Source organism: Bos javanicus, chromosome 6 (genome assembly GCF_032452875.1).
Source record: "Bos javanicus breed banteng chromosome 6, ARS-OSU_banteng_1.0, whole genome shotgun sequence".
NCBI lineage: Eukaryota > Metazoa > Chordata > Mammalia > Artiodactyla > Bovidae > Bos > Bos javanicus.
Window position 1 is genome coordinate 78,449,856 of NC_083873.1, and position 144,179 is coordinate 78,594,034.

Consider the following 144,179-nt stretch of genomic DNA (forward strand, 5'->3'; position numbering starts at 1 on the left):
CATTTTGCAACCTGCTATATAAATTTAATTTTGAACTCATACTCTTTCTACCATATCATATTGTTCACTGACTGTTCTTATTAATTCTAAGATGAAGACAGCATTGTACAAGTCCTTGTGAAACTGTGTAAATAAAAGGAAACTGATATGTATTTAAAAACCTGTATTACATACTTAGTACTATCCAAGGAGGGCTTTTCAGATGATGCTAGTGGGTAAAGAACCCACTTGCCAATGCAGGAGATATGGGAGACATGAGTTTAATCCCTGGGTTGGGAAGATTGTCTTGTGAAGAGCATGGCAACCCACTCTAGTATTTTTGCATGGAGAATCCCATTGTCAGAGGAGCCTGGTAGTCTTCAGTCCATAGGTTCTCAAAGAGTCAGACATGACTGAAGTGACTCGGCACACACACAGAACACCATCCTGGGAACTTCTTATCTCGTATTAATATTAGGGAGTTGGTAATCTGGGGAATAATGGCCCTCTTCAAGCAGTCTAGAAGTTATCAAAGGTAAAACATGTTTTAGAAATTCAAATTAAGTAGTATAGAATCAAATACATGATTGTAGAGATGTCATACACCTATAACTTTTATCTAAAATATTTTTTGTCATATTTTGGATGAGGAGATTTTCCTCCCAAAGATTATATTATATAATAAAACAGAGTTAATTTCAGGCTGTAAAATATGCCCACCACTATAATCACAAAATATTCTAAGAAGAAAAAATACACACATGCATGTATAATACATAGCATTTGGCCAATTACTTGTAGACAAATTGGATGTATATGGTTAAGTGGATACCATAATAATTTCAAAAATTCTTTCAGGATGATCTTAAAATGTCTGTTAAATACAATCAGTTTGACTTAGTTATTGTTATCATTAGCACTATTTATACCAAGTTCCAGTCTTTGAGTTAGATGCCTTTCACATATTTTCTCTTTTAATCCTGAAAATAACATAAACCAGGTAATATTATCACTCTCACTTCATGTACAAGAAAGTCTCCGAGGAAAAGAAAATTTAAGCAAGTTGCCCACATTCCTATTAGTTAGCTCTACAGCAGAGCTGAGATTTTAGTTCAGTGGTTTTGCTGCAGAGTTTGAACATTTAACTAATAAAATTTTCCTGCTTCAGTTTGCATCAATTCTTTTTATGACTAATTATTTAATAGTCACATGAGCCACATCAGCATCCACTAAACCTTTAAAGTAGCCCCAATTTTTTGCTGATACACTATCATGGGCAAGAATAAAGATGACCAACTCAAAGAGTTTACTACTGCTCTATTTAATCCATTTGTAAAGGACAATTCAGGAGTAAACTGTGGTGCATTCTTAAAACTCTCTCAAATATTCTGTTCTTTTGGGGGGAGATATTTAAAAGCTAACTGGTGCTTTTCACCTGAATACAAAGTAGATTTGACTAATAGTATAAATTTGTGTGAGGTCTGGTAAGGCAGAACCCTTCTTCCTGAGGAGTTTGGCTGTTAGAAACAAATTTTGAAGGTGTGCAGATGTCTGGCACTGGCCTTCCTGCATCTCTTGTGTTCAGGCTGAAGTGGTTGGATGCTCCATCAGATGTGTGAACCCTCAAACTGCAGCTTTGGCTACCTTTTCTCCTACTTCTGTGCTTGAGAAGTAGTTGTGATGGCAATGAGTGGAATTGGTAGCAGCAGCTTCTTGCTTCTTGACTGTCTCAAGTGGTCCTTTCAGAGATTACAACTCCCATAATAATAAAGGAACTGCAGTAAATGTACCTGAAAAGCAAAATTCCAAGCTAAATGTATAGTTAGCTAATTCATAGAAACAATATAATTTATGCAGATATGTGAGAATTTATTCTTCAGAATATAGAACTGTAAATCACTCAGAAGGTTTCTTTGAGAATTAATTATTCTATTTGGACATATAGTATTACATACTATTTTGTGTGTGTGTGTGTGTTGTCTTTTTTTCCCAGCTGCTTGGATATGTTGTAATTTAAAATGTTATTATATAGTTACTGTGTGATGGTTGTATCACATTTTGGAATATAATCTGCTCTATAATCTGTAGTTTGCTTCTTTATTTTCATAATATTTATATCTGATTAGAATGGATCAAGTACTATTTCCACCTGGAATCCATTTACTTCGGTTATTTTATCAGATTATATGTAGAAGATTAGTGTTAGAGAAACTGTCCAATCCAATTTTACACTTGATTAAATGGAGGTTGAGAGTTTAAGGGACTTTATCCAGTAAACACATTTATTTAGTGTCACATTGGGAACTAGGAACTCTGACCAGAACAGCAGAGTTCAATATTCTTTATACTACCCCACACTGCTAAAGACAGGGAGAAAATTACAGAGGAAATAAAGGAAACAGAAAATGAGATTACGGCAGTAGCTGTTAATTAGGATGCATTCCAGGATCTCTCAGGTAAATTTCTTTTCCAAAATATGTACATATAGCCCAGTACATTCCAAGATGACTGAATTTGAATATTTTGAGATTGAGATGTCTAGCTGACACAGATGTGCACAGCCATTTAAGAACTACTGGGCTAGAGGAGATGCTATGTGGTAAAAGTCAGTCTGTAAAAATCACTCCTGAAATGCTTGGTTTGAACTCAATTCTAGAATCTTATCTTTATTATTGGGCATAGCATAAGACACCACTGACCAGATTCCTTCTTGAAATTCTTTCCTCTCTTGGTTTCTCAGATTTTCTTCTGTCTATTTTTTGACTGATTTCTTCAAATCTACTTTATGTACTCCATTTCCTGTGATTGCCTTTTTTGGTTTGTTTGCTTTTTACCTTATACACCACAGGAATTTATTTCTCATGGTTCTGGAGGATGAAAGACTGAGACCAGTGTGGGCATGGTCAGGTGAGGGACCTTTTCTGGGTTGCACACTCCTTGCATCCTCACATGGTGAAAGGGCAAGGAAGCTGAAGAGTCTTTTTTTTTTTTTCCTTTGCATGGATTAATTCAATTTAATTAATTAAATTGTACATTTTTTTTATAAATATATATTTAACTGAAATATAGTTGATTAACAGTTTGTTAGTGTCAGATTTTTGGCCCAGTGATTCAGTTAGAGTGTAAAGAATATGCCTACAATGCCGGAGATCCAGGTTCAATCCCTGGGTGGGGAGATCCTCTGGAGAAGGGAATGGCTACCCACTCAGTATTCTTGCCTGGAGAATTCCATGGATAAAAGATCCTAGTGAGTTATAGTCCATAGGGTCACAAAGAGTGAGACAGGACTGAGCAGCTAACATAACACTTTCATATATATTGTTCTTGTTCAGTTGCCCAGTCCTGTCTGACTTTTTGTGACCCCATGGACTGCAGCACACCAGGGCTCCCTGTGCCTCACTATCTTCTGAAGTTTGCCCAAGTTCATGTCCATTGCACTAGTTATGCCATCCAGCCATCTCCTTTGATGCCCTCTTCTCCTTCTGCCCTCAATCTTTCCTAGCTCCAGGGACTTTTCCAATGAATCATCTATTCGCATTAGATGACCAAAACACTGGAGCTTCATCTTCAGCATCAGTCCTTTCAGTGAGTATTCAGGGTTGATCTCCCTTAAGATTGACTAATTTGATCTCCTTGCTGTCCAAGTGTCTCTCAGGAGTCTTCTCTAGCACCACAGTTTGAAGGTGTCAATTCTTTGTCATTCTTCTGTCTTTATGGTCCAGTTCTCACAACCATACATGACCACGGGGAAGACCATAGTCTTTACAATATGGACCTTGGTCGGCAGAATAACGTCTTTGCTTTTCAACTTTGCTTTCACCCCCATTGTCTAGGTTTATCATAGCTTTCCTTCCAAGAAGCAATCATTTTCTGATTTCATGGCTGCAGTCAACATTTGCAGTGATTTTAGAGCCCCCAAAGAGGAAATCTGTCACTACTTTCTCCTTTTCCTCTTCTATTGGCCATGTAGTATGCCATGATCTTAGATTTTTTTAATATTCGAAGTCAGCTCTTTCACTCTCCTCCTTCACCCTCATCAAGAGGTTCTTTATTTCTTCTTCACTTTCTGCCATTAGAGTGGTATAATCTGCATATCTGAGGTTGTAGATGTTTCTCCTGCCTATCTGGGTTCCAGCTTGTAACTCAACCAGCCTGGCATTTCTCATAATGCTAAGTTAAACAAACATAATTTTTCAGATTATTTTACATTATAGGCTATCACAAAATACTGGGCATAGTTCCCTACTTTATATAGAGTATTGTGTATGTATTCATTCCAACCTCTTAATTTATCCCTCCACCTTTTTCCCTTTGGTAACCATAAGTTTGGTTTCTATGTCTATGGCTCTGTTTTGTGAATAAGTTCATTTGTTTTGTTTTTTAATTCCACATATAAGTGATATCATATGATATGTCTTTCTCTCTCTGGCTTGCTATTGCAGCAACATCAATGGATTTAGAGATTATCAGGCTAAGTAAAATAAGCCAGATAAAGAAAGACAAATATCATATGATATCACTTATATATGGAATAAAACAAAGAAGGTACACTTCTACTTGCCTTTTAAATGTAGGTGTCCTCAACTACACTGAGAGCAGTGGTTCTCAAATGGAGCAATTGTACAATATCAGGACCCACTGTTCATTGTCACCCCTAGGGGTTCACTACTAGCATCCAGTGAGTAGAAACTGAGGGTGCTGCTAAACACCCTACAATGCACAGGACTCTCCCCATAACAAAGACTTTCTAAATGTCACTAAATGTTAATAGTGACAAACAGGACACCTTGAATTAGAAGAATGTAATGTTTGTGTGCTTAGGATCATTTTTGACTAATACAAAGCGGTAAAAAAGGCAAGCATTTGTGTGTGAAGTGACTTACAAATGTTTATTTTTTTACCTTTATTAATAGAGCCATAACTACAAATATTTAGCCATTATGGAGCATATTTGAGGACAAGAACTGCTTCTCATTCATTTTCATATCTACAAAACTTAGGATATTAAGTAGTTTGTTTTATTCAATTTTTAAAATAGCCTGAGAACATGGACATTGGAGTTAATCTACCTAAATGGTCACTATGCCATTAAGTGACTTAATCTGAAGGTAAATAATAAAAAGCACTAGTATCAACTTCATATTTTGAAACTTTCAATAGTGGACAATAAATTTACTGTAAGATGCAGGCTAAAAAAATTTAAAAAGCGACAAATCATATCTTATCTTCCAGACTTACAAGCTCTGATCTTTGGCTTCCTGTTCCATGCTCAAGAAGAAGAATAAGGTAGGAAGAGTCCTTAGTAACAAGCTGCTTTCAAGTATACTTCAACCTTGGTTTTATGCTGTTTAGAAAGAGAAAAGGATATATTCTTGTGAACTTTGTGTTCAATGATGGATACATTGTGATTAGATTATGACTGACCTAAATTCAGTAATGCTGTTTATCAGGCTCTAAGGTAAGAGAACAGAGCTCTTTTAATTGAAATGGATTTTATTTCAATTTCATAATGCCTAATATAGAATGAGAGGGATGAGAACAATAAGAAGAAATTCCATTTCTCATTATCTCAGTGATTACCAACTGGTAATGTTATATTTTACTAAATTAGATGTTTTATTAAATAGATAAAAGAGAAACCAAATAAAAATAACACAAAAATTATAGAATTATATACAGTGCTTATTATTTCTGTAAAATGTGTTGATTTGGTTTCATATATTTTTTTAACCATTTATCATTTCTTTATTACTATTATTTTTTTTTACTTTACAATATTGTATGCGAGAGAGCAAAAGAGACACAGATGTATAGAACAGTCTTTTGGTTTCATATATTTTTTAAAAAAAGATTTAATGCGTGGAACATGCTGAAATCTAAAAGGCCTTATCTCATGCTTAGCTAATTATTTTGACAGGGGTCTAACTGATGTGCACTTTTCCATGCAAATGAGTTTGTGGCAAACAGGATGACTGCCATCTCCATAAAAATTCCATAACTAATTCTTATCTCCACAGAGAGATTAAGCAGTGAAAGTTAGCAATTAGAATTCAGTGACAATGTTTTTCTCTGCAATTGATTAGTGTACGCAATGTTCATCTAGTAGAAGGACTCTAAACAGTTCCACCAATTATTTCCCTTTTAGAACCTCATACTAATCTGCCATCTATGTATATGTAAGCCTGTTATATTTTTTTCTTCCATCCCTCTGAAGCATCTAGTCTTTTTGACACACACTCCTCCTGGTAAATTTTCCAATTTGATTCTCTCTTCCTTATGATCCTTTTTCCTTTTCTTTCTTCATTAACTTTTTATGCTTAGTCACTCAGTTGTGCCTGACCCTCTGTGACCCCATAAACATTAGCCCACCAGGCTTCTCTGTCCATGGGATTCTCCAGGCAAGAATACTGGAGTGGGTTGCCATTTCCTTCTTCACACTTGGTTTTTAGTTGTTCTTATGTATCCTTGGCTGATAGTGTTGCCAGAGTCTTAGCCCTGGTTCTCAATATATTAATATATCAGAGATACTATCATTCCCCAAGCTGTCATTTCTTAAAATCTTGATACATCATTCAATTTTCCTTTTTCATGTATTCACAATGTTAGTAGTCAGCTGTGTTCCACTTTTTGTGACCCCATAAACTGTAGCCTGCCAAGCTCCTCTGTCCATGGATTCTCCAGGCAAAAATACTGGAGTGGATAGCCATGCCCTCCTCCAGGGGATCATCCTAACCCAGGGATTTAACCCAGTTCTATTGCATTGCAGGCGGGTTCTTTACTGTCTGAACCACCAGAGAATGGTTGTTTACTTTTAGTTTTGTTTCCTTCCTTTTTAAATCCTTCTGCAGCTACTCTGTTATATATACTCATGAACTTGTGCCAAAGATTCTGAATTTTTGTTTTCCTTATGTCTATGCCTTCATTTTGAATATATTTTATTCAGTACCTCAAACAAATTTTTCAGAAACATGACTTCTTTCATCATATTACCTCTTAGTTCAAAATCATCAGTTGACCCCATTTTTCACTGAATCAAATCCTTCCTATTTGAAGAATTTCATATTACCCATAAGCCTCCTAATTCGTCTCTCTTATTTGATTTTTGATGGTCCTCAACACATTTTTCAAAATTTTCTTACTAAATTTGTCACTTTTCACTTTATTCAGGCTTTCCTAGGCTTGGAATAGCCTTCTTTGTTCATTTAATATAATTAATTATAATCTTTCAGAGGCCATCTCAGGTCACACTTTATATTCAAGTCCTATGATATATTCCCCCTAGGAACATAGAGGATCAGTTATTTATATGATATCTTTCAGATAGTATGATGTAAACTTTTAGGTTTCTTGCTTTGCTATATTGATAACTTTTGAATACACACACACACACATACATACATACATACATGCATATACATCTGCTTCCCAGGTGGCTCAGTGTCAAAGAATCTGCCTTCCAATGCAGAGGACATAGGAGATGTGGGTTTGATCCCCTTGTCGGCAAGGTCCCCTGAAGAAGAAAATGGCAACCCACTCCAGTATTCTTGTTTGGAGACTCCCCATGGACAGAGGAGCCTGTCAGGCTACAGTCCATGGAATCACAAAGAGTCAGACATGACTGAGTGTCTAAGCACAGCACGTAGCATCTCTCTTACACAGCTAGTTCCTACTCTGTGAATGAGTAGGAGGAAAATGAAAGAGAACCCTGGATCTACCCTTTAGGGCAGAATAGGCTCTACAAAGACCACAGTAGCAGCAAGTCCCAACCTTGTTTTTCACTTACTTGCTGTAGGACCTTTGAATGAATCATTTAAAATCTCTTCGTTTTTCGTATGCAAAATAATGATTCATCTGCCTTCTAAGCTCAGATTATTTCCGTGTTGTAAAAATATATTTCATGTGTAAACATTTTGGTGACTGTTAAATACCAACAAATAAGTATAATTCAGTTCAGTTCAGTCACTCAGTCATGTCCGACTCTTTGCGACCCCATGAATCACAGCACGCCAGGCCTCCCTGTCCATCACCGCCTCCCAGAGTTCACTCAAACTCACATCCATCGAGTCGGTGATGCCATCCATCCATCTCATCTTCTGTCATCCCCTTTTCCTCCTGCCCCCAATCCCTCCCAGCATCAGTCTTTTCCAAAGAGCCAACTATTTGCATGAGGTAGCCACAGTACTGGAGTTTCAGCTTTAGCATCATTCTTTCCAAAGAACACCCAGGGCTGATCTTTAGAATGGACTGGTTGGATCTCCTTGCAGTCCAAGGGATTCTCAAGAGTCTTCTCCAACACCACAGTTCAAAAGCATCAATTCTTCGGCACTCAGCCTTCTTCACAGTCCAACTCTCACATCCATACATGACCACAGGAAAAACCATAGCCTTGACTAGACGGACCTTTGTTGGCAAAGTAATGTCTCTGTTTTTGAATATGCTATCTAGGTTGGTCATAACTTTTCTTCCAAGGAGTAAGCATCTTTTAATTTCATGGCTGCAGTCACCATCTGCAGTGATTTTGGAGCCCTCAAAAATAAAGTCTGATACTGTTTCCACTGTTTCCCCATCTATTTCCCATGAAGTGATGGGACCGGATGCCATGATCTTCATTTTCTGAATGTTGAACTTTAAGCCAACTTTCTCACTCTCCTCTTTCACTTTCATCAAGAGGCTTTTTAGTTCCTCTTCACTTTCTGCCATAAGGGTTGTCATATGCATATTTGAGGTTATTGATATTTTTCCCAGCAATCTTGATTCCAGCTTGTGCTTCTTCCAGCCGAGCGTTTCTCATGATGTACTCTGCATAGAAGTGAAATAAGCATGGTGACAATATACAGCCTTGATGTACTCCTTTTCCTATTTGGAACCAGTCTGTTGTTCCATGTCCAGTTCTAACTGTTGCTTCCTGACCTGCATATAGGTTTCTCAAGAGGCAGGTGGTCTGATATTCCCATCTCTTTTAGAATTTTCCACAGTTTATTGTGATCCACACAGTCAAAGACTTTGACATAGTCAATAACGCAGATATAGATGTTTTTCAGGAACTCTCTTGCTTTTTTGTTACTATTTTTCTCATGCAGTACACGAAAAGGCTTATGCGAAGAGTTGACCCGTTGGAAAAGATCCTGATGCTGTGAGGGGTTGGGGGCAGGAGGAGAAGGGGATGGCAGAGGATGAGATGGCTGGATGGCATCACCGACTTGATGAACATGAGTTTGGGTGAACTCCAAGAGTTGATGATGGACAGGGAGGCCTGGCATGGTGCAATTCATGGGGTCACAAAGAGTTGGACACGACTGAGCAACTGAACTGAACTGAGCTGAACATGAAAAGGCCCAAATTGTCAACCCCGCCACTGCAAAGAAAGAAAGTGAAGTTGCTCAGTTGTGTCAGACTCTTTGCAACCCAGTAGACTGTAGCCCACCAGGGTCTTCTATCCATGGGATTCTCCGGGCAAGAATACTGGAGTGGGGTGCCATTTCCTTCTCCAGGGGATCTTCCGGACCAAGGGGTTGAACCCAGGTCTCCCGCATTGCAGGCAGACGCTTTAACCTCTGAGCCACCAGGGCAGGCTAACAAATAAGTATGATTACTATTACTATTTTTCCCATGCAGTATGCAAAAAGGCCCAAATTGTCAACCCTGCCATTTGCATGTCAGGATTAAAAAAGCATAGAAATACTTCATTCCTATTTATCATAACTACCACAGGAGCACTTAGAAAGATACTTCAAAGTCAGACTTTCTAGTAGCTAGATGGATTACCATAGTATCTCAAACAGTATTAGGCAAATTCTGAACTATGCTGGGTTATGTTACACATGAGGAAACAGATTAACTGACCAATGTATTTTAAGTTAAAATTCTCACTGGAACCATAATTTGAACTAAAGCTAGGTACATAGAAAAAAACAAGACAAAACCCAAAATACACATAGCATAATATTGTTTTTCCTTATTAAAAAATTGAAAAGTAGGAATGAATGCTAGTTCTGGTGTAATAATTACATGCACCAGATATTTTAAAGTATGCACAAAGTAACATATGGCTTAGCTGTTCAGCTACAGTGAAAATGTGGATTTTTAAGAATAAAAATTAGCTTGAAAAGCAGCAGGCAACAGTAATCTCGAATCCCCTGTATACCCGTAAAGTGGAGAAACCATCTGCACTGTGTGCAAGCTGATGACCTTGGATTAATTCAAGCAATGTCATTACCCAATTAGTTGAGGAAGGAAAGATACTTGGGAATTACAATTACAGACCCATCAAAATTATGCAGTGCTTTTATTCTCAATATTTATTAAATCACATCTGTCTGCTAATCATTATATGATGATTCTTTTTTCACATAAAGGAGACTCAGTTGATCGGTAAAACAGTAAGCCAGTCCTGAATAGGCTAATTATGCTACTTGAGCATACTTCAAGTATGTCTGTTCTGAAAAAATATTAATAGCTCCTTTTTAATCTCTTGACTCCTTAGATGGTAATAGCTCTATTTGAATAATCTCCTCAATTATAATGAACTATTTCTAACCAAAGTATAAATATAAATATGCATGCCAAATTATGTAGTATTTTCATGGTTTTTTTATTCTACTTGTTCTTCTTTTATAGTGACCCTGCTGTGCCTCTAGGGGTCATGCTAAAGAAACTAATAGTTCTTGGACATTTTAATTTTTGTCTGTTGTTATTTTATTTAAATGGAAAGCTTAAGTTTCACAGTGGACTTAAACAGAAATTTTCTAAGTAACTATCATTTCTCATCATTTAATTTGGGAAGGTTAATGACAAGAATTTAATATGCACAGAAAACCTTACATGTAGAAGAAAATGTATAGTTATGACATTTATGTATACAATATAGGTAAATGTGATACAATTATACACAAAAATCCAAAGTAATGTTAATTAGACTGATTTGAAAGACAACGCTAAAATTGAAAAAAAAAAACATGTTATTTTAATAATATACAAGAAAAGCTTCATGACAGTTGTCATTAGGCTTTTTTATGATTTTTATAGGAACATTTTCTCTTCATGTGGTACTGTTGTTAAAAGAGATGAATAATGGCACTCATTTATGGCATCACTGACTCAATAGACATGAGTTTGAGCAAGCTCCAGGAGACAGTAAAGGACAGGGAAGCTTGGCATGCTGCAGCCCATGGGGCTGCAAAAGGTCATACAATGTTAAGCTGAACAACAACACAATACTTGTCTCTATAATTACCTTTAGTGGAAAAGAAAGAGTGGTTTTAAAAAACAAGTATTCATTGATTTATTCATACAAAAATTATTAATGATTGCCCGTGTCATTTCAGTCACACATCTACAAATTGTAGATACAGCTAAGAAAGAAACAAAGGAGAGCCAAGAAAGACTGGTATTCCAGAGGAAAAGTCAAGAAATATTTTATGGTGGAACTTAGCACAGAGGAGGTTACTGGTGACTTTGATAACAAAGATGTTAAGGGAATACGGGTGACAGATGACCTGGGAGAGTTCAGGAATTGAGGATCAGGAATTAGAAACTAAGTATTGACAACTCCTTTGAAGATTTCATTGTGAGGAGAGTGTCTTGGTCTGTTTTAGCTGCTTTAACAAAGAATCATGATGAGCAACAGAAATCTATGTCTCACAGTCTTGGAGGCTGGAAGTCTGAGATCAGGGTGCTAATGTGGCTAAATTCTGCTGAGAGTTCTTTTCTTTGTTTCAGACTACTGAATTTTTGTTGTATCACGTGACAATAAGACACAACAGAGCTTTCTGGTCTCTTTTTATAAGGACACTAATGCCATCATAAAGACCTCATGACTTACTCACCCAAAAGACCCACTTCTGAATACCATCATATGGAGATTAGATTTTAACATAAGAATCTTGGGAGTACCCATTCAGTCCTAACAGTGAGATAGGAAAGGACAGTATCAGCAGAAGGATATAAGATAAAGGAGAGTTGTTTGGTTGGTTTTAATATCAGATCAGATCAGATCAGATCAGTCGCTCAGTCATGTCCGACTCTTTGCGACCCCATGAATCGCAGCACGCCAGGCCTCCCTGTCCATCACCAACTCCCAGAGTTCACTGAGACTCACGTCCATCGAGTCAGTGATGCCATCCAGCCATCTCATCCTCTGTCGTCCCCTTTTCCTCCTGCCCCCAATCCCTCCCAGCATCAGAGTCTTTCCCAATGAGTCAACTTTTCCCATGAGGTGGCCAAAGTACTGGAGTTTCAGCTTTAGCATCATTCCTTCCAAAGAAATCCCAGGGCTGATCTCCTTCAGAATGGACTGGTTGGATCTCCTTGCAGTCCAAGGGACTCTCAAGAGTCTTCTCCAACACAACAGTTCAAAAGCATCATTTCTTCGGCACTTAGCCTTCTTCACAGTCCAACTCTCACATCCATACATGACCACAGGAAAAACCATAGCCTTGACTAGATGAACCTTTGTTGGCAAAGTAATGTCTCTGCTTTAGAACATGCTATCTAGGGTTTTAATATGGGAGCTGTTAAAGCATGATTTATCTTTAAGCTATGATTCAGATGTGAGGGCAAAGGCAATGATACAATAGATAGTCCATAACTGTAGGAGCAATGTCTTTGAGTTTGTTTTTAGGATCCAAATCATACATGAGGGTGACTGCTGATTTCATCTGGAGTATAGATAGAGTATGTGGGCACTAATGGAAGTTCATTCACTGATTTGGTGTTTGAGGAGGAAGATCTCTGATTGTATCTTTTTTTTTTTTTTTTAATAATGGCATCATCTGAGAATGAATGAAGCTAATGAACGAATAAGTGACTGAATAAATACTAAATTAGGGATGAGTGTCAAAAATGCACTAAATTTTAAAAAATACTGACTAAACTTCTATAAGATGAAATATGTATAAAGTACTGATAAACACAAAGCAACAATATTATTGATTGAATTAAAACATAAGACTTCCGTAAACATAAAAGACTTCCTGTATGTAGAATTCAATTGGAAGTTCAAATGACTAGTTTATTAGTCTGTGATAAGCAATGATAATCACAATGTTCACAGTGCTGATTGACTCTGACATATTGCAAGATTCTCAAGAGCTTTCTAAGTCAATAAGGAGAATTCTGTATAATTTAACTGTTGTTCATTGTATTTTATTATATTTTAAAATTTGTTAAATCCAGAATTACAAATTCTCTGCAGTTCAAGGCTGCAGAAATTTCCCTCTGGGAAATTTAGTATTCAGAAATAAAGCTTGATCACTCCTGTTAATTTTTAGTTGTCTCCCAGGAGATGGTGAATCTCAAAAAAGGCAAGGACTTCAGTTTTAAACTTCTGAATCACTTAATTTACATTTTAATAATGAATTACATTAAAAATGTTACCATTTGAAAGAAAACTTTTTGTTGATTAAAAAATTAGAAATAAGAAACAAAAGAAGAAAAAATACTCTGAGCACTGACAGAAAGACAATTTTGCTGACATTTGTATGATAATAATGTTGGAATATAGTGTCTATGTATGGCTTATCTTACACCTATGATTAATTTCTATTCAAATGACATAGTTGGTAGAACTTTGTAATTCTTGGAAAGACCTACATATTAATAGTCACTGAGAAGTTTATCTCTGCTATTTTAACTTTTCTGCTCCTAACAAAGACCCTTTTGACAGTGGTCTTACTGTCAAGGCAGAATGAGCTAGCATATAGCAGGTAGTAATTTCCAGTAAAATGAACATTAACAAAGGAAAAAATAGAAAAACATAACCAAAATTTAGTAACATATGATTTTATAAGTGAGGCTATAATACTTATGTTACATAGAATGATTTTAATTAGAATATGGTTGTTGTTTAACTGCTAAGTTGTGTCCCACTTTTTTGTGACCTCATGGACTACAGCCTACCAGGCTCCACTGTCCATGGGATTTCCCAGGCAAAAATACTGGGATGGTTTGCCATTTTATTCTCAAGAGGATCTTCCCAACCCAGGGATCAAACCCACCCTCCTGCATTGCAGGTGGAATCTTTACCACTAAGCCACCAGGGAAGGCCTTAGAATATGGTATAGTTGAATAAACACCAAGGACCTTTTGAATATTGATTCTGCTACTAAATATTTCCAGACATTGAGTGAATCATTTAATTTCTCTTGTTTCATCATATCAAAAATTTAATGATATCTAACTCATAATTTCAGTCAGTTCAGTCACTCAGTGAATCCGATTCGTTGTGACTCTATGGACTACAGCAAGCCATCCTTTCCTGTCCATCACCAACTCCTGGAGCTTACTCAAACTCATGTCTATCGAGTCAGTGATGCCATCTAACCATCTCATCCTCTGTCATCCCGTTCTCCTCCTGCCTTCAATCTTTCCCAGCATCAGGGTCTTTTTCACTGCGTCAGTACTTTGCATCAAGTGGCCAAAGTGTTGGAGCTTCAGCTTCAGCATCAATTCTCGCAATGAATATTCAGGACTGATTTCCTTTAGGATGGACTGGTTGGATATCCTTGCTGTCCAAGGGACTCTCAAGAGTCTCTTCCATCATCACAGTTCAAAAGCATTGATTCTTTAGCACTCAGCTTTCTTCATGATCCAACTCTCACATCCATATATGACTACTGGAAAAACCATAGTTATACAGACCTTTGTCGGCAAAGTAATGTCTCTGCTTTTTAATATACTGTTTAGGTTGGCTATAGCTTTTCTTCCAAGGAGCAAGCGTCTTTTAATTTCATGGCTGCAGTCACCAGCTGCAGAGCTTTTGGAGCCCAAGAAAGTAAAGTGTATTACTGTTTCCATTGTTTCTCCATCTATTTGCTATGAAGTGATGGGACCAGGTGCCATGATCTTATTTTTCTGAATGTTGAGTTTTAAGCCAGATTTTTCACTCTCTTCTTTCACTTTCATCAAGAGTGAGAGAGTGTATTTTATACACCATTTACCTTCGGTCTCAGAAACTTCATTTAGCAGTTTTTGTAGTTTAGTTTTTATGAGAATAAAGTCTCTCAGCATATGTTTGCTTGAAAATGTCTCAATGTTTTCTCCAATTTTGCAGTATAGTTAAACTGGATAGGTAATTCTAGATTTATGTATGTGTGTGTGTGTGTGTGTGTGTGTGTGTGTATATATATATATATATATATATATATATTTCAATACTTAAAAAAAATTACACCATTGTCTTTTTTCCTTCGCTTACTCTGATCAGAATCGAGCTAGCATTATTATCAATATTCCCCTGTAAATAAAATATTTGTTGTTGTTGCTGTTGTTGGCATCTTTCCAAGTTTTACTCATATTTGGTGTTCTTTAGTTTGATTATGATGAGACTGAATGTGGGTTTGTTTGTATTTATAAAGTTTGGAGTTCTCTGAGTTTCTTAGATTTATAAATTATATGTTCTTTCAGCATTTCTTCAAGCATTACTATTTTTTATTTTCCTTTCTTTATCCTATTCTTATGGGCAATTTTTAAAATTTTGTTTCTCTATTTTATATATTAGATAAATTTTATTCTACTATCTTTACATTTCCTCTCTATCTCTTTATCTCTCATCACCAACTCCAAAGTTCTCTAAAGCTTGCAAATTCTTAAATTCAGATATTGTATTTCCTGTCTCAGAATTTCTAGTTTCTGTTTATACTTTCCATTTCTCTGTTGAAATTATCCATCAGTTTGATTATTATGACCAGATTTTCCTTTAATTCCTTGAATATTTTGTGTTAGCTACTTTAAATTCCTTGCTTATTCATCTAACCTCTGTTTTATTTAAGTGTATGCTTCTGTGTGCTGCTTATTCTCTTGAATGTGGGCTAGATATTTCCATTCACATTTATTAATTTTTACTGTTATCTGAATGATTTATTTTAGATACACTAGTTCCTGTTACTTTCCTCTGGAAATTTTGCATTCTAGATGACAGTTATATAACTTTCTGATTAACTTGCAGTCTTGAAGTCTTGATTGTATGATTTCTTTGAACAGATCTATATTTGTTTTGCCTGTAGTCTCAGAGTGAATTCCCTAAACTTAAGAAAAAGGTTTCACCATTCTTAGATTTCAGTAGAACACCCATGTGTTTACCAAACATCTAAAATATACCAATGTTAGCTAAATATTTTCTATTGGACTTCTTACAGTCTTCCTCATGCATGCATACTTTCTAAGCATTTTATATACCTGTTTTGTGGTTTTCTCTCTGTGTGCTCTTCTCTTTCAGTTTGTTTTATTCTTTCAGTTGCCAGTAGTCTGGAAGCTCTAAACTTTATCTTGTGATAACCTCAATCTAAAAAGTCTGTGACTATTACCTGAATTTTAGCTACTCCATGACCTTCAGATGTGGGAACCGTCTCAGGGGGAAATCTGTATAAATATGGATCTAATCCAATCCGATTCCTTTTTTTCAACAGTCAAATTCACTTGAATTTCTGTCTAATTCGTTTATTTTGTAGTGCCTTTTATACTTTGTTCAAAAGTTATATATATTTATGATCTTCCCAAAGTAAACTAAAAACTGCTGCTGCTGCTAAGTTGCTTCAGTCGTATCGGTCTCTGTGCAACCCCATAGACGGCAGCCCACCAGGCTCCCCTGTCCCTGGGATTCTCCAGGCAAGAATACTGGAGTGGGTTGCCATTTCCCTCTCTAACTAAAAACTACTCTACCAATAACAGTCTTTCTATTATATAATAGTGATTAATGGTGTCTATATTGTCATTAGTAATGACTGCTGCTGCTGCTGCTGTCGCATCAGTCGTGTCCGACTCTATGAGACCCCATAGATGGCAGCCCACAAGGTTCTGCTAAAGTTTAAAGATTCAATCTTTAAAGTAATATATATTATATGGAAATTATATTTTAAAATTTTAAAATTTTATTTTATTTTCTTTTATTAAAATTTAATTTAATTTAATTTTAGTTTTTAAATTTACAATATTGTATTGGTTTTGCCATATATTAAAATGAATCTGCCACAGGTATACATGTGTTCCCCATCCTGAACCCTCCTCCCTCCTCCCTCCCCATACCATCCCTCTGGGTTGTCCCAGTGCACCAGCCCCAAGCAAAAAATTTTATTTTATTTTTCAGTTCAGTTCAGTTCAGTCACTCAGTCGTGTCCAACTCTTTGTGACCTCATGAATTGCAGCATGCCAGGCCTCCTTGTCTATCACCAACTCCCGGAGTTCACTGAGACTTACGTCCATCGAGTCAGTGATGCCATCCAGCCATCTCATCCTCTGCCGTCCCCTTCTCTTCCTGCCCCCAATCCCTCCCAGCATCAGAGTCTTTCCCAATGAGTCAACTTTTCCCATGAGGTGGCCAAAATACTGGAGTTTCAGCTTTAGCATCATTCCTTCCAAAGAAATCCCAGGGCTGATCTCCTTCAGAATGGACTGGTTGGATCTCCTTGCAGTCCAAGGGACTCTCAAGAGTCTTCTCCAACAGAACAGTTCAAAAGCATCATTTCTTCGGCACTTAGCCTTCTTCACAGTCCAACTCTCACATCCATACATGACCACTGGAAAAACCATAGCCTTGACTAGATGGACCTTTGTTGGCAAAGTAATGTCTCTGCTTTTGAATATGCTATCTAGGTTGGTCATAACTTTCCTTCCAAGGAGTAAGCGTCTTTTAATTTCATGGCTGCAATCACCATCTGCAGTGATTTTGGAGCCCAGAAAAATAAAGTCTGACACTGTTTCTACTGTTTCCCCATCTATTTCCCATGAAGTGATGGGACCAGATGCCATGATCTTCGTTTTCTGAATGTCGAGCTTTAAGCCAACTTTTTCACTCTCCTCTTTCACTTTCATCAAGAGGCTTTTTAGTTCCTCTTCACTTTCTGCCATAAGGGTGGTGTCATCTGCATATCTGAGGTTATTGATATTTCTCCTGGCAATCTTTATTCCAGCTTGTGTTTCTTCCAGTCGAGCATTTCTCATGATGTACTCTGCCTATAAGTTAAATAAGCAGGGTGACAATATACAGCCTTGACGTACTCCTTTTCCAATTTGGAACCAGTCTGTTGTTCCATGTCCAGTTCTAACTGTTCCTTCCTGACCTGCATACAGATTTCTCAAGAGGCAGGTCAGGTGGTCTGGTATTCCCATCTCTTTCAGAATTTTCCACAGTTTATTATGATCCACATAGTCAAAGGCTTTGGCATAGTCAATAAATCAGAAATAGATGCTTTTCTGGAACTCTCATGCTTTTTTCATGATCCAGCAGATGTTGGCAATTTGATCTCTGGTTCCTCTGCCTTTTCTGTTTAAAAATGTAAGGTACTACCTAATATGCATTGATATATTTTAGGTTATAGTACATATGCTAATTGGTTTAAAGTAAATGCATTGTCATTTAAGTAAAATTTAGTTTACTAATACAAATAAAATTCCTCAAGCAAGCCTTCCATTAGGAGAAACTAGTAGCATATAATTGAGGTGATTTTGCTTTCAGGTATTCATTCATTTGTAGAAGTTAAAGTGATTTTCCAATTTTCAGTATTTAAATATAGTCATCATGTACAACATGAAGCAAACTTTGGGAATTCATGAAATGTGAACTCAATGTTGTCTTTGATTACATAGGCTAAACAAAATGTAGTTAGATGAGGGAAAGAAAATCTGTGACCAAAAGTTCATGGTGATAAAATTGTCTTGAAACTTCAGAAACCTTCAAGAAAAGAGAATTTTTAAATTAGAATTGTGAGGAAATTTTGAAGTGGAATATATTGGTCAGCAAGAAACTGGAGCCTATTATAGAGAGTGAAGTAAGCCAGAAAGAAAAACACCAATACAGTATACTAACACATATATATGGAATTTAGAAAGATGATAACAATAACCCTGCATGCGAGACAGCAAAAGAGACACAAATGTATAGAACAGTCTTTTGGACTCTGTGTGAGAAGGAGAGGGTGGGATGATTTGGGGAATGTCATGGAAACATGTATAATATCATATAAGAAACGAATCACCAGTCCAGGTTCAATACAGGATCTTTGTGGCTGGTGCACTGGGATGACCCAGAGGGATGGTATGGGGAGGGAGGTGGGAGGGGAGTTCAGGATGGGGAACACGTGTACGCCCATGGCGGATTCATGTTGATGTGTGGCAGAACCAATACAATATTGTAAAGTAATTAGCCTCCAATTAAAATAAATAAATTTAAATTAAAAAGTATAATTTATAGTCATTAATGGTAGTATTTCAAATAATTTAAAGTTTTTAGTTTCCTAAATATATTTTTACTCTAAATAATTTAACCCATTAATTCATGGCAAACAGAAGAGGAAAAGGTAGAAGTAGTGACAAATTTCCTCTTCTTGGGCTCTAAAATCACTGTGGATGGTGATAGCAGTCATGAAATCTGAAGATGATTGTTTCTTGGCAGGAAAGCAATGAGAAACCTAGACAGTGTATTGAAAAACAGAGACATTACTCTGCCGACTAAGGTCTGTATAGTCAAGGCTATGGTCTTCCCAGTGATCATGTATGGTTGTGAGAGCTGGACTGTAAAGAAGGCAGAATGCCAAAGAATTGATGCCTTCAAACTATGGTGATGGAGAAGTCTCCTGAAAAGTTCCTCGGGTATCAAAGAAATCAAACCTTAAGGGAAATCAACCTTGAATACTTTTTGGAAGAACTGATGCTGAAGCTGAAGCTTTAATATTTTGGTCATCTGATGTGAATAGTCAACTCATCGGAAAGTCCCTAATGCTAGAAAAGATTGAGGGCAGAAGGAAAAACAGTTATAGGATGAGATAGCTGGATGGTATCACCAATGCAATGGACATGAGCTTGGGCAAACTTCAGGAGATGGTGAGGGACAGGGAAGCCTGCCATGCTGCTGTCCATGGGTCACAAAGAGTCATACACACCTGGGTGACTGAAAAACAACAGTTTAGCCCTACAGTTATTATAAGTTATTTTGATATTCTGAATATTCCAAGATTTTCATTTCAGCACTCCCTGGTCTTTCTTTACTCATGGTCTTCAGTATCTCCTAGGTCAACCACTGTAAGGTATTGTCTACTTTCAGATTGCATTTACTGGCTCCCCAGAGTAGATCTTTTTTCATTCTGAGCTGAACAAACTGATTTAATTTCCCAATCTCATTGATAGAATCAACTGTATAATATCATTTTTCTTATTTTATAATGTGAGATTGCAAGACATAGAGCTGTACCTTCACAGTTTGTTGTTGAATGGAAATACAGAATGCGTTCTAATCTTGCACATCATATCTATAGCATTGTACCATTATACCAATAATCACCTTCTATTGAGCTTGGAAATGGGAGCATCTTACAGCAAGCAATATCTATCCTGGATTGCTGTGAAGTTCATTCGCTCTTTACCCAAAGCTTTACAGCAACCCAAGTTGTAAGTATAAAAAATATAACTCTTCTATCAATTTTTTTTTTCCCTTATGCTCTGTCTACTTTGCCATTTTGACAGCCAAAGTCCCACAAAAGATTTAAGGGGAAGAATTTAAAAAGATTTCAGGGGAATTGTGTCCCCCTCCTCTTTCTCTAGGCACCTTTTATTGTACATGTCGGGCTTTGGATATTTTATTCTGTAAACTTCTTTCAAACATTCCTTTCTGAGTTGTACTCTGCCACATGCTGTCATTTGACTCTTCTATACTAAGCAGGCAGAAAAGACTCCCTGGCTGCTTGTGGTATAGTATCAACCTTTTATTTAAATACTCACATATCTAAGTAGAGCAGCCAAAGTTCATTGCTTGTATATTTCCAGATCACACACATGTTTAATTTTTGCATTCAATATATGGAATTGGAGCTGAAAAAAGAAAATATTGGGGATGTTTTCAGGATCAGAGTTGGACTGGGAAAGTCAAAATAAAGTGTCTGGATACTGGGTGCTTTTTTTTTTTTTTTTAATTTTTGCCTGTTGAAATTTATCTAAGAGAATTAACATGGAACTAAATCATGATTATTGTTCAGCAAACACACGTTTCAGGTCTAGTGTGTGCCAGGAACTCGGATAGATACTGAATAAAAAGTTGTCAGAATAGGACATATCTTGAACATATCTAGATATTGATTTCCAACATGATTTACAAGTTTGAGTTACAGAATAAGAAAACAATCCTTTGCTATTCTGGCAAGACACATCCAATGTCTTTCTTCCTCAAGCATCTGTTGTCCTGAGTATAAGAGCTGAAGTTTCCAACATAACGAACACCATCCATACACTTTTAGCCTTTCAATTTGTCAAGGGATATGTTTGTTGATCTATAAAAGTTTATTCTTAAACTTTAATAACTCACTTAAAAACTCATTTTACCTATTTTTCTTATGCTAGTTCTTCTAATGTTTTTAAAGCTCTTTTGTATTTTATAGCATACATAGGGAGTCATAATGAGGGGTATAGTGAACAGAATATGCCTAAGATTAGGGAACTGAAGTTAACTCATTTCCCCTTGAAACTGGCTCTGCAGTAACTCATTAGGGAATAGTAAATTCCTTAATGAAATCCTTAAACATTAAATCAGAACACAAAGAAAGTGAGAGTTTTTAAAAATATTTCAGTCCAAAAATTTCAAAAATAAAATAAAACAAAAGAGCAAACAGGTTGAAAAGTCACTATTACCAAACTAGGGGGACAAAATAAGTTTAATCCTAAGAAAACATCAGAGCTATTTTGCTTAATGTATGTCAAAATGATTTTTTTTCTTCCTAAACAAATACATTAGCTATGCCACCCATTACTTAAACAGTTTGAAAGAAGCTCACAATAGATAAGGAGATGGAAATGGGTGTATAATCTCATCCAGAGGAGAAATCTGCAGTATAACTCTTCTAATTTCACATAATACTTCATGGAAAAGGCACAACAGAAGAATCATAATCATATCATTGCCTCTTTACTTTGGGCTGTACTTTACATACACCTCAACAAATTGATTTTTATACCAGCAGTGCAGTATTTCCAACAGATAATTTTATGGTGTAAGTTTTATAAATGTTCTTCTTAAAATAGAAGTCAACTTAAAGACTTAAAATAGTCAACAACGCAAGTTGACTAGAATACGGATCATACATAATCAGGGTTTTTAGGAAATTAAAGGTGATTTTTATCTCTGTATCTATATCAATTAAAAAAAAAAAAAAACAGAACTCGAAGAGACAGAAAGGCTATGACTAGAGCAATGATACTCAAAACTTGCTTTTAGGACTCTTTTATTGTGTTAAAAAAATTGTTGAGTACCACAAAAAAGCTTGTATTCACATGAGTTATATCTACCAATATTTATTATGTTGGAAATTAAAAATCAAATGTTAAAGAATGAATAATAGTAATTTTACTGTGATAGCATAAAACATTCCTTAAATAACTACAATCTTCAAAATAAAAAAGTGGTAAATTGATTTTTGAATAGTTTTGCAAATCTATTTAATCTATGGTAGAGTAGAAGATAATATTTTTCTATATATCTCTGAATTCAACCTACTATATTACTTTGGTTGAATAACTGGAAGAAAATCTGGCTTTACACAGATTTATAAATGGAAAGGGAAAAAATGTTTCAATACCTTTTTTACTTGTTTTGGAATATTCTTTGATTCTTCTAAAACAAGTAAAAAAGGTATTGATTCTACATAAAAACTCAGCATTAGTAATTTCTTAGAAATCAGTAAATAATATTAAATAATATCAATGAAATATACATTCTTACCTTAAAGATTATCATCTCTTTTGCACTTTACTTAGATCGTTTTTCTATGCATTGTTTTATAACATCATATTATGGCCATTTGGAAAATATTTATCTACTGAGTTATAAAAAATTTCTATAACTCATTATAGAAATATATAAAACTATATTTTATTTAAAACATTTATGTATTATATATTTATATAATTATTATACATTATTATATGTAATTTATATGTACTTATATATAAATATAGGGCTTCTCTGATGGCTCAGATGGTAAAGAATCTGCCTGAAATGAAGGAAATCAGGGTTTGATCCCTGAGTCAGGAAGATCCCCTAAAGAAGGAAATGGCTACCCACTCCAGTATTCATATAATTAAATTTATAGTTATATAATTGTTATAAATATAATTTATGATTAGTAGAGTATTATAATTTATAATACTAAAGAGCCTCTTGATGAAAGTGAAAGAGGAGAGTGAAAAAGTTGGCTTAAAACTCAACATTCAGAAAACTAAAATCATGACATCCAGTCCCATTACTTCATGGCAAATAGATGGGGAAACAATGGAAACGGTGACAGACTTTATTTTAGGGGGCTCCAAAATCATTGCTGAAGGTGACTGAATCCATGAAATTAAAAGACACTTGCTCCTTGGAAGAAAAGCTATGATCAACCTAGACAGCATATTAAAAAGCAGAGGCATTACTTTGCCAACAAAGGTCCATCTAGTCAAAGCTATGGTTTTTCCAGTAGTCATGCAAGGATGTAAGAGTTGGGCTATAAAGAAAGCTGAACACTGAAGAATTGATGCTTTTGAACTGTGGTGTTGGAGAAGACTCTTGAGGGTCCCTTGGACAGCAAGTAGATCCGGAAGTCCATTCTAAAGGAAGTCAGTCCTGAATATTCATTGGAAGGACTGATGCTGAAGTTGAAACTCCAATAATTTGGCCACCTAATGCGAAGAGCTGACTCATTGGAAAATACCCTGATGCTGGGAGGGATTGGGGGCAGGAGGAAAAGGGGACAACAGAGGATGAGATAGCTGGATGGCATCAGCGACTTGATCCTGAGTTGAGTAAGCTCTGGGAGTTGGTGATGGTCAGTGAAGCTTGGCATCCTGCAGTCCATGAGGTCGCAAAGAGTTGGACACGACTGAGTGACTGAACTGAACTGATTAATATAATTACAGATTTTATTTAAATTATATATTTTATTTAAACATGATTTTATTCATTTTATAATTTGTATAAATTGGCAAATTCATTATATAAATCAAATATCAAAATATAATCTTTATTAATATTACCTCTGATTATGTCAGAAGATTCTTTACTTCTTCAGAGGTTTTAAGTTCATAGAAGTGGGTAGGCATTTTCCCAGCTTCAACAATTTGCTTGAATTCTTGACAGCATACCTGTCATTTGCTTTACTCGGCATGACAGGCTGAGTTTGTTTATTTTTGAGAAAATGTCTTCCAAGCACCCAAATCTCAATAACCATATACTGTGTCAGACAGCCTTCCAAATGACAATGGTGTTTTATGAAAAAATGCACTTGCTTTTGGTTCAGTGACACAAGGAAACAAATTTTCATGCAAGTTTTCTGTGAGACAATCATTGTATTTAATTTTATAATAGAAATGTTTCCTGTGTTTTTCTCATATCATTGCACAGAAAATTTAAAAGATACCCATACTCAAGGGCTGCTGCTGCTAAGTCCCTTCAGTCGTGTCTGACTCTGTGCAACCTCATAGATGTCAGCCCACAGGGCTCCAACATCCCTGAGATTCTCCAGGCAAGAACACTGGAGTGGGTTGCCATTTCCTTCCCCAATGCATGAAAGTGAAAAGTGAAAGTGAAGTCGCTCAGTCATATCCGACTCCTAGCGACCCCATGGACTGCAGCCTACCAGGTACCTCCGTCCATGGGATTTTCCAGGCAAGAGTACTGGAGTGGGTTGCCATTGCCTTCTCCGACTCAAGGGCTGAGATTTAATAAAATCAGTATATTCACTGCTTCCTCATGGGCATTCTTAGTTGAGATTTGCATTTTTTTAATCACATGTGCATGGTATTGAAGAATGCTTAACTGCTCATAAAGGCTTGAATTAGTCCCCTGATTTATGTTAAGATGCCACCACTTTTGCCCACCTAAAGAGTAGGACTGAGGAACTACCACTTTTGTTTTTGCTTTTCTACCATCATTGTAATGTCAACACATTGAAGTGATAAATAACTTCTTAGTATTGTCATTGAAACAATTTCGGTCTTAACTACCTCCTGAAAAAGTATAAGGAATACCTAAGATTCTCTAAATCATACTCTGAGAAACTGCTGCTTTAGAGCAGGAAAACAGAAAAAAATGATTCAGCCATCTAGCTGAATCATCTTTTTATTCTGAAAACTAGTGTTGAAGTCTTTGAGAATAATTGGGACATAATAAGGCTAAAAGGTATGTGATTTGGATTTGTTATCCTGTCCAATAAGGAAATCAATTGTCTGTATTCCTGGAATTGGAAATGTCAACAGGAAATTAACCTGCTGCCTGAAGAGTCCAAACTCTTTCTAGAACATTTTCTTCATGAATCTTCTGCAGTAGGAATTGCTGTAAAAATAAATACAGCCTCTGTTAACCTGTACAAAAGAAGGTAAATGGCTGCTTTTTCCTTTGTGAGTTTTCTGTACTTTTTCTGATTTCTTATTTTGCAAATCTAAATGCAAATTTCTTAGCCAGCATTCATATGAAAGATGTTAAGATGCTGAATGAGCAATGATTAAAATTGAGCAACAATGTTGTTTTACTATGAGAATAACAACCATAGATGCCAGAATACTCAACAAGTCTGGTTTATGACAGATTATGGCATAACTATTATTAAAGCATTCTATTACATTCTCAAAGGTGTCTCAGAACGTATAATTTTTAGTTGTTTATTTTTATTTTTACTGATTTTGATTGGCATATAGTTGGGCTTCCCTGATAGCTTAGTTGGTAAATACACCTGCAATTCAGGACCCCAGTTTGATTCCTGGGTTGGGAAGATCCACTGGAGAAAGGGATAGGCTACCCTCTCCAGTATTCTTGGGCTTCCCTTGTGGCTCAGCTGGTAAAGAATCTGCCTGAAAGGTGAGAGACCTGGGTCTCAGAGTGCATGATTTTGATTTTTTGTTTGTTTTTATTTTTACTGATTTTTATTGGCTTTACAGTGTTGCATTAGTTTCTACCGTACAATAAAATTAAACTGTAGAGTGAATCAGTCATGCATATACATAGATCCCCTCTTTTTTTGAATTTCCTTCCCAATTACTTCACCACAGAGCACAAAGTTCCAGAGCTATATAGCAAGTTCTCATTAGTTATCTATTTTATATATAATATCAATAGTGTATATATGTCAATCCCAATCTCCCAATTCATCCCACCCCATCCCCTATTTCCCCCAACTTTGGTGTCCCTACATTTGTTGTTTGCCTCTGTGTCTCTATTTCTGCTTTGTAAGTAAGATCGTCTATGCCAATTTTTCAGATTTCACATATGTGCATTAATATGCAGTATGTGTTTTTCTCTTTCTGACTTCACTCTTTATGACAGTCTCTATGTCCATCCACATCTCTACAAATGGCCCAATTTCAATCCTTTTTTTAAGCTAAGTACTATTTCATTGTATATATTTGCCATGTCTTCATTATCAATTCCTCTCTCTGTTGATGAACATTTAGGCTGTGTCCATGTCCTATCTATTGTAAATAGTGCTGCAGTGAACACTGGGGTGCACATGTCTATTCAAATTATAGTTTTCTTGGGGTATATGTCCACTAGTGGGATTGCTGGGTCATTTGGTAGTTCTATTATGGTTTTTTTAAGGGATTTCATTATTGTTATCCATAGTGGCTGTATCAATTTACATTCCTAACAGTGTAAGAAAGTTCCTTTTTGTCCACATTCTCTCCAGCATATAATGTTTGTAGATTTTTTAATCATGGCCATTCTGACCAATGTGAGGTGATGCCTCATTGTAGTTTTTAGTTGCATTTCCAGAGTGCATGATTAATTATATGGTCACCTTATCTATAAAAGGTCCCTGAAACTATTTCACATATGCCCAAGACTTTAGCCTTTTCTTTCTGTTACCTTCTGTAGGAAGTTAATTTCAGTAGAATATAAGCTAGGCCAATTGTGATAATCACAGATAATATCAGAAACATAATTTCTAAAATAAATGGCACATAAACATTTCTTTTAATGGTGAGTAGTTCTCTTAGTAAATTAAGCCTGAAATAATTTTCAGTAGACAGAACCTGAAAAATCAATCAGAAATTTTAGAGAAGAGGGAGCGATAAAATGAGCATAGTTCTTAAATCATCAAAACACAGCAGAACACATTGGTCAGCAATTATTAAAATAATGCTTTGAGACAAACCACCCCATTATGCAGTGGCTTACAAAAGCAAATACTTATTTCTCTTGCTCAGAGTTTTGCGAATCAGCAGAATTAAATTTCCTTTAATCTGCAGATCTATCAGACTTGTTTACAAGGTAAAGTTTGGATCAGATAGTTCCACATCTTTCTCACTCTTTTTTGACCTAGAGGATACCTGGGCCATGTTCTTATGAGTTATAGCAAGAGACCAAGAACCAAGTCAAACAAGTGCAGTTTAGTCTTTCAACAAATGTCCTAAACTTCACTGGCCAAGCATGTCCTATGGGAAAGTCTTACCACACTGGGGCAGGAAAATTATACACCATCCACAGTGAGATGGCACTGAAAAATTACACAGCAAAGTCTGTGTATATATACTTTACTAAAGAAAAGTGAATAATCTAGAATTCCTCCTTTAACCCAAAATAATTGAGGAGAATTGAGGAGTGTAATTATTTAGCTGTCTCATAAGAATGAAAGGTTTGCAAACCTGAAAAGGACATGGCACCAAGGGCTGAGGAAAAGCATCCCAAGTCCCTAGTTCTGGGTTGAATTGAATTAAACCTTTCTCTAAAAGGTTTATTGAAGTCTTAGTCCCTGGAACCTGGGAATGTGATCTTATTTGGAAATAGCATCTTTGCAGATGTAGTTAAGCTAAGGTCATTAGGGTGGGTCCTAATCTATTATGACTGGTGTCCCTACAAGAAGTAGAAAATGCCAAATGGAGACAAAGTGGAGGTAAGGCCACATGATGACAGAGGTAGAAACTGAAGTACTGCTGGGGCAAGGCAAGAAATAAAAAGATTTTTGCAAAGCACCAGAATCTAGAATAGGCAAGACAGGATTCTCTGCTATAGGTTTCGGAGGGAGCCTGGCCTTAACAACACCTTGATTTTGAGATTTGATCCTCCAGAAGTGTGAGATAATACATTTCTATTGTTTCAAACCACACCATTTGTGGTAGTATGTTATGGCTTTCCTAGGAAAATAATATATTCTATAAAACCCAGACACCCTGACATGGTCTGATGAGGAGATAAATATACTGTTTAGGCCTGGAGTTAGTGTCCAGGTGCTATTCAGGTAAAATAAAGAAACTGCAATTCTGGACCCCAAAGAACTGGGAGTGAGTCAAAGATAAACAATGAGTTAAGATGCCTGGCATGGAAATGCTTCTACTTGAAATGGTAGGGCTGCCTTAAACCAGAAATGTATCCTTGAGCTTGAAGCAACAGGATATAATTGCTGACCAAGGTGCCTAAAATTTGCGGCAGAGTAGCAAGAGTGATGAATAGCATTGGTGTCTGTGATATAGCAACCTTTCACCAAATTCCAGTGGAATTTAATGACAGTAATTGTTAAAAACGTTATCAGACGCAGAAATGAAAACTTTCCAAGTCCTGTCTTCCCCTTTCATCTCACCAGTTGCCAAGTGGCAAAAGGTACTGTGGACAGCTGGCATTTCTTCAGACAGATCTTTTCAGACAGTTGGTTTTATGACAAATCCTTTCTCTACCCACTCTTGCTTATATTTATTCTGATAATGGATACAGGGGATACCTTTTTACATTTATATTTTTCTTACTGATTTTCTTTAAGACTTATTAGGAATCTGATCTTTAATTTTTTGATTTATAGTTAATTCTATAACTTTATGCAACTCTGTGAATGGTAGGCCAGTGATAATATTACTTACTATTTTTTCTCCTCAGATAATGTGATTCATAAATTTGTTTTTCCAGGAGACCTATTTAAGAAATGATATCCTAAATCAAGGCAGGAAACAGTGAGAAAAATGTAGCAAGAAGAATAATATAGTATTCTAATGATGTCACTTTGGTTCAATATTCAAAGATACATTTAGATCTCCAAACAAGAACTCATGATGTTTCGTATGGAATGTTCACATTTAAATAGAATATAAATTAATTTTAAATAAGAATAATTTAAATTATTTTAATTGAAAACTTTTTTCTGTTAGTCCTACTGTCAGCATTTGTTGTTGTTCAGTTGGTAAGTCACATGTCTAACACTTTGCAACCCCATGGACTGCAGCATACCAGACTTCCCTGTCCTTCACTATCTCCCAGGGTTTGCACAAACTCATATCCACTGAGTCAATGATACAATCCAACCATCTCATCCTGTCACCCCTTTTTATTCCTGCCCTCAATCTTTCTTAGCATGAGGGTCTTTTCCAGTGTGTCAGCTCTTTGCATCATGTGGCCAAAATATTGGAGTTTCAGATTCAGCATCAGTCCTTCCATTGAACAATCAGGGTTGATTTCATTTAGGATTGACTGGTTACATCTCCTTTCAGTCCAAGGGACTCTCAAGAGTCTTCTCCAACACCACAGTTCAAAAGCATCAATCCTTTGGTGCTCAGCTTTCTTTATGGTCCAACACTCAAATCTGTACATGACTACTGGAAAAACATAGCTTTGACTATACAGAACACTGTTGATAATGTGATGTCTCTGCTTTTGAATATGCTCTGGATTTGTCATAGCTTTCTTCCAAGGAGCAAGTGTCTTTTAATTTCATGGTTACAGTCACTGTCTATAGTGATTTTGGAGCCCAAGAAAATAATGTCTGTCACTGCTTTCCCATCTATTTGTCATTAAGTGATGGGACTGGATGTTATGACCTTAGTTTTTTGAATGTTGAATTTCAAGTCAGCTTTTTCACTCTTCTCTTTCACTTTCTTCAAGAGGCTCTTTAGTTCATCTTTGCTTTCTGCCATTGATGTGGTTTCATCTGCATATCTGAGGTTACTAATGTTTTGTCCAGCAATCTTAATACTAGCTTGTGATTCATCCAGTCTGGAGATTCACATGATATACTCTGCATAGAAGTTAAATAATCAAGGTGACAATATACAGCCTTGATGTACTCCTAGTCAATGAACCAGTAGTAGATGCTTTTCTAGAATTCCCTTTCTTTCTCTATGATCCAATGGATGTTGCTGGCAATTTGATCTCTGGTTCTTCTACCCTTTCTAAATTCTACTTCTACATCTGGAAGTTCTCTGTTCACATACTACTGATTCCAAGCTTGAAGGATTTTGAGCACTACCTTGCTAGCATGGGAAATGTGCACAATTGTATTGTAATTTGAACATTCTTTGGAATTGCCCTTCTTTTGGACTGGAATGAAAACTGACCTTTTCAATCCTGTGGACACTGCTGAGTTTTCCAAATTTGCTAACATGTTGAAGTGTAGCACTTTTGTGGAATTGTGGTATCTCTTTTAGGATTTGAAATATCTCAGCTGAAATTCCATCACCTCCTCTAGCTTTGTTCACAGTAATGCTTCCTAAGGCCCACTTGACTTTACATTCTAGGATGTCTGGCTCTAGGTTAGTGACCACACCATCATGGTTATCATGGTCATTAAAACATTTTTTGTACAGTTCTTCTGTGTATACTTGTCACTTCTTAATCTCTTCTGCTTCTGTTAGATCGTTACTGTTTCTATCCTTTATTGTGCCCATTCTTGCATGAAATGTTCACTTTGATATCTCTAATTTTCTTGAAGAGATCTAGTCTTTCCCATTCTGTTGTTTCTCTGTATTTCTTTGAACTGTTCACTCAGAAGACCTCCTTATCTCTCTGTTATTCTCTGGAACTCTGGATTCAGATGGGTATATATTTCCGTCTCCCTTGCCTTTCACTTCTCTTTTTTTCTCATCAATTTGTAAAACCTCCTCAGACAACCACTTTGCTTTCTTGTATTTATCTTTCTTTGGGATGGTTTTGGTGACCACCTCCTGTACAATGTTGAGAATCTCTGTCCATAGTACTTTAGACCCTCTGTCTACCAAATCTAATCTCTTGAATCTATTCATCACCTCCATTGTATAATCATAAGGGATTTGATTTAAGTCATTCTCGAATAGTCTAGATATTTTCTATACTTCCTTCATATTTAAACCTGAAATTTGCAATAAGGAGCTCGTGGTTTGAGCCACAGACACCTACAAGTCTTGTTTTTGCTGACTCTGTAGAGCTTCTCCATCTTCAGCTGCAAAGAATATAATCAATCTGATTTTGGTATTGACCAACTGGTGATGTCCATGTATTGTCTCTTGTGTTGTTGGAAAAGGATGTTTGCTATGAACAGGGTGTTCTTTATCAACATAGACTAACAATATTCATAACTGGACTGTGAAAGTTCAAGGAAAGGAGAGTGTCAAACATATGATGCTTAAAAATGGCAAATTATTATTATTAATTTTTTTTGCTTAAAAATCAGATATCAGTCAGAAATGACTTAAACACACTTCTCACCTGTAGAGACTTCTTTTCCCTTAAATTCAATGCATGTATATTTTAATTTGGGGGAAAAATGACCTATGGTTGACAAAAGACTTCCTTTGCATTAGCTCATTTGATCCTTGTTTAAAACTCAGGTAGAAAGATAATAGAATTCCTAATTTCAAATGAAAATTGAGGTTCAGAGTCTAGGACACATTGGAATCACATCAGTAGATAGTGATAGGACTGAGTTTAGAATTCATGTCTTATTTGTTAACTTTTCATCCACCTATTCAGTGGAGATATTTAATAAGGAGAACTACTATGTTTCTACCTCCCTAGCAAGGACTTCTACTTTTGATTGAGATGAATATTTTGTTTAAGAGTGTGGATTTTTATATATGGAACTTTTAGAAAGGCAAGATACTGATTTTCATTGAAAATATCTCTAGTTAGAGAGCAAGAGTGTTAAAGGAGAGACAGGAATGATAGCCCAAAGAAGATACATGAGATGACTCCTTAAATCCTTCTGGGGAAAAGAGAAATACTTCCACAACAGGAACCAATAGCCATTCCTACTTCATTACTACCCAACTGAAGGAATATACATCCTGAGCAACACTCTTCCAAGTGGAACAGCATCACAGAGTCTTTCATCTCTATAATCCACATATACCCCTAAGAAATAGTGAAAAAAAATCTAGGTTTTCCTCTTTGCATTTATTTATTCTTTTGGATCTTGACCCTATAACTTTCACTGTTTCCTAAACTTTCTAAAGCTTTCAAGAAGACAATTTTTCTTTTGTTTATATTTTGTGACTCCATAGGAGGGTTGGTACTAATAACCCAGTCTGTGTTACTAAAGCAGAAGTCTTTTTTATTATTTTAAATTTTTATCAATGACTTACTAAAAAGTAAAAATAAGGATTTTTTGAGTGCAAATCATACTAAATAACAGCATTTCACTGATATTAACATTCTTTTGAAGTTCCTACTTTTGTAGAGTAATGCATTGTCATTTTTTCTTATAGAAACAGTGCAGTTTGGTGACAGATTGAGTGTATTTGTGGGGTTTTAGGTAGAGGTGATAAAAATGTGGTCTGTGACAGTGGACTTTAATATATAACATTAGGTGACTATATTGTTTCCTATTTAAAAAATAGTCTCTCGTTTATGAACACTGAAGTTTTTTCTCTCCTAACACTCATAAAGAAGTCCTCAAATGTATTATATGGAAGTAGTCATTTCATTATTTATACCACAGCACTTTGTTTTTAATAGCCTTTTATTTATTTTAAAACATTTATCTCACTGTATTATAATTATACTAAAAATATCTTTCTAAAGACAAGCAAATAGCTTTAAATAGCTTTATGTCCACATTTTTTAGCAGAGCCCTACCCTACATTTTTTAAATGGATAAATGAAGGATGAATGAACACATACAAAAAGATTATGATTATGATGGTATGCAGTTGTTCTAATCTCATAGAGAGGCTTTTAAAATCAAAACTTACATTTTTGTTCTGAATGTCTGTTTCTTCTTTAGTTTAAGAAAAATTACTTTCATATTTTCTTTCTAGACCTATAAATACTAAACATTTCTTTTCAACAGTTTTTGAGAGAAACTTTGTTCTCAACTATATACCATACAAATATTAGAAGCTTTTTTTTCTGCCCTCTGTTAGCATAATTTAAAATTTGCAATTCTTTTTTTTTTATAAGAAAGCTTATGAATAAAACAAAAAAAATCACATAAGAAACATGACAAATCTAGCAACAACATACTACAAATACTCTAGGTAATATATACTTTGTGTTGTTATTTAAAAAAAGCATAGGTTTTGAAATCACATAGATGCTGGTTCGTATTTTAGTTTTGTGAATTCCATTGAGAACGTTGTCCAGATATATAGATCTACCATTTCTTATGTGCAAAAAGAGATTGGTATTAGTGCCAATCACTTTGGTTGTTGTCAGGGGTAAAATCAATATATAGATAACATTCTTAGTAGAGCTTCTGGCATAATGCAAACCCTAATAGATGATGGTATTTTAAATTTTAGCTTGCTTAATTCCCAGGATTATTTCTTCCATAATAAGTTCCCAACTTGGGTTTAAAAATGTACCACATCTGTGAGAGGCCCAGTTGGTTTAAAGCATTACTGTTGTGCTGTCTTCGTTGTGTTCTCAGTTTACATTGATAGTAGCCAAGATCATACGAGCTTTCATGACATTCATCAATCTGCTATCAGTATTTTACTATGGTTAGAAAGTATTTATGGATCAAATTATATCAGTTCCTTATTGATCCAAGTTTGACAAAAGTGCTTCAAAGTTTGCAGTTTAAAAACTACCATGAGATTAGGCTGAGTGAAAAATGGTCTTTGAAAGTATAAGATTCAAATGCAATGTATAAAAATGAAGTCCTCCTTTCATCTATATTTTAGCAATTTTTTCAGATATTACTATTCTTCAAGTTCTGTGATAAACGCCAGTCTGGCAAACATGAGGATGCTTCCCTTGCATTCAAGGAAACACATTTTCATTTAAAGCATATTTTTATAAACACATTGATAAGCTTTTAGAAAAAAACTGCATCCAGATGTTGTTGCTATAGTAAATATGAAAGTATCTTTCTGTATTAAATAGATGGCTTTTCTATTCTAAACTAGTAGTTGTTTGAAAAATCATTTGATCTTTTTCTTAACTAGTGCCAGAAAGTTAAGCTTGATATCAACTATGGAAAAAAAAATTGCTGCATTTGGAAGGTAGCAAGCAATCTTAAATGCAGAATGCAATCAAAACTACCTACTAGGTCAATTTGCTAAGTTAAGTGTTGTATATTACAGCTGATGCACTCTGGCAGGACTCTTCAAGGAGCATAACTATTCAAAATCATACTTTTGATAGAGAAATTCAAAGTAGACAACTGACAACATCTGTTCTAAAAACATTCATGGCTAAAATCTTATCCTCCATGCTCTGTGGTGCAGAACTCTGGAAATCAATTATGTATGTGGGTGTTTGGAGAAAGCTAAGTATTTTCTCATCTTTAGGAAAAAAAAAAAAAATTACCCTTCCAGGAGGCATTCTTTTATAGGTAGGGTGGTTCCTCTCTTGAGCAAGAATATAAGCTATATTTAACAAGTTGCTTAAAATATGTTTGCCTTGACCTAGTATGCCACCTGATATGAAGAGCTGACTCATTGGAAAAGACCCTGATGCTGGGAAAGATTGAGGGCAGGAGGAGAAGGGGAAGACAGAGGATGAAATAGATGAATGGCATCACCAACTCAGTGGAATGAGATTGAGTAAACTCTGCAAAATGGTGAAGGACAAAGTCTGGCGTGCTGCAGCCCATGGGGTTGCAAAGAGTTGGACATGACTGAGCGACTGAGTAACAAAGTGTGCGTGTTATATAGTTCTGTTTACAATTGGGTGCAAATAACATGTGCATTGTAGAAGTTTGCAAGATAGTTTAATTTGAAGTACCATTCATCTTCTCTCAAAACATGACTAACATTGTAACTGATATTCATAAGAGGTATGTATGACATTGAAATATGGTTGTGAGACAGTTTGTTAAAAAAATAAATTGCTAAAATTTTTCTGGAAAGCACTTTGCTAGGAACAGCATTCTAGCTCTGGTGTCAAGATTTTGTCACTACACTCTGCCATCCGTTTGCAAAAGAAAATGACTTTATACAGATATTTTTTTGTTGCACAGTCCCTGAAATTTTTAGGACCTTCCCAAAATTTCAATGGCCTACACTATAAATATCTTAAAAAATTTTAAAATCACAAACATTTTTACCCAGAAATTCTAGGATGTTAATATCCAAAAAGCTCTACCATTTGTATACATGTATATGTATATTTGTTTACAAATTCACATTCTCACACACATATGTATAAGAATATTTACTGCAAATTGTTCATCAAAGCAAAAATGAGAAAATGAGAAAAATGTGTTTCATATGATATCTATTGAGTAATTGTATAAACATGTGTGTGTAAACATGTATAATATACCTATATGTTCGTGAGTGTCTTTATAAGTAACACCTATAAGAATGTCAAGAGCAAATTTTAAAGTACTGAATCTCTTTATCTATATATAGATTGATTTTGCTAATACCTCTATATAAATATGTGCTTCCCAGGTGGCTCTGGTGGTAAAGAACCTGCAGGAGATGTAAAGAGACATGGGTTTGGTCTCTGGGTTGGGAAGATCTCCTGGAGGAGGTCATGGCAACCCACTGAACTATTCTTGCTTGGAGAATCCCTTGGACAGAGGAGGCTGGTGGGCTACTGTTCATAGGGTCACAAAGAGTTGGACACAAATAAAGTGACTTAGCATGTTCACACACACACACACACACACATTTACAAATATAGTACGTATGTATATAATAGAGATTATATAAAGAAATTGTACTTTATGCATGTGTTACCAATATCTTCATTTAAATCTCATCTCTTGGATATACTTCTGCCTATTACATATTATTTTTTTAAACTACATGTATAATATAATTTGACATATATGGATCTGGTGCTGATGACTGTTTCTTAGTAGTATTGTTTTCCTTGCATTTTAATGTATCTCATATATTTTCCTTGAGAACTGGACATCATTTGTTAGAAAGAAGTATTGTAAATAGATATTGCATCTGGCAATATTTTCCTTTTGCTACATTTCTAGTTCAGAGTATGTGATCATCTAATTTGGAATTAGGTTTGAGGGTTTTTTTGCTTTTCTAGTTATCCTCTCTCATTACAACACTGGCTTCAGCTACCTCTGGTGGTACCTTGTGTTCAGTGTTGGAGATGGTTTGCTTGGAGAATATTTTGTTTCCTGATGATTGCTCTCCTTTCTGCTCTAAGTTTTCTCATTGTACTAGGCTTCAGATAGTCTCTGTCTTTCACAAATTATATTCTATACATTATAAAAGAGGGAGAGACTTTCTCTACTGTTCTCATGAAGCCTGTGTCAGATAATCTCTGTATTTTACAGACATAGGTGTGTAGCGTACTGATTCTGATTCTGGGCATACTTCTGAACCTAGCATGTATTTCTTCTTTTCCTCTAAATTTTGGGTCTTTTTCCTCTTCCCCTCACTGGTGCAGTGAAATTTTATTTACGCACTATGGTAGCGGTGTTCATTGCCCTTCCTTCCGTGTGACACCACCTTATGTATGAAAGCGAATAGGAACTAAAGGGCCTCTTGATGAAGGTGAAAGAGGAGAGTGAAAAAGTTGGCTTAAAACTCAGTATTCAGAAATCTAAGATCTTGGCATCTGGTCCCATGACTTCATGGCAAATCGATGGGAAAACGATGGAAACAGTAACAGACTTTATTTTCTTGGGCTCCAAAATCACTGTGGATGGTGACTTGCAGTCATGAAATTAGAAGATGCTTTAACAACAAATTATGTGTTAAAGCTTTTATTTTGTAGAGAAGATAGGTGATAAATGCCCAGATCAGTTGCCCAGATCAGTTTCTGCCGGGGTCCAGCCCCGGTGGATCCAGGGAATTCGAAGCGGGGACGGCGTCGGCGAGGATCAGGAAACAATTGCTTAATTAACTGTTAATTAAGGATATAAAGAGTAATAGAATGAGGATAGCTCAGTGAAGAAATTCAGTGGAGAAAAGAGGCTGAATAATTCAGCCAGAAGGTAAGAGAAAGAACGACATGGTGAGACCAAGTTTCGGTGAACAAGGCCCGCACTTTATTTTCCAAAGTAGTTTTTATACCTTAAGTTATGCATAGAGGATAATGGGGGAAGGGGTAGAGTCATGCAGTAAGCCAGGCTTTCTTCCTGCAAACTTATCATATGCAAAAGTTTAGGTGATTTGCATCATCTTCTGGCCCGGAGGCCTTTTTCTCTAAAGGTGATTATTCTCAAGTCAGGCGCCAGCCTCCAAAAAGCATTAGATAAAGTTGCATTCCTACAGAGCAAAGGTGTGGTGGGCTATAACAAGAAAAAGAATTAACTCAAGGGTCCCAGGTTACAAACATTAAAGCTACTATTTACACCAATTATATTAATCAATACACTGCCAGGGACACAGCAGGTAAGGGATATGGAGACTTAGCAGCAAACATTGGCCCAACAAGTGAAAATCCCTTCACCAATACAATTTCTAATCAATCTTTTGACTGCTCAAAGGAATCTGTATTTAGACAGTTTAGAACATCTCATGCCTCTCACAGTTTGGAGGCTCTGAGCAATCACATGTGGCCGGAAAAACCTATTCAGGCAGGCTAGAGGACTTCCAAGGGAGTTTGTAGGTTGAAACACTGTCACATCCAGGAATTATTAACTGGAGCTATAAGCTAACTCTTTTTTCAGAGAGGTAGTGGGGGACAGCCCCCCGTAAAGTCAGAAGTGTAGGTGAAAGCACAAAGCAGAAAGTAGGCAGACTCTGGTTTTGGGGGTAGATTGCTCGAGAATTTCCAGGGAGACTCCTGAGGCTTGATCCCGCCTTTGCGTATGCCAAGCCTCCTTCCTCATGACCTTTGCCAGAGGCGGAGCTCGCTCCCCGCAAGTTTCCTATTGTTTTTGTGAGTCCACTGTCATATTGTAAATGTCACACTTTCTGTACATGCTTCTTGTTCACATTTTTACTAATAATTATTGAACAAGAAGAAAAATCAACAATCTGATAATATTTATGATGGAAAAAGCAGACATGTTAATCACTGGCGTGTGCTCTACTGCCAATGAAGTAATTCATGCCCTGTCATTTCTACAAATCCACCTTATAATTGCTAAATTATTTTGGGACTTCCTTTTTAATAAGAATGCCACAGCATGAACTGAGGCATGATTGTCTCTTGAAATTATATATTAACTGTGATTATTATTATTATTAGTCATTATGACCTCATTATACAACTGCAGGGCCTAGTAGATCCTGTTATAGATGTGGTATAATGATAATAATATTGTTTTTAATATGGTACTGTAAGAGTCACCTCATGTCTATAGCACTGACTAAATGTTAAGTGGCAGTTTTAGACTTACAATATTTATTATGTTTCTACAAACTTAACTTTTTACTTGACGGAAAAGAGTCACTAAGTCTTACTCAGATAATCCTCTCTTTTTCATATCTTAAATGTGAAAATGGATTTCATCTAATTCCCATCCATCTGATAAAGATCTATATCCAAAGTTACTGAAGACACTGGTAAATTATTGTATTATTTCTATCACATCTTGAAGAAAATAATAAAAAAACAAAACAATGATTTGTAATACTGCAAATTTTGAAGTTGAGAAACATTTGTCAGCAGCATAAAATATGAACTGAAGTATTATCCCTTTTTTAGGGACTAAGTATGATCAGAGGCCAGTTTAATGATGAGATGAGATGGTGCTAGGACCAAAAGATAGAACTGAATCGAAATGGAAACTAATGGCATATTGTTTCCTTCTATGGAAAATAATCAACATCCTTTGTCTTTATTTCACATTGTCTCTTCCCATTTATAGGTATTCTCCTTTCAAGGCCTGATGGACCTCTGATCTTACTCTTCTGTTTTACTATATTGGTATTCACTTAAAATGTTTTTCTCTAAATTCTATTTTCTCTCTTTTCATCACTTAACATGTCATCTTTCTTCCCATAATTCTAAGACAATAATTAATATTATAATATTATAAGTAGAAATTAGAATTGTTTGATCTAATAATTTATTAATAAATTGGAGAATTCTAAATTCTTTTAAATATGATTCCTTTCTTCGCTCATAAATATAATGGTTTCTTATTTGTATTATGTCATTGAAGATACTGCAAATATAATGAGAAAAGTCCTCTTCTTTCTACAGCTTGTCTTGAACCAGTGAAGAATGGCTTCTAGAATGGTACCTTTTAGAACTCTATGATCAGTCTCTGCAATTTCAACCTAAAGGTAGGGTCTATTTGTTGTGTTGTTCACTTGCCAAGTTGTGTCGAATTCTTTGTGACCCCATGGACTGCAGCATGCCAGGTTTCCCTGTCCTTCACTGTCTCTCAGAGTTTGCTCAAGTCTATGTCCATTGAGTTGGTAATGTTATCTAACCATCTCATCCTTGGTCGCCTCCTTCTCCCTCTGCCCCTAATCTTTCCCAGCATCAGGGTCTTGCTTAAATTTATTCTCCAAGGCTAAGTTACCTTGGTTTGGGGCTATGGGAGCTTGTTTTTGGGAAAATCTCAGTGTAAAGAATCCTCCTGTAGTGCAGGATACCAGGGTTCGATCCCTGGGTTGGAAAGATCCCCTGGAGAAGGGGATGGCTATCCACTCCAGTATTCTCATCTGGGAAATCCCACGGACAGAGAAGCCTGATGGGCTATAATCCATGGGGTCACAAAGAGTCAGACATCTCTTATTGAAAAAAATAAGAACTAATAAAAGTACATTTGAATGTAGAGTTTCTTTTCCTTTATTAATTTGTACTGTAGTTGCTTTTTAATGTTTCATTAGTATCTGCTGTACATCAGAAACTTAAAACATATATCCTCTCTTTCGTAGATTTCCTTCCCATTTAGGTTGTCATAGACTATTGAGTTGGAGAAGGCAATGGCACCCCACTCCAGTACTCTTGCCTGGAAAATCCCATGGACGGAGGAGCCTGGAAGGCTGCAGTCCATGGGGTCACTGAGGGTCAGGCACGACTGAGTGACTTCACTTTCACTTTTCACTGTCATGCATTGGAGAAGGAAATGGCAACCCACTCCAGTGTTCTTGCCTGGAGAATCCCAGGGATGGCGGAGCCTGGTAGGCTGCCATCTATGGGGTCGCACAGAGTCGGACACGACTGAAGTGACTTAGCAGCAGCAGCAGCAGACTATTGAGTACAGTTCCCTGTGCTATACAGTAGGTTCTCATTAGTTATCCTTTTCATACATAATAATGTATATATGCCAATCCCACTCTCCCAATTCATTCTGCCCCCTCTTTCCACCTTGATAACTGTAAACTTGTTTTCTAAAATGTAGAGTTTCATTTGACAGCCTCAATGAAAGTGAATGTCTCAGTCATGTCCAACTCTTGGTGACCACATACAGTCCATGGGATTCTCCAGGGCAGAATACTGGAGTAGGTAGCCATCCCCTTCTCCAGGGGATCTTCCAAACTAGGGATTGAATCCAGGTCTGCTGCATTGCAGGTGGATTCTTTATCAGCTCTGTCACCAAGACAGCCTCAATAGTTAGACTCTATCCAGTTTATCTATTTTATTCCCTAGTGACACTATCTCTAGCACCATAAATGAAGCTCAGTATTTTTCAAATTCTTTACATATTGAAATTATTTAATACTAGAAAATAATTTTGAGTGTGATTGTATATAAGAAAATTGTTCTTTTATAGCCACTGAATGATATTGTACACAATGAAAAATATTACTGTACTATTATAATATTATATAACTGGCATGTGGTTTATTAATCAAATGGTACCTAAACATATTTTAAAACTAGAGTACATACATGTGTGAGAGAAATGCTTCCATTCTAGAGACAATGGTTGGTGTACATAATGATGTGTAAAACTCCCTTGCTGCTGCTGCTGCTAAGTTGCATCAGTCGTGTCCGACTCTGTGCGGCCTCATAGACAGCAGCCCACCAGGCTCCCCCGTCCCTGGGATTCTCCAGGCAAGAATACTGGAGTGGGTTGCCATTTCCTTCTCCAATGCATGAAAGTGAAAAGTGAAAGTGAAGTTGCTCAGTCGTGTCCAACTCTTAGCAACCCCATGGACTGCCTACCAGGCTCCTCCGTCCATGGGATTTTCTAGGCAAGAATACTGGAGTGGGGTGACATTGCCTTCTCTGTTCTACAAAGCAGCAGTCCTTAAATAAGTTTCTAAAAATAACAATATTGAAACCTAAACTGTCATGATAAGAAAGGTTACAAAATTTCTCTGATTATTCCTAAAATCATTTTCTAGATTCTTATTAGAAAGGAATTTTTAGACACAAATAATGTACATAAAATGTATGTTGCAATTTAGCATTCTTAACCACCCCCCCAAAAAAAAACACCGTAAGAAAAGTCATATTGTTTTTGTCATTTATTTTGTGCTATACTCTTGTCCCTTTAGTGCTAAAACCTTTCAGAAATCTGTAGACAGAGACTGCTGTAGTACAGAGCTAGGAGATATTTTTAAATAGATAATAATTCTATTCCATGTGTTCCCTTCTGCACAATGGATAAACTTGTATCTACCCTAAATTTTCACAAAATATTGTAAAGATTACCTGAAATAATGCATTTACAATAACAGAAAAGATGAAACATTCCACAAAAAAGTAAAAAAACTTCTGTATACTCTTTGAATTCATTTTATAAACTATCTTGTGCAGAATTGTTTGCACTGTTTGATGTTGATGAGGAAAAAATCCATTCTGGAATAGCTAGTTTGAAGGTGGAACATTGTTATTTTAGAGATATTGAGAAGCAGTAAGAGTCTGTTCAATGTTTTGTTTTCTACTACTGAAACTGAGCCAAATGCAAAGATCCTTCTGGAAGTCAATGGGAGTTCTGAACACAAGCCAGAGCAAGATGAGAAAAATAAAGCAAAATGAGGATCTGGCCTGAAGTCAACTGTTTAAAAAATGAAAGTAAAACTTTCTGATATGTTCCCCTAATGGTAGATAATTATATATTATATTTTAGATGGTTTTCAAAATGCCTTATTCATTCATTAGTCAGTGCACCTTATGATCTTTGAATGAGATCAGAGTATTGAAAGACTTGTCTTTTAAGTTCAATTAACTTTAGTGTGGGAACACAGGTACCACTGAGAGAGTTAATCCATTGCCTTTCATGGAACTTATATGGGAGGGAAGAGGAGTATTAATAGAAGGAATGCATGAGCCAATTTTTGATTTTCTTTTATTATTCTATAATATTTTATCTGATAGACACTAGGGAAAAATTATCTTTCTTATGGTCAAACATTTTCTTTCCCAAACTTATTTTTGCTTTTGAAACCTTGAACTCCTAATACAAGATTATAAGAAAAGAACCTGAAATACACAGCACCAAACCTTAATTTCTACAACATTTTTGGAGTTTGATATTATTATAAGGCAAAAATAATATAGGAAGAAGATTAATTTCAATTTTCAACTTTATTAGTATTATAGAACTATTTACAAACATTTCACCCTGTTACACCTACTTTTTAGGAGGAATCATATACAAAATTAAGTGTTCAATTCCCCTTTTTAAATTGTTCCCCAGTTTGAGTCATTTTGTCATTATCCATGAGTTGCAGAAATGAAAACACTGAATTTACCTTGTCTGTGGATCCTAAGAGCGTGCAAAGCATCAGATACTCTTCCTGGCTAGAGTTCAGGCATGGTGCAAGGAGCTGAAAAGCATGGCACACTCTGGAGAAAAAAACTCTAGATAAAAATAATCTATTCACATGGAAAATTAGATGAGTATAAAACTTTTAAAACAGGAAGGGAAAAGAACAAGAAATACTCATGAAAGCTATTTCTTAAAAACTATGTAAGATAGAAGATATCTCTCTTCATTTCATAATACATGGGAGATATAATGTATTGAAAAGAGAATTCCAGAGGTAGGAATGCTTATACAACAGTGCAAATAACCCAATCTTGATTATTTAAAGCAATTTTCAGTAATATAGATATAAAATTTAAATGTCTTATTCAGTCAACTGAAATATAATGAAAAAGGTAATTCTCATTTTGCATTGATATTTTCTTATAAAATTAATGTATACTCAATACTGAAAATTTGAAAAAACGGATGCGAGTTAAAAAGAAAGTAATATTTGCCTATAGGTATTATAACTAGAGAGGAATATGGATAACATTTTAGCATACTTCCTCCTGGTATTTCTAAGCATATGTATTGTATGTACACTTTCCCTCTTATTCTTTGCACTTAAAACATTTTGACTGGTTTCAATAAAATTGCCCAATTATCTTAAGATTCTCTGGTACATTTTTATTACTATCAGATGTCTATAATCCCAAAGCACTTATTTATAATTTAGAAAAGTTCATTTAGATGCCAATTTTATTTTATATTAACAACAACCCCTTGAAATGGGTAGGCAGAAGTTTTCTCTATGTCTTTCAAAACTAATACCTAGGGAATCCGACTACTATGATGGTTGGATCTAGGTCTCCTGAATCTTAATTGTATGTTTTTCCTTCATTAAGAGATAATGTACCATACTTCACTGGTACTTTAATTATTAAAAGCTCTCTGGAAGGAATCCAAATGGAACATATATCATATCCTCAAAAAACGTCAGAAGTTCAAATATGGGTTCATACTTTTGAATGAACAACATAGTAAGGAAGAAAAGGATTTTGGCTCAACATATAATCATTTATTTCCAAAGTCTATAAATCCTGATTGTATTTTGATCTGTTTTAAAAACACAGATCAAATACTAATAAAATGTTTTCAACAACAGCAGCCAAAAAAGTTATTGACAGTTTTTCACTGTTGATATCTTTCCAAGCAATTTACTCTCCTTGGCAGAACACATGAGACAGTTCTACTCTTCAGTGACTAGCTAATGTTTTAAACATATTGTACATCACAACCTTTTTCTTAACCCAAATTAAAATGGAAATAACTACAATTTGAAAAAAGGACAGTGTGTGGAAGAGCTAATTAAACTTTGGACAGAAAGCTCATAAAACTGTTGTTTAGAAGAGAATAAGCAGGTTATCCACATTTAGCACTTATTTTCATATTAAAAAAAAACTCTTTAAGGAAACATACCATCTGTTATGTTGCCACTGATGCAGAAGATATGAACCTCAAGTGCTGAAAATAGCTGGGACTTATGCAAAATTTTTTATTTTAAAGTAATTAGTTGATAATATAATTGCAGTGTGCTAAAATTATCTGTAATCCTTATTTTTAAAGAAAAATATTAGCGATTTGATTAAGACAGTTAAGAAGTTAAATTTATTACTACTTTGTTCCTATTAATAATAGTATGTCTTGCTTGTTGTAGATCATAGAAAATACAAGAGTTTTAGTGTGTAGTTGCACTAAGAAATAAGAATTATTGAAAAATAAAGAGAACAACTAGTGTCTGGATAATGATGGAAGGTATGCACTATTCAGTGTTTGGTAAATTAGGGTTAAGGTTTCACAGATTCATGTCTTTTTCAGAAAGATATTCTGATAGCTAGTACGTGTCTGACTCAATAAATATTTGTTGGTTGAATGAATGACTGCATATAGTGATGTATCGTTTCTACTTTCCAAGAATTTCTAAGCATCTGAATTAAGTGTTTTGCTACTTTTTTTGATCTTTGTCAGCCTTTTCTTTTCTTTCTTTCTTTCTATTTTTTCTTAATATTTAGGGAAGAGGCATTATATTAGAGAATAAACTAAATCAACCCAGAGAAAATTTTTTTGCTAAGAAATGGAAGTTGGAATAAGAAAGGGGGTGAACTAATAAACGTGGTTCAGTAGGGAAATGGCTACTGTGAAAATATGTGGAGACAAATTGATAAACTAATACATTACCCATGTTTATATCGTTCTGTTTCAAAATTAGTGCAGTCTTCCAAAATTTATCTCTGTGCTAACCCACTGGCACAACACAGAGTATGATTATTCCTTAAAAAGTCTAAAAACTACCTGATCATGTTAATAGTAGGGGTCTGTGTGTCTAAATAAAATTGATGAATGCTGAAGAGTTCTTTCAAGATTCTTTTAAAATGTGGATACAGTAAGTAGTGTTGAGAGAAAAAAAAAAATATTGCTCATGCCATGCCTCCGGCTCACTCTGACTTCTTGTGGTGGTGCTACTACTGTTCTAAGCAAGCAGACCACAAACTCTGGGGATGAATGATCAAGTTAGAATTCAACCAGCCTGTCTATGCTACACTTTAAGAGAGTATTCCTTAAAGAAATCCATATATCCTTAAAGATATATGGATGCCATTTATTATCTTTTTCTTTCAACCTTGTCCACTTGATTAGCTTTCCAGTAATAATATTTCCAAGAATGGTTCTTTATGGAGCAGTTTCTGGAATTGGAGCTTATCACACTGAGGACTGGAAAGAGTAGACTGCAACATGCAGTTCTACGTATCTAGAGTAAATGCAATATGTTGTATTCAAACATGGCACCTAGTAGATAGTTCTATTTCTCTGTCTCACATGGATGTAGGTGTTATTCATATTCTTCAGCGGTTCTCTAACAACTGTGTAACGTGTCATAATTATTTGGTAAAATTTCAAGTAATTCTTAGCCACGACTTTGAGATAACCCAAGGGAGATCAATTGCCACATTTATACTGTAAAGCTCTAAAAGGCAATTAAATTATTTAACATTAAAAATGAGAGAGGCAGGAGAAGATTGAGGAGTTGGGTGGGCAAAGATGATGAGTAATTTTAACTATAGAGTCCTGAACTTGGAGTACTTCTAAGAAGCACTGCTTTTATTTCGCATGCTGTGCATTTTGATATTTACATAAAATTTGGAATTAATAAAAGGGAGACAGTGTTTTCTAGGAAAACAGTTTGCCTGTGTTCTAACTCTAGCTCTATCACTAATTAGTGGTGGGATATTAGACAAGTTACTTCTATACTCTGTCTCAGTTGCACATGTATAAAATGAGATTAATTATACTATTTATTTCTTTGGGTTTTTTGTAATGAGATCATCTATATGAAGGGATTGATACAGCATCTGGTCCAGAGTAAGAGATGAATAAATATGTAATAATAGCTATCATTATTGAAAGGGAGGAGAATGATTAGAGAATATTTTGGAGGACATTTGATGCAGAACAGCTTGGGTATCCCATATGAAGACCAGGGCTCCTCATGGTTATATTTCTTCAGTGTGAATGATGTATGTAAAGTAAAAACAGTAATCAATAAAAAAATGTATCATCAATTATTTTCTATTTCTACCCAAGAAACTTTCATCAAGACCCACATCTCTATACTTAATATGAATATATCTGTATATATCAACCCTTTAGTGGTTACAGAATTTTCACAAGTAACCTAATTAATTTTAAAAGACATATCATTTTGACTCACACTCATACTTGAATTTGTGAGAGTATTACAGCCAGAGAAATAAATGATATTTTAGCACTTGTGTCATTGTCCTTTGCCGAGAGAGAACAGAAATGATAACTATTATTTCATTGTAATTCAGTATATTGAGTAAGCAGAAGTCTGCAGCCTCATATAGCTCTGCTCAATTGTTCTAGGCCCTAGGGTGATATCTGTCCTCGAAAGAATTGAAATCAGTTGAGGGAGATTAAAGGGTCAACATATTATTAACAAATATTATAAAATATCAATTCAATTTATCTCTAGGTAATCTAAGAAGTGCATTTGTTCTTTTAGTCTTAATATTTTATTTAAGAACGTTTGAGGTGCCTTAGTCAAAAGGCTCATTTCTCTAGTAATCAAAACGAATGACTGGGCACATGTGAATCTGGGAAATAATAAGTGTTTCCTGTGTGTGAAACACTATGGTAAGTAAGGTAATTTCTTTTCAGAGTCAGTTGAGAAAATCAATAAAAATGTATTTGCTTTTGTTATAAAGCAAAACATTTAAGATGCTGTAATAAAGATTAATTTGCTATCTGAGTAGGTGGAAGATGATTTCTTATTTTAGTGGTGCATTGGATTATACTTCCTAGAATAGGTGAGGTTTTAGGCCTTCAATGAAGAATAGGGGTTCAACTCCACAACAGGAGATTGGGTTGGAGAAAGGGGGGCTGTTGTCAACAGAGAACAGCAAGAATAAATGAACAGAGGTGTGAGAGTATGGAGAGAACTAAACATTATAGACTGTAATGCAACTTTACACCCATGAAAGTGGCTAAAATTAAAAGAGGACACAGTAACAAATGCTGGTGAGCATGTGAAGAAGTTGGAAGCCCCCAAAAGCTGCTAGTGTGATTGTAAAATGGTGCAGCCATATTAGAAAACAGTTTGGCATGCTTCAAAATGTTAAACATGGAGGAACTATGTCCTGTAATCCTAGTACTGGGTACATACTGCAATGAATATGAAAACAAATGTAGTTCAGTTCAGTAGCTCAGTCGTGTCAACTCTTTGCTACCCCACGGACTGCAGCACAACAGGTTTCCCTGCCCATCACCAACTCCTGGAGCTTATTCAAACTCATGTCCAAAGAGCTGGTGATGCCATCCAACCATCTCATCCTCTGTCATCCCCTTCTCCTCCTGCATTCAATATTTCCCAGAATCAGGGTCTTATCCAATAAGTCAATTCTACACATCAGGTGGCCAAAGTATTAGAGTTTCAGCTTTAGCATCAGTTCTTCCAGTGAATATTCAGGACTGATTTCCTTTAGGATTGACTGGTTGGATCTCTTTCCAGTCCAAGGGACTCTCAAGAGTCTTCTCCAACACCACAGTTCAAAAGCATGTATTCTTTGGTGTTCAGCTTTCTTTATAGCCCAACTCTCACATCCATACATGACTACTGGAAAAACCATAACTTTGACAAGATGCACCTTTGTTGGCAAAGTAATATTTTTTGTCAAAGTAATATTTTTGGCAAAGTAATTACTTTGTTGGCAAAGTAAAAAAAAAAAGATATTACTCTGCTTTTTAATATGCTGTCTCATTTGGTCATAGCTTTTCTTCCAAGGAGCAAGTATCTTTTAATTTCAAGGCTGCAGTCACCACCTGCAGGGATTTTGGAGCCCAATAAAAAAAAAAAGCCTGTCACCGTTTCCATTGTTTTCCCATCTATTTGCCATGAAGCGATGGGACTGGATACCATGATCTTAGTTTTCTGAATGTTGAGTTTTAAGCCAACTTTTTCATTCTCCTCTTTCACTTTCTTCAAGAGGTTCTTTAGTTCTTCTTCACTTTCTGCCATAAGGATGGTGTCATCTGCATATATGAGGTTATTGATATTTCTCCTGGCAATCTTGATTCCAGCTTGTGCATCATCCAGCCCAGCGTTTCTCATGATGTACTCTGCATATAAGTTAAATAAGCAGGGTGACAATATACAGCCTTGACATACTCCTTTTCCTATTTAGAACCAGTCTGTTGTTCCATGTCCAGTTCTAACTGTTACTTCCTGACCTGCATATTGGTTTCTCAAGAGGCAGGTCCATACAGTTTCTGCTTCTTTTAGGTCCATACAATTTCTGTCCTTTATTGGGCCTATCTTTGGATGAAATGTTCCCTTGGTATCTCTAATTTTCTTTACGAGATCTCTAGTCTTTCCAGTTCTATTTTTTCCCCCTGTTTCTTTGCATTGATCACTGAGGAAGGTTTTCTTATCTCTTCTTGCTATTCTTTGGAACTCTGCATTCAAATGGGTATATCTTTCCTTGACCTAAATAAATCCCTTATGATTATACAGTGGCAGTGACAAATAGATTCAAGGGATTAGATCTGATAGAGTGCCTAAAGAACTATGGATGGAGGTTAATGACATTGTACAGGAGGCAGTGATCAAAACCATCCCCCCAAAAAAGAAATGTGAAAAGGCAAAATCGTTATCTGAGGGGGCCTTACAAATAGCTGAGAAAAGAAAAGATGTAAAAGACAAAGGAGAAAAGCAGACATACCCATGAAAACAAATGTCTACCCAATTATGGCAACATTATACTTGATAGTTACAAACTGGAAATAATTTCCATTTTAATTAACAGATGGACAAAATATTATTTGGCCATAAGAAATGCATCTAGTACTCACACATTGTACAATATGGATGAAACTTGAAAGTCTTATGACAATTGGAAGAAGCCAGATGTGCATGATTCAGTATATATAAAAAGGTCAAGAAAGACAAATCAAGAGAGACAGAAAGTATATTAGTTGCTGCAAAGGACTATGAAAGGGTAGTGAATGGGAAGTGGAATGACTAACAAGAAGTATGAAAGTTCTTTATAGGATGATGCAATGTTATAAAATTAAATCATTGTTATAGTTACACAAATTTTTGAATAAACTAACAACCACTGCCCTGTATACTTTAAAAGGGTTAAATTTGTGGTATGTAAATTCTATCCTAATAATGCTGTGTAAAAATAGAATATAGATTGGTATTCAAGTTTTTATTTTCAAATGTAGGAAAGTAGATTAAGGCAAATTTTCATGATGCCATGCAGGGATCCCTAATTTATTACTTCTGTATTCAGCAGGGAACAATTGCACATTTTTAAAACATAGTGCGAGTACTAATACCTAACATCTTGTGAGTGTTTAAATATTTCAGGATCTGAGGTAAGTGTCTTACATGAAGAAACTCTTAACTCCTTCAATAGTCCTATGGGGTAGGCTACATTATTATTCCCAATTCACAGAGAAGGTAACTGAGTCGTGGATAGTTTAAACATATTGGTAATTTGTGGGGACACCAAGATCTGAATTCCCAATTTTTGTACGTATACAACAATGCCTTTTAACATGATCAGAATTGCATTCTATGAAGAACACTCTCATTGGAGTGCTTAGGGTGAATTAGTTTAGTCTCTAGTGGCTATTAAAATTGTCCAAGTAAAAGACACAAGCAACCTATGGCAATAACAGTAGAAAATTGTATCAGAACAGTTGAGTTTTGAAGCAGAAATACTGTTCATAAAAGCGGCTTTGGCTTGAAGTACAAACGTAAGTGCAGAGTGACTATGACTTAAATTTACTTCTCATAAGAAATAGAAAAATTCTATATTTCTAAGGCATGGTAAATTTATAAAATTTGACTATTAGTGGCTAACTACTAAAGAAACCATGTTCTACCATTAAATATTTTTAAGTAAAGGAGAGATCCTCTTTTCTTTGCTGAAACATTATAATGCTCCTGGTAATTACAGATCCACCTATTTTTTGTGTTACCGTATCCTCTGTGGGTTGTTTTAAATGCTTTTCTTAGTAGGGTGGAAAGCTCATAAGCTTTAAACTATGGCTCTGTAATGACACAAATGTTTTCTCAGTCTTTAAAATACTTTGGGGAACTCTTAAAATTGTATCACTGCCTATTTGAAAACCCAACCTGGCGCTAATTGTTAATGTGCTATTTTACACTGTGGCTTTGTATGTTACAGACCTTAAATAAACACCCCCATAGAAATACCAAGTCAAGTTGGATTTTGGAGAGACTGTAAATTCTGCTCTAAAGTAGAGAAATGGAAAATACTAGGAAGCGTCCCCATATTTTATGTATATGTTCTAATTTTCAAGCTTCTCATGATACCCAATATCAAAGAACCTTCTGAGTAAGAACTTAGCAGCAGATGAAGCAGCAACAACCACAGATAAGAAAAGCAACAAGCAATGAAGAAAAGTATTAAATAATAAAGGAAAAATAGGTGGATCAACTAAAAAAAGAAGCAACAAGCTTGAGAGGTGGTCTTGTTAATAAGGTGGAAAAAAATTAAGCCAGATAATTGAAGAAGTATTCAGTCTTATTTGCAAGATTTATTTATGGTCAAAAAAAAGCCAGAAATGCATTAAAAGTTTTCCTCTCAATGATGCTGTAGTACATTGAATTCAACGTTGTCACTTTATATAGAACTTGGATTAAATTCTGTTTAATCTGTTAATTCTGTTTAATCAACTGTTTCTGTTGTCTGTAACCCTTAAAATACCTGAATAAAATCAGTCTAAAAAGAGAATTGAGATGCTTGTTCCTACCATCAATAGTATTCTGGTAGTTCACATTATAACAATTCACTTATTGAAAAATACTGAGTGTATATTTTGTGGTAGGCATTGTGATAAATAGTGGTCATGAACAATGAAAAGGGCAGCATCTGTCTTCTTGTTTCTATCACTTAATGGGACTGATGGTCTAGTAAATATTTGCATCATTGCCTCATAAGAGTAATGAATATATACATGTATTTGTGTGAACACATTAAATAAAAGACTGAGGAATGAATTGGGTTTAAAAGAGCAAAGACTTTCATAATATAGTGAAATTGAGATAAGATCTCAGAGTTATTCAGGAGTCAAAAGTTTGTCTGAGAGAGAGTAGAAAGTTCCACAAGCTTGGAAGTTTATTTCTGCACAAATAAAAAGAGCATGGCAGATTAAAAATCACAAATACTTTGCATAATGTGATGAGGTGGCTTTATAAATCACTCATGTATTAGTTCTAAATCAAATATACAGAATATAGAATTATGTAGCAGTTTTAAAGATAAAAATGGTTTTAATTTTTAAATTAATGTTTGCCATATTTTGTTATTATCAGAACCAATTCTTAGAATCGTTCAAGTTGAATCTTTATGCAGAAATTTGACTAGCAGTATTAATTTTAAAGGAGAATCTATATAAACATTCATATTCAATAAGTGAAGAACTGTTTTGGTGATAATACACACAATTTGGTTTTAGATTTGATCTTATTTTTCTTTTGATCCTTTGACTCTTGAGGTGTTTAAACACAAGTATATCTTTCTCCTCTTTGGCTAGTTTTCCTTTTAGAGCTTTGTTCATGTCATCCTGAAGAACCCAGACTTCTATGCTTCAGAAATGATTGATTCTGTTTCAGTTCATCTAGGAATGATTTTTTTCCTCTAAAAGAGCTTAAGAAGCCCTTCCTTTACAAAATAGACTCAAGATGCTGATAGAGCAGACAGAATACAAAAGAGAATACCCTTATAGAAAATACCTGGATTAGAGAAAACATTGTCTCATTATGGAGTCAACTCTGGGATTAACAAAATTGCAATTTGAACAAAGCATGAGCGAAGATTGAGATTTATTCATAGAAATTCAGAAAGAAAAAAAAGTAGCATCTTACTGAAGTCCAGGCCACTTAAAACTTCTAGTAAAGGATCCAAAGCTTGTCTTTTAACTCTAAACAACTAGTACCAGTTTTTATAAGGATAATACATTGATTGTAATATTTATATTAAATGAGGTTTAGCTTTTTCTAAGTTTGCTGCTTAGAAAACCTCTTGTGTTGTCATTCCATTTTTTCTCCAAAAGTGATATATCCATTATGTCAGATTGATTCTGTCAAAGAGAAAAAAAGACAAAAAACTAATAATCATTTACTTAATATCTATAAAATCATCTAGCTGTTTGATTTTACTTTTACTGAAATAATATATAGAAACAAACATTAAATTAATTCCCAAATTAGTAACAATAAAATGAACCATTCATACTTTAAAATCTGTTTAATAAGCAAATGATTTCCTTTGCCAATTAAACTTTCATGTTCAGAATCTTATTATTATTATTCCCTTTTCCTTTCAAAATATTCTGTAAGATTGTCTCATATTCTTTTCTATTTAAAGACTTACAAAGGTCTGTAGATTTATATCGTAAAGATGCATCATATTAGAGGATTAGAATTTTGCATCTGGGATTATGACACATTGCTAAAAATAAAAAATAAAAAAAAAGAGAGAGTCTTGTGAAGGAAACAAAAGAATGCTTCTTTCCTTTTTGCCTTTTTTTTTTTTTTTCAATTCTCAATGCATATGGGAGAAGCTAGGGTGGGAGAAATGGTCAAGTTTAATAGACAAAAACAGAGAAAACTGAAAGTTCAGAGAAAGGAACTAGATTCAGATATTTGTCTATTATCACTTGCCACCTGTAACTAAAACAACAAGCATCAACTATTTATTAAAAAATGAATTAGACATGGCCTTGTTTAGGTTGGTCAAGTTATTTTCCCCCTTTGGTAGACAGAAGCTTTATATTTAGTGACCATGATTATTTAGGCTTGAAGTTCTCTTTCAAATCTAAAGATGTAACTCAAGTGCTAAATAATTTAAAAATATTTTGAACTTTTAGGTTTATTTCTGTCATTAATAGAAAAAATAGTACTCAGCTCTAGTTTATATAATAAATCTATATATTATGATGTCTAATATCTGTGGTTTGCCTTATGTTAGTCGCTCAGTCGTATCTGGCGTTTTCCGACTGCATGATCTGTAGCCCACCAGGTTCCTCTGTCATAGAATTCTCCCAGCAAGAATACTGGAGTGTGTAGCCATTCCCTTCTCCAGAGGATCTTCCCAGCCCAGGGACTGAACCTGCATCTCCTGCATTGCAGGCAGACTGCTTACTACTGTCTGAGCCATCAGGGAAGCCCCTTATAGAGTATTTTAAATGTCACAATATAATGATAACAAAGGTCATTGCATTATTCTTTTTGTACAAACCTAATTGAATTATTGGCTTAATTTCTGATGTGAGGGAAATCTTTGGAAGGAGAATAAAGATAATCTTTATTCCAACAGTTTATGGGTGTTACCTTTTTTTGTTTCTTGGTACGATATCCTCTGTTTCTAATATACAAGTCCAAAATGCCTGCATAATATGATAAAACCGGGCTTTGGACATTCTGTTAGTGAGGTATTAAAATAAAAAGTAAGATATTAGGAAGTAAAGTAAAATATAATTTAAATGTTTTGGCAGAACAATTACCACAAGCCAAGTGTAAAAACAACCCCACTTTCCCAATACATTCTAAGGTGGCTGGTCTGGGGTGTGTCTTGATGACCTAAGTGCTTAGCATGTAGTAATTTGTACAATAAATATTTTTATGAAATATTATTTAAATACAATTTTATTATACTTTAAGGAACAATAAAACAATACTATTTCTTTAGGTTTAGAGGGAGGTTGGGAGACAGGATGTTTTATTCATCTATCATAGCAAGTTTTGTTTTCCTAGCCAAAAATGTTATATATAACACAATGGTAGGCATAATAAGGAAAAATTCTTATTTGCATAAAAGATGAATTAATTGACCTTGGGTTTCAGTTCAGTTCAGTCGCTCACTCGTGTCCGATTCTTTGCGACCACATGAATCACAACACGCCAGGCCTCCCTGTCCATCACCAACTCCCGGAGTTCACTCAGACTCACGTCCATCAAGTCAGTGATGCCATCCAGCCATCTCATCCTCTGTCGTCCCCTTCTCCTCCTGCCCTCAATCCATCCCAGCATCAGAGTCTTTTCGAGTGAGTCAACTCTTCACATGAGGTGGCCAAAGTACTGGAGTTTCAGCTTTAGCATCATTCCTTCCAAAGAAATCCCAGGGTTGATCTCCTTCAGAATGGACTGGTTGGATCTCCTTGGGTTTAGCTTACTTTTAAACTACTTGATGAAAGTGAAAGTGGAGAGTGAAAAAGTTGGCTTAAAGCTCAACATTCAGAAAACGAAGATCATGGCATCTGGTCCCATCACTTCATGGCAAATAGATGGGGAAACAGTGGAAATGGTGTCAGACTTTATTTTGTTGGGCTCCAAAATGACTGCAGATGGTGACTGCAGCCATAAAATTAAAAGATGCTTACTCCTTGGAAGGAAAGTTATGTCCAACCTAGATAGCATATTCAAAAGCAGAGACATTACTTTGCCAACAAAGGTTCGTCTAGTCAAGGCTATGGTTTTTCCTGTGGTCATGTATGGATGTGAGAGTTGGACTGTGAAGAAGGCTGAGTGCCGAAGAATTGATGCTTTTGAACTGTTGTGTTGGAGAAGACTCTTGAGAGTCCCTTGGACTGCAAGGAAATCCAACCAGTCCATTCTGAAGGAGATCAGCCCTGGGATTTCTTTGGAAGGAATGATGCTAAAGCTGAAACTCCAGTACTTTGGCCACCTCATGCAAATAGTTGGCTCTTTGGAAAAGACTCTGATGCTGGGAGGGATTGGGGGCAGGAGGAGAAGGGGACGACAGAGGATGAGATGGCTGGATGGCATCACTGACTCGATGGACGTGAGTCTGGGTAAACTCCGGGAGTTGGTGATGGACAGGGAGGCCTGGCATGCTGCGATTCATGGGGTCGCAAAGAGTCGGACACGAGTGAGCGACTGAACTGAACTGAAACTACTTATTATTTATTTCCTGTTTACATTTTTTCCCTAAGTAAGTTAAATGACTTATCTGTATGCCCTCACTTATCCAGTGATGTCTTTGATCAAAATTGCCTGTTTCTGAGATAGCAAGAAAGAGCGTGCTTTGTATGTTTGGCACTGAAAACAAAAAAGAAAATAGAAGGGCATTAGCATAATACAGTGGAGAAGGCAATGGCAACCCACTCCTGGAAAATCCTATGGATGGAGGAGCCTGGTAGGCTGCAGTCCATCCATTTGCCGAGGGTGGGACATGACTGAGGGACTTCACTTTCACTTTTCACTTTCATGCATTGGAGAAAGAAATGGCAACCGACTCCAGTGTTCTTGCCTGGAGAATCCCAGGGACAGGGGAGCCTGGTGGGCTGCCGTCTCTGGGGTCTCACAGAGTTGGACACGACTGAAGCGACTTAGCAGCAGCAGCAGCAGCATTAGTAGCTCTGTGATATAACAAAGTTATTTTATGACAAGGCATTGTTAACTCTGCTGTATTTCATAGCCTTTCTTTAGTGTGGCATATTCAAAACAATTCAGAGGGAAAAATGCTATAGCTCATGGCAATGTGTATTATTTAACTAGCAATGCCTCCATATAGCCTAATTAAATATGGCACACCTGAGGTATCTGACTGACAAATCCAGAATTGTTAGTTTCTGAAGCAGAGGAACCTCTGAAAGACATAACAAAAACTAATAGCAGTTATTTCCTACTCTACATGAGCAAAACATCCATCACAAGGAGAGGAAACAGCCTCTGAGACCTTTTTAATGAACTGTCTTGGGGGAAAATGTCTCATCCATAGTTACGTAGCAAAAAAGTTACAACAAAACATTTTGTTTCTTCTTTGCTCACATCACAAGATAATGTCATGAAGACATGGCTTTGAGACTCTTTAGCTGATACCATTGTCTCTTAAATACAAAACCTGAATTTGAGAACAGTAAGAAAGAGCATATCTAAACAATGAGATTTTTTTTTACAATCATGTTTTAAAGTTATCCCGTAGTAGCTCTGACAGCATGAGAAATAAATTTTTTTGAAAAGTAAAAATCAAATAAAGGAAAAAGAGAGCATGTAACAAAGATCCAATGCTCAGAAAAACAAAAGAGGTTATAAAATTATATTCAGTAGTCTTACCAATTTACACTGGCTTCTATATAGTTTTATTCATAGTGATATTAACAGATATTGACAAATCAATGGTGCATTCAATGACTTCTAAGGAGCATCATAGGAGTCATCAACACATAGCATTAATTTCCCTGCATCCATTATCTTTTCAAAGTATTTATTTATTTATTTTTATTTTTTAAATTTTATTTTATTTTTAAACTTTACAATATTGTATTAGTTTTGCCAAATATCGAAATGACTCCGCCACAGGTATACCTGTGTTCCCCATCCTGAACCCTCTTCCCTCCTCCCTCCCCATGATTGTCACTTGCAAGTGTTCTATCATTAGGCTAGGATTTGTGTTTCCCAAGGGTATTGATAGATTATATGTACTAAAATATTCATATTGTAGTGTCTATGCTACTTGGTACTCACTTAAATAAGAGTAACCTCAGTTTTACATTTCATTGTACCTTTTCTTTCACTTTCAGTACCTAAATATCTTTAAAAAGAAATAAAATATCCCTTCTTAAACATTTGTGTAAATCAAGGGTAAATCTACTTGTAACATGTCTCCAATAAATTGTCTCCATGCAATATGTATTATTAACATTCTTTATATTTCTAGAAAAGTGAAGAATTCGAAATATAAAACAAATAGTCAATAAATAGGGAATTTTAGAAAATGAAATTATGTAGAGTGGCAAGTCTTAGACTGCATATTAACATTTTAAGTAAGTGGTTTTATGTTGGTTTTATTAAAAATAAAATCTTTCCTTAGGAATTTATCTAGATATCTGATTCATAACATATCATGAAAGATTAATAAGATATTTCAATATTCAATTAAAATTTATTTAAGTTCATAGTTACTGTGCAATGTTATAGTATTATAACAGTATTGCAATTATTATAATCTTAACTCAGTATTCACTATTGTAGTAGTTGACTTCCAAGCTAATAACAAAATATTAAGGTTATGATTATATTCCTTTTAGAATTGTAGTCATTTAGTCTTTCATTTTGGGGGAGGAGGATGGGAGAATTGAACTGAGATATTGGCAAATTCAATTTCTAATCTTTTTTTCTCTTTTCAATTTTCTTAATGCTTGTATCCTTAAATACTTTCTCACAATAATTTGAATTTATTTCAATCTCTTATACCACAAATATACACTTTTCTCTTAATATCTGTCCAATTCCTCTCCCTTCATTCTTGATATATATCAGTCATATTCCTTGATTTGCACCCTTGCTTTGTTACTCCTGATGCCTTTCTTTCTACTCTCAGGCTCAGGATATGGTTTCTGTTTTTTCCTTTTTCTGTTGCACTCCATTTGCTGATATTCAGTAGCACAATTTTGCAAATAGTTTACTTTCCATCTCTTTGAAATGGGTTCTTCAAGACTGAAAAAGCAAGCCATATCCCTGAGGCACCTTTTAAAAACAGAGTGTGTTGGGAAGAAATCTACCAAGTGGATTTGAGAAATAACACAGATTCTGCCATTAGTAGTTTTTAACTCTATGTTATCCAATAGGATAATCAGTAGTCACATGTGGCTATTGAAAACTTGAAATGAAAAATGAGATTAAATGAAAAGAATGAAATCTAAATACTGTTGAACTATATCCAATAAAGATTAGTATATGAATTGAGATGTGCTGGAAGTATAAAGTACACATTGGATGGATGTTCAAGACAGTATTAAAAATGTGAAACTTTTCACCTTTCATTTTACCTTTTAATCTTTTTCCAAAATATTCATAATATTGTTTAATTTCATGGTATAATTATCAACTTTTTATTTTGTATTTGAGGTATAGCCAATAAACAATTCTGTGATAGTTTCAGGTGAACAGTGAAGGGACTCAGCCATCCATACATATATTCATTCAGTATACGAAAAAGTTATTATTCTCATGTCCTCTGGGTAGAAATAAACATAAGAGGTGATGTTGGTTAGTATGTTTATGTACTTAACTTGTTTTAAAAATTCTATAATGTTCCAGTATATGGCTCAATTTTCTTCTTTCTAGAGGAAAATACTAGTTTAGCTTTCAGTTTTCAGGAAGCAAGATTATTAGACTTAAAAGATTTTTCCTCCAAATTTAACTTTTTACTGTCATTTTGTTTGGAACAGTGAATGAAATTATTCATGAAGGGAAATAAAATAACTTAGAGAACTGCAAACTGAAAAAAATAATTTTATGCTGATGATTTAATTAGAAATTGCATTTATATATATTTTAATAAAGACATTTTAATTCTTATAAAACCTGTCCTATGTAGCATAGTTTTCTTAATTAAAATATTTGTGCATAAAGTTTATGAACATCAGCTATCTAAGTGAAAATGAAGTTCAATATCTTCATAAAAATAAAATAAATGCTGTAAAATGAAATAATTTATTGGATATTACAAGCAAAATCAGAATTAGCTATTTTATATAAAGAAAAATTTTCATAACTACAAGTTAGTTGAATAATGATGAGACAGATTCTATGTTAACAAATGGCTTCTGGGATTTAGATTTAACTATAAAAATATTCAGAATACATGATACTAAAATATTCAGTGTTTGTTATTAAGTTTTCTGATTGTTCCAAATATTTAGTTTATGAGAAATTAGTAATGGAGATTTAGAATATATCCCCACTTTGAATTAAGCCCTTGTTATTGTCAGTAAATATATATCTCTCTGGTGCTTTGAATGACCAATATTTAGGGGTCTTTGATGAATAGCAACTGAAATAGTCCATTTTTTTATTAGTAATATTTACTATAAAATAAAATTTTATTTTATGCATTTAAACCATTTCTATTCTTCTAAAATGAAGAATAGTCTTTTACATATGAAGAATATGAGTATGTCTATCATTCTAGATATGGAAAGCAAATATGTAAGCTGGGTTTTAAGGCAACAGATCCAACTTAACTTATGAAGATTGAATGTTAAATTAGTAAGAACAAAAGAAAACATATCCAAATGGAGAATAGAAAGAAATTTATCTAAGGCAACAGAAAACTAAATAAAGCCATGGCAATAACTCCAGGCATACCATGAATTTCAGTTTGAGTTAAGACATTATGATTTTCTTTTCTATGGACTGTTAAAAATTATGATTTCACTGTTAATGCTGTCTTAGTGTGAAACTGATACATGTCTATGAGGCAACAGGTTAGGTTTCCTAAATCGGAAATAAATACTGTCCTAATCTGCTTTGGCTTCTATATATAAAAAAAAATAATAATAATACCTTACACGGAGTTGCTTAAACAACAGAGATTTATTTCCTTGCATCTCTAAGCTCCCCATCAAGATACTGGCTGACTCACTTCCTGGTGACAGCTTGTGAAGAAACGTGACTTATCGCTGTGTATTCACAAGTGAAGTGAAGTGAAAGTTGCTCCGTCGTGTCTGACTCTTTGCAGCTCCATGGACTATACAATCCATGGGATTCTCTAGGCCAGAATACTGGAATGGGTACCCTTTCCTGTCTCCAGGGGAACTTCCCAACCCAGGGCTGGAACTCAGGTCTCCCCCATTGCAGGCGGATTCTTTACCAACTGAGCCACAAGGGATGTTCCATTCACATGTGAACACAGATAGAAAGTGGCCTCTCTCTCGGCCTCTTTTTATGAGACTATCAGCCCTATTGGATTAAGAACACACATTTCTGACCTCATTTAACCTTAATCACCTCCTAAAGACCCTGTATTTCCAAACACAGTCCCACTGGGGGTTATGGCTACAACACATGAATTATGGAGGGACACGCGTCTCGCCATAGAAAATACTGTGACCACATATTCAATCACACAAGTTAGTAATAATGCATTTGTCAATTGTCTAATTCAGCAAATACTAGCAGAATATCTTTTCCACTTGCTAAGTTTCTGGAAGGCATCAGCATTGCATACCTTAGCACCTGCCTCACATTAATTTGAACAATTCAGCAACCCTGAAAAGAGTTCAGCAATTTTCTATACAAGTTTAAGTGTTAAATGTACCTGACCCTATCCTTAAAGGAGAAAACTTTATGCTGCAGTAGCAAGACCATGGATTCTTTCTGAAACTGTTTTGCCTGTGGATTAACTCTTCATTCTAGACAGTTTGCTAAACCAGAAATTTTCCTTAAAGCCATCCATTTATGAAATTTTTATTATATATGTATAGCCTCTTTCCCTTTTCTTTGTTACATTTTCCCAGATAAAAGATACTGATAATATAGCAATAATTCTTGCTGGTCATCTCAAAGGTACATCCATGTTTTCTATAAAAATACCTAAATAAATAAGCATTGACATTTAATAAACTTGTTTTCAGTTAGTTAGAGACACCAGTTTAAGTACAGTGTTCTCAGCCTTGTAAAGATTGAAAGCATGGTAGCAATATTAATTTTTATTATTTAGTTCATAGATATTTTCCTTTCATGTAAAACAAATGTGTAATTTTGAATAAAATGTAATGTACTTAACATTCTTTTCAGGAAGACTCTATCAAAAAAAAAAAAAAAAAAAAAGGCAAGTGTACCTTTTCCTACATATACAAAAGGAGAACCTTATATGAAAATGGAAGCTTCTTGGGAATTTACTGAAAATCTTGTATAGGACTTTGCTCTACCACACAGAGAAGTAATGACTGGGAAGTGGTTTGTGAAATAAGTCAATTTTACATGGATTTTGAGTCACTGAAGGATCCCCAACTGGGACCTGAAATGCATTGATTTCATGTAAGCACCTACTATTTTCTACCAGTTGTATAGTAGACATATGCAATATTTTGTTTTTAATAAATTTTGCAGCAAAATACTACAATGGTTGTAATGTTCTCTTCAGTTAGCATTTATAAGTACAAAAACTTGCCCTTGGTTAAATGCCAGGCAACTTCCTGTTTATAGAATGCCATCCTCTACTGAAAATCAGCAATGTAAGTGAAGAGTCATTTCATCTTATTTATTTTCTGCTTATAAACTTTCTCTTGTATTTTTAATTTTTTTTTAAGTTTGGAAATTTTCTCACAATATATTTAACTAACAAATAACTAACTAAATAATTGACTAGCTAACACTGCCTGTGTAATACCTTCAAGACTGTTATCTCCCACCTGAACAAGAGTAGATATAACACATTTAAAAAAGTGATTCATTATCATTGATTCTAAAGATCTGGAATCCCAGAGGCAGGACGGGGAGTCTTGAGGGTGTATACCTGCATTCTGGGGGTTTGTGGAAAGGATTTTGCATATTTTAAAAAATCCTTCCAGTTCTACATGCTAAGTATTAGTCATTATTTACCAAATTGAAAATACAGCTTTGTACTCCAGTTCACAAAAGCTCTCTTTATATTAAAAGACAAGCAGCTTTCCCTGCCTACAAGTTCAAACACCTCTACTTGGTCTTAAAGATCCAGTGTGATGTCAGTTGTGATAATGAAGTTTTAGGTGACTTCTCTGTATATTTAATCCTTTCTCTTGCTTATACCCTCATTGAGAAATCAGAAACTGTAAAAAGTGTGAGACTTTACCCAACCTCAAGGTAAACAAGTTAGTCTGTCAGAATTTCATAAATTATGGTGGAAAATCCAAGATTTTTGGTCCAAAATACAGGAAAGTTTCTTAGTACAATTACAGTAGCCAGAGTTATATATAGTGCCAGTTCTCTGAGCCCCAGTTCCTGGAGAGATGAAAAGAGGGCTCAATGTTGCCTGTCCATGTGGCATTTAGGAAACCTCAATCTTGTGAATGGGCTGCTGGAAAAGTGTCCACCTTCTCCTGTAGAGAGAGAGATTATCCTATTTTACCAGAATACAGGGATTATCTTTGCTAAGGAGGAGAGGAATGTATATCTATCTTCCTTGTCCTAGAGTGGAAATAAACCTGGGGTTTTGGGCAATGGGAGATATCTCTCTTTCTTACCATGGAATTTAGGAGAAAAGTGAAAGTGTTAGTCGTTCAGTTTTGTCTGACTCTTTGCGACCCCTTGGACTGTAGCCTGCCAGACTCCTCTGTCCACGGAATTCTCCAGAGAAGAATACTGGCATGGATAGCCAGTCCCTTCTCCACGGGATCTTCCTGACCCACGGATCAAACCCAGGTCTCCTGCATTGACAGGCAGATTCTTTACTGTCTGAGCAACCAGGAAAGCCCATATGGAATTTAGGAGACACCAATTGTAAGTATCTTTCACTTAGAACAATATTCTTGAAAAAACAGTATGGAGGAAATTGACTGTTATTGATATGCAGGAATATGAATTATCTCCCCAAATCATTATCTGGCAACTACCTTTTTTTTATAACACTTTTTCATTTGTGTCTTAATAATCTTATTTATGTTTTTCACTCTTTCAGCTCTTGGTACAGTACACAGTTTATAACAGACATTCTGCAAATGGGTTTAAGGAAATGATATACACGATTTTATTAAAGAAACTGAGCATGTTTTCTTATTTCTACTGACAATATACATCACCATTAACTCGCACTTGTGCTAGTAATCATCTCTTTCACAGTCTTTATTCTTATTTTAATTATTTTATTGGAGTATGGTTGATTTACAATGTTGTGTTAGTTTCTGCTGAACAGCAATATGAATCAGTTACACATACACATAAATCCACTCCTTTTTAGAGTATTCCCATATAGATCATTACCAAGTATTGAATAGAGTTCCCTGTGCTATTCAATAGGTTTTTATTAGCTATTTTTCTAAATATAGTTGTGTGTTTATATTGATCACAACCTCCCAATTTGTCTCTCCTTCCTTTTATTCTTGTAATCAGTCTCTTTCAAGTGTGATGTGTTTTACAAAGTGCTTCCAGATTAATTTTTTTCAAGCAAATAAAATAATAATATGACCATAAAGCCTATGAAATAGAATAAAACTCTGCAGACTCATAATCAAAACTATCACATGCTTCAAAGATTTTCCCTCTATCATTAGTTTTCAAAATTTTGAATGACGTGTTCTGTTGTAATTTTCTTTTCATTAATGCTTCTTGGAGTTTTCTGAGCTTCTAACTTCTGTGAGTTTATATTTTTCAGCAAATACAGAAAATAGCGTTATTTCTTCAAATATTTTGCTTGATACGGTATCTTAGATTACCCTATAATCTTTCCATTCATGCTCTTCTCAACTCAAATGTATTACACAGAATAAACACTTAATAAATTTTTTATTCAAGGAATAATTGAATTTTTTTTTAAAGAGTGTCAAAGGTCACATGTAAGATTCCAGTCCATCAATACCAGTATTTCAAACGTATTTAATGAAAAAAGAATCCATTAATTTACTTTTAGAGATTGATTGTAAAATAAATACTTGAGAAACAAAGGAAATCAGAATTTTCTAAGTACAAATTTGAAACACTTCTTCAGAATTAAAGTTAGCTTTTAAAAACTTAAAATTTACCTAGAGTAAAATTTAGTACTCCTATTTCACACTTCTGTGAGATTTAACAAACACATGATGACGTATTATTACAAACACAATCAAGGTACAGAATAGATCCATCACCTCAAAGTAATCTTCTTTAATACATACACACACACACATATATTAAGAGGTCCAAAATCCAAAATGGGTCTGGTCTGCCTAACTGGGCAAAAATCCAAGCGTTGTAGGGTTGTTTTCCTCCTAGGAGTTCTAAGAGAGACTCTCTCACCATGCTTTCTTTTAATTTTTATAGACTAGTTGCATTTCCTTGGTTCATGTCTCTATTCCATTAATTTCAAAACCAGCAAGATTGGGCTGGATCCTTTTCATGTTATTGTCTTTCTGATTCTGCCTTCCTCCTCAGTCTTACAAAGGGCCTGGCGATTACACTGAGCCTACTTGATTAATCCAGAATAATCTCATTATTTTTCTTTAAATTTCTGTAAATTAATTTATGTGTTTTAATTGGAGGCTAATTACTTTACAATATTATAGTGGTTTTTGCCATACATTCACATGAATCAGCCATGGATGTACGTGTGCCCCCACCCTGAACCCCCCTCCCACCTCCCTCCCCATCTCATACCTCAGGGTCATCCCAGTGCACCGGCCCTGAGTGCCCTATCTCATGCATCGAACCTGGACTGGTGATCTATTTCACATGTGGTAATATACATGTTTCAGAGCTATCCTCTCAAATCATCCCACCCTTGCCTTCTCCCACAGAGTCCAAAAGTCTGTTCTTTATATGTGTGTCTCTTTTTCTGTCTAACATATAGGGTCATCGTTACCATTTTTCTAAATTCTATATACATGCTTTAATATACTGTATTGGTGTTTTTCTTTCTGACTTACTTCACTCTGTATAATAGGCTCCAGTTTCATCCACCTCATTAGAACTGATTCAAATACATTCTTTTTAATAGCTGAATAATCCATTGTGTGTATGTACCATAGCTTTCTTATCCATTCATCTGCCGATGGATATCTAGGTTGCTTCCATGTCCTAGCTATTGTCAACAGTGCTGCAATGAACACTGGGGTACACATGTCTCTTTCAATTCTGGTTTTCTTAGTGTGTATGCTGAGCAGTGGGATTGCGGGGTTGTATGGGATTTCTATTTCCAGTTTTCTAAGGAATCTCCACACTGTTCTCCATCGTGGCTGTACTAGTTTGCATTGCCACCAACAGTGTAAGAGGATTCCCTTTTCTCTGCACCCTCTCCAGCATTTATTGTTTGTAGAGTTTTTAATACCAGCCATTCTGACCGGTATGAGATTGTATCTCATTGTGGTTTTAATTTGCATTTCTGTGATAATGAGTGACCTTGAACATCTTTTCATGTGTTTGTTAGCCATCTGTATGTCTTCTTTGGAGAAATGTCTATTTAGATCTTTGGTCCATTTTTTGATTGGGTCATTTTTTTTCTGAAATTGAGCTGTATGAGCTGCTTGTGTATTTTTGAAATTAATTCTTTGTCAGTTGCTTCATTTGCTATTATTTTCTCTCATTCTGAAGGCTGTCTTTTCCCCTTATAGTTTCCTTCATTGTGCAAAATCTTTTAAGTTTAACAGCCTTAATTGAACTACATCTGGAAAATGACTTTTACCATGTAAGGTAAGATTCATAGATTCTGGATATTAGAATGTAGATGTATTTGGAGGGGACCTTATTCTGCCTATTACAGGATAGTTTACATTATCTGGTTTTCTAGAAGTATAATATTTTTTTCCTTCTTCTTTGATATTTTCTGGCTTATGATTTCGAAAAATAAATGATATAGTCTCTACTTCTGCTGGCTTGAAGGTACAAATTGAATGCTCACCTTATAGGCTTATCATTTTATTTATAAGACTTTTTGGTGGAGGTTGTGGTTTAAGGAACATGACTTGATCCAAGGTATATTTCAGTATATCTAATAATAATCTCAGCTATAATGGAATGCTAATATATTTATGAAGTGTGTAATTGTGTTTCAAAACCATTTTAAGGAAGCACTGTAGCATAATAGAAATAACTCGGCACCAGAGTTCAAATAAGCTATTAGTTACTTTTACCACTAATGAAGCTAGAATTCCTAACGCTGAATTTCCCCTTAAAAAATCTCATCCTTATTTACTATTAAGATATTTTCTTCTCATTTTCATTTTGTCTAATTCTGTGTCAAATCTACACAGCTAGACTCAACTGATGTTACTTAAACATTGCCAACTTCTACTTTCTGCACTGATATCTATAGAATTATATTTGTATGGTTAAGTTCTAAAAAGAAATTAGTCTCTGTGATCCCTGAACAATTTGTGTTCATACTGAAAAAAAAAAAAGACAGGAATCCTAGAAATTATTCTCAGGTTACGTGACACTGAAAAAACTACAGAATTTTATTTAGTTACCTGCTTAATTTTATGTCTTTGTTATAGAAATCATATTGTGACAGAATAAGAATTGTATTGTAATTATGACTTTTACCATTTCAAAGAGTGATTACTTTAGCTATTTTCAGGTACTTGCAGGGCAAATTATAAGTTGGTAAATTTGAGGTCACAACACTATTACATACTAGTTTGAAGAAAAATGCAAATTTATTTTAGGCTATTATTCAAAGAAACAGTAGGATACATATTCTCACTAATAAAATTTTATTATTTTACAAAAACATTTCTGTATACAATGCATGTTTTAATGGACTTTGTCAATTAGTTATCTTAGGCAGAAAAGCAAAAAGAATAAAACTAGGACCTCTACTGGCATCTCTCCAGTATTTGTGGAAACTTTTTTGTCCAAATGAAAAGTATTTTGAAATTCCTTTTCTTCCATTAGTCCTTTAAGCATGAACTTAGTTTAACTTACATAATAATATATGAACATTAGTTCTGGACAGCCGATTTTGCTTAACATATTTGGAATGTTTTGAGATCATTTCAACTGCAGTCTGCATTGTTTGACAAATCTCTTTAAAAACTTTTCTGGAAGAAGTTTACTCTTTACATGGAAAGACTGCTTTAAAATTATTGTGGGTTATTTTTCACAATATATTGTTTGATCAAAGTCTTGAGTATTCAAAGCTTAAGTTTAAGCTGTTTTGTCTGTAGTGTTTGGATCATAAAGGCCAAAGTAAGAACATTGTGTTCAGCTATATTTCAGATTTTGAAAGTTTATACTTTTAACTTACAGAAACCTCATAGAATTTTTCTATAATATTTAATTTCAAATAGTGGGATTTTTAAAATTTGCAGTTTTATATCTAATTATAAAGATAATTATTGGTAATCAGTCTAAACATAGGTATATTGAATTGTCTACACAAAATATATTTTAACAGACTACTGAGGATGTCTTATGCTCGTAGTTTCATTCATGATTTTGACTATTTAACTCAGTTTACTTAAGAGATTGAAATGTGATAATCTGATAACTTGTTTTCACAAAATGGAACAATAAACTTTCCTACCATGTTAACATTTAAAAATTGCATCTGTAGAAGCAACAAATGCCTTCTGAATTATTTTACCATGTCATAAATACGGAGATATTGAAGCACTTTATAATGAAATGTAAACTTCTCTTTTCCTGTGTGAATCTCATTGCCTCCCAATACTAATATTAATGATGTTTTCTATTCCAAAAGAGATTAACTAGAATATTTAGATTATGTTCCAGAGTGTAGTTTTTTTGTTTAGTAATTACTTTGCTAGCACACAGAGTTGAAAATGAAGTTTGAATTATCTATAGATGACCCTTGAACAATGGGTGGCATTAGGGTGCATAGATGTCAAGGCAGTAAAAAATTTGGGTATAACTTTACAGTCTGCCCCCTTATCCATGGTTCCACATCTGCAGATCCTCTAGTACTATACTAAGTATTTATTGAAAAAAAAATCCACATATAGGTGGACTCATATAGTTCTAACCTGTGTTGTTTAAGGGTCAACGACATAATAAAAAAAAAAATTACAACTGATTCTGTTATCCATGGTAGTTAAGTTCTGTAAAGTCTCACAAACACTGAATTAGCAAACACTGAATCAATGCTCCTAGTGGAAATGTGTGTGCATGTGTGTGTGCGTGTGCATACGCACTCAGTCATGTCTGACTCTTTGCAACCCCATGGACTGTAGACGCCCACCCAGACTCCTCGTCCATGGTATTTTCCAAGAATACTGGAGTGGGTTGCCATTTTCTTCTCTAGGGGATCTTCCCAACCAAGGGATCAAACCCATGTCTCTTGTGTCTTCTGCATTTGGGAGGCAGGTTTTTTACGACTAGAGTCACCTGGAAACCCAGTGGAAATGTACTCATATCTATTGATCTGCCTACCTAAATAAACGTATTTATCTTGCATAGAATGTAATCAAATTATAAAAACAACTTATTATGGTAGGTTTTATGTTTTTATTTTACAGAAGAGAAAACAAAGTTTCTGAGTAAATCACCTGCCTGAGGATCCCCTCCCCATAGGAACAAGTGCCAGAATTGGGCTTTTAACCCTATCTGACTGCCCCTAGAGCAAGCGTTTCTTGCTCTAACCATACTCCCCACTACAATCCCTGACAACATATGTATGAAAGCCAAAGAAGAGGACAGTGTTGCTTCCTGCCACCTCAAGTGGGAACATGACATTTGGTCAACTCAATCTTTTCCTTTCATTTTGCACATGTAGGCAAATCATCCCACAAAACTGCAAATATTGATTTAAGGGTTATAAATAAATGTCAGCTTTTAGACAAACTGACATATACAGGATCAGTAAATAATGAGGGTCAATTCTGCTTTTTAGTATTCCTTCTTAGGTTATGTAAATAAAAATATATGTAGGACAAATTAAAGCAGGATATGATAAAGAGAAAGTTCAAAATTAATTATCTTAGAATAATGTTACACATACCCCCAAATCAAAGTATTCTCTGCAATTACAGTAATGACTTTGGAATGCCCCACAGAATTTCTCTGAGACTAACTTTGGTAAAAGCTTGCTGCTGCTGCTGCTTCTCTTCAGTCGTGTCTGATTCTGTGCGACCCCATAGATGGCAGCCACCAGGCTCCCCCGTCCCTTGGATTCTTCAGGCAAGAACACTGGAGTGGGTTGCCATTTACTTCTCCAATGCATGAAAGTGGAAAAATAAAGTGAAGTTGCTCAGTCATGTCCGACTCCTAGCGACCCCATGGACTGCAGCCCACCAGGCCCCTCCATCCATGGGATTTTCCAGGCAAGAGTACTGGAGTGGGTTGCCATTGCCTTGGTAAAAGCTTAGGGCCTCCTTAATCTGTACTTTTATTGTTGAAAATTTGTGACAACAGGTACAAAACATCAGATACCTGCATTGTGCTAGCTACAATGTCCATTATATTTACTGTTTCATTTAACATTTGAGTCAAAACCATGAAGCAAGTTTAGCTATTTATTGTTCAGTGAGTAAAACAGTCTTATACAAGTCATGTAACTTTTCTAAACTAACAAAATTACCGTGTATCTGAGTAAGAATCCTGAAAGCAGCTATCTAGGACCACAAAGCTCATGGCCTCTCCACTATTCCACTCAGCTGCCTAGACAAAATATTTTAAAGGACATATCACTCTTAATTAGATTTAACTGTATGTCTGGTTTTCTCAGATGAAAGTTCTGTGAAAGCATAACGAAGGCTTTCTGGCCCAGCATTTTATCTCTGGTTTGTAGTGTAGTGAATGGCATATTATTAACAAGCTATAAATATTTGTTGATGCTATAAATGAAACTGAATGCATTAATGGTTTCCTAGTTATATAGATTAGCTTCCCAAAGTTTTTATGTAACTACATTTTTCAGCTCAGATTGTTTTTTTTTGGCCATGTACAGTCTGCCAAAATTGAAAACCTAAATTTTATCATTAGTGATTACTGAAGTTACTTTTAGACTTTTTAGGATATTTCTGTATGCAACACAGGGCTCTCTTTTGAACCATTTCCTGCCATTACTGTGCTCATTGATGACTTTCTTTATTCTACCCTCTAAGTCTACATTGTTGGCAAACCTAGGCTGAACACTGTGCCCATTCTTAAACAGACATCTGCATGTGCCCAAGAAAAGTAGCAAAGAACAGAAAAAACCCTGTCAAGCCCTTGTCCTTTGCCAATTTCTTCCTTCAACTTCACAGTGTACTATGAGTGCTAATATAAAGTGGGTATTCTGATTATTTCACTTCTTCTCAATAGTCTGTAGTTTAAAGAAGCAGGAAGAACAGAGGTACAGAAAAAAAGAAAACAGCTAGAGCTATCATTACAAGCTACTGGACTGATATATGTTACTATATTACATTTGAGGGCAAAGGAATACTTGACAGAACATATTTTAATATGTGTATCTATATATATGCATGTTTTGTTATAAATACTTAGAAATACATAGAAGTAGAGAGTGATTGCAATAGCTTGTATTCAGAGAACTTGACAAATGAAAACCCTATAAGAAGGAAAATCTGCTAAACATTACCTTATACGAATGTTTTGTTAATATAATTTACACTTAGGCAAAAACAACATTTTTAGAGAAGCTTAGAGCAAAAACACTATTTTAATTTACTTATATGGAGCTATCCTTATAATTAATAACTTTGATTGTGATTCAGAAAAATCATGTGTTTACTAAGACATTCATAGAAACAAGTAGTTTTTTTTTTCCTATTTTTTGCTTACATTTAAAGAAAATGTTTTGAGAGAAGTGTTAGTCATTCAGTCATATATAACTCTTTGCAACCCTGTGGACTGTACTCCACCAGATTCTTCTGTCAATGGGATTCTCCAGGCAAGAATATTGGACTGTGTAGCCATTTCCTCCCCAAGGGGATCTTCTCGAAGCAGGGATCAAACCCAGGTCTCCTGGATTGGAGGCAGATTCTTCACTGTCTGAGCCTCCAGAGGCTTCAATTCTCCTAGCAGCATTTTTTCATTTTAGCTTTCTGAATATATACATACATATGATAAAAATAGAGTTTCTTAGAATTAACACTTTAATAAACTGGAAAAAAAATCCTTGTTGCTCATGAGTTCAGTGGTTTTCAGATACGTCCTTTAGAGGTGAAATTTCTTCATCAGTCCTCCGGGGAAGCTGAAGGTGGTTAATGGCAAAACCAAACAGAGAATCTGTTATTAGTTTACAGGTTTTAAATAAGAGATTATCCTGCTTATCTGGGCTAAGAAAAAAATTGAGAGTCATTTATCTAGTCCACCTTCCTTAGCACTAGACCAAACAATTGTGGAATGCTTAAGAATATATTCTGGCATATTACAAATAATTTGTGTTGGACAGTATGACATATTGGGAGGACATATCATTACATATTCATTGTGGAGTACACAATGTTCTATACAGATTCTAATCAAGGACCTCTACTCATTTGCTTAATGAGACCTATAATCCATATATCATTTAATCTGACTATTAATTTTGGCTATTTTTTTTTCACTCTGTGCTTGCACAAATACCTGGCATATAATATAGTCTTAATCAGTCTGTTAAAAGAACAAATACTTGCTTAAAGTGTTCCTAAGCAACTGAAGTTCCAACACTTATGTAATTTCCAGTCAGAAAATACTTATTCCCTCACCACATTTTTGTTTTTCATAAAAGAGAAAAGAGCTCAGCTTCTTTTCTTAAGGAAGGGGTAGTCTTCTAAATGTTTATAAGCCATCTTCTGTCACCTTACTCACCTCTCCTTTTTGATACTGAAAGACTTACCTGATTTCTGAATTTCATATCTGTTGGTTCCCCTTTTCAATGTATCAGTTGCTATCATAGCATTCTCATTCTTGTGCTCTCCCACCTCCTCTGATTCATATCCTCTGGCCCAAACCTCCAAGTGGATGAAGTGGGTCCTGAGGAAGTGTGTTATGCTTCTCTATCCTTTCTACCTGAATAAGACAGGCTTGTGTGGGTCTAGACGTTTCAATCCCAAATGGGATAGAAGATACCATCATATTCTGTAATCTAGCTCTACAAGTGAGAATTGATATTTATGTTAATTCCCATTTGAATTCTTGAGTCTGTTGTCACTTGATCAGAACTTGAAAGGAAGAAGGGAAGATGAATTAACATGTTCAAACTACAGGCAGTATATAATAATTTCTCACACTTATTTTATGTGCAGTATATGTCAGATTCTTTTAAGCACTTTACATAAATTAATATATTTAGTCTCCAGAGTAGCCATTTGAAATATATAGGGTTCAAGTGAGTAAGATCAAACAAACAAACAAAAAATCCCCTGAGGTTAGGTAACTTCCTAAGGTCATAAAGCAGGAAGTGGCAGAACATAGAATCACACCCAATAGTGCAGATACAGAATACCTTAAACACCATGCTATACTGTCTTTAACATTTTCTACTCCCCTTCAATTATCTAGAAGTATATTAAATTAGAATATCATGACTCTGGTTTCCATGAATCCACTATGACCTAGAAGTTGTATTGTTTCGTGTAATACTACAATTTTCTACCCATTAAAAGAAGCTGCTGGTGTAATGAGAAGGAAATGATGGATTTGGCTGTGGATATATTTAACAGATTAGGATAATGGAAACATTCAGTTGAAATACAAAATCTTAGATTACAAACCTTGGCTAACATTCCTTTTTGGAATAGATCTTTTGGAGTTATCTTGCTAAAAATGAAGAGAAATAAACTACTCTACTTTTTAAAAGAGTTTTATAGTCTTCAAGACCTTTCTTTTTCCATAATTCATTATAACATTTTTTACTTAGGGTGGTCAGTTATCATGTCATCTAGTTTATAGAATTTAGAAAAAAGCTCAAAAAGGTTGAATATGATTTATAAGTCTACAAATTTGTGCTAATTATCATTAATTTAGGTTACATAAAGAAAATGGCCCCCAAAGCTTGAGTGATATTACATTTTAAAATATATATTATTTTATTATTCTTGTAACAGAAAACAAATTTGACGAAAAATGGAGAGATAACTATATGTGATGGAAAACTTCATAACCATTTAAAATACAATAATAGATATGAAAGCATAGAAAATGTGGTTTCTTGAGCTGTTCACACAAATAAGCATACAATTTCTTCTTTGAATCATGGAATTGAACTTTCAATCTTTTTTTTTTTTTCCTTTATATAGGGTAAAATACAGTAAACCTTGAACAATATGGGAGTTAGGGGAACCAATCCTCCCCACAGTTGAAAATTCAAGTATAATTTTGCAGTCAGCCCTCTGGATCCATAGTTCACACATCTGTGGATTCAACCAACTGCAGATTGTGTCATACTCTAGTAGTATTTATTGAAAAAAATCCACTTATCAAGTGACCTATGCAGTTCACATCCATTTTGTTCAAGGGTCAACTGTACATTTAAGTGATCTCTGCATAATAAAGATTTTATTGTTTCAGATTTTAGCAGACTCTTCATTACAATAGTATTATATTAATGGTAACAGCTAAAACTTATTGCAGTTTGTCTGTGTGACAGAATTTGTGCTTATTGTTTCACATACATACCTCACTTCATCTTTAGACAGACCTTACACACAGTTTCTGCAATTGTGTAGTAGAAGCTGAATTGCCGAGTAACTAAGAGCTGAAACTCTGGAGCCAAACTGCATGGTTCTGCTCCACCAGTAAATTTGGGATGATCTTGGGCAATTGATGTCATTTCTCTGGAATTTATTTCCTCTTCTCTGAAAGGGAAATAATAATTAAACTTAAATCTTAAGATTGATTGTTTTGAATGTTTAAACAATGCCTGGCAAAAAATATTCTTCAGTGAATGTAAGCCACAAATGTCATTTTTAAAAGGAAGAAACTGAACTTTAGAGGACAAGAATTGCCCAAAGTAATGTAGCTAGCTACTGTAATTAATCTATATTTGAGACCTTCCTTACAATAAATGCAGTCACAAACCTTCCAGGTTTTAATATTTGGCTCATTTGGATGCTGACTTTTCTATCTTTGCTATAAAGGTTTGGTGTCCCTGTTTCTGTTTAAGCTCCCCGCCCCCTCCTCCGCCCAACAGTTCAGCAGTTCATTTTCAGTTCATTTACTGTTCATAGTGAAATTAGTTTAGGAAAAAATTAGTTTTTCCTCCAGAATCTGGAACTCCATGAATAGCCACAGTAGCAACAATCATGGAATTAATTGTGTGATTCCTGTGAGCAAGGCAGTGTTAAGTGCCTTATATATTTTTATTTAATTTAATCATAAAAATAACACTGTAGGTTGAATATCAATATTATATCTATTTTAAAGATGTGGAATCTGAGATCCAAGGTAGTAGCAAATTGCTACAGGACACACAGCTTGTAGGTTCCAGCTGGGATTTGAACTCAGATCTTCTGTCCTGAGATAAATATTGCACCTTCTGTATTACAGAATAACACAAAATTGATGGAGGTTATCTCTGAGAATTTGAGTTTGTAATACTCAATTTTTAGTTGCTTACTCAGTTCCATACAGCTTATATAACATGATCAATATCAAAAAGAGGATGCTATTAGGAAGCAAGGAACATCAGCATTCCTTAGAAGTGCTGAAATGCACAGCACAGACAGATATGCTAAATCTGCACAACACTAGAATAATAACTCCGCTAATGGGAAACATGAAGCCAAGAGCAAATATCAAATAATGGTTTTGAAGAAAAGTTAAAGAAATGCATTCTTAGGAATTTTTGTGAGTTTTGGTTAGATCTGAAGGGTCGATACAGTATTCAGCAGAATACTCCTACTTTGCTATCTCATATACAGCAGTTCGCAAATTATTAGTTTTCCTTGCTGATGTTTCTAATTTAGTTATATTTCTTGGCTTATGTTAGAGCACATTCCAAAGCATACATCTTTGTAAGAACACTCACCTGATTAAAATAGCTGTTTCTACTCCAGGCTCTGATGTTTCCCAGGTTTGACATTCTCTGGACCATTGATATATTTGCCTCTAAAATAGCAGAATTGGAAGTAATTATCAATGCAACTGCATTTCTGATGTATATCTGGCTTTCTGTTACTTTGGAATTATTTTAAAAAAAATAAAATTTAATGGATGTATGGAGTAGGCATCTTTCGGATTTTCTTCAGCATTCATTCATCCTCCTTTTAATAATATGTGATTTCTCCCCAAAAGGCCTTGTCTGCTTACACACTTCACTCCGCTCATTTACTCTCCATAGGTCCAGGGTTTTGCTCTTGGCCCATTTATGATTATGTTACTTGACCACAATGACTCATTCTGTTGTACTTTTATATATGACAATGATGATGATGGAAAGGCAACAGCAATGGCAAAGATTAGGAAGAAATTCTGGCCATGGGAAATTGGATGTGGGAGTTACCATGTAATCCACTTGATTTTTTCCTACCATTTAGTCAGGTATACTGTGCAGTATTTTCTTAGATTTCTGTTCACACCAGAAGTTGGGAAATCTGAATGTGTAGTAGTTCTAATAGAGCTATTTCACCAATGTTGAAGGTGAGAATAAACTGAAATTAACAAAAAATACAAAACAGCTAACATTTACAGAGCATTTAGAATGTGCTATCCCAGGGACGGCGGGGCCTGGTGGGCTGCCATCTATGGGGTCGCACAGAGTTGGACACGACTGAAGTGACTTAGCAGCAGCAGCAGCAGGCAATGTTCTGAACACATTATATGTATTAACTTACTATATTTAAAAGTAATTAAGTAATATGATTCTTCCATTTCCACCAAGTATACATAATTACTCCACTTATTGACTTTGGCTTTCTGAGCCAGGAGAAGAAATACACTATACTGAGTAATATATCGGCCAAAAAGGAACATGACTTATGAGGAAAGAGAAAGCTATGTTGTGTCTTCAGAGTGAATGTTGAGTGTGATACATTAAAAGAAATAAAGGATGAAAATTAAATTGGGTTCAGAATGTGAATATGTGGCCAATTGAATTTAAATTTAATTCTGTAAAAAGAAGGAAGTCAAAACATGTTTTTATGCAGTATTCTAACATAGGAGCTTGTTTTGAGAAGAGTGTAGAAGTGGACTGGGTTGATTGCTTTAGATTTGTCTTCTATGTAATGTTGTTAACAGTTTTTTCCATCTTTTGACTGTTTTATATGTTAAGAAAAAGATACTTTAAATCCATATAGTGATATAAAATACTTACTATTATCAAAATATATAATTTTTAATATCTTGAGGTAGTGGATACTTTTTATATTCTGTAAAGAAAGAGAAACAAAGCTAGTAGAATCAGTGTTACAAATCTAGTTAGAAGAGATGAGGTGGTAAGAGACATACTTGTTGATAAGATAAATAACTGTGATAAGGATCAATTGATCAGTTTATTGCCTCTCAGTGGCATAATTTCTTTGTCAGCTGAACTAACATAAAGCTTTGCTGGTAGAGGTGCAGAAGGAGGAAGGGTTTTCTCTTCCTAGTTTTTGTTGTATTCCTGTTACCTTGTAGCTGCTGTAGCTCCTGACTCTGCAGTTCAAGGCAGCCAGCAGCACTCAGCAGCAAGCAGCTTCCCCTGGCAATCCTTTGGTTTGGTTCATAACAAATTCTAAGGAACAGCACCTCCCAGAGGGAGGCTTCTCCTGGCACCCAAGAGGGCAAGTTTCCAGAAAGTTCCAGAGCAAGGTTTTCCAGCTAGTTGCTCCTACACATCACCAGAGCAAGTGCTTTGCCATTAAAAATAAGTCATGGTTATGCCTTTTCCAGGGAGGTCTGGGTCTCAACCTTGGGCTGGAGGAGGAGGGGTAATTAAGGAGGGAACACTTCCTTGGGTGTTCTCTCTTGCCCACAGGAGTAATGACTGTCTTACTTTGGGTAACAATAGTAGAATATCATAGACTAGGTGCCCTAAACAATAGAAATTTATTTATTATAGAATGGAAGTTCTGGAAACTGGAGGTCTGAGATCAGGGTGCCAGCAAGGTCAAGTTCTAGAAAAGCCCTTCTCCTAGGTTCCAGACTGCTAAGTTCTCTTTGTGTCCTCACATGGCAGAGAGCAGAGAGGAGAAGCAAGCTCTCTCATGACTCTCATAAGGGCAAAAATTTATTCAAGCGGGCTTCACTCCTGTGGCCTCATCTAACGCTTATTACCTCCCAAAGGCCCTACCTCCTAATACCATCACACTAGAGTTCACGGTTTCAGTACATTAATTCTGGAGGGAGAAAAGGAGAAATGTTTATTCCTACCATATTATGTGATATTATGTTTGCTATTAAATTATTAATTATATCTGTGCCTCCTATCTTATTCTGAATTTTCTTTATGTCTTACTAGCCAATCCCTTGTTACTCCAGTCTCCTGCTATAATTAATAATTCTTTATGTTAAATTTTCCTTCTTCAAATTATTGTGTTTTTACTTCCGGATTAGAGATAATTAAATGACAGAAAACAGTTATTTGCACTAAACAGATAAATAACATATAGCTATTTGTAGCCTCTGACTACTATAATGTTCCAAGTAAGTTTTGTCCTTGCTGATTCACCCTTCAGTACTGATTTTTTAAAAAAGTAAATCTCAGATTTAAAATATATTTCTTTGGCAAAACCAATAAAATATTGTAAAGTAATTAACCTCCAATTAAAATAAATAAATTTACATTAAAAAATGAAATATATTACTTTGAGCTTCGTTCAAATTATTTTAAATTGTATTAACGATCTTCTATGACATAGAGTTACTAGCTAACTTACATAGTTAGCATATAGAATACAAACTAAAAACTATGCTCTTATATGCTCTTATATGTTCTCCTTACAAATTTGATCTTATTAAGTGAACAACTAGCATTGCTCCACTTTTTTTTAATTGACTTTTAAATGCATTGTTAAGGATAAGTTACTCTAATGTGGTTTCAATATGTTGTTGTTGTTATTGTTCTGTGCCCAGTTGTGTCCAACTCTGTGACGCCATGGACTGAAGCACACCAGGCCTCCCTGCCCCTCACTATCTCCCAGAGTTTGCCCAAGTTCATGTTCATTATTGGTTTCAGTGTACACTCAGTATGCTGTACTGTGCTGTGCTTAGTCACTCAGTCATGTCTGACTTTTTGTGACCCCATGGACTGTAATCCACCAGGTTCCTCTGTCCAGGGGGATTTTCCAGGCAAGAGAGTGGGTTTCCATGCCCTCTTCCAGGGGATCTTCCTGACCCAGGGATCAAACCCAGGTCTCTCATGTCTCTGGAAGCGGCAGGCAGGTTCTTTGCTTTTAGTGCCATCTAATTTATAAGATGTAAATGTTTTAGAATGATTTTTCTTTAAAAAAAATGCCTTTAAAATCACCCTAATACATTTCTAGGGAAATCAAAGTACTTTAGTGTATATAAATATGTTAATATATAATTGCTGGTAACTGCAGAATAAATGACTTTGAATTCATTGTCATCTGCCAGTCAAACTCTTCATATCAAACTTAATATAGTGGACAAAATGTAGTTTTTTTTAAGTCTACATATTTCAGATCTAGCATCCTGCATGAGGAGAAATATTTTAGAGTAGCTTTTCTATTTACTGAGTAGTTGTTTTTTTCTTATAATAATTGTACCTGCAGTTATTTTTTGGCTCCAATTGAAATGCTATAAAATGTTTTCATAAGCTCCCATTTAAAAGTATTTTCTTATTGAGTAATTGCAATATAAGGGCCTACAATTGCATTAAACATTTGGAATGAATAGGAAAGAATTGAGTGAAAGCAAAATGAATCCATTAAGCCTCTGTTGAATAGAGGCAGGTCAATAGAGAGAAGTCCTAACTCAAAACATTTATTTATATAACTGTATAAAATGTTCATTTTTGAACCTTCCAGGTAAAGCAAAAAGAGAGGTTAACTTTATACAACCTGAAAGATTATCCCCAGATGTCCTGGGGAGATAAATGTTTGTGTCATGGTAGTTCCCTAGAGGGAGGTTACAGAACCCCACCCAGTGTGACTCTGCTGGCATAATAGACTTCAGGGAGATGAGAAGAAAGTCACAGAGATGCTTGTGAATCAAGAAATTGACCCTACCATCAGAGAGCCATCTAAACAATCTTCTTTGATTCAATATAATTTAGCTGGAGAATGTCATTCAGAAAGAATGAAGGAGATGAGGGGAAATTTTACTTATGCCTTAGGAAAGAAGCAAGAAGAAAAAATATTTTAATTGTATGTGCTTTTTTTTAAACAGTGAAAACAATACTACATTGTAATGTTTCATAATGTTATAAAATATAGTTGACACTTTATCTCACATTCAGAGGGATGCCCTCATGCCCAACATTTTAATTTTTCATTATGTATTTTGGTCAGGTCCTAGAGTTCAGGGATTTCTAATGCTACAATTTTTCCCGGAGGTTTCAATGAATATTTTAGTGTTCAAGCAACCCTAGATTGTTGCCCTAAAAGAAACTTATTTAGCAAACTGCATAGAAACACGTGTACACCCGTGGCGGATTCATGTTGACGTATGGCAAAACCAATGCAATATTGTAAAGTAATTAGCCTCTAATTAAAATAAATAAATTAAAAAAAAGAGAAACACTTAGCAATCATTTTCAGTGTATGTCATTTCTTAACTCCAAATGATCTGGTAACTCTGATAATGGTAACTGTTACTGAAGTATTTCATAACCATTATATTTAGGTCAAGGTTTCCCAGGTAGTATTAGTGGTAAAGAACTTGCGTGCCAATTCAGGAGACACCAAGAGACAGAAGTTTGATCCTTGGGTCGGGAAGATCCCCGGGAGGAAGACATGGCTACCACTCCAGTATTCTTGTCTAGAGAATCCCCTGGACAGAGGACACTGATGGGCTACAGTCCACAGGGTCACACAAAGTTGGATACGACTGAAACAACATAGCACACACGCAGACAAATTTAGGTAAAAGACTATATTGACCACATCCAAACTGTTTACCTGTGAAAAATGATACAGCTCTTTTTACATCTTATCTTTTCTGGAGTCAGATAATAAAAAACCTATTAAAAATATACTTAATACTTTCCTTTCTTGATCTTTATAAAACTGAAATATATTTATCATTAACCTTATTTTTGTTTTCAGTCCTATGCAGGGATAATAGAAGATTTAGTTCTCCTGGACATTTAGGATTTTTCATATTACAATGTACATTTTTTGGTAGCTTTGAAATTTCTATAGACTTCTCCAAAGCTCTCATTCTTACATTTTCAAATGTTGGTAGATAACTTTTAATTCAAGAAACATTCATGGATGATTGCAATATGATATATCCTATGGGGTATACGACTAAATAAGATATAATCTTCATCCTTATAGATTTTGGATATAAAAGTAAATGTATTTTGACATTTTTCATTTTTCAAGATATTATTCAAACACCAATCATTTAAACAATGCTTTTGTAAATTTATTGTAAAAACTCTCAAAATCTTTTTAAGTTATGGGCATTTAAAAAATACATTCTCCTTACTCTGACAAAGTCATATGGCATTTTCTGTCATCTGGATGGTAATATTAAAGCTATTTGTAGTGTAAATTACCATACTTTTATTTTTCATATGCGCTTTGCTTAGTTGGATTTCAAATCTACTAATCTACCAAAATATTCAATAGAGTACACAAGGATTAGTGCTTTCCTTAGCTCCTCCAAATTCTTTAGTTATTACGTGCACAGTAATAACTACCTTGAAGCGGCTCATTCAGTGGAGCCAGCTGCTAGGGTCGTGTCCTAAATACAGCTTAAACAGCAGGCTCCAATCTGATGAAACCTGACCAGTAATCGTGGAGCAAACAGAAGCACAGCAGCCATTCATAGTTAAGATTCAGCAGGCACACAAAGCTGAAAGCACCTCTTCTGCTTTGACATTATCTATAGGTCCAATCCTCAATATGCTGATTCTATCATAATACAGAAAATTGGTTAATTCCCTCTGGAAATTAGCAATGAAAAAAGTCTCCCCTTGAATCGCTCTTGCTTCTTCTTTTGATTGGCTGATGTTATCTTTCCTTTACCTGAGGATAAAAGAAACATTTTTCAAGTGTGTCCATTTATAAAACATCTGCACATTTTCTGTAGGTTTGCAGTGCACAACAAGGCTTGTACAAATGAAATGAAGTAAGTATTCTCCAAATCTAATTAGACTATTCTTTAAAAAATCATGATTTCAAAAATATTTTTTTTTTTTAGTAATTCTTGTGAAAATAAAGTGAAAGTGTTAGCCTCTCAATCTTGTCCAACTGTTTGAGACTCCATGGACTGTAGCCTACCAGGCTCTCAATCCCTGGAATTCTTGAGGCAAGAATACTGGAGTGGGTTGCCATTTCCTTCTCCAGTGTATCCTCCTGACCCTGGGATTGAACCCAGATCTCTTGAATTACAGGCAGATTCTTTACCATCTGAGCCACTAGGGAAGCTTTTTAATGATACGCAGTTTTTTTTACTTAGAGCCATATTTTAAGTTCAGGGTGAGGAATTCTGAATGCTCTCTATAGTTATCTCCTGCTTCTTGAATACACTGATGGTATCCCTCTCTACTGCAATACAGGCAGGTGCGTGCACACACAAACACACATGCTACAATATCCTGATTATGTCACACATTAGCTATAATATGGTAAAACGCTGGCAACTACTTACATGAAAACTCATTATGGAAAAATGCATGTAGAGAGATTTTTCTATCACGATAATTCTGAAGGTGATGATTTTGAGATTTGTGGGTTGCTGAGTGTACCCTACATTGGCTACACCCTTTGTCTTTTGCAAATATATCCAGATGATATCTGTTAAATGTGCCACAATATATGTAATTACTGTGACCTTTAAAATTAGGATTAAGTCAGTCAGTCTTCTTGTGATGTTAGTGCACTGATGAATCTCTCTGTTCAAAGGAATGAGATAGTTTTCATGTAGAGTCGTTTAGAAACAAGGACTCCCTTATTTCTTTCCATTGTAAACCTAATATATATACTTTTATTATTGTGTATTTGATTAATGCTACTTCGTTTGTCTTTTATGTCAAATATAGTTTTCTTCTCTCACCTTCCCCCACCACCCAGGATAAAGATCACTGAATTTTAACTGGCCTTGTTCCCAGTGTTCAACACTGAACCACCAGCCAATTTACAGGTAGGTTTAATGAATGGTTTTGATTAAGATAATGATACTTATCTAGTTACTATTTACAGACCATTTAACAACAATGATCACTTTTTAATTTTCTAGCATACCTTGTGGCTTGTATGCGAATTTAAAAGAGATAAGTACAATTTAAAAAAAAAAAAAACTGTTTTGATCCTAACCTTTATGATTTGGCTGTCTTTTTGACTGATTTTGTAGCCATTTCTCTATCTCAGTGTTAACTATAGTTTATTTTGATGAGTTTACACAGTTTTAAATTAATTTTCCTCCTTTTTGAGCAATTTTCCCCTTTTATTCTCACTGGTTTTCAATTAGAAACTTATGACCATAGGGTAGAGAAAAGTTTTAATGACTTAAACATAAATTTTATCTACTGTCACTATTTCAAGTAGTCATATTTAGTTCATTAGATAGGTTTCACTGTACTTTTTATTTTAAATAATGGGTTCTTAGTAAACCCATGTCTGTGGTTTTGTAGAACTTTAATGAACTTCATCTACAAATCAAGTTTCTATATTTTACTTTCTTCTTGTAATAATGGTGGTACAAAGCAGGGCCTTGAATGTGCTACTGTTAGTCCAATAGGTCCTAATTCAAATATGCTAGAGATGAATTTTCAATGTAATAAAATACTATTACTACTCCTACTATTATTGTCACTACAATAATAGCTACAAATCCACTAGACATATCCATTAAATATTTACTCTGAACTTAATGATGACATTCCAACTAGGGCAATTGTTTTATCTATGATGTAGATGTAGAAAATTGTGATTTAAAAGTTTGAGTAATATGGCTAACTAATGCTATTAAATGATAGAGCTGGAACTCAAACCCAGGTCTATAGAGTTCCAAATGGAATTCTCTTAGCCCTTATATTTACCCTGTATTTGAACATGGGGCAAAAGTTTGCAGAGAAAAAAATCTCACATATCTGGTAGATAAGCTTTTAAATGCACTTTTAGAAATCCTAATTATCTAATGCCATTCTTTCAGATTGGCTATTGCTTGAGGGTGACTAGAGGCAACTGTAAGGTTTTGGAAAAAAATTCTATCCACATATTTCTTAAACTCAACCCAATGAGGACTCCTTGTGAGAAACAGTAATGTCTGACTATGGAACCTGAGTTCTTCAAATAACTACTGAAGATTTGGGATTGTAGAGATAGGAGTTTGAGAAAGAACATGGGAAACATTCAATCTATTAGAGATGAAGCTTACCTTAAGCAACACAGCCTTTACTCTAATAATAATTCAAAATTAATATGAATTCTTAATTAAATTAAAAAACTGAAATGATGTTTAATAACCTAGCATGTAATTATAGTCTTTTCAACATCAGAATCAATTTCATACCACCATACCTGGATTTTATTCAATACTTTTTCATCAACATTCCTTATAAATGCCCTGTATAATGTGAGGACCAGCTTCTAATCTTGGTAAAAGGTATTATTCATAAGCAAAATATAAATGATTTAAAATTTACAGTTTCTATACTAAATAGTAAAGGGAATTACCACCTTTCAGGTAATGCCCTAAAAATTCCAACTGCCATCAAAGAAATTACTTTCAGAAAAGAACCATAATGTAAGCAAATCTTGTTTTCATTTCATTCTTGAAGTTCTATACTTTTCTATTCCCACTATACCTTTCCAAAGGATATAAAACTCTTTTTTCCCTTTGTTCAGCATAAACATTTTTTCTACTGTCAGATCAGAACTCTTTAAAGAAGAGACCATTTTTAAAGGGGTCTTACATAAACATTGAGAAAATAAGATAAATAAAAGTAATGCATTATTGATTATTTCAAAATATAAAGCAAGCTTTCTGAATAAATAAGGTTAGTAAAATAAATTTATAAAATATAAAAAAGTAAAAATTGTTCATTTAAAAATTACTAAAGATCTACTCAAAAAATATAAAGTAACTTTATTAGCCATGACATGTTGGAATTGAATCAGATCAGCTAGCTGATTTTCTAGTATAACCTCTTGACTGCTACCTGGCTACTAAGGCTTATTTTCTGTGCCATAGCAACTCTCTTAGTCACTCAAAGATTTATGTTATTCTTTCTACATCCTTAACCGATAATTTCAAGTGCATTTTTCTCATGCACCATTCAATATCATGGTAATTCAAGTCTATGGCCTGACTAGTAATGTTGAAGAAGCTGAAATTGAATGGTTCTACGAAGACCTACAAGACCTTTTAGAACTAACACCCAGAAAAAATGTCATTTTCATTATAGGGGACTGGAATGCAAAAGTAGGAATTCAAGAAATACCTGGTCTTTTTCTTTCTGGCTTACTTCACTCTGTATAATAGGCTCCAGTTACATCCACCTCATTAGAAGTGATTCAGATGAGTAACAGGAAATTTGGCCTTGGAGTACAGAATGAAACAAGGCAAAGGCTAAAAGAGTTTGGCCAAGAGAATGAACTGGTCATGGCAAACACCCTCTTCCAATAGCACAAGAGAAGATTCTACACATGGACATCATCAGATGGTCAACACCGAAATCAGATTGATTATATTCTTTGCAGCTAAAGATGGAGAAGCTCTATACAGTCAGCAAAAACAAGACTGGGAGCTGACTGTGGCTCAGATCGTGAACTCCTTATTGGCAAATGCAGACTGAAACTTAAGAAAGTAGGGGAAACCACTATACCATTCAAGTATGACCTAAATCAAATCCCTTATGATTATACAGTGGAAGTGAGAAATAGATTTAAGGGACTAGATCTGATAGACAGAGTGCCTGATGAACTATAGATGAAGGTTCATGACACTGTACAGGAGACAGGGATCAAGACCATCCCCATGGAAAAGAAATGCAAAAAAGCAAAATGGCTGTCTGAGGAGGCCTTACAAATAGCTGTGAAAAGAAGAGAAGTGAAAAGCAAAGGAGAAAAGGAAAGATATTCCCATTTGAATGCAGAGTTCCAAAGAATAGCAAGGAGAGATAAGAAAGCCTTCCTCGGATATCAATGCAAAGAAATAGAGGAAAACAATAGAATGGGAAAGACTAGAGATCTCTTCAAGAAAATTAGAGATACCCAGGAAACATTTCATGCAAAGATGGGCAAAATAAAGGACAGAAATGGTATTGACCTAACAGAAGCAGAAGATATTACAAAGAGATGGCAAGAATACACAGAGGAATTATACAAAAAAGATCTTCATGACCCAGATAATCACAATGGTGTGATCACTCACCTACAGCCAGATATCCTGGAATGTGAAGTCAAGTGGGCCTTAGGAAGTATCACTGTGAACAAAGCTAGTGGAGGTGATGGAATTCCAGTAGAGCTATTTGAAATGCTGAAAGATGATGCTGTGAAAGTGCTGCACTCAATATGGAAGCAAATATAGAAAACTCATCAGTGGCCATAGGACTGGAAAAGGTCAGTTTTCATTCCAATCCCAAAGAAAGGCAATGTCAAAGAATGCTCAAACTACCTCACAATTACACTCATCTCCCTGGTGGTTCAGAGGTTAAAGCATCTGCCTCCAATGTGGGAGACCCAGGTTTGATCCCCGGGTTGGGAAGATCCCTTGGAGAAGGAAATGGCAACCCACTCCATTACTCTTGCCTGGAGAATCCCATGGATGGAGGAGCCTGGTAGGCTACAGTCCAAGGAGTCGTAAAGAGTCGGACATGACTGAGCGACTTCACTTTCACTTTCACACTCTAGTAAAGTAATGCTCAAAATTCTCCAAGCCAGGCTTCAGCAATAAGTGAACTGTGAACTTCCAGATGTTCAAGCTGGTTTTAGAAAGGCAGAGGAACCAGAGATTCACCAACATCCTCTGAATCATCGAAACAACAAGAGAGTTCCAGAAAAACATCTATTTCTGCTTTATTGACTATTCCAAAGCCTTTGACTGTGTGGATCACAACAAATTGTGGAAAATTCTGAAAAAGATGGGCATACCAGATCACCTGACCTGCCTCTTGAGAAACCTATATGCAGGTCAGGAAACAACAGTTAGAACTGGACATGGAATGACAGACTGGTTCCAAATAGGAAAAGGAGTACGTCAAGTCTGTATATTGTCACCCTGCTTATTTAACTTATATGCACAGTACATCATGAGAAACCCTGGTCTGGATGAAGAACAAGCGGGAATCAAAATTGCTCGTAGAAATATCAATAACCTCAGATATGCAGGTGACACCACCCATATGGTAGAAAGCAAAGAAGAACTCAAGAGCCTCTTGATGAAAGTGAAAAAGGAGAGTGAAATAGTTGGCTTAAAGCTCAACATTCAGAAAACTAAGGTCATGACATCTGGTCCCATCGTGAAAGTGAAAATGAAGTTGCTCATTCGTGTCTGACTCTTTGTGACCCCGTGGATTGTAGCCCACCAAGCTCCTCTGTTCATGGGATTCTCCAGGCAAGAATACTGGAGTGGTTGCCATTTCCTTCTCCAGGGGATTTTCCTGACCCAGGGATCGAACCCAGGTCTCCCACATTGCAGGCAGACGCTTTAACCTCTGAGCCACCAGGGAAGCTATAAGTTCATGGCAAATAGATGGGGAAACAGTAGAAACAGTGGCTGACTTTATATTTCTGGGTTCCAAAATCACTGCAGATGGTAATTGCAACCATGAAATTAAAAGACGCTTACTCCTTGGAAGGAAAGTTATGATCAACCTAGATAGCATATTAAAAAGCAGAGACATTACTTTGTCAACAAAGGTCCATCTAGTCAAAGCTATGGTTTTTCCAGTAGTCATGTATGGATGTGAGAGTTGGACTATAAATAAAGCTGAGCCCCGAAGAATTGATGCTTTTGAACTGTGGTGTTGGAGAAGACTCTTGAGAGTCACTTGGACTGCAAGGAGATCCAACCAGTCCATCCTAAAGGAGATCAGTCCTGGGTGTTCATTGGAAGGACTGATGTTGAAGCTGAAACTCCAAAATTTTGACCACCTGATGTGAAGAGCTGATTCATTTGAAAAGACTCTGATATCGAGAAAGATTGAAGGCGGGAAGAGAAGGGGTCGACAGAGGATGAGATTGTTGGATGGCATCACTGACTCAATGGACATGAGTTTGGGCAAAATCCGAGAGTTGGTGATGGACAGGGTGGCCTGGCGTGCTGCAGTTCATGGGATCGCAAAGAGTCAGACACGACTGAGCGACTGAACTGAACTGAACTGATGCAAATACCTTACTCAGAAGAACCCTGCTGCCACTGACACTGTATAAATATCTCCTGAAAATATATATATTGTCCTTTACTTTTGTTTAGAAAGTTTTATCATAGGCAGACATTTAATTTTTATGATAATGCCATACATCTGTAATTTCCTTTGTAATGATTTCATTGCTTTAAGGCCTAAATAAACCACTCTTTATACACACACACACACACACACACATATATATATATATATATATTTATATATATGTATATATACATATATACCCATTTACTCAGGAAGGCTGGCCATCCTAAATCATTTTATTCTACTCATTTTTCTATGACCTTGTCCTGCTTGTTATTTTACAATATTTGTTGTAAATTCTTTTATTTCAAGTCTCTCTTCAATTACATATCTACTTCAGATAATGCACATTTCAAGAAAATAGATTTTGTTCACCACTGTAATCCTACATCCTAAATCAGAGAAGGCATTCAATATATATTGAAAATGTTGAATGAATGTTGATAATATAATTAGGATTTCAAGTGCTTCTCTGGAAATATGAAAAGAAAAGATTATCTACAAGCATATTTTTTATGTCAGGAACTTTATATTTAGCATTTTAGCTAATTGTTATAATAGTTCTGCAGGAAAGGCAGCATTATCTTCAGTTTTTAAGTTATGAAAATGACATTCAAAGAACCTAATAGTTCCCCTTTGTCACAAAGTTTCACATTCAGACAGCAATAATATACTTCTGCCATCTAACTGTAAATACAGTGTTTTTTTAAACAATACTGACTTAGAACCTGTGCATCCAATTGTTGAACATAAAAATTTAGCTCTATTATTAGATGGCAAAGCAGGGGAAATGTTTCTATTCGAGCCATTAGTAACCACTAGTTGATAGCCCAATTTATCCAAGGGATGCAAAACATTGAAATTTAGCTTTTGTTGTTTACCCTGTGGCTTATGTTGTTGCTGTTTAGTCACTCAGTCATGTCAAACTCTTGTGACCCCACGGTTTGCAGTACGCCAGGCTTCTCTGTCCTTCCCCATCTCCTGCGGTTTGTTCAAACTCATGTCCATTGAGTCATGTCCATCCAGCCATCTCATCCTATCTCATCCCCTTCTCCTGCCTTCAGTCTTTCCCAGCACCAGTGTCTTTTCCAATGAGTCATCTCTTTGCATCAGGAGGCCAAAGTATTAGAGCTTAAGCTTAAGCATCAGTCCTTTCAATGAATATTCAAAGTTGATTTCCTTTAGGATTGACTGGTTTGATCTCCTTGCTGTCCAAGGGACTCTCCAAGTCTTATTTAGCCCCACAGTTCAAAGGCATCAATTCTTAGGTGCTCAGCCCTTTTTATTATCCAGCTCTCACATCTGTACCTGACTACTGAAAAAAAACATAACTTTGACTAAACATACCTTTGTTGGCAAAGTAACATCTCTGCTTTTAATTTATTTATTTATTTATTGAATACAAATGTATTTATTTTAATTGGAGGTTAATTACTTTACAATATTGTATTGGTCTTGCCATACATCAACATGAATCCGCCACAGGTATACCCATGTTCCCCATTCTGAACCCTCCTCCCTCCACCCTCCCCGTACCATCCCTCTGGGTCATCTCAGTGCACCAGCTCCAAGCATCCAGTATCATGCATCGAGCCTGGACTGGTGATTCGTTTCATATATGATATTATACATGTTTCAATGCCATTCTCCCAAATCATCCCACGCTCTCCCTCTCCCACAGAGTCCAAAAGACTGTTCTATACATCTGTGTCTCTTTTGCTGTCTCGCATTGCTTTTTAAAACACTAGGTTTGTCATTGTTTTTCTTCCAACAAGCAAGCATCTTTTAATTTTATGGCTGCAGTCAGTTCACAGTGATTTTGGAACTGACAAAAATAAAGATTTATAATATCACAATTAAAAGGGCAATCTAAGTCTTACTTGGTTGGTCATATTTTTCTTCAAGAAACTATAGTAAAACCAAGGTTGTTTAATTTACCTGATAATTTTGTTTAATATAAAATGCCCTCATTTTGTGTTTCTTTTTTTAAAAATTTTATTTTATTTAACTTTACAATATTGTATTGGTTTTGCCATATATCAAAATGAATCTGTCACAGGTATACATGTGTTCCCCATCCTGAACCCTCTTCCCTCCTCCCTCCCCATACCATCACTCTGGGTCGTCCCAGTGCACCAGCCCCAAGCATCCAGTATCATGCGTCGAACCTGGACTGGCGACTCGTTTCATATATGATATATTTCTTTTAAGAAATTTAAATCCATTTATCTTCTGGAGCAAATTTATTTGTACACAAGCACACATACACCCACATCCCATCCTCCCTAATTCCTTCCCTCAATGCACAAGAATTTTTAGGGTTTTATTGTTTTAATTTCTAGAAAAATTGACCTTTATACTTATTTAATGCACAGAAATATAAAGAATTGATTGTTTCTACTATACTATTGCTCCTGTTATATGCACATTATCCTATGTTGTTGTTGTGTTGTTTCAGTCATACCTGACTCTTTGCAACCCCATGGACTGTCGCCTGCCATGCTCCTTTGTCCGTGGGATTTTCAAGGCAAGAATACTGGAGTGCATTGGTATTTCCTCCTCCAGGGGAACATCCCATTGCAGGGATTGAAACTGCATCTCCAGCATTGGCAGACAGATTCTTTACCACTGAACCACCTAGGAAGCCCTTGTGTTATATTTATGCTGCTAAGTTGCTTCAGTCATGTCTGACTCTGTGCGACTCCATAGACGGCAGCCCACCAGGCTCCCCCGTCCCTGGGTTTCTCCAGCAAGAACACTGGAGTGGGTTGCCATTTCCTTCTCCAATGCATGAAAGTGAAAAGTGAAAGTGAAGTCGCTCAGTCGTGTCCAGCTCTGTGTGACCCCATGGACTGCAGCCTACCAGGCTCCTCCGTCCATGGGATTTTCCAGGCAAGAGTACTGGAGTGGGGTGCCATTGCCTTCTCCGTGTGTTATATTTATAGATAACATTATATTCACAGTTAATAGTTCCTGTGACACACACATTATCTTAAGTTTATGTTGTTGTGTTGTGTTCAATTGTGTCTGATTCTTTGTGACCCCATGGATTGTAGTCTGCTGAGTAACTCTGTCTATGGGATTTCTCAAGCAAGAATACTGGAGTGGGTTGCCATTTCCTTTTCCGGAGGATCTTCCCAACCCAGGGATCAGATCCATGTCTTCTGCAGTGCAGACAAATTCTTTACCTCTGAGCCACCAGGAAAGCCCCCAAAATACATCTTATCCCGTCATAAATATTTTCACCTTGGGGAAACTTACATAGCTCCCTCTCCCACTAATTCTCATGCACATACAATGCAAATACAAAATGTCCTAGATAAAATTACCATGCAGATGAAGTTTGGCATTGAAACATGTATAATATCATGTATGAAATGAGTCTCCAGTCCAGGTTCGATGCACGATACTGGATGCTTGGGGCTGGTGCAATGGGACGACCCAGAGGGATGGTATGGGGAGGGAGGAGGGAGGAGGGTTTCAGGATGGGGAACACGTGTATACCTGTGGTGGATTCATTTGATATTTGGCAAAACCAATACAATATTGTAAAGTTTAAAAATAAAATAAAATTTAAAAAAAAAAAAAACAATAGGAGTGAAAGAAATATACTTTTTATAGGACTAGGGGGAATGTTTGTGTAATCCAAAGAAGAAATGACATTGAACTGCAGCAAGAAACTGAAGCAAGAAACTGCAGTTTTGTACTGGAAAGCCAGTAGCACTCTATTCCTGAATTTTCATTTTTCCACTTTCTGCATATTTGTTCTGTTTTCCTTTCTCTGTAGGCCAGCATTTTTTTGCTTATTTGTCCAAAAGAATGGAAATTGGTGCATTAATGGCTTCTAGGTTTATATCCTCTTTTTTAATAGGCCAGTTCATGGTAAGCTATTTTTAACTTAAATTCCAAGCTTGCAAAAGATAGAATGAAAATATTCCAGTTTAGGTGTTGTTCAGTAGCCTGCAGCCAGGAGAGTCAAATTATAGAAAAGAAACAATGATACAAGGAAGTAAACCTGTGGGTAGGCAGGCAGTGCCCAAAAAGAAGACCAGATTGACACTCAGATTAGTGCCCACTGAATTTCCTACAATTTGCCATTACATTATTAGCTTACAGGGCTTATTAGCTAGCAATTTTTGATTCATTAAGGCAATTTGGTGATCATATTCTCATGCTGTACACATAATTTGGAAACTACAGAAATCATGTTCCAGGGAGTATTCAGGGCTATGAAATAAACCCAATACATAATATATGAATATCAAATTTCCTTCATAGCTATTAATTTAATATGGTTATATCATAATTAAAAATAGACATACTAAAAGTACCAACCAATTTTAATAAATATTTTATCTCAGTTTACCATACATGCTGCTGCCTGCCAAGTCGCTTCAGTTGTGTCCGACTCTGTGCGACCCCATGAATCGCAGCACGCCAGGCCTCCCTGTCCATCACCAACTCCCGGAGTTCACTGAGACTCACATCCATCGAGTCAGTGATGCCATCCAGCCATCTCATCCTCTGTCGTCCCCTTCTCCTCTTGCCCCCAATCCCTCCCAGCATCAGGGTCTTTTCCAATGAGTCAACTCTTCCCATGAGGTGGCCAAAGTACTGGAGTTTCAGCTTTAGCATCATTCCTTCCAAAGAAATCCCAGGGCTGATCTCCTTCAGAATGGACTGGTTGGATCTGCTTGCAGTCCAAGGGACTCTCAAGAGTCTTCTCCAACACCACAGTTCAAAAGCATCAATTCTTCGGCGCTCAGCCTTCTTCACGGTCCAACTCTCACATCCATACATGACCACAGGAAAAACCATAGCCTTGAATAGACAGACCTTTGTTGGCAAAGTAATGTCTCTACTTTTGAATATGCTATCTAGGTTGGTCATAACTTTTCTTCCAAGAAGTATGCGTCTTTTCATTTCATGGCTGCAATCACCATCTGCAGTGATTTTGAAGCCACCAAAAATAAAGTCTGACACTGTTTCCACTGTTTCCCCATCTATTTACCATGAGGTGATGGGACCAGATGCCATGATCTTGGTTTTCTGAATGTTGAGTTTTAAGCCAACTTTTTCACTCTCCTCTTTCACCTTCATCAAGAGGCTTTTTAGTTCCTCTTCACTTTCTGCCATAAGGGTGGTATCATCTGCATATCTGAGGTTATTGATATTTCTCCCAGCAATCTTGATTCCAGCTTGTGCTTCTTCCAGCCCAGCGTTTCTCACGAAGTACTCTGCATATAAGTGAAATAAGCAGGGTGACAATATACAGCCTTGACATAGTCCTTTTCCTATTTGGAACCAGTCTGTTGTTCCATGTCCAGTTCTAACTGTTGCCTCCTGACCTGCATACAGGTTTCTCAATAGGCAGATCAGGTGTTCTGGTATTCCCATCTCTTTCAGAATTGTCCACAGTTTATTGTGATCCACACAGTCAAAGGCTTTGGCATAGAATATGGTTTGCTTATTGGTATTATATAACAATAGGCATTTGTCTATAAGCATATTAGTTTTTGGTTGCTTACCCCTTGTGTTGTGGAAGTATTTTTACAGTTTTTGGTTTTTATGGATAATAATTTTATGTACATTCTAGGTATGCCATTTGGAATATATTTCTCTTGGCACATATATTAGCAGTGGAACTTCTGGATCATAGAACATGCATATTTTAAGCTACAGATGTTACTGGAAACTTCCTCAATGGCTCAGTGGTAAAGAATCTGCCTGCCAATGCAGGAGATCTGGGTTTAATCTCTAAGTTGAGGAGATCCTGTGGAGAAGGAAATAGCAACCCACTCCAATATTATTGCCTGAGAAATCCCAGGGACAGAGGAGCCTGCCAGGCTACAGTCCATGGTGCCTCAAAGGGTCAGACATGACTTAAGTGACTAAATAACAGGAACAATAATATATTACCAGCTTTCCAAAGCTTTATTATCACCTTATTCTTAAATCATCAATGAATGAGAGTTCTGGTTACTTTACATTCTTGCTAACACTTGACTTGTAAGTCTATTTTTGCATTGATGAATATAGATTGGGTCAAAAGTATGATGTTAATTATTAATCTTTCCCTTCCTAGGTGGCTCTCATGGTAAAGAACCTGCCTGCCATTGCAGGTAGACTTAAGAGATATGTGTTCAGTCCCTGGGTTGGGAAGATCCCCTGCAGGAGGGCACAGCAGCCTACTCCAGTATTCTTAACTGGAGAATTCCATGGACAGAGAGATGGTCTACAGTCCGTAGGATTGCAAAGAGTCATGCACTACTGAAGTGATTTAACATGCATACACATGAATTGTAACATGTTTTAATTTGAGTTTCATTTAAAATTTTTTTTCACTTGAAATGTCTATTCATATATTTTCTTCATTTTTAATAGGGTTTTTCTTTTTTACTTTTTTGGGTTTTCTCTATATATTTGGAGGAGGCAATGGCAATCCACTCCAGTACTCTTGCCTAGAAAATCCCATGGACGGAGGAGCCTGGTGGGCTGCAGTCCATGGCGTTGATAAGAGTCGGGCACGACTGAGCGACTTCACTTTTACTTTTCACTTTCATGCATTGGAGAAGGAAATGGCAACCCAATTCAGTATTCTTGCCTGGAGAATCCCAGGGACAGAGGAGACTGGTGGGCTGCTGGTGATGGGGTCGCACAGAGTAGGACACGATTGAAGTGACTTGGCAGCAGCAGCAGCATATATATTTAGTATTCAAATAATTTGTTGTAATATGAATTTCAAATAGTTTTGTCTACTCTGTGGCTTAACTATTCACTTTCTAATATATTTTGATATGCAGAATGTCATAAATTTTGATATAATCCTGTTTATAATATTATTTTCCTTACAAATTTCTGTTTGCAAAGTAAGCTTAAAATTTGTTAAACTCTAAATCTGTACATCTTAAAAAGGTAAATTTTACTCTATATGAATTCTTCCATAAATTCCCACTCCTCTCATATATGTTAATTGTGTATACCTACTTACTATCTTATTTTTAATGATTTTCTAGAAGCATAATGCTCTACCTCTAACATTTATATATACAATTCACATACAATTGTGTGTGTGTGTGTGCGGTATGAGATAGGGATCAATGGATATATATTTCATTGATACAATTTGTTTTAAAGATTTCACCCACTTCACTTAAATGCCACATTGGATGTAAATTAACTGTTGTGTTTCACTAATTTATTTGGGTTCTCCTAGTACCTGATAGCACACATGAAGCTTTAAAATAAACTTAACCACTAGGTTAAATTTTCCATCAGTTTTTTGCTTCATCAGTATTGTCTTGGCTATTCTTGGTTCATTTAACTTCCATTTAAACTTGAAAATAAACCAAACAACTCTGAACACACAGATAGACACACAAAACACTCCTACATTATATGTGCAGTGACTCAAACCTATAGATCAGTTCTTTATGGTATTGAATCATTTTATTCATGAACATAGTATATTCTTAAATGTTTAAGGAGCTCCTTTAATTTTTCTCAATAGCATTTATGCATTTCTGTGCAGTGTTGTCTTATTCTTTTAAATTCTTACAACTAGATTAATTCACAATAATCTTTTCAAAGTAACTATAAATGACATTTATTTAACATATTAAATAAATTTTATTAAATTAGATATTATTATTTCTTCAAATATAATGGATTTTTATACATGGAAAATTTGCTTAAATTATCTTACTATGTTTCATTTTAACCCTATCAATTTATATTTTCAGATCAGATCAGATCAGTCGCTCAGCCGTGTCCAACTCTTTGCGACCCAATGAATCGCAGCACGCCAGGCCTCCCTGTCCATCACCAACTCCCAGAGTTCACTCAGACTCACATCCATCGAGTCAGTGATGCCATCCAGCCATCTAATCCTCTGTAGTCCCCTTCTCCTCCTGCCCCCAATCCCTCCCAGCATCAGAGTCTTTTCCAATGAGTCAACTCTTCCCATGAGGTGGCCAAAGTACTGGAGTTTCAGCTTTAGCATCATTCCTTCCAAAGAAATCCCAGGGCTGATCTCCTTCAGAATGGACTGGTTGGATCTCCTTGCAGTCCAAGGGACTCTCAAGAGTCTTCTCCAACACCACAGTTCAAAAGCATCAATTCTTCAGTGCTCAGCTTTCTTCACAGTCCAACTCTCACATCCGTACATGACCACAGGAAAAACCATAGCCTTGACTAGACAGACCTTTGTTGGCAAAGTAATGTCTCTGCTTTTGAATATGCTATCTAGGTTGGTCATAACTTTCCTTCCAAGGAGTAAGCGTCTTTTAATTTCATGGCTGCAGTCACCATCTGCAGTGATTTTGGAGCCCAGAAAAATAAAGTCTCTCACTGTTTCCACTGTTTCCCCATCTATTTACCATGAAGTGATGGGACCAGATGCCATGATCTTCGTTTTCTGAATGTTGAGCTTTAAGCCAACTTTTTCACTCTCCACTTTCACCTTCATCAAGAGGCTTTTAAGTTCCTCTTCAGTTTCTACCATAAGGGTGATATCATCTGCATATCTGAGGTTATTGATATTTCTCCCGGCAATCTTGATTCCAGCTTGTGTTTCTTCCAGTCCAGCATTTCTGATGATGTACTCTGCATATAAGTTAAATAAGCAGGGTGACATTATACAGCCTTGACATACTCCTTTTCCTATTTGGAACCAGTCTGTTGTTCCATGTCCAGTTCTAACTGTTGCCTCCTGACCTGCATACAGGTTTCTAAAGAGGCAGATCAGGTGTTCTGGTATTCCCATCTCTTTCAGAATTGTCCACAGTTTATTGTGATCCACACAGTCAAAGGCTTTGGCATAGTCAATTATGAATTTTTATGTAACTCAACAGGTCCTCTATAAACAATTAAGTTTTCTTTCTTTCAAACTCTTGTAATTTTTTTCTCACTTTTAATAAAATTTAATAGTGATTATAAATGCTGAAGACATTCTTATATTTTCAGCTCAGATAAAAATATATTTCATTATTTCATTAGTAACTATGCTATATATATTGATTAATCTTTATGCTATTATTCAGTCCAGTTCAGTCCAGTTCAGTCGCTCAGTCGTGTCCAACTCTTTGCGACCCCATGAATTGAAGCACGCCAGGCCTCCCTGTCCATCACCAACTCCTGGAGTTCACTCAGACTCACGTCCATCGAGTCAGTGATGCCATCCAGCCATCTCGTCCTCTGTCGTCCTCTTTTCCTCCTGCCCCCAATCCCTCCCAGCATCAGAGTCTTTTCCAGTGAGTCAACTCTTCGCATGAGGTGGCAAAAGTACTGGAGTTTCAGCTTTAGCATCATTCCTTCCAAAGAACACCCGGGACCAATCTTCTTTAGAATGGACTGGTTGGATCTCCTTGCAGTCCAAGGGACTCTCAAAAGTCTTCTCCAACACCACAGTTCAAAAGCATCAATTCTTCGGTGCTCAGCTTTCTTCACAGTCCAACTCTCACATTCACACATGACCACTGGAAAAACCACATGCTATTATTGGTAGGTATTAATTATGAAGCTAATGAAGTTTTTTCTATTACTTGGTTGTCAAAAGTTCTATTATAAACTGAATTTTGAATTTTACTATTTTCTTCTTCTGTATCTGTTTTGATGATTGTAGGGATTTTTCAATTTTATTCTGTTGTTATGGTTATTTTATTGTTTCAATTTCAAGTGTACAGTCAAATATCTTAGATGATATCCTAAAATAGCAATGACTAAAGCAAGGATCAAAATGCTAAAGCTTTACTAAGGAGATTTAAGACTGAGCAGTGAAGTTGATTAAAAAAAAAAAAGAAAGAAAGAAAGAGAAATACAGACACCAAAAAGCTCAAATTAATGTGACACAGTGGATTATCTAATTGAGTTCCTCCTCACAGTCAGCCAGAAAGAGACCTAGAATGTCACTCAGTAGACTGCTTTGCACTCATGCTTTCATCGCTTGGTGAAAGAGGAGTCTACAATACAGACATACTACTTATCTTTTAACTTTGTGGTAAGCTTGTGAATCTTTAAAAGTATCCTGGTCCTTTCCAAATGTTCATATTGTCCATTTATTTTTATCAATATAGATTCATGTTTTCCAATTTTATTCAATGTGCTATAAACTGCTATTATTTCAAAGATACTTTAAGGATAAATTTGTCCTAGATTTCATCAGTGGGATCATCTTTTAGCTAGTTTCAGTATCATTCTGAACATTTTTTGTCTTTCCTCAGGCACTTCCTAAATTTGGGACATTAGATATTCCAGGGTCATCTTTTATTTCCCTGCCCCAGTCCTAAATTAGTTACTTCTCTAAGGAGTTCTAGTGTTTTCAGTGGAGAACAGCGTTTGAATATCATCTAGGTGCTAGGTGTACTAATGAAGTTGGTCGTAGTTTAAAGACTGCACCTTCCACCCTGTGCAGCTCTGAACTGTATTTTAAGCTCTGAAAATAAAGCTCTGAACTTTATTTTCCATTCTGGTCTAAAGCTGATGAAAGTTTTTTTTCAGTTTCTTAACCACTTAGTCATTACTTTTTCTCAGTGTTTCCTGATTTCATCTATCATTACTTTTTCTCAGTGTTTCCTGATTTCATCTATCATTTATGAATGAATCAGAAATTTATCTCTCCAAGTGCTATTTAAGATAAAAAGGAGATTCATTAGTTACTATGCACTTGACATTTAGTGACCTAGGTGATACTAGTGGTAAAGAACCCACCTGCCAATGCAGGAGACACAGGTTTGATCCCGGTTCAGGAAAATCCCCGGGAGTAGGAAATGGCAATGTACTCCAGTATTCTTGCCTGGAAAATATAATGAACAGATGAACTTGGCAGACCATGGTCCATGGGATCATAAAGAGTTGGACACAACTGAGTGTCCAACTGAGCACCCATACATGCCTTTAAAATGAACGAGAACACTTCCCTTCCAGGATTGTGTGTGAATGCACACATGTGTGTGTGACATTCACACAAATTAGTAGTAGAAGTTTATGGATACTCAGAGAGAGACTGATTTGCTAGTTTTTACTCTGTATTTTTGATAATGTTAGGAATTCTCTGAAAAAAAAAAAAAAAAAACCACATTCAATTCTTCAGCTAAATGAACTGGAGACCTTAGTTCCAGTACTTGTTTTGCTGATTATCAGCTGTCTCCTTGGGCATCTACTTTTTTTTATGAGAATGGTAGTAATATCAACTTCTCAGAGCCTAGAATGTTATTCATATTAAATTAATATATCCTTATTACCAAGTTGACTTCATTTTAAACAAAGTCCTTGATGAGAAAGAAGAGGGAAATAATACAAGACTGTTTATACCTCTGGATGGAATCTAAATGGTAAAATAGTTGCAGGGGAAGGAAAAGCCAAGTACTCTGAAAATTAGTGCTTATTTTACTATTTTTCCAAGGGTCAGCCTGGGATTCTCTATGGGTTTTATACATATAGTGTGCTTTTAAAATAATGATTTACTTTAAGTCTCCAAAGAGTAATGATGGCAAAATGATAGATTGTAACTCTGTAATTTGGACTAATAGGTTGTATTAAATCAAAATACAAAGGAACAAACTCTTCCTTTACTCCTGGGCTTTTTCTATAGAAAGCAAGGTCTTAGAATGTATTCAGAATAGCCTTGGCACAACTTAAAATTATAATCATAAAATTCTTAGTAGCATAAAAACTATTGGAAGAACTCCATCTAGTTAGTGATTATAAAACTACAAGAGTAATTTGTTATTATCTGAGAAAAATACATTTAGTACAATCAAATACAAAATAAAATCAATTTTGAAAGTGTAGAAACAGTTCTTTTCTTTGCAGCCAGAGATGGAGTTCTATACAGTCAGCAAAAATGAGACTTGGAGCTGAATGGCAGAGATGATGAAATCCTTATTGCCAAATTCAGATTTAATTAAAGAAAGTAGGGAAAACCACTAGACCATTCACATATGACATATATCAAACCCCTAATGATTGTACAGTGGAAGTGACAAATATATTTAAGGCATTAGATCTGAGAGACAAAGTCCCTGAAGAACTATGGATGGAGGTTCTGACATTGTACATGAGGCAGGGATCAAGACCATCCCCATGGAAAAGAAATGCAAAAGGCAAAATGGTTGTCTGAGGAGCCCAACAAATAGCTGTGGAAAGAAGAGAAGCTAAAGGTAGAGGAGAAAAGAAAAGATATACCTATTTTAATGCAGAGTTCCAAAGAATAGCAAAGAGAGATAAGAAAGCCTCCCTTAAAGATGAATGCAAAGAAATACAGGAAAACAATAAAATGGGAAAAGACTAGAGATCTGTTTAAGAAAATCAGAGATACTAAGGGAATATTTCATGCAAAGATGGGCACAATAAAGGACAGAAATGGTATGGACCTAACAGAAGCAGAAGATATTAAGAGGTGACAAGAAGGCACAGAAGAGCTATACAAAAAATATCTCCATGACTCAAATAATCACGATGATGTGATCACTCATCTAAAGCCAGATATCTGGGAATGCAAAGGCAATGTGCTTTAGGAATCATCAGTATGAACAAAGCTAGTGGAGGTGATGGAATCCAGTTGAGCTATTTCAAATCCTAAAAGATGATGCTGTGAAAGTGCTACACTCAATAAGACAGCAAATTTGGAAAACTCAGAGGTGGCCACAGGATGGAAAAGTTCAGTATGCATTCCAATCCCAAAGAAAGGCAGGCCAAAGAATGCTCAAACTACCTCTCAATTGCACTCATCTCACATGTTAGTAAAGGGATGCTCAAAAATCTCCAAGCCAGGCTTCAACAGTAGGTAAAAGACGAAATTCCAGATGTTCAAGCTTGATTTAGAAAAGCCAGAGTAACCAGAGATCAAATTGCCAACAGTCATTGGATCATCAAAAATCAAGAGTGTTCCAGAAAAACATCTATTTCTGCTTTATTGACCATGTCAAAACTTTTGACTCGATGGACCAAAACAAACTGTGGAAAATTATTCAAGAGATGGGAATACCAGACCACCTGACCTGCCTCTTGAGAAACCTGTATGCAGGTCAGGAACAACAGTTAGAAATGAACATGGAACGACAGACTGGTTCCAAATAGGAAAAGGTGTACATCAAAGCTGTATACTGTCACCCTGCTTATTTAACTTATATGCACAATACATCATGAGAAACGCTGGGCTGGAGGAAACAAAAGCTGGAATCAAGATTGCTGGGAGAAATATCAATAACATCAGATATTCAGATGACACCACCCTTATGGCAGAAAGTGAAGAAGAACTCAAAAGCCTCTTGATGAAAGTGAAAGAGGAGAGTGAAATAGCTGGCTTATAGTCCAACATTCAGAAAACTAAGGTCATGGTATCTGATCCCATCAGTTCAGTTCAGTTCAGTCACTCAGTTGTGTCCGACTCTTTGAAACCCCATGATTCTCAGCAGGCCAGGCCACCCTATCCATCACCAATGCCTGGAGTTCACCCAAACTCATACGCATCGAGTCAGTGATGCCATCCAGCCATCTCATCCTCTGTCATCCCCTTCTCCTCCTGCTCACAATTCCTCCCAGCATCAGGGTGTCTTCCAATGAGTCATCTCTTCGCATGAGGTGGCCAAAGTATTGGAGTTTCAACCTCAGCATCAGCCCTTCCAATGAACACCCAGGACTGATCTCTTTTAGGATGGACTGGTTTGATCTCCTTACAGTCTAAGGGACTCTCAAGAGTCTTCTCCAACACCACAGTTCAAAAGTATCGATTCTTCAGTGCTCAGCTTTCTTCACAGTCCAACTCCCACATCCACACATGACCACTGGAAAAACCGTAGCCTTGACTAGATGGACCTTTGTTGGCAAAGTAATGTCTCTGCTTTTGAATATGCTATCTAGATTGGTCACAACTTTCCTTCCAAGGAGTAAGAGTCTTTTAATTTCATGGCTGCAAACACCATCTGCAGTAATTTTGGAGCCCCGAAAAAAAAAGTCTGACACTGTTTCCCCTTCTATTTCCCATAAAGGAATGGGACCAGATGCCATGATCTTAGTTTTGTGATGCTGAGTTTAAGTCAACTTTTTCACTCTCCTCTTTCACTTTCATTGGGAGGCTTTTTATTTCCTCTTTACTTTCTGCCAAAGGGGTGGTGTCATCTGCATATCTGAGGTTATTGATATTTCTCCCAGCAATCTTGATTCCAGCTTGTGCTCCTTCCAGCCCAGCGTTTCTCATGATGTACTCTGAATAGAAGTTAAATAAGCAGGGTGACAATATACAGCCTTGACGTACTCCTTTTCCTATTTGGAACCAGTCTGTTGTTCCATGTCCAGTTCTAACTGTTGATTCCTGACCTGCATACAGGTTTCTCAAGAGGCAGGTCACGTGGTGGGGTATTCCCATCTCTTTCAGAATTTTCCACAGTTTATTGTGATCCACACAGTCAAAGGCTTTGGCATAGTCAGTAAAGCAGAAATTGATGTTTTTCTGGAACTCTCTTGCTTTTTGATGTTTCAGCGGATGTTGGCAATTTGATCTCTGGTTCCTCTGCCTTTTCTAAAACCAGCTTGAAAATCTGGAAGTTCACTGTTCACGTACTGCTGAAGCCTGGCTTGGAGAATTTTGAGCATTACTTTACTAGCGTGTGAGATGAGTGCAATTGTGCTGTAGTTTGAGCATTCTTTGGCATTGCCTTTCTTTGGGATTGGAATGAAAACTGACCTTTTCCAGTGGCCACTCAGCTGTGGCCACTGCTGAGTTTTATATATTTGCTGGCATATTGGGTGCAGCACTTTCATAGTGTCATCTTTCAAGATTTGAAAAAGCTCAACTGGAATTCCATCACCTCCACTAACTTTGTTCATAGTGATGCTTTCTAAGGCCCATTTGACTTCACTTTCCAGGATGTCTGGCTCCTGTCTGGCACTTTCCAGGTGAGTGATCACACCATCGTGATTATCTGGGTCGTGAAGATCTTTTTTGTACAGTTCTTTGTGTATGCCTGCCACCTCTTCGTAATATCTTCTGCTACTGTTAGGTCCACACCATTTCTGTCCTTTATTAAGCCCATCTTTTCATGAAATGTTTCCTGGGTATCTCTAATTTTCTTGAAGAGATCTCTAGTTTCCATTTTGTTGTTTTCCTCTATTTCTTTGCATTGATCTCTAAGGAAGGCTTTCTTATCTCTCCTTGCTATTTTTTGGAACTCTACATTCAAATGGGAATATCTTTCCTTTTCTCCTTTGCTTTTCACTTCTCTTCTTTTCACAGCTATTTGTAAGGTCTCCTCAGACAGCCATTTTGCTTTTTCGCATTTTTTTTTTTTTCCCGTGGTGATGGTCTTGATCCCTGTCTCCTGTAGAATGTCATGAACCTCCATCCGTAGTTCATCAGGCACTCTGTCTATCAGATCTAGTCCCTTAAATCTATTTCTCACTTCCACTGTATAATCATAAGGGATTTGATTTAGGTCATACCTGAATGGTCTAGTGGTTTTCCCTACTTTCTTCAGTTTAAGTCTGAATTTGGCAATAAGGAGTTCATGATCTGAGCCACAGTCAGCTCCTGGTCTTGTTTTTGCTGACTGTATAGAGCTTCGCCATCTTTGGCTGCAAAGAATATAATCAATCTTATTTCGGTGTTGACCATCTGGTGATGTCCATGTGTAGAGTCTTCTCTTGTGTTTTTGGAAGAGGGTGTTTGCTATGACCAGTGCGTTCTCTTGGCAAAACTCTATTAGCCTTTGCCCTACTTCATTCCATATTTCAAGGCCAAATTTGCCTGTTACTCCCAGTGTTTCTTGACTTCCTACTTTTGCAATTCAGTTCCCTATAATGAAAAGGATATCTTTTTTTGGTGTTGGTTCTAAAAAGTCTTTTAGATCTTCATAGAACTGTTAAACCTCAGCTTCTTCAGCATTACTGTTTGGGGCATAGGCTGTGATCTTGAATGGTTTGCCTTCCAAATGAACCGAGATCATTTGTCATTTTTGAGATTGCATCCAAATACTGTCTTTCAGACTCTTGTTCACCGTGATGGCTACTCCATTTCTTCTAAGGGATTCCTGCCCACAGTAGTAGATATAATGGTCATCTGAATTAAATTCACCCATTTCATCACTTCATGGCAAATAGATAGGGAAACTGTGAAAACAGTGACAGATTTTATTTTTTTGGGCTCCAAAATCACTGCTGATGGTGACTGCAGCCATGAAATTAAAACACACTTGCTCCTTTGAAGAAAAGTTATGACCAACCTAAACAGCATATTAAAAAGCAGAGACATTACTTTGCCAACAAAGGTCTGTCTAGTCAAAGCTATGATTTTTCCAGTAGTCATGTATGTATGTGAGAGTTGGACTATAAAGAAAGCTGAGCATTGAAGAATTGATGCTTTTGAACTGTGATGTTGGAGAAGATCTTGAGAGTCCCTTGGACAACAAGGATATCCAATCAGTTCATCCTAAAGGAAATCAGTCCTGAATATTCACTGGAAGGACAGATGTTAAAGCTGAAACTCCAGTACTTTGGCCATGTGATGCGAAGAACTGACTCATTTCATAAAACCCTGTTGCTGGGCACAATTGAAAGCAGGAGGAGAAGGGGATGACAGCAGATGAGATGGTTGAATGGCATCACCAACTCAGTGGACATGACTTTGAGTAAACTCCTGGGGTTGGTAATGGACAGGGAGGCCTGGCGTGCTGCAGTCCATGGGGTCGCAAAAAGTCTGACACAACTCAGTGACTGAACTGAGGTGAACTGAATGCTGTCTTGTTTAGGTTTATTTGAAAGTTTTCCCTCCTTTTTTTTTGGAAGAGTTTGATGAGGATAAGGTGTTAATTGTTCCCTGAATGTTTGATAGAATTCGTCATCAAAGTCGACTAGTCCTGGAATTTTCTTTGTTGGGGAGTTTTGATCTCTGGTTTCAGTCTCCTTGCTGGTAATTGGTCTGTTTGGAAATTCTATTCTTCATGATTCAATCTTGGAAAGGTGTTTGTTTCTAGGAATTTATTCATTTCTTTTACATTGTCCAATTTGTTGGCATATACTTGTTCATAGCAGTTTCTATGATACTTTGTCATTCTGTGATCTCACTTTTAACATTTCCTCTTTTATTTCTGATTTTATTAATTTGAGTTCTCTCTCCTGTGAGTCTAGTTAATGATTTGTTAATTTGGTTTATCTTTTCAATGAACCAGGTGTTGGTTTCATTGATTTTTTTTTTTTTCATTGTCTTTTCAGCCTCTATTTAAATTCTATGCTGATCCTTTTCCTACTAACTTTTGGGTTCATTTATTCTTTTTCTGGTTCTTTGAAGTGTAAATTTTGTATTTATTTGAGATTGCTATCTGAATATTTTTAACTTCATTATTTTACATAATGAAAGTCTAAAGTCTGACTGGTTCTAAGTTCCAGGGAAGAAAATGTTAATAGAATCTGTCTAAAAATGAACCAATGTCTTAAAATGCACTAATTTTTGCATGCAAATATGTAAACATCCATTTAAAACGACAACATTGTGCTCTCTAGAAATTAGTAAGATGAGGTACCTGGATTTTTATCATCTTTCATATTTTATTGATTGATTTTCTCTGAGAAAACAAGGAAGATAAAATGATTATAATTTTTAAAAAAAGTAGTTATGTACATACAAAGAAAAACATGTCAACCTAATCAGAAAAACTGAACATATATTTATTTGAAATTCTGTGATTTGTTGTCTTGCCAGCAACAAGCATTATTACTGATTAAATGTATTTCTTAACTCAATGAGCTAAAATTTAAAGTAGCTAAGATCAAATTAAATCCTGCCTCCTAATGTGCTGAATTGTCATCGGTAATGAAGTTACTTAAATTTACAAATATTAACCTGTGAAAGAAGGATATGAATGAATTCCTCTTAGTCTGCTCTTATTTGAAAATACATAATGATAAGACATTCTTCTGTGTAATAAAAGCAGCAAAAAGAAAGAAAAGGTTATTAATCAAAATGTGAATTATTGTACCCTAATTACTAATTATTTCTAGTGTTGACCTAGTGAAAAAGTTTCAGCTTATAAGTAATATAAGTAGTCATTATATTATATGATATGCTATTTCTACATTTAATTTTTTATTTTTCATTTAACAAACTGGCAATATTTTAAACTGCTTAAAGCTGTCTATATCATATATGACTTTACTGTCTTTTTCAAATATGTCTTGGACTGATATTAATGCTGCATTCATGGTAGTCTCATAGTTGATCATGCAATTGAAAATGAGATGACACTCTGAGAGTGTTAAACAGTTTTAGTAGCTCTTTTTTGCTTGTTTGTTTTCTTTTTTTCCAAATTAAAGTTTTAGTAAACTTACATACAGTCAGCAAAAACAAGACTGGGAGCTGACTGTGGCTCAGATCATGAACTCCTTATTGCCAAATGCAGACTGAAATTGAAGAAAATGGAGAAAACTACTAGACCATTTAGGTATGATCTAAATCAAATCCCTTATGACTATACAATGGAAGTGAGAAATAGAATTAAGGGACTACATTTGATAGACAGAGTGCCTGATGAACTATGGACGGAGGTTCATGACATTGTACAGGAGACAGAGAGCAAGATCATTCCCAAGAAAATGAAATCCAAAAAAACAAAATGGCTGTATAAGGAGGTCTTATAATAGCTGTGAAAAGACTGGAAGTGAAAAGGAAAGGAGAAAAGGAAAGATATAACCATTTGAATGCAGAGTTCCAAAGAATAGCAAGGTGAGATAAGAAAGCCTTCCTCAGCGATCAATGCAAAGAAATAGAGGAAAACAATAGAATGGGAAAGACTAGAGATCTCTTTAAGAAAATTAGAGATACCAAGGGAACATTCCATGCAAAGATGGGCTCAATAAAGGACAGAAATATTATGGACCTAACAGAAGCAGAAGATATTAAGAAGGGGTGGCAAGAATACACTGTACAAAAAGATCTTCACAACCCAGATAATCACGATGGTGTGATCACACACCTAGAGCCAGACATCCTGGAATGTGAAGTCAAGTGGGCCTTAGGAAGCATCAGTACAAACAAAGCTAGTGGAGGTGATGAAATTCCAGTTGAGCTTTTTCAAATCCTGAAATATGATGCTGTGAAAGTGCTGCACTCAATATGCCAGCAAATTTGGAAAACTCAGCAGTGGCCACAGCACTGGAAAAGGTCAGTTTTCATTACAATCCCAAAGAAAAGAAAGGCCAAAGATTGCTCAAAGTACCACACAATTGCACCCATCTCACACACTAGTAAACTAATGCTTAAAATTCTCCAAGCCAAACTTCAGCAATACATGAACGATGAACTTCCAGATGTTCAAGCTTGTTTTAGAAAAGGCAGAGGAACCGGAGACCAAATTGCCAACATCTGCTGGATCATCAAAAAAGCAAGAGAGTTCCAGAAAATCATGTATTTCTTCTTTATTGACTAACCTTTTGACTGTGTGAATCACAATAAATTGTGGAAAATTCTGAAAGAGATGGGAATACCCCACCACCTGACCTGAATCTTGAGAAAACTGTATGCAGGTCAGGAAGCAACAATTAGAACTGGACATGGAACAACAGACTGGTTCCAAATAGGAAAAGGAGTACGTCAAGGCTGTATATTGTAACCTTGCTTATTTAACGTATATGCACAGTTCATCATGAGAAATGCTGGGCTGGAGGAAGCACAAGCTTGAATCAAGCTTGCCGGGAGAAATACCAATAATATCAGATATGCAGATGACACTACTCTTATGGCAGAAAGTGAAAAAGAACTAAAAAGCCTCTTGATGAAAGTGAAAGAGGAGAGTGAAAATTTTGGCTTCAGTTCAGTTCAGTTCAGTTGCTCAGTCGTGTCCGACTCTTTGCGACCCCATGAATTGCAGCACGCCAGGCCTCCCTGTCCATCACCAACTCCCGGAGTTCACTCAAACTCTCGTCCATCCAGTCGGTAATGCCATCCTGCCATCTCATCCTCTGTTATCCCCTTCTCCTCCTGCCCCCAATCCCTCCCAGCATCAGAGTCTTTTCCAATGAGTCAACTTTTTGCATGAGGTGGCCAAAGTATTGGAGTTTCAGCTTTAGCATCATTCCTTCCAAAGAACGCCCAGGGCTGATCTCCTTTAGAATGGACTGGTTGGAATTCCTTGCAGTCCAAGGGACTCTCAAAAGTCTTCTCCAACACCACAGTTCAAAAGAATCAGTTCTTCAGTGCTCAGCTTTCTTCACAGTCCATCTCTCACATCCATACATGACCACTGGAAAAACCATAGCCTTGACTAGATGGGCCTTTGTTGGCAAAGTAATGTCTGCTTTTCAATATGCTATCTAGGTTGGTCATAACTTTCCCTAGTTCAACATTCAGAAAACTAAGGTCATGGCATCTGGTCCCATCACTTCATGGCAGATAGATGGGGAAACAGTGGAAACAGTGGCTGACTTTATTTTTCTGGGCTCCAAAATCACTGAAGATGGCAATTGAAGCCATGAAATTAAAAGATACTTACTCTTTGGAAGTAAAATTATGACCAGCCTAGACAGCATATTAAAAAGCAGAAACATTACTTTGACCACAGGGTTCCATCTAGTCAAGGATATGGTTTTTCCATTGGTCATATATGGATGTTAGACTTGGACTATAAAGAAAGCTGAGCACTGAAGAATTGATGTTTTTGTACTGTGGTGTTCGAGAAGACCCTTGGGAGTCCCTTGGACTGCAAATAAATCTAACCAGTCCATCTTAAAGGACATCAGTCCTGGGTGTTCATTGGAAGGACTGATGTTGAGCCTGAAACTCCAATACTTTGATCACCTGATGTGAAGAGCTGACTCATTTGAAAAGACCCTGAATCTGGGAAAGATTGAGGGCAAGAGGAGAAGGGGACAACAGAGGATGAGATGGTTGGATGGCATCATCGACTCGATCGATATGGTTTTGAGTGGACTCTGGGAATTGGTGATGGATGGGAAGGCCTGGCATGGTGCAGTTCATGGGGTTGCAAAAGTCGAACTCGAATGAGCGACTGAACTGAATTGTACTGATATCAATCTGTACCCATTGTTCTGCCTGTCATCTCTTTTACTTAATATTTGATCTAAATTTTATTAGTTTAATAACTCAGTAGATGCTGTGAGTTAGAGATTATGTTATTTCCATTCTGAGTTTAAAATAAAAAAAGTGATAAATGGGCTATATTTACTAACATTACTATCACCAATAATTTGTAAATTTAACTGTCTAATATTGAGTCCTGCAAGGACTTTATTCCTCAGCCACCTTTCTTTGCCTGTATGTACAAGGTTTAGAAGATGAATGGTGTTATTTACTTGGTGCCCTTCAGGGGAAATTAAATATTTATTCAAAGTATGTTTTTTCCCCTGATAACAAAACCAATAAACAAGTGCTTTGATTAATGAATATTAGCACTTCTTATTGTAAGATGTATGGATTCCTTATAGCTTGAAGGCAATTTTAAGCACAGTTTTATGGAAAACGAAGTGGCATTTGTTCTAGCTTTGAGGATTTAAAGAAAGTGTTTCTGGGACAGGAGTAAAGAAAGTTGTATTCTTGACCCAGCACTTACATCTTTTGGCTAAATCACCTTAGTAAGTCACTCTGTCCTTAAACTCAATTTTCTCTTTTCATTTCAGAATTGAAATTAAAGTAAAACTTAACATATTCATATATAACATATCTTGGCACTGTAGAATTCAAGGAAAAAATATTCTTATACTACAGATAAATACTTGTGTGCAAAGTTGCTTCAGTTGTGTCCAATTCTTGGTGATCCTATTGACTGTCACCCACCAGGCTCCTCAGTCCGTGGGATTCTCCAGGTAAGAATACTAGAGCAAATTGCCATGCCCTCCTCCAGGGACAAATAACTACATATAACATATTATACTTAAGGCAGAAAATAAACTATGTTGAATAGATGGTTTTGCCTGTAAACTCTTCCATGCTTTTAGTATTGCTTATTTTCCCTCACTTTGACTTATATTCTACTTAGGCACTTGTAACTTAATATCTTTTGTAGACATCTTTGAATTATTTTCAAGTATTTAGTTGAGAGACTATATGTCAATTATAAGAGCTTTGAGGAAGAAACTATTTATTATTTTTTAAAATTATTCATCATCATCATTATTTACTCATGAATTTTATAAAAAATATTTTCAGAATTTCTAAAGTAAATACAATTCAAATCTTACATCTACTGCTTAATGACAAATGTGATCTTGAGCAAGTTATATATCAATTCTTTTGCTTCATTTATTGTTTTATAAAACAAGAGTAATACCAATGTTTTAAGGTTGTGTGAAGATGAAAAGACAACAGTTGCCATATGTAACTCTTCCAGAGTTCCCTGAATTACTATGAGGGTACTTTCCATTATACATATTCATGAGTTTCTTTCAACCAAATCATTAAGGAGAAGCTATGATAAAGGATGTTTCCTTCATTAAATCAGCTGTACAACCAAAAACTTTCTAACTTATTGACCTGTTTATTTTAAATATTATGGAGATAAACAGAAAAATATTGAGATAAGGGTAGATTAACCATATTCTCTCATATAACAGAAGAAGTATAGATTAAAAAGTAGAGATTTGTTTTTCTCAAAAAATTTCTACTAAGTTTTTTTTGTTAGTTTATTTTAAAATTTGAAGTCCAAACTTTAATGTCAATAAAATATTTGATATCAGAGTAGATTAACAAAAGAAATATTTTTATCTGCAGTTTTTACTGTAAATTCTTTAGAGAAACTGTAACTATCTTTTCCATGGTTCAAAGCTTTATTAAATGATATTATTTGGGTCTCAAAAATGTACCCCATTTGCCTAAAATACCCAAGGGAGAATAAATTTTGTAATAGATGTATAAAACTGGAGGCAACTCAATTTTATCTGGGATTCTTGGCAGTGAATGGGATTTTTAATAGACTCTTTGCTTTTACATCTGCATATCATTTAGTTAAGTCAAAAATGTCAAATGCAGTCTTATATTCCACAATTTATTAATATTAGTTTTGCTTTGAAAAACTATTTATACACATCCTACTAGCAGAGTTATTCAGATGAGGAGTTATTCTTAAAGAATATTTTAAGAGTATAAAATCCATTATATTAAATAAAATATAATTGTCTTTGCTCCACCTGTCATAAAAAATATACTATAGACTATATTAAACACCATAAATTTATTTTCCCACAGTTCTGGAGGTTGAGAAATCTGAGATCAAGGTGCTGGCCCATTCAGCTCCTGGTGAGAAGTCGCTTTCTTGTTTGCAGAGTGCTGCTTTCTCACTGTATCCTTACATGTTGGAGAAAGAGCTCTGGTGCCTTTTCTTTTTCTTGTGGGGTACCAGCCCTTTAGATTAGAGTCCTGACCTTATATCCTCATTCACCCTTATCACCTCTTCTCCAAATACAGTCCAATCACATGAGTGTTAGGACCTCAACACATGAATTACCAGGAGGTGGTAGAGTGGGCACAAACATTCAGTCCATTAGAGATTTCAGTAATCCATTGTGATTCTACATACTATTAAAGTGTGTCAGTTTATATCTGTGTATTTGAACACTTTGGGTTTCATTTTTATTTCATCAGTTATTTACTTAGTGTTGATTATCCAGGCTCTATCCTAATGTGAGGAGAAGGAAATGGCAACCCATTCCAGTATTCTTCCCTGGAGAATTCCATGGACAGAGGAGCCTGGAAGGCTACACAATCCATGGCATGGTCAAGAGTCAGAAAAAACTGAGCAACTAACATACATATCCTCTTGTGAGAGAACCGAGATTAGTTAATTCCATCTCCAGGAACTCCTGGTGAACATTGTTACAAGATGAAAATGTGAATGTTTCAGTCGGAACACAGATTGGCACCTGCACTACACATTGAGCAGAGTTGGCTTTCAACCGCTAAAGAGAAGTGGAGAAGTAGGAGGAAGAGGAAATAGCATTTTCAGAGATAAAAGATAGTGATGGTGCAATAAGGAGAATCTAACTAATTTGTGATGACTGTGGAAAAATGATGAAAAATGTTGCTAAGAAAATATGGCAGGACAATTTGATGAAAAGAGTTACCTACCAAGTTTTTGCATTTTCTCTTTTTAACAGGAGTTGTGGAAAACCATTTATCTTGGAATCTAGTAATAAATGTACCTAAACAAAAGAATTGTTCTAGTGTTTCTATAACTGATCATTCACTTTAAAAGTTATCATAGTAATTAAAAGATGATGAGGTATAATGGGTCTGATATACCATCTGTGAGTAAAATTTTTAATTAACTGACCATCAAATTTTTCTGTTGCTAGGAACATAGTAAGATTAAGACTAGAGTGAGTATAACAACAATTTTATTAATTCTGAAAAATCAGAAATTTATTGAGCTGAGTTTTTATGTGTAAGGCAGAGTGCTCAGTGAATTACATATATTTTCTTCTTCCAGCCTTACCATAATTCTACAAAAGAGATGTAGTTAGCTCCATTGAACAGATGGGAAATTTAAATCTCAATGAGATTCAAGAATTTAACCAAGTTCTCTCAGCTATTAAGTAGGATTCCAGTCATATCTATCTGACTTAAAAGTTCCTTCATTTTCAATTACTCTACCTTCCTCCTCTTGAGAAAGGCACTTAGGTTATTTTGACTTGCATCCCTAAATTGATGGAGGATTATAACTCAGACACCCTTAGTGGAGAGACATATGTAGCACCAGTCTGGACATTTCAAAGAGTGTCAGTGAAAAGAGTTGGTTCAGAAGATATTAGCTGCAGTGTTGTCTTTAATCTTGCGAGGAAGCAATGATAATGAGCTACTCATGAGCCTTCAGGTTCTTTCTTACTTTCATACTGTGATTTCTATTTAGGTAAGCTAAAGAGAATTAATTTTCTAACATACAACTTGATCTTTTTAAATATAAGATAGTTTGTTCCAAAGCAGTGTACTATTATTATCAATGTGAATGATACCTTACATTTAAAAAGGTATGTTCCAGTGCACCAGCCCCAAACATCCAGTATCGTGCATTGAACCTGGACTGGCAACTCATTTCATACATGATATTATACATGTTTCAATGCCATTCTCCCAAATCTTCCCACCTTCTCCCTCTCCAACAGAGTCCATAAGACTGTTCTATACATCAGTGTCTCTTTTGCTGTCTCGTACACAGGGTTATTGTTACCATCTTTCTAAATTCCATATATGTGTGTTAGTATACTGTATTGGTGTTTTTCTTTCCGGCTTACTTCACTCTGTATAATAGGCTCCAGTTTCATCCACCTCATTAGAAATGATTCAAATGTTTTATTTTTAATGGCTGAGTAATACTCCATTGTGTATATGTACCACTGCTTTCTTATCCATTCATCTGCTGATGGACATCTAGGTTGCTTCCATGTCCTGGCTATTATAAACAATGCTTCAATGAACATTGGGGTACACGTGTCTCTTTCCCTTCTGGTTTCCTCAGTGTGTATGCCCAGCAGTGGGATTGCTGGATCATAAGGCAGTTTTATTTCCAGTTTCTTAATGAATCTCCACACTGTTCTCCATAGTGGCTGTACTAGTTTGCATTCCCACCAACAGTGTAAGAGGGTTCCCTTTTCTCCACACCCTCTCCAGCATTTATTGCTAGTAGACTTTTGGATCGCGACCATTCTGACTGGCGTGAAATGATACCTCATAGTGGTTTTGATTTGCATTTCTCTGATAATGAGTGATGTTGAGCATCTTTTCATGTGTTTGTTAGCCATCTGTATGTCTTCTTTGGAGAAATGGGGACGACCCAGAGGGATGGTATGGGGAGGGAGGAGGGAGGAGGGTTCAGGATGGGGAACACATGTGTACCTGTGGCAGATCCATTTCGATATTTGGCAAAACTGATACAATATTGTAAAGTTTAAAAATAAAATAAAATTGAAAAAAAAAAGGTATGTTATGACTCAGTATCCATAAATACTATTAATATTCAGTTTGTAAGTTATTTGTGGAAATTGCATAAAAATTAGAACTTTATTGCAAATACATCAGCCTTTTTTCAGCATCTTTGTATGTTTTAGAATCTATGAAACTTACCAAGTTCAGTGTTTGGAGACTGTGATAGACACAAGCTTTTTGAGAATGAGTGAAGTGTGTGACTTGCTCTCTAAGCAATCACAGTTGCCACTCACTAAATATATCACATAACTCTATTGTAAACATTTCCCCAGAATTTAATATTTTCTGTCTTCTATGTTGTTGTTCTTATTTGCTTCACTGTCATTTCCAGGAAGGAAGAGATTTCTGTCTGTTATGTTCCACTTCTATATTTCCTACAGTAGTTCCCAGGAAGTTTTTGGTGCTCAATATGAATCTTTGTTGGGTAAATTATTTGTTTGGCTTTCTTATCTAATATTAATAGAATGCTTAATACTATACTCTATGAGATCAGAGCAATTGCCATCTATAATGTTTACTTCTGTGTTAAATGCATGTAGGTCAACATTTAGCACATCACAAATGATAATCAAAATATATTCAATAAATATATACTACTTAATAATAATTACAGCATTTATATGACATTTTACATATTAGTATACTGAAACATGGGCTTCTCTGGTTGCTGGCAACCCACCCCAATATTCTTGCCTGGGAAATCCTATGAACAGGGCCTGGCGGGCTACAGTCCATGGGGTTGCAAACAGTCCAACATGACTTAGCAGCTAAACAACAACAATAACAGTATTGAAATATATAGTTGTGTCAGTATGTTCCCATAAAGGGCTATTTCATATAACCTGACTGTACAAAGTCTGTTTTTATCTGAGGTATTTCTTACAGGAATCCAGTAAGGGAATTATTACTAATAAGGGAAAATGATAGACTATGATAGCTTTGGTAGATGAAAGAGCAGACTTGAGAGCAATTAATCTTGGGAAAGCCAGACTTGTTAAGTGTAGAAAGACATTGTTATTTCTTTTTTCTTTATTGTGTTGAGTATAATCTGGATTCATCTTCTATAATCATAACCATGAAATGGCTCTTGAACTTTTCATGAAGTTGCTTCATTACATATCAGGTGTAGCTTTACCTATTTATGTACAAATGGAGAAGCTCTATACAGTCAGCAAAAACAAGACCAGGAGCTGACTGTGGCTCAGACCATGAACTCCTTATTGCCAAATTCAGACTTAAACTGAAGACAGTAGGGAAAACCACTAGACCATTCAGGTATGACCTAAATCAAATCCCTTATGATTATACAGTGGAAGTGAGAAATAGATTTAAGGGCCTAGATCTGATAGATAGAGTGCCTGATGAACTATGGAATGAGGTTCATGACATTGTAGAGGAGACAGGGATCAAGACCATCCCCATGGAAAAGAAATGCAAAAAAGCAAAATGGCTGTCTGGGGAAGCCTTATAAATAGCTGTGAAAAGAAGAGAAGTTAAAAGCAAAGGAGAAAAGGAAAGATATAAACATCTGAATGCAGAGTTCCAAAGAATAGCAAGAAGAGATAAGAAAGCCTTCCTCGGTGATCAATGCAAAGAAATAGAGGAAAACAACAGAATGGGAAAGACTAGGGATCTCTTCAAGAAAATCAAAGATACCTAAGGAACATTTCATGCAAAGATGGGCTCGATAAAGGACAGAAGTGGTATGGACCTAACAGAAGCAGAAGATATTAAGAAGAGATGGCAAGAATACACAGAAGAACTGTACAAAAAAGATCTTCACGACCCAGATAATCATGATGGTGTGATCACTGACCTAGAGCCAGACATCCTGGAATGTGAAGTCAAGTGGGCCTTAGAAAGCATCACTACGAACAAAGCTAGTGGAAGTGATGGAACTCCAGTTGAGCTATTCCAAATCCTGAAAGATGATGCTGTTAAAGCGCTGCACTCAATATGCCAGCAAATTTGGAAAACTCAGCAGTGGCCACAGGACTGGAAAAGGTCAGTTTTCATTCCAATCCCAAAGAAAGGCAATGCCAAAGAATGCTCAAACTACTGCACAATTGCACTCATCTCACATGCTAGTAAAGTAATGCTCAAAATTCTCTAAGCCAGGCCTCAGCAATATGTGAACCGCGAACTTCCAGATTTTCAAGCTGGTTTTAGAAAAGGCAGAGGAACCAGAGATCAAATTGCCAACATCCGCTGGATCATGGAAAAAGCAAGAGAGTTCCAGAAAAGCATCTATTTCTGCTTTATTGACTATGCCAAAGCCTTTGATTGTGTGGATCACAATAAACTGTGGAAAATTCTGAAAGAGATGGGAATACCAGACCACCTGATCTGTCTCTTGAGAAACCTGTATGCAGATCAGGAAGCAACAGTTAGAACTGGACATGGAACAACAGACTGGTTCCAAATAGAAAAAGGAGTACGTCAAGGCTGTATATTGTCACCCTGTTTATTTAACTTATATGCAGAGTACATCATCAGAAATGCTGGACTGGAAGAAACACAAGCTGGAATCAAGATTGCTGGGAGAAATATCAATAACCTCAGATAGGCAGATGACACCACCCTTATGGCAGAAAGTGAAAAGGAACTTAAAAGCCTCTTGATGAAAGTGAAAGTGGAGAGTGAAAAAGTTGGCTTAAAGCTTAATATTCAAAAAACGAAAATCATGGCATCTGGTTCCATCATTTCATGGGAAATAGATGGGGAAACAGTGGAAACAGTGAGAGACTTTATTTTTCTGGGCTCCAAAATCACTGCAGATGGTGACTGCAGCCATGAAATTAAAAGACGCTCACTCCTTGGAAGAAAAGTTATGACCAACCTAGATAGCATATTCAAAAGCAGAGACATAACTTTGCCAACAAAGGTTCGTCTAGTCAAGGCTATGGCTTTTCCTATGGTCATGTATGGATGTGAGAGTTGGACTGTGAAGAAGGCTGAGGGCCGAAGAATTGATGCTTTTGAACTGTGGTGTTGGAGAAGACTCTTGAGAGTCCCTTGGACTGCAAGGAGATCCAACCAGTCCATTCTGAAGGAGATCAGCCCTGGGATTTCTTTGGAAGGAATGATGCTAAAGCTGAAACTCCAGTACTTTGGCCACCTCATGTGAAGAGTTAACTCACTCGAAAAGACTCTGATGCTGGGAAGGATTGGGGTAGGAGGAGAAGGGGACGACAGAGGATGAGATGGCTGGATGGCATCATTGACTCGATGGACATGATTCTCAGTGAACTCCGGGTGTTGGTGATGGACAGGGAGGCCTGGCGTGCTGCGATTCATGAGGTCGCAAAGAGTTGGACACGACTGAGCGACTGATCTGATCTGATCTTACTTCTACTCCTCAGTCAATGACAAACTGTGTTAATCAACTTTCTTAGTTTAAAACCCCACCAGTGAGTACTTTCCGTGCAGCTCCACCTATGTGTTCACCATCTCCTGTATTACCACTTAGTACAAACCACCTCTCTCACTGTAATAAAATCTTTCATGCATGATATCATATTGCTCAGAAAGTAGTAAGATATAATCTTAGTCTTGAAACTAATTTACAAAAACTGAATTAATACAAATAATAAATAATCTTACCTCTTTCCTTTCTTTGTAGAATATGAATTATTTATCAAATTTTTAGTATTGTTGTAGTTTATTTAGTCTTGTTTGACTCTTTGTGACCTCGTGGACTGTAGCCCACCAGGCTCCTCTCTCCATGGGATTTCCCAGGCAAGAATACTGGAGTGAGTTGCTATTTCCTCCTCCAGGGAATCTTCCCAGTCCAGGGATTGAACCTATGTCTCTAGCAGGGGGATTGTCAACTGCTGAGCCACCATGAAAGACAGGTACACAAATTAAAATAATGTGGTTTCATGGTGTTTATACATTTAAACAAAATGGAAATAAGGGATATTGTTATGAAGAAATCTAAGTAATCATTTATTGATTTATAAGTTAAAATTAAGAAAGTATAGATTTTAAAATCACCCATGTAGTGTGAAGATAGACTAGATTTTTAATGATGATCTTAAATGCATGCTAGTTTAGAAAACAACTATAATAAATATGACAGATACATTGAATAGTTCTTACTGCTGATATTTGAATGCTATGTATGTAAATCCCAAGCTGAAGGCAAAAATAATTACTAAGGGGAGAAAAAACACTAACATGGTGTAATTAATTACTGTCAGTTAGGCATATTTTAAATGGTGTATTTGGTTGAATCAAAGTAACCTGATATAATAAATGCTTCTTGATTTTTTTAGGACACATGGATTGTCATCATCATGATTTTAAATGTAGAGTTTAATGGTTCCAATTACAAACAAAAAGAAACCAAATTGAAGGAAACTGAACTATGAGTCATTAATATATGTATTATGACAGAATTATAGTCTACACTGCTTATGAATGTATTTTATATTTGAAAAATACTCAGACAATACCTAGATTTCATTGCTTAATCAATACATTCTACCATAAAGATTATTACAATGTTTCATTATGACTACAGTGAAATTTTGCTTATAAGAAATCATTTTAATGTTTTAATATGTGGAATAATTCTTAAACATTGCAAAATTTAATGTTTTTCTCATTAAAACATATATAAGAAGTATAAAAATGTGTATTCCAAAATTACATTGTTTTTCTTATATAAACATCTGTAATAAAATGAAAAATAAAAAATACATAGTTGGTATTTTTCCTCAGTGCTTAAAAAAGCTTTTAAATACGTTGGAATTTTCTGAGTGACAGAGGTATAGAAGCATCTCTTGTTTAATGTTTATAATAAGCCCTTTTATCCATAAAGGGCTTCTCAGGTGGTACAGTGGTAAAGAATTCACCTGCAATGTAGGAGACACTGGAGATGCAGGTTTGATTCCTGAGTTGGTAAAATCCCCTGGAGAAGGAAATGGCAACCCACTCCAGTATTCTTGCTTGGAGAATTACATGGACAGAGGAGCCTGGTGGGCTATAGTCTTTGGGTCACTAGCAGTCAGACATGACTAAGCAACTGAGTATGCATGAATTTCATCCGTACTTGAGTTTATGGAATAAGATGACAGAATCTTAGGGCCCTCTGGATAGTTTCAGAATAGATGCTGGTCTCCATAAAGATGAAGGCATATTTAGAGGGTTATAAGGTTCAGCCCCACCACATAATTGCGGGTGAGAGTGAGAGAGAACTGGAGGTTGAGTTAATCACCAACCATCACCTATTTAATCAATCATACCTATGTAATTTCATTTTTATACTGTTCATGTGGTTCTCATGGCAAGTATACTGGGGTGGTTTGCATTCCATCCTCCAATGGATCATGTTTGATCAGAACTCTCTACTATGAACCGTCCATCTTGGGTGGCCCTGCATGGCATGGCTCATAGCTTCATTGAGTTACATAAGCCCCTTTGCCATGACGAGAGGTGGTAAGACCAGACATTCTGGAGTGTGAAGTCAAATGGGCCTTAGGAAGCACTCCTGTCAATAAAACTAGTGAAGGCAATGAAATTTGAGCAGAGCTATTTAAAATCTTAACACATGTATACCTGTGGCAGATTCATTTTGATATTTGGCAAAACTAATACAATTATGTAAAGTTTAAAAATAAAATTAAAAAAAAATCTTAAAAGATGATGATATTAAAGTGCTGCACTCAATACATCAGCAAATATTGAAAATCCAGCAGTGGCCACAGGACTGGAAAATGTCAATCCTCATCCCAATTCCCAAGATGGGCACAAGAATTTTCAAATCACCATACAGTTCTCATCTCCTGTATTAGTAAGATTATGCTCAAAATTCTGCATGCTGGGCTTCAGCATTAAGTGAACTGAGAACTTCCAGATGTCCAAGCTGGGTTTAGAAAAGGCAGAGGAAACAGAGATCAAATTGCCAACATTTGCTGAATCATAGAGAAAGCAAGGGGATTGCAGGAAAAAAAAAATCTACCTCTGTTTCACTGATTATACTAAAGCTGTTGACTGTGTGGATCATAACAAACTGTGGAAAATTCTTAAAGAGAGGGGAATACCAGATCATCTTACCTGTTTCTTGAGAAACCTGTATGAGGCTCAAGAAGCAACAGTTAGAACCCTATATGGAATAACAGATTGGTTCAGCATTGAAAAAGGAGTATGACAAGGCTGTTTATTGTCACCCTTTCATTTAACTTACATGCAGAACACATCATGACAAATGCCAGGCTGGATAAGTTATAAGCTGGAATCAAGATTTCTGGGAGAAATATCAACAATCTCAGTTATGCAGATGATATCACTCTAATGGCAGAAAGCAAAAAGGAACTAAATAACCTCTTAATGAGAGGACTTCCCTGGTGGCTCAGGTAGTCTGCCTACAATGTTGAACCCAGGTTCAATACCTGAGTCAGGAAGATCCTCTGGAGAAGGAAATGGCAACCCACTCCAGTACTCTTGCCTGGAAAATCCAATGGCCAGAGGAGTGTGGTAGGCTACAGTCTATGGGGTTGCAGAGTCAAACATGACTGAGTGACTTCACTTAATGAGGGTAAAGGAGGAGAGTAAAAAAGATGGCTTAAAACTAAATACTAAAAAAGCTAAGATCATGGCATCCAGTCGCATCACTTGTGGCAAATAGAAGGGAAAAGTTGGAAGCAGTGACAAATTTCCTTTTCTTGGGCTCTAAAATCATTGTGGATGGTAACTGCAATCATGAAATTAGAAGTTGATTGCTTCTTGGCAGGAAAGCTCTGACAAACCTAGACAGCGTGTTAAAAAGCAAAGACATCGCTTAACCAAAAAATGTCCATAATGTCAAGGCTATGGTCTTCCCAGTAGTCACATATGGTTGTGGGATCTGGACAATAAAGAAGGCATAGTGCTGAAGAATTGATGATTTCAAGCTGTGGTGCCAGATGAGAGTCTTAAGAGTCCCTTGGACAGCAAGGAGATCAAACTACTTAATCTTAAAGGAAATCAACCCAGAAGACTCATTGGAAGGAACAAGGCTGAAGCTGAAGCGCCAATACTTTGGCCACCTGATGTGAACAGCCAACTCACTGGAAAAGACCCTGATGCTGGGAAAGATTAATGGCAGTAGGAGACGAGGGCAACAGAGGATGAGATGTTTGGATGGCATCACCAATGCAATGGACATGAATTTGAGCAAAATCCTGGAAATGGTGAGGGACAGGGAGGCCTGGTGTGCTGTGGTCCATGGGGTTGCGAAGAGTCAGACTTGGCAACTGAAAAACAGTCTATGTAACTAAACCTCCCGGTTGGTGAATACACTGAGATGCTAAGAGGTGATGTGCCTAGAGAAAGCATGAAAAAACCCTTGCCCTTCCCTCTTACTTTGTATCCCTTCCACTTGGCTGTTTCTGAGTACTATCTTTGATAATAAATTATTAACAGTAAGTAAAGCATTTTCCTGAGTTCTGTGAATCATTCTAGCAAATATCAAACTGATTTATAACAGTCAGTCAGAAATACGGGAGGCCTAAAACTTGTGATTGGCATCTGAAGTGTGTGTGTGTTTGTGGGGGGGAGGGGGGTGTAGCTTTGTGAGACTGACCCCTTAACCTATGGAGTGTTAACTCCACGTAATTAATGTCAGTACTGAGTTGAACTGTAGGACACTCATTTGGTGTCCAGAAAGTTGGGGAATTTGTTGGATGATGAAAAAATCCACACATTTGTGTCAAAAATGTGAATAAATACAGTTTGTAGCATCCACACTATATTAATGTAAACATTGTACTTTTATCAGTTAGATGTGGAGCCCTGTTTTTGCTATTTAAGATGTTCCAAGTGAAAAAGAAAGCCTTGGTTCAAGGAATTATTAAAAAATCATGTTTTTAAAAAGTGTCTCAGAAGGCCAAATATCTAGTCCAAAAAAGCTTCAATTAACTTATTAGGAGAAATGTTTAGTTTGTCTAGCATTAGACTACAAAAAAGTCAAGCTTACATGGACACATTTTAGCATGCCCACTGAAGTACATATGTAATAATTGCAAAATTACTTAATCATTATCTCATCTCTTTTTAGCATAAATTGATTCATACCTTGATCAAATATATGACTGTTAGTTTCCAAGTCCAGGACAGTCATCTTCAAATCTCTTAAGAAAAAAATTGATGAATATTCAGAAGTCACTATGTGAATTAAGGAACAAAGTTAAAAATAAAAATAACTTATTTTAACATTATTTGAAGGAGAATATCAATCATTTTTTAGCTTAACTCAGTTGTATTATTGAGAAGTAAAACCTTTTGTAATCAAATGTTTTCAAAATCAACTTATGAGTGTTACTGATATTATTTGATTATAGTGATAGACATTTTATAAAAAATATGACAAAGTACAAACAATAAAACCAAAGGAACATAAACACTTATTCAAAACCTCAGAAACGATATCTTGAGTTTATAATTAAAGCAGTATTTCAAATCAATGGGGAAAGGATAAATGCTTTAATAAATGGCCTGGAAAATTGGCTATAAACTTGAGAAAAGAGCTTAACTCCCTCCCACATGCCATGTGAAAACTGAATTTTAAAAGAATTAAAGAGAAATTCAATAAGCTTAAATATAAAAGGAATGAAGTAAATGCAAATATATTGAAAATTTGGGAGTGGGAAATGCTTTCTTAAGTAAAACATAAAATCAGAACTCTTAAAAAAAAAAAGCAATGGAGATGACTATTATCTTATAGCATATATTCACTGAAGAGCTAGTGGAAAAATGACAGGCTGGAATAAATGTTTATGATGGATATTATTAACAAAAAATAAACTCCATAATATAAAATCTCATTTAATGTTGTACAAAAATAAGTATTAACTCAACTTGCCAATGTGCTAAAGTGATATGAATATATAATACTAAAGTGGAAAACCCATAAATTCTAATACAAATAAAATAATCCACAATTTCACATTTATTCAGCAATGAAGAGAGACATAGCATTCCAGTGTTTAAATATAAGAAAATCTTTTAAAATTCAATGGTGCTTATTTTTGCCAAGAGTTGGAGCTGAGATTCCAGCAAAACACTCTCTTAACACTGTTGGAGGAAATTTAAAATTAGACAGACAAGTAAATATGCATCCCTTTTGCTTTAGCAATTCTGCTTCTAAAATCCATCTAACAGTAATATCAGTACATGCACAGAGATACATGCACACGGATGTTTATTGCAATGTTTCTTGTAATAAAGGGGGAAAAACACTGAAAATTCAATTAGAAAAGTGGTTAAAGAATTTAGGACATTATCTATGGTGTAAAATATCATGCTGCTTTAAAAAAATTGATTGAACCTTTATGTTGACACATAAAGATGTTTATAATGTTTTAAATTTTAAAAGCAAATTGTTGAATCATACATATATTCTTTTTTCATGATATTGAATATAGTTCCCTGTGTTATAGAATAGGACCTGATTGTTTATCTATCCTCTATATATACTAGTTTACACCTGATTTTCCCAATCCCCCTGAACCATATACATAATATGATCCTATCAGTTTAAAATACAAAATGTGTGTGTATGTGTGTATATGTGTGTGTGTGTGTATACATATATACATATACACACCTCAACCATACAAAAAGGAATGGTTAGATGTATCAAGTTTTATCTCTTGGTTTGGGGCATGAATGATAAGGAGGGGCTTCCCAGTTGGCTCAGTGATAAAGAATTCACCTGCCAATGCAGGAAACACAGGAGATGCTGGTTCAATGCCTGGATGGGGAAGGTCCCCTGGAGGAGGAAGTGGCAACTCACTCCAGTGTTCTTGTCTGAACAACCCCATGAATAGAGGAGCCTAGTGGTCTACAGCCTATGAGAGTTGCAGGGTCAGACACTACTGAGTGATTGAGCACACACACACATACATGAATGGTGAGGACTGGGGAGGTGCTGATCAAAGAGGACTTTCAGATGCTAATAGTATTCTTTATTTTATAATTTAAAAAAGTGTATTTGTTATATATAAATTTTAAGAGTAAAAATGATACACTCCTGCTTTCAGAAATATATTTCATATTCTGTTTTCATTTTAATCAGGAATTCTAATATTTAATTAATATCTTCTTCCAATGAACTTTTTGGTCTTCAACTGTAAAACAAATGTTCTGTTAACATTTCAGAACACTTTTATATTTATCCTTTCTGAATATAAATGCTTTGGTATCCAATTTACTAAAAATATAGCTCAGTTTGTATAAGTAACTGGGAAATCCAAATGAGTAATTTATATATTAATATTATACTTAATGAGTTATTACATCACAGTTAAAAAAAAAGTCATAGAAAACGTGATACTAATTAGGAATTCATTGGCTATGCAAATTTGTAAATTGTTTGCTGTTTCCCTGCAACAAATATCCTGTCATTAACATGGGAAAAATGCTTCTCTATCAAATGTTTTTATTTTCTTCCAGTTTATTGGTCATAATACTTTATCATGAACATATTACCTAGTTGGAGCAACATAGTTGACACTTCCTTGTTAGTCAGCCAATTTGCAGCAGACGGTTGTGTGAGTGGAATATCAGAAGGACCAGAAAAATAATATCTAGTAATGCTTGATATCTAGACTGCAAAAATGACCTGAAGCTAGAAAAGCCTATATGCAAGCAAATATTGTTCTGTTAGTATATAGCGCCACCCAGTGTTACAGAATTCTCTATGGAGCACTCTACAGAGGAGGCTCTCGTGCCCAGGTAAAAAGGAATACAAACCACTCTATGTGAGCTTCATATTAATATGTCATTTTAGTGTTTTTTAGTGACATTGCACATGCTGACTGATCAAAAAACATTAAGTCAAAAAACAAAAGCAATATGAAACAAACTGAAATGGTCACTCCAATCTCTATATCCTAGTAATTATTCTCTTTCTGGATCTTTGTTGCTTGAAAGAGAAATAGTCCATGAAAATTGTTGCAGTTTTATTAATTCACGGTGTATTTCAAGATACTTTAAGACATTCCAAAGAGATAATTCCAATAGCCATTGTAGATTCACACATACATCATGTTTCTGCATGTATGAAATGATAACTTTTCTTTTGAATTAAATTACAGATGAAAATGAGAATGCATTTTTAGTTTTCTATACTGACTTTTACTGCAGGGATTTGATGCTTTAGAGAGATGCTATTGGCAATTAAGCAAAACAATTAGAACATAAATATTCATATTCAGGAAGATGTAGAAATAAAACATAATAAAAAAGACATTGCTTCATTACTTGTTTGCTATAGTGATAAAGAAAATATAAAATTTCCTAAGTCCTCAAAACTTATATACATTTGATAAGAGTAACTCTATCTTCTCAGCAAAAAACCCTTCTCATTTTACTTAGTTTCTTGAGTGTTCTTTAATGTGCTGCTCCACTTTATCTTGCTGCCTTTAAAAAATTTGTCTCCGTTGTTGCCTGAAAATATATACCCATTGCCTTCTCCTAACTCAGGGCTGCTTCTTTGCACAACCTACAGTCACATCACATTTGGGGTTTCTATAAACTCATAAATTTTCCTCTTTTATTCTCTTTTCAGGTTCTCTCCCTATCACTAATATGACTTTATTGTCCTCCACTTGAAATATTTCAGTAAGCACTTAGCAAATGTAACCTGCTTTTGTTCTTCTTGCTCTTACCCTTGTTACCAACATCATCATTATCAATTTTACTCCTCTTTTATTTCTTAGGCCTTGTCTCCTGGTATGTTGACTCCTTCTGTTGTGCATCTTTCTTGGTTTGCTCTTTTTAGTCCCATACCATCATTGTGACCTAGGCCCTTGTTACCTCAAATTGCTATTACAAATTTCTCCTATTTAATCTCTCTATTGTTTCCATCTTCTTTCAATCCAACCTACATAGAGTAAAATTTACACATTAAAAATATTTTTTCTTGTCCTTCCAAACAGATTGCTTAAAAGTAAGAACCATGCCTTTCTGTATATACTGTTGGTACTTGACATTGTGTGTACTTATTTGATCCAGGTAACATCAGGAATAGCTACGTGACCATGGTGAAACTATGCACTAATACAAAGCAAACTACCGATTACGATTAAAATTCAGTGGTGTTAGGTGGAAAGATTCATGGAATTTACATCATTTTGTCAGTGGAGGTTTCTCTTTTCAGATGTAAACTTATGTCAGCTTTTTCTCAACAAAGTTGGTTTAAAAATTCTTTCACCATATGTCTGTTTTTGTGTGAGTACCACCTTCTTTTGATTATTGTAGCTTTGTACTACTGTCTGAAGTCTGGGAAGGTTATGCTACTGGTTTTGTCCATTTTCCTCTAGATTGCTTGGCAATTCTGGGTCTTTTTAGCTCCATTTTAGGAATGTTTGCTTTAGTTCTGTGAAAAATATCATGTGTAGTTTTATAGGTATTGAATTAAATCTGTAAATTGCTTTGAGTAATATGGCATTTAAAAAAATATTAATTCTTCTAATCCAAAAGCATGGGATATCTTTCCATTTCTTTGAATTATCTTCAATTTACTTTATCAGTGTTTTATAGTTCTCAGTGTATAAGTCTTTCACCTCTTTGGTCAGGCTCATTTCTAGTTTTTTTGTTTTTTTTGATGTGATTTTAAATGGGATTTTTATTTATTTATTTTACTTTTCTACTTTCTTTTTTGGGTATTTTGTTGTTACTGAAAAGAAACGCAATAGATTTCTCTTTTAATAATGTATCCTGCTACCTTGCTGAATTCATTTATCAGTTCTAATAGTTTTTGTCTCTAGGCTTAGGGTTTTCTATATACAGTATCATGTCATTTGCATATAGTAACAATTTTATCTCTAAGTGTCCTTTGCTAGATGAATGCATAAGAAGATGTGATTAATTTATACAATAGGATATTACTCAGCCATAAAAATGACATATATCATTTGCAACAACACGGTTGGCCCCAGAGATTATTATACTAAATGAAGTAAGTCAGAGAGAGAAAGACACATGTCATACAATATCAGTTTTTGTGGAATCTAAAAAATATTATACAGTGAACTTATTTATAAGACAGAAATAAACTCACATAGTAAACAAATATGATTTCCAAAGAGGAAAAGTGGGGGAGGAATAAATTAGGACTTTCAGACTAATAGATATACACTACTATATATACAATAGGTAAATGACAAGGTCTTACTATTTAGCACGGGAAACTATATTCAAAATCTTATAATAATCTACAATAGAAAATAATCTGAAAAATAGCATTATATTATATATATATTTAAACCTCTTTGCTGTACAACTGAAACTAACATACTGTTGTTAACTAACTATACATCGGATACTAGAAAAAAAGTCTTTTACCCTAGCCTGAGTAGAGCAAGAACATAGACCCCACTGAGAGAAATACACTTCCAGGGATCTGGTTAAATAGAAAAGGAAGTATTACACAATCATTAACAAGACTTACAATGTTAAAAAATAAAAAAAAGGGCAATGGTTAATGATGGAAGACTCAGTGTAAGTTTGGCAAGGCAGCCAGGTATGTAAAACAGGATCAAATACATACAAAATGGAAACTAGTCATAGTCTGAAGCAAACTCTTAATTCAACTATTCTAGACCTATTCCCTGTTTCGGGATAAGAAAGAAAGAGAAGCTGTTATTAAAGTATATTTTATAGTTATTTATAGATTTTATGCAGTAAAATTTAGATATTTTAAAAACTGGGTTTAATCTCTTTTCTTTTCAATGAACAATTTTATTGTCTTTACTCACCCATAGCTAAATATTTTTTACAGTATCTAGATATCTGGAAAAGATGGATATTGCCTGATATTTAGGGTTGAAGCTTTGGTGTCTAGATGAAAGGGAAATATATGCTAATGAGGAACATAAGCAATAGTGAGCTCTCAAGGGGTTCCTGATTAAGATGGCTTTGTGAATTCACATTTTTCCCTTTATTCCAAACATGACATAACTGAAATTTAGAAAATATTTTCATAAGTTGGTAAAAATATTATTAGCATACTAATGTTAAGACCACCTGACCTGCCTCTTGAGAAATCTGTATGCAGGTCAGGAAGCAACAGTTAGAAATGGACATGGAACAACACACTGGTTCCAAATAGGAAAAGGAGTACATCAAGGCTGTATATTATCACCCTGCTTATTTAACTTATATGCAGAGTACATCATGAGAAATGCTGGACTGGAAGAAACACAAGCTGGAATCAAGACTGCTGAGAGAAATATCAATAACCTCAGATATGCAGATGACACCAACCTTATGGCAGAAAGTGAAGAGGAACTAAAAAGCCTCTTGATGAAAGTGAAAGTGGAGAGTGAAAAAGTTGGCTTAAAGCTCAACATTCAGAAAACGAAGATCATGGCATCTGGTCCCATCACTTCATGGGAATAGATGGGGAAACAGTGGAATCAGTGTCAGACTTTATTTTTGGGGGCTCCAAAATCACTACAGATGCTGACTGCAGCTGTGAAATTAAAAGACGCTTACTCCTTGGAAGGAAAGTTATGACCAACCTAGGTAGCATATTAAAAGCAGAGACATTACTTTGCCAACAAAGGTCTGTCTAGTCAAGGCTATGGTTTTTCCTGTGGTCATGTATGGATGTGAGAGTTGGACTGTGAAGAAGGATGAGTGCTGAAGAATTGATGCTTTTGAACTGTGGTGTTGGAGAAGACTCTTGAGAGTCCCTTGGACTTCAAGAAGATCCAACCAGTCCATTCTGAAGGAGATCAGGCCTGGGTGTTCTTTGGAGGGAATGTTGCTGAAGCTGAAACTCCAGTACTTTGGCCACCTGATGCAAAGAGTTGACTCATTGGAAAAGACTCTGATGCTGGGAAGGATTGGGGGCAGGAGGAGAAGGGGACAACAGAGGATGAGATGGCTGGATGGCATCACTGACTCGATGGATGTGAGTCTGAGTGAACTCCAGGAGTTGGTGATGGACAGGGAGGCCTGGCGTGCTGCGATTCATGGGGTCGCCAAGAGTCGGACATGACTGAGCGACTGAAGTCAACTGAACTGAATGTTAAGAACTTTAAGTAAGCAGAGGCATCATCACATTTCACCCCATGTGGAGTGAAGATATTGAGTTGGCAGATCACTTGGGACAGAGGAAAAGAACCATCTACTTGATACGGATATGAAAGCTGGAATAAGACTATGCATCCATGCAGGAAAGGAGACCTAAAAAGAATAGAACATTTCCAAGAGCTATCACTTTTATAAAGCTACTCATTTTGAAAGGATGGGGAAAGTGAAGAAATCATTGCAGATGGGGTCTGGGATGAACTGCCTGTTAGCCCAGTGACTGGATCTGAAGTAGCCCTGGGTTGTTGCTGTATGAGAGCTGATGTAATTCCTAATTCCAGATTTGGGTCGGAGAGGCCAGGTGGAGGCAGATCCAAAACTACTGGACAAAGATAGAGGGTGGAGGGGAGAGAGAGAGGGAGGGAGGGATAGAGGCTTTATATGTGAGCCTTTTGCAAATATTTCAAGCATATGAGTGCAAACACTGAAAAAATTGACCAGCAAAATCAACAGTTGAGAAATAGGAGGAAAGTGATGGAATGAAAACATTAGAGAACTTTCAAAATGATTTTAAAGTACATTGACAATCTTAAAAAGACAATGGAAAACATATAACATTCTTAAAAACAGTAAGAAACTATAAATCAAAGAATCATGTAAGACTTACTGAATATTAAAATTCAATTGAGATCCTGGATATTAAAATACAGTAACATATAAAAATACAACTTCTTATGGCACTATAACTGTCCTCGTAACAAACAAGAAGAATGTACTGAGAAGTTCACATAGAATTCAGCATAGAATAATAAAGAAATTAAAGATGAGGAAGAGAAATTGAGAGTACAGAAAATATACTTAGAACTCAACCATAGCTAATGTGAAAGGAGAGTAGATGGAAAGCTTATCCTAAGTGAAAATGCCTAAGATTTTTTTTTTCAGAATTGAAGAATTATCTTAGTCTTCAGATTGAAATACACACAGACTGCTAAAAGGATAAATACAGTTAATCCATACCTACTCCATTATAGTGATACTGCAGAACATAGTAAAGAAAAAACTTATTTAAAGCTGTAAGAGAGAGAAAAGAGAAACTGAGTACACAAGAATGACAAATAGTCTGAAAACAAACTTCTTATCAACCAAAATGGATGGCATACAGCAATGAAATATTACATTAAAAAAACTGAGACACACACTATTATTTCTGGATGTCTAAATAGTTAGACTTACCTATTTTAGTTGGCTTCCCTTAAATAAAATAAAACATATTGAAAATAACATTTACTAAAAATTAATCCTTTTATGTAGATTTTAGAAAATGCAAAACAATTCTAAAAATCCAATTATACAGCTATTAAATCAAAATGCCATTTATTGTTTAGAAATTTCTATAGCCTTAAATGACATATTTAGAGCCATTATTCTAACAGTTTCTGCAAATAAAAAAACAGGAATGGTGAAATTTATTTAAATTATAGTTACAAAAGAAAGAAAGCAATTTTTAGATTCTAACTATTTATTGCTTCGTAACAAAACCATTCCAAAGAGACTGGCTTAAATAAACAATTTATTTTGCTCACAATCTAATATGTAAGAATTTGGAAGGTGATTAGTCAGATGGTGTGCCTCTGAATGTAGTATCTGTCACTGGGGCTGCTAAAGCTGAAAGAAGCACTTTTAAGGTGACCTATTGATTGCATGTTAGGCACCTTGGAGCTCCTTGGACTTGATCTCTCTCTTTCCATGTGGTTCCATCCTCCATGGCCTTTGAAGTTGGCTTGGGCCTTCTAAAGCTGAAAGAAACCAGTTAGTACTGGCCACATCCTCTCTGGATATCTCCTTCTCTGAATTCATTATAAAACATTTTCTGTGTTATCAACGATTCCAGTTTCATTAAACTTTTCACCAGTACATGATCTAGTCTGAATATAATTCCCTCATTGTCTTTCCAGTCTCTCCTTATAGCCTTTTTAAGATCATTCCTGGTTCCTCTCTCTTATTATATCTGTATCCTGCTTCCAGTTAACAAAATCCCTGTGAAAAAAAAAATGCATAGCAAACACTATGGAATGTGATCATGTAAAATTATTTTATTTTGTTCCAAATATTTGTTTTAGAGATTCTGGAAGAGAAAGATTCTGCTGGTTTGTCTAAATGATGTTGGTTGGGAATTGAACTCTCACTTTTATGATGTACTTTTTTTTTTTACTCAAATGTCTGGAATCTTGATGATTCTGATCTCTTTTTCTTTGTCTCTGTCTCTGTCTGTCTCTACAAGATAGCTCACCTTCTATGAGCATGAACTTTGAACTTTTCACAGCATGTTGGTGTCAGTGTAATTGCACATCATAAAGCTTATCAGCTTTCAAATGTCAGGCAGTAGAAGCTTCCAGTCTAGTTAATGTGAACCCCTGGAACTGGCACCACATCAATTCTGTTGTACTCTATAGTCAAGGCAGTAATAGGACCTTCCAGGTTAAAAGTGATGTATAGAGGGAACTCCATCTCTTCATGAGACACTAACAATGCCACATTATAGACAAGCATGTCTGATAGAGGATAACCGTGTGACCTTCCTTAGAGAGTATAATCTCTCACAATTATCATCCTTTAATGTAACTCATGTGTAAAAATAATAAAATATTAAGATAGACAACTGTTTTCATCTGTGTATTAGTCACTCAGTAGTGTCTGACTCTTTTACGACCCCATGGACTATAGCCTGCTAGGCTCCTCTGTCCATGGGATTCCCCAGGCAAGAATACTGGAGTGGGTTGCCATTCCCTTCTCCAGGGGATCTTCCCAACCTAGGGACTGAACCAGACAGGCCTGCACTGGGGGAGATCCAGGTTCAATTGCCAACCAACATCATGTAGACAAACCATCTGAATAATTCTCTTCCAGAATCTCTAACACAAATATTTGGAGCAAAATTAAATAATTTTACATGATCAGTCTGTGGCATCTTGTTAAAGTAGTCGTGGGTGGCTTCTAAGTAATAAACATTGATTCCTCATATTTCTAAAGACTAGAAACCTGAGATCAGGGTGCCAGCATGGTCGAGTTTTTGTGAGGCCTTTCTTCTGCTGTCTTCTCATTGTATCCACACAGGACAGAGAACAGAGAGGGGAAAGCTGCCCTAGCTTGCTCTCATAAATCTAATATCATTCGTGACAGCTTCCTCTTTCATGAGTAAATCCCCTCCCAAAAGCTTCACCACCTAATACCATCATCTTGGACATGAGGTTTTCACCAAATGGATTTTAAGAAGATGCAAATGTTCAGACTATGGCAGCCATTAAAAGTTAACACCTGAACTTTCTAATATGAATATTTTAAGAGAGTCAGAATTTCTAAGCAAAATCTGTGAAATCTGAAAGATATTTAACAGATTTTCATCAAAGGATAACTCCATATGGGATATTGTTATAAGGAAATAATTTAGAACATAAATTTAACTACCTTTAATATATAGTAAATAAATCTATATATAGTAAATATAAGAATATATGGAAAAGAGATGTCTTTGCTACAAGAATGATCTCCTAAATATCAAAAAAGAATTATGCTAATCTTTTTTCTTCTTCATATTACATAAAACATGATCATTTTCTTTGAGTTGTATAATTCCACTGAATTTTAAAAGAATTGAAGATGAGGTAATATGAAGAGCTTAGATACAGAATCCATAAATCATTTCTCATCATTATTGAAATAATCATTCTGTGTATAAGATTTTACATTGTTACTGGTATAACAGTTGATTAGGTTTACTCAATTTAAAAGGAAAGTAGATGGCTTTCATACTCAGACAGTGTTCTTTATGACATGAATGTTTATCATTTCTTAAGCTGTGGTATTAGTAGTATGTATAAGATTCCTTGTCCTGTATTCAGAGTTAGGTTTTTACATGTTTAATCTCTTTCTTTCAGTTTTGTAGTGCACAAAAGACTATTTCAGCATTATTGTTTGGTTTTGCTTTATCTTTGATCTTAGTCATATCTTCATACTGTGAAACCACAGCAGCTGATTAATAATACAGGGCCACTTTTTTTATGTGGCCATTAAAACTCTGTTTTATTTTCTGTGTTTTATCAATACAGTTATTTAATTGTATTTCCATTTAAGATGTATTCAGTTAGTAAATGTGTTGGAAAATTGTTGGAAAAATCCTTTGTTGGAAAAATTCACTTACATAAAATATAATAGTATAGTAAGCAAACAATCATTAAGAATCAGTCCTTCAAAATCGCACTTGAAATGGTTCTAAGAAAATGGTTAAAAGCTAGACAAATTCAATTTCACTTTCTGTGCACTGCTGTGTTCCAGGTAGCTCACCAAGGGAATGTGGTGATTTAATTGTCTGGCTGGCACAGCAAGAGATGCTCTGAAGATAGCCTGAAGTTGGCTCTGTAGTATCTTGCTTCTTTCACACACACACACACACACACACACACACACACTTTCTTTGGATACTCAGCGTGATGCTCGGTAAGCATAGATATGAGAGGCTAACAAAGAAGAAATGCTTTTATTTATTATTCAGGACTCTCCTGGAGTCTCTTGCCACTTAGAGTTAACATACTTCCATATGAATTATTTAACTTTTCTTGGTGGTTCATTCCAGTTAAAACCAAATCAGTCAATATATATAAGTCAAGAAAAATAGCATTAAAATCTCCAGATTCTTATCAATCTAAATCCTTTTAAAAATATGGCTAAACAAGGCTTTGTGAATAATTCCTATGCACTTTGAAAAGATATTAGAATTTATCTCTAGAAATCTTTGCGGTCCATTCTCAAATCTCCAAAGGCATATTTATCAACATTGTCAAAATATTGTTAGCAAAACAAGTGTTCTTGATTGCTGCTTTTGTTTTGTTAATATTTTTTCACTCTTTGCAATACTTTGAAAAGATTGTAAAAACAGTAGGAAAGAAAATACTTACTAACCCCATGATCCACAAAAGATTTAAGGAACCATGAATACGTGCTTGGGAGAACACTGTTTATTCCTCATATGCAATTTTTTTTACTGTTATTTTGAGGGGAACTCTGTGTTCAGATGTAAAATTTTAAATTTTTCATTCCCATTACTGAAAAGAAGAAGATATACTTTTATGTTGGCTGCTATATTTATTATTATGATATAAAAAATTACCACAAACAATGGTTTAACACAACATACTAATTGCTGTGAATCCAGAGTCCTGGCATGGCTTAGCTCTAGTAACAAAAAACCAGAGCTAAACAGTAGTTAAAGCAGCAAAAAAACCCTGATTTTATTTAGGACTTTTGCAATACAGGAAAAGAGACCTTATTGTAGACATGGACCCAATTCTTAATATAGCATGGATAAATAGGGATTTATAGCCAACAAGCAGGGTAGGGGTCAGTAGATGGAAAATTACTAAGAGGAAGCATCAAGTGTAACCTCAGATTGCTGAAATAATTTATTTTCCTTGTGGTTGTAGAACTCATAGTGGCTTATTTCTTCAAGGCCAGCAAAACAGTGAGTCTCTGATTTCAGGAAAACCACCAGTTGCTTTTTAAAGGGCTTTAACCTGATTAAGTTAGGCCCACCTAGGATAATCTCTCTAAATTCAAAATCAAACAGTTTAAGACTAATTTCATCTGCAAAATACCTTCACCTTTGCTCTATTCTGTTGGCTATCAGTAAGAACAGTTATGTTCCTGCTCAAGAGGAAGGAATTATACAAGGCTGTGAGTCACTGAGGTTACCTTAGAATACGTCTACTACAATGACCTACTACTTGACTCGACTCAAGTAGTGTGCTCAGTTATGTCTGACTCTTTGGGACCCATGGTCTGTAGCCTGCCAAGTTTCTCTGTCCATGAGATTTCCCAGGCAAGAATAATGGAGTGGGTTGCTATTTCCGTCTCCAGTTACCTTAGGAGAAACTACATCATTGACAGAATGAATCTTCTAGTAGGAATGTTCAGAAATGTCACTGTTTTCTATCACAAACCTATGTATTTTATTTCTATCAAAAATTGTAATGGTAAGATAAAAATAAGAAAAATGAACAGTATACACACATTAATCTTTGCTTATAATTGAACATTTAACAAATATATGTAGAATTAATGACTAAAGGGCATTATCTGTATTTTCACTTTACTTTTCAGCAATGAGATTATTAATTCTATATCAAGACAAAGAATTCAAAATAACTGGAACAATTACAGTGATACCAATTAATATCCAGATATTTAGTTCCATGATCTTACATATTGTTATGGCATATGGCAAACGTGATACAGCTTAGCTTTTCCTTTCTCTCATTACAGTATTTCCCACCATGCACATCTGCTACACATCAACTGCTTTCCTCTCTTTCCACATGTGTCTTTTGTTTTGCCATTTTGATATATTTTTTACAATATTGCACCCATATAGAATGCTGTATTCTCCTATTCTGTGCATCCAAATCCTACCTTCTCATCAAGGCTGAGTTTTAAAGCAAGTTATCTTCATAGTACATTATTTGTGGAGAAACTTCTCCAGAAAGAAATAGCTCCCTTTTCTGAACTTTCGTAGATCTCTTTTGGGATATTATTTTAATGAACTTATAGTAACTTTACCTTTTTTTAGGGGTGTTTGTGTTTACATAAGAAAATGTATGTAACATGCTTAATAGCATCCCTGAGACTTATTAAGCGCTTGAAAGAAAGAAAAAAAGAAAGATAGTGCTAAGTCATGTCCAACTCTTGCGATCCCATGAACCATAGCCCACCAGGCTCCTCTGTCCATGGGGCAAGAATTCTCCAGGCAAGAATACTGGAGTGGGTTGTGATTTCCTTCTCTGGGGCAACTTTCCGACTCAGAAATTGAACCCACGTCTCCCGCATTGCGGGGAGATGCTTGACTGACTGACCTACATGGAAAGCTTATTATTAAGCACTTAATGTATTATAAATTTACTTATATAGATGTTAAGAATGTATCTCAATCCTTTTTTCTCCCATACTAGTATGTCAGGCTTTTTTCTTCTATGGCACTTGTTTCATTGCATTTTACAATCATAAATAAGTCATAAAATAATTGATCTTTCTCTTTCTTTTCAGTAATACTGCACTATACAGGCATATCTTGGCTTGGAGATACTGTGGTTTTGGTTCCAGACCACAGTAGTAGAGCAAATTGCACAATAAAATGAGTCATGCCATTTTTTTGATTTCCCAGTGCATATAACTATGTATTTACATTATACTCTAGTCTATTAAATATACAGTAGCATTTGTCTAAAAAATCAGTGTAAATGCCTTAACTTAAAAATATTTTTGCTAAAAATACTAACCAACATCTAAGCCTTCATCAGGTTGTAATTATTTTGCTGACAGGAGATCTTGTCTTGATGTTGATGACTGCTGACTAATCAAGGTAGTGGTTGCTGAAGTTTGGGGTAGCTGTGACAATTTCTTACATTAAGACAACAGTGAAACTTACTGGATACAACCACTCTTCCTCTCATGAATGATTTCTCTGTTGTATGCAATACTGTTTGAAAACATTTTACCTGTAGAACTCCTTTCCAAACTAGAATCAGTCCTCTCAAACCTTGCTATTGCTTTATCAACTAAGTTTATGTAAGATAGTAAATCTTCTGTTGTCATTTCAACAATCCATTAAGTTCACTGACTTACCTGGGTACACTTCCTGATGCTCCAACACAATTACAATGGTAATATCAAAGATCACTGATCACAGATCATTGTAACAAATATTAATATAATAATGAAAAATTTTGAAATATTGTGAGAATTACCAAAATGTGATACAGAGACACAAAGTGAGCATATGCTGTTGAAAAAACTGGTGCTGATAGACTAGTTTGACACAGGGTTGACACAAATCTTCAATTTGTCAAAAATGCAATATCAGCAAAGTACAATAAAGCAAAACAAAAAAGGGGATTATGTCTTGTAATGCATAATACTCATATGTAAGAATACAATGAGAAACATTTTGTAAAAAGGTTAACATGGACAGACTGTTGTTTAAAACAATAGATTTAAAGGTATAATATAAACTCTTTATGTCAATCATAGAATAAGTCAATAATTATTTTCTGCCATTTTTGGCTTGCACTGATTTATTATTTATTTATTTATTATAAAAAATAATTTATATATTATTTTATTATAACTTATCAGTTCAGTTTAGTTTAGTTCAGTAGCTCAGTTGTGTTCAACTCTTTGCAACCCCATGAATTGCAGCACGCCAGTCTTCCCTGTCCACCATCAACACCCTGAGTTCACTCAAACTCATGTCAATTGAGTCAGTGATGCCATCCAGCCATCTCATCCTCTGTCATCCTCTTCTCCTCCTTCCCCCAATCCCTCCCAGCATCAGAGTCTTTTCCAATGAGTCAACTCTTCGCATGAGGTGGCCAAAGTACTGGAGTTTCAGCTTTAGCATCATTCCTTCCAAAGAATACCCAGGACAGATCTCCTTTAGAATGGATTGGTTGGATCTCCTTGCAGTCCAAGGGACTCTCAAGAGTCTTCTCCAACACCACAGTTGAAAAGCATCAATTCTTCGGTGCTCAGCTTTATTCACGCTCCAACTGTCACATCCATACATGACTACTGGAAAAGCCATAGCCTTGACTAGACGGACCTTTGTTTGCAAAGTAATGTCTATGCTTCTGAATATGCTATCTAGTTTGGTCATAACTTTCCTTCCATGGCGTAAGCATCTTTTAATTTCATGGCTGCAATCACTATCTGCAGTGATTTTGGAGCCCAGAAAAATAAAGTCTGACACTGTTTCCCTATCTATTTCCCATGAAGTGGTGGGACCAGATGCCATGATCTTCGTTTTCTGAATGTTGAGTTTTAAGCCAACTTTTTCACTCTCCACTTTCACTTTCATCAAGAGGCTTTTTAGTTCCTCTTCACTTTCTGCCATAAGGGTGGTGTCATTCATATCTGAGGTTATTGATATTTCTCCCGGCAATCTTGATTCCAGCTTGTGTTTCTTCCAGTCCAGCGTTTCTCATGATGTACTCTGCATATAAGTTAAATAAGCAGGGTGACAATATCCAGCCTTGACGAACTCCTTTTCCTATTTGGAACCAGTCTGTTGTTCCATGTCCAGTTCTAACTGTTGCTTCCTGACCTGCATACAAATTTCTCATGAGGCAAATCAGGTGTCCTGGTATTCCCATCTCTTTCAGAATTTTCCACAGTTTATTGTGATTCACACATCAAAAACTTTGGCATAGTCAATAAAGCAGAAATAGATGTTTTTCTGGAACTCTCTTGCTTTTTCCATGATCCAGCAGATGTTGGCAATTTGATCTCTGGTTCCTCTGCCTTTTCTAAAACCAGCTTGAACATCAGGAAATTCACGGTTCACATATTGCTGAAGCCTGGCTTGGAGAATTTTGAGCATTACTTTACTAGCGTGTTTAACAATTTTAAATATTTTAAAAATTCAACTTGGACTTTTTAGGTGTCTTCTTTTATTATTATACTATTAGTCTGTGTTCCTTAAAAGTATGATGGTTCCCATCAAGGAATTTTGCAAATATTACTTAATATTACTGCTCAACATTTTAACCTTCATCTTCATTTTATTAAACTTTCACCATATACTTTTAGCGAGAGGAAAGCTTTTAGATACTTTTGACTGTTACAGTCCAGCACTTTTTTTCATCATTATCTCCTGGTTATTTGCCATCTTTCAAAGTCCAAAACTCAGTAGGTAACAAAATGTGGCAACCCTCTGTGTGTGTGTGTGTAAAATCTATTTTGATCTTTCTCACTTTCATATCAGCCAATGGCTCTTCAAGGCACAGATATTCATGTATTCACGTTTGAAGTGTCAGAGTTTTCTTTCCTTATCTTCTGTTAGGCTTGCCCAAGCCACATGACATTAACTCAGATGGCACTTTCAAACTGCCATGTTTAGACCATTTCTCTACAGATAATTTTTGACCATTTGACTTTTATACACTCACCAAAAACATAGGCCTTTAGATTTTTCTGTAACTTGCCACTTATTTTCTACTGTTTCTGTTGTTGTTCTTATATATCACTCTAAAAACAAAGGAAGTGACAGCTGATGATTATTTTTTCCTGCCAAGCCAGTCTTCACTTTCTGATTCAAGTATTCTAACACTAATATTTTTATTCGAATATATTTTTGAACAAAAATATATGTACTCTTTTTGTTATCCATGCTTCTTGGTTCACAATTTATCCAATTCTCAACCTTCACCTCTTGGGAATTATAGCATTCTCATCTCAGCACTTTCTCATAATTTAATATATATTTTTTGCCAATTCCCATAGATCAATCATTCAAGTCTTCTTCAATATTTCTTTGAATACATTTGCTTCTTACTCTCAATTTCCTCTTATTATTTTATTTTCTTTTGCTCACTTTAATACCTGGAATAGACAGCCAATTAAAATATGTCAAGCTGCCAAAGCTTCCCTCAGCAGGCAAAACCTGCTAAGTTTCCTTTCAAATTACTAACAATTTTTCTTTGCATATACAGCATTCCCATTGTGTTCAAATTGTAGGCTTCTTTGGGTGAAGACCAGCCTATTAGAATCTTTGCCCTGCTAAACCCTAAGATGGTATATTTATTAGAGCAGTAGCACAATCTTGCCTTGTTGAATATTGTTTCTCAAAGGACCATGTGCTTATTTACAATAAAACTTTGCTTTTTAATGCAAGCCTAGATTCCGAAGGCATATGATTAAATTCACATTTTAATAAATAAAATAAGGTGTTGATCATAAAATAATCTCTTGTAAAAATACTTAAAAAATACTGCCACATAAAAGTTGTAGGACTTTGAAATAAATGTGTAATGATCATCAAATCTATGTTCACCATAGGTGAAATCCTTGGAAGCTATGAGAATGCTATATATGAAGAATGTTCACTCAATTATTCACTTCCTGATTTAGTAGAAAGTTCCTGCTCTCATGTAGCTAACATTTTTTACATAGATGGTAAAGACAAACAACTGTGATAATAAGTGAAACATATATTGACCAAATGATCATAGATACTAAAGAGAAATACAAAGAATAGGAAAAGCAAATAGGAAGTTTCAGCAGGATGTCACTTTACAATATTAAATAAGTTGTTAGTTGAGAAAGTGAAGCTTCAGCGAAGACCTAGAGGAAGTAAGGGTCAATCCATGAAAATATATTTCTTTCCTTACTTTCTTTCACCAAACATAGGTTCTGCTGCTCACCACTCAATTCCATTAATTCAAGATGTAAATGTCAATAGAAAGTAAAGGTACTTTAATTAGAAAAGAAATTTGACTCATGTCCTGAAACCAGCTCTAAAGATTCTGCTCAGTCATGATAGTTTGTAAAACGAAAAGGGGTGGAAGAATCTCAGTGAATCACTGAGGCAGGAGTTTGGGTTCTGCATTATTTCCCTCTGTGTCCAGGCTGGCTGACACTCCAGAAGCCAACTTGCCTGTGATATTACTAAGGGGGCTGTTGGGGTACTGGGCTAATCATTCTTTAACTACTTAATTCTCCCTTCTTCTTTTTATCTAGGAAAAGAATCAACAGATTAATTAGGTTCTTTCAGGTTTAGAGGGGAACAGAAATGGGCAAACAGGAAAGGGGGAAAAGAGCTACTTTCATTTCTTCCTCCCTTCCTCCCTGCCTCCTTTCTTCTTTCTTTCTTTTCTTTCTTCTTCTTCTGGTATTCCTAGTACATTAGTTATAATTTGTGTAGCTGTCCCAAAGTCCTTGAATACTATATTCTTCTTTCTTTAGTCTTTATTCTCTTTATTTTGGGTTTTCAAAGTTTCTATTCATAATATGCTGTAGTGCAGACTTTTTATTTCCCCCTCAGTGTGTCCTATCTACTAATGAGCTCAACAAAGGCCTCCTTAATTTCTCTTACAGTTGCTTTAATTTTTTTAATCTTTAGCATTCCTTTTTGATTCTTTTCTTCTCAGAATGTCTCTCTCTCTGATTACATCCCATCTGTCCTGGAATGTTGCTACTTTATCCATTTGAGTCCCTAGCATTTTAATCTTAGTTGTTTTAAATTCCAGTCTGAGAATTCCAACACCTCTGCCACCTCTGATCCTAATGTTTACTCTGTATTTTCTAATTGTGTTTTTTGCCCTTTGTTAGGGCTTCGCTGGTGGCTTTACAGTAAAGAATCCACCTGTAATGCAATGTATATTGTCACTCTGCTTATTTAACTTCTATGCAGAGTACATCATGAGAAACACTGGGCTGGATGATGTACAAGCTGGAATTAAGATTGCTGGGAGAAATATCAATAACCTCAAATATGCAGATGACACCACCCTTATGGCAAAAAGCAAAGAATACTAAAGGGCCTCTTGATGAAAGCAAAGAGGAGTGTGAAAAAGTTGGCTTAAAACTCAGCATTCAAAAAACTAAGATCATGGCATCTGGTCCCATCATTTTATGGCAAATAGATGGGGAGACAATGGAAACTGGCAGACATTATTATTACTATTTTTGGCTCCAAAATCACTGCAGATGGTGACTGCAGCCATGAAATTCAAAGACGCTTGCTCCTTGGAAGAAAAGTTAATGACCAACCTAGACAGCATATTAAAAAGAAGAAACATTACTCTGCCAACAAAGGTGTGTCTAGTCAAAGCTATGGTTTTTCCAGTAGTCATGTATGGATGTGAAAGCTGGACTATGAAAAAAGCTGAGCACTGAAGAATGAATGGTTTTGAAGTGTGGTGTTGGAAAAAACTCTCAAGAGTCCCTTGGACAGCAAGGAGATCCATTCAGTCCATCCTAAAGGAAATCAGCCTTGAATATTCATTGGAAGGACTGATTTTGAAGCTGAAACTCCAATACTTTGGCCATGTGATGTGAATAACAGACTCATTTGAAAAGACCCTGATGCTGGGAAAGATTGAAGGCAGAAGGAGAAGGGGATGACAGAGAATGAGATGGTTGGATGGCATCACTGACTCAATGGACATGAGTTGGAGTAAACTCCAGGAGTTTGTGATAAACAGGGAGGCCTGGTGTGCTGTAGTCCATGGGGTCTCAAAGAGTTGGACACGACTGAGCAACTGAACTGAACTGAACTGCAATGCAGGAGACTCAGGAGACATGCCTTTTGGTATGCCTTGCAATTTTTTTCTTGACAGATATATGTGATAAAAGGAACTATTGAAATTAGGCTTTAGTAGTGTAGTGGTGAGGAGTTAGGGAAGGGGAATCATCCTTTAGTCCCAGGATTAAGTCTCAGTCTTTTAAGAACCCATTCCTCTCGGCTGTAAACTTCACAAGAGTTTCTCAGATTTTTTCTTTTTTTCTCCCCACACTATGTGGGACAGGATATCTGGAATCAGCTGGATTTGAATATTCCCCTTCTCCATACCCTGATAGCCCAGTTGGTAGAGAATCTGCCTGCAATGCAGGAGACCCGGGTTAGATTCCTGGATCAGGAAGATCTGCTGCAGAAGGGAAAGGCTACCCACTTCAGTATTCTGGCCTGAAGAATTACATGGACTATATAGCCCATGCGGTCGCAGAGTCAGACACAACTGAGGGAGTTTCACTTTCACTTCTCCACAGGGAATGCTAGAGGCAGCTGGGGTCCAGGATTCCCCTTCCCCAGGTCAAGTAGGCTGTGATAATCCCCTCAAGTTAGGTTCTGGTTAGTTTCAACTGAGGCCAGGCCTTTTTAAGAAGAACAGTGTTCTATCGTATTTCAAAGTGGTTCCTCCTGCTTGAAGTATAACAGTATTTTCCTCCTTAATTTTCTGAGAACCCAGTTAAGTTCCTGGAGGTAAAACTCATAGATGTATGCAAACTCCCACCACTAAGACTGGGACATTCTAGAGTTTCTAATTCTCAGAATTATCCACAGAAAGCCTCCAGCAATCAATCATTTCCAGTTTAGTTTTTCCTACCAAAGCACTTATCCTGACAGCAGTTTCCACTCATAAGTCTCTGCTCTGCTGCTGCTAAGTCGTTTCAGTCATGTCCGACTCTGTGCGACCCCATAGACGGCAGCTCACCAGGCTCCCCCATCTGTGGGATTCTCCAGGCAAGAATTCTGGAGTGGGTTGCCATTTCCTCCTCCAATGCATGAAAGTGAAAAGTGAAAGTGAAGTCGCCCAGTCATATCCGACTGGTAGCGACCCCATGGACTGCAGCCCCCCAGGCTCCTCCGTCCATGGGATTTTCCAGGCAAAGGTACTGGAATGGGGTGCCATTGCCTTCTCCGAGTCTCTGCTCTAGTGAGTCACAACTCCCTGTATTCAACTGTGTGTCTCTGAAATATCAGGGCTTGCAGTTTTTCCTGTGTCTTCCCTTTTCTTACAGATTCAAGAAAAGTTATATTTTATTCTGTTTATGTTTTTACTTTTACTAGTATGGGGTAGTGGCATAGCTTTTTCCATGCAGAATTAGAAACAAAAAGTCAAGTCATCTTCTTTTCTTTCTTTATCCTCCCTCTCTTACACCCCTCTTTCCCCATCTATACATTTTGAAGAGGAGTTTTAGGTTACATTTGAATTTTCTTGGTTACTAATGATGTCAATTACTATCCCATCCTTTTAATGAACAATTAATTTTATTTTTTGGTGAAGTTCAAGTTTCTTGCCAAGTTTTCAAAGTGGTCTAACTTTCTTGGAGATTGACAGGAGTTCTGTATATATTATATAGTGCTATATGTTGCAAGTATATTCTCCCACTCTCAGGTTTGCCTTTCCACACTTTTGATGGTGTCTTTTGATAACTACTTTATGAAGATATTATATTATATTCTAACATCTTTGTTGCTTTGCTTTACATATTTATAAATTTAAATAATATTATTTTCCTGAACAGTTAACATATTTATCCCAGCTTATATACTGAAAAGATTGCTATCTCTCTCCTTTTTTTTTTTTTCAGTTATCTCTTACATATATGAAGTGTGGACATATGTATGGGACTGTTTCTGAGCTCTCTACTTTGTTTCATTATCTACTTAGTTTTCCTCTGATATTATGGTGTCTATATTAGCTTTTTGTCACTATTGTTTTTGTTGCTGCTCAGTCACTCAGTTGTGCCCAACTCTTTGCAACCCGATGGACAGCTGTACACCAGGATTTCCTGTCCTTCATCATCTCCAGGGGTTTGCTCAAACTCATGTCCACTGAGTCAATGATGCCATACAACCATCTCATCCTCTGTCAACCCCTCTCCTCCTGCCCTCAATCTTTCTCTGCATCAGGGTCTTTTCCAGTGAGTCAGTTCTTTGCATGAGGTCGCCAAAGTATTGGAGCTTCAGCTTCAGTATCAGTCCTTCCATAAATATTCAGGGTTGATTTCCTTTAGGATTGACTAGTTTGATCTCCTTGCTGCCTAAGGGACTCTCAAGAGTTTTCTCCAGCACCAGTTTGAAAACATCAATTCTTTGGCACTCAGCCTTCTTTATGGTCCAACTCTTATATCCATACATGACTACTGGAAAAATCATAGCTTTGACTATAAAGGAAGGACCTTTTCAGCAAAATGGCGTTTCTGTTTTTTTAATACATTATCTAGATTTGTCTTAGATTTTATTCCAAGGAGCAGGTGTCTTTAATTTTATGACTGCAGTCACCATCTGCAGTGATTTTGAAGCCCAAGAAAATAAAGTACATTACTGTTTCCATTTTTTCCCCCAGCTTTTTTCCCCCATCTATTGTTACAAATTGCCATATACTTAACTGGGTTAAAACAAGGTAATGGTTATCTTACAATTCTGAGGGTCAAAGTAGGATACTGTTCTCACTGTCATAAAACTGGAGTTCGCAGGACTGGATTTCTTTCTGGGATTGCTGTTTTATTGCTTATTTAGCTTGTTGGCAGAATTTGGTTTCTTGTGGTTGTAGGACCGAGAGCCCCTCTAGGCTTATGGAAATTACCTGCTTTCTTTGCTTCAAACTTCAAAGCCAGTGTTGGATTGAGTCTCTCTCAGACTTTGAATCTTGTGTCTCGTTATCTATCATTACATTTCTCTTATTAACTCTTTTGCCTTTCACAACCATTTTTAAGGATTATGATTAAATTGGACCCACCTAGATAATACAAGTGAGTTTATCATCCTCGTTTAAGATTCTTAACCTTAACCATAACCACCGCCAAAAAAACACCACAAAAAAAAACTCTTCTACCATAAAATTAGCA

General features: G+C 35.8%; 1 long non-coding RNA gene across 2 annotated transcripts; it reads left to right on the plus strand.

The window, feature by feature from the left end:
• The first annotated feature begins 25,152 nt into the window (after positions 1-25,152).
• LOC133250107 (uncharacterized) lies at positions 25,153-95,416 on the plus strand. 2 transcript variants are annotated; one of them, XR_009737233.1, is made up of 5 exons: positions 25,153-25,307; positions 39,182-39,264; positions 62,292-62,472; positions 81,704-81,804; positions 94,801-95,416. It is a non-coding gene; the product is annotated as an uncharacterized LOC133250107 (long non-coding RNA). The 2 variants fall into 2 exon arrangements; XR_009737234.1 differs by lacking the exon at positions 62,292-62,472 and having other exon boundaries at positions 25,156-25,307.
• Positions 95,417-144,179: the final 48,763 nt, after the last annotated feature.